A 144,179-nucleotide genomic window follows, 5' to 3' on the forward strand; every position below is an offset into this window, starting at 1 on the left:
GGATTATGTCTGATTGTGCTCTACACTGAGCTACATTCTAGTTACTTTTTATTTTGAGACGGGGACTTGCTGAGTTTCTTAGGGTCTTCCTTAGGTGCTGAGGCTAGCCTTCAGAATTAGCCTCTCACGTCTCAGTAATTAAAGGCAAACACCACCACATTCAACTGAATAACTCTTTAAATGTAAAAAATATCACAAATCATTCCATTTCCCCTGTTGTCTTCAAAGCCATTTTAATCATATTGAAAAAAAAAAGTCTGTGGGGGATATTCTACATCCTGTCAGCTTCCCATCCAGCCCTGTTTTCATTTTCATATATGAAAACCCTCACGGAGAGAAGCCCTGTGAGTGTGAGAATGTGGGAAATCTTCTAGTTTTCTCAGTATTTTACTAAGGACTTGGAATAAAAAGTATAAATCCTATGCAAGTAAGAAATAAAAAGGGTTCAGCTGTTCTAGTTTTGTTCAGTTGTATGAAAGGACACATACTGTAGAAAATACCGAGGATAAGCCATGTGGGGCAGTATTCAGCTTTCAGAGTTGTCCTCAAAGATGTAGTGACTTCATATCTGGGAAGATCCTTTTACTCTCTTTAAAAATTGTAGTAAGACTTTCAAGTTTCCAGGTCCCTTTGAACAGCATTTAAGAAATCACACTAGATCTCCAGTCGCACACTTCACTTGCGTTTGTGACCCAGTAACCGGTCCTCGGTGATGGAAATCCTTCCTCTAGGTTTTGGTGCACCCCAATTTTGATGGAAATTCCTAACAAGATAGCTTTTGGTCATTGTACCTCGTTATTCACCTGTGCAGTGACACTGTACACGGGGATAATGCACTCTATTCACTGCCATCTTCTCCCCAGAAATGCAAATCTAAACCACTCTAAGATACCATCTCACTCCAGTAAGATTGGCAGCCATTATGAAGTCAAACAACAACAAGTGCTGGAGAGGATGTGGGGAAAAGGGTACTCTTGTACATTGCTGGTGGGACTGCAAATTGGTGCGGCCAATTTGGAAAGCAGTATGGAGATTCCTGGGAAACCTAGGAATGGAACCACCATTTGACCCAGCTATTGCCCTTCTTAGACTATTCCCTGAGGACCTTAAAAGAGCGTACTACAGGGATACTGCCACATCAATGTTCATAGCAGCACAATTCACAATAGCTAGACTATGAAACCAACCCAGATGCCCTTCAATAGATGAATGGATAAAAAAATGTGGCATTTATACACAATGGAGTATTATGCAGCACTAAAAAATGACAAAATCATGGAATTTGCAGGGAAATGGATGGCATTAGAGCAGATTATGCTAAGTGAATCTAGCCAATCTCTAAAAAATAAATGCCAATGTCTTCTTTGATATAAGGAGAGCAACTAAGAACAGAGCAGGGAGGAAAAGCAGGAGGAAAAGATCAACATTAAACAGAGAAATGAGGTGGGAGGGAAAGGGAGAGAAAAGGGAAATTGCATGTAAATGGAAGGAGACCGTCATTGTTATACAAAATTACATATAAGAGGTTGTGAGGGGGAAGGAAAAAATTAAATTACAGCAGATGGGGTAGAGAGAGAAGATGGGAGGGGAGGGGAGGGGGGATAGTAGAGATAGGAAAGGTAGCAGAATACAACAGTTACTAGTATGGCATTATGTAAAAATTGGAAGTGTAATCGATGTGATTATGCAATCTGTATTTGGGGTACAAATGAGAGTTCATAACCCACTTGAATCAAATGTATGAAATATGATATGTCAAAGAGTTTTGTAATGTTTTGAACAACCAATAAATAAAATCACACTAGAGAAAAGCCCTGTATATAGAAATGTGGTAGGACCTTACTTTTTTCAGATCCATTTGAACTTGTTCAGACTTGAGGAAATTTTTATTTTATTTCATTTTATTTTTTTTTATCTATTCAGAGGTAACAAAAATGCACCCTGGGTTGGAGAGGAGCATTGCATCAGCAGGAAGATTTGAAAGCAACATGTTTTTCTGGGTTAAATCTCTCTTAGTGTTAGATTCCATTTTCCTGTATTTTAATTCTTTTGTTGTCCTAAGAATCAAACCCAGCGCCTCACACATGCTAGGCATGTTGTCAACTACTGAACCACAGCCTGAGCCCAAATGCTGCGATTTGTAAGGTGACTTACCTGGATTACAAAGAGTAAAGAACTCAGTGAGACCCTGTCTCTAAAAAAGTAACTCAAATAATAAATTCAAAAGAAGGCTGGGAGGTGGCTCAGTGGTTGTGTCCCCCAAGTTCAACTCCCAGTACCTCCAAGAAAAATACATTAAGAACCAAGATTTAATAAACTGTATGATGGGTGGATGGGCTTGTCCATTATACTCTTTTCTTCTTTGGAATCTCAGGCATGGTTTACTAATTTAGGAACTCTGTAAAATTTACCAATTCAATAAAAAGCAAGTCTATGGTTTAAAAAAATATATAGCAAGGTCCATAAGGGGCAGCTTCCTGCTCTGGGAACCCTCAGTAATTGGTAGTCATCACAAGTGGCCATAATGTCCTTATCATAAAGAGTTTGTGGAAGCTTCTGTTGTGCGGGAGTTTCTGAAGGTGCTAAAAGTGCCTGTGTTTTCAGAGAGTTGGTGGAGGAATTCCATATGGAGGTCTCTGATTTATAGATGATGTCATTGGGGAGCTCAAGTGAAACTGATAAGTGAAGAACATGTTGCCACATGGTCCAGTGCAGTCTAAGAGGTGTCAGATATTCTTGTCTTTAAGAAGTGTGTCAAGGACCCTTGGAGGTGGAAGTCAGCAATTTAGGATGTGCTCTTGCAAAAACATGATGCTGTGAGTCTCTGCTCAGGTCATTTGTGAAAAGCTGATGAGTACTCTGGAAATTTATTTGGTGCTGGTAGTGATAAGGGAAATTTGCATTAGAATGCTATTGAAGTAGAGAAAACAGAATATTAGCCAAATCTGAGGCCAAAATATATACCAGTTGTTAATTAGATAGGATTAGTAATTTTCATTCTATTTGGTATTGAGCATGAATACTTAGAGATGGAGCCACATCCAATTAGCAGTAATGTACCCCAGGCAATAGTTGAGATAGAGAATATCTGTGTTTCTGTAGTTGGAATTTCATTGTTTCTCTGTGATTATCAGTGACTGTGTTTAAACATTTCAGGATGCCTAGATATAATTCTGATTTTTCTATACTTAACAAATTGGAAAATATTAGACTATTAAATATCCTGAGAAGCACCTCACATTTCATTGGAAACTATAGTTTCCATACACCTTGTTTTAACATATCAAAAAACATATGAAGTAATTTAATTGTAAATTTATGGTGTTTACTTTATTTATTTATTTTTGTTACGTGGTATTGCTGCGACCAGTGTAGCCCAAGTAGCAGGTTCTGGCAAGGCTGATGGGAGATTGGAAGAAAGAAAGAGTAACACATGCAGAACTTGAAGATAGAACAGCTGGGATTGGATGGAGCGCTGCTGTCTGATGGAGGAGCAGGTCTAAAGAATTACACCAGGAATCTTTATTATATATGTCTCATTAATCAGATTAACGACTATGCAAGCATTATTCTTTGTATTCATGAAAGTTACACAGTTAGCAACAGTATGCAGCTATTTCCTCAGTTACATTCCACAGTTGCAATGCACAATGTTATGAGCACTCTGCAGGTCTCAAGAAAGTCCATCGTTTAAGGTTACTAATTTCTGGGCAGATCCAGGAGCAGTAGAACTGGTGAAACATTGTGGTTGTCTTAGCCAGGAAGTTCCTTTATTCCCAGGAGCTGTGTGCCTGAGAATAAGTTCAAAGCTGAGAAAGCTCTCACAACAGAGTTACCCCCATGGAGAGCATTGCCATAGCAACCAGACATCCTATACTTTTGTATAGAAACCTTCCCAGTCACTGAGCATGGAACTGCCATGAAGTCATCAGAGACCCCAATGTCAGACACTTGTCTCCCAATCACTGTCACTGGTCTCCACAGGGGATTGAACCCACCTCTGCTTTACCACTGAGCTACACCCTCACCAAAATTGCCTTCATTTGTTTTCCTAGAGACAGTGTTGGCCTCTGTTGCCCAAGCTGACCTCACACTCATCTACAACCGGAGCAATGTGGTCTCTGAATCTTTACCCCAATGACAGTCACGTTTGCAGGAAACTCAGTTGAAGTGATTAAGTTAAAGTAATGGCAGTTTAACTTAGTTATATATGTTGTGACTACTGTTTCCAAACCCATTCTACCAAGCCTGGTAGAAATTTTCAAGTCCCTTTTTTTTTATGTCTCCAGATCTTACGAAAAAAAATTTTTTTTCAAATTTTCACAGAAGTAACAATATCACACAGACCCTAAGTACTTGGTAATGAGTGTGGGGCCCATGAGGAACTTGTTGGAATTATGTGAATACAATCTACTTTCTGATTTGTCTTTCTATTTTTCTGTCTATCACTCTCTTTTTAGTACAACAGGATCTTTCTTAAAAAATAAATATATATATATATATATATATATATATATATATATATATATATATATACAGAGAATTTTTAATATTTAATTTTAGTTTTCAGTGGACATAACATCTTTATTTTTTAATTTTTTTATGTGGTGCTGCACCCCACACATGCCAGGTATGCATTCTGCTGCTTGAGACAAATCTGCAGCCCAGACAAGGGGTTCTTAATGACTAGACCACATCCCCAGATGCACCGTTATTTTTCATTTAGAGACAGTGTCTTGGTGAGTTGCTTAGGCCATCGCTAAATTTGTGAGATTGTATTTGAACCCATAATCCTCCTGTCTAAGCCTCTTGGGCCAGTGGAATTACAGATGCATTCCACTGCACCTGGTGCTTTTTCTGTTTTGATACAGGGTTTCACTGAATTTCTGGGGCTGACCTCAAACTAAAGATCTTCCTGACTCAGGCTCCTGAGTCTCTAGCATTATAGATGTGTGCATTACCACTGAGTTGCATCCTCTCTCAGCCTTGCTACCTGTTTCAAGGTAAGCATTATTATTTTTACTTTTGTTGACAAAGGACTGAATCCACATCAGATTGTAGCCAGACATGAACTGAGGGTGCCCCTTCCTTTCCACTTCTTGGAGGCCTCACTTCACGTGGACTCACATTCAATCCTGAGCTTGATGAATGTTTATATCTCACTGAATTATCAGTGCTCAAGACTAGGGAGAGTTAGGATGAAGCAATATGTTTCCAGTGAAATGGTAAGAGCATCACTGCTCAGTCTTTTTTCTTAAATCTTATTGTATATAATGGATGTTTGGGGATAAGAAATCATCAATTCAATGAATTGTAAAAGCTATGAACATGTTTGTAAAAGACTTTTAAAAACTTCCTGATGCATTTAAATTGAAATTCTTTTAGATTTTCTCATTTCAAACATTTTCTCAATGAAAATGACACTTCTGATAAGGCATACCAAATCTTGTGGCACTGGGGCACACACTCTAATTCTAGGTGCTCAAGAGGCTGAGGCAGGAGAATCATTAGTCAAAGGTCAGACTGGAGAAGTGAGCAAGGTTCTATGTCAAGATCAGTACGAGGGACTGAATGGTAGAGTGCTTTTCCAGCATGTGTGGCACACTGGGAGTGACCTCAGCCTGGGGTGGGGTGACATGCAGAATGTCCGCTAATTAGGTACACTTTAGTCTTTGTGTGTGAGTGTGTGTTTTGAGTTTCAAGATACTTAAAAATATTTCAATTTTTAACAGCTTTTTACATTTTGCACCACAAAATTTTATTCCTATATTGTATATATATAAAACTTTTTAGGTGTTCATGAATATTATACATATTATACAAAACATACGTTTATGTAATGATACATGTCCTAGACAATAATTGGGCACACTATCATTTTAGAGGAATCCAGATGAGGATGGCAGCAGTTTTCCCTTTTTTTGTGTCTTAAACTTGAATTACCCTCAGCAGTGAGTTAACATAATATGGTTAAATATGGATACATGTATCCCAGGCAGTGAGCATGAGGGATAACTACAGAGTGATTCAGCTAACCGGAATCAGTTGTTTTAGTGTTAGATGTACCCCACAAAGACTTGAGGGGACTATCCTTATTAGTGGGGCCCAAGCATAGGAAGGCCTCCTTGTTCAGTGCAGGCTCAATAAAACCCTCAGTGTGATCATTTTGAGGTACATTCACAGTTGTCATTAGGTGTTCCTCCTCTTGTTTTCTAAGAAGAGAAAACATATCTTGTTACCCAGGTTATGAATGTGTGGGTTCTTAGCCACTGAGCATTTTTTATATTTTATTTAGAGACAAGGTCTTGCTGAGTTGCTTATGGTCTCTACAAGTTGCTGAGCCTTGCTTTGAACTTGCATTTTGACACATCATACATAGGTGGAGTATAACTTCTCATTCTTCTGGTTGCACATGGTGTAGAGTTACACCAATCCTGCCATCATATATGTACAGAGGGTAATAGTGTCTGATTTATGCTACTCTCAATCCTACCCCTGTGCACCTTCCCCTCCTCCAACTCCCCTCTGTCTAATACACAGTACCTCTATTCTTCCCCAGCCCACCCTCTGTGCCTTCTTCTGAATTTGCATCTGCACATCAGAGAAAACATTTGGCCTTTGATTTTTGGGAATGGCATATTTTGTGCAGCAAGATATTCTCCATTTCCATCTATTTACTAGCAAAGACTATCATTTTATTTTTTATTAACTGAGTAATATTCCTGTGTGTGTGTGTGTGTGTGTGTGTGTACCAATTTTCTTTATCCATTCATCTGTCAATGGCACCTAGATTTGTTCTTTTTTAAAAAATGCCATTGATTCAATGATCGATTATTGTAATAATACTCAATAAGGCTCACACTTTGTTAAGTCTTCATGACTTTAATAATTGTTTTGTAAAAGCAAAATAAAGATTTATGAATAGATTTTTAAATTTGAAAAAAGAAAACTGTATGCCACAAATTGATCTAAAAGTTCTGTGTAGTCTCCACACTGGAGAGAAATTGACAAGCTCCCAATATTCCACACACATTTGTGAAAAAAAACAATACTGTGAACCAGTCTTTAAAATGCATGAGAAAACTCTGTGGTTTACTGATGAACCAAATGAAATTCCATTCCTTTTAAGATTGGGAGTCATCTCATGAAAACCTTAAGAAAAGTTCATTTCTGTTTTGCTTAAGATTTCTATTTGATCTGACAAGCTGATGTTTAAACTTGTGTGAAATTCCTGCCTGGGCTTTGAACTCACCCATGCCTGGCTCTCCTTGACCAGGTAACAACCCTCCCTAAAACCCCAGCGGCACCTCCTAAATTCTGATGTTGCAATCTCACTTTACTCCCTACCTTGAAATATTAGGCCATGTAGATTATTAATCTGCTGTCTGTCTTCTTATTATGCTTGCCAGAATTCTATTAGGTGTAAATTCCCAAGGCACCTCCCTCCTCCTTTGTAACTTTTGGAGCTATAAAACCTTTCACCTGAAGAGCTGGGGTGCTGATCTGTAGCCTGGGATTTGGGACAGACAGCTGCTGGTGGGCAGCTTTTGTGTACACAATACAAGCTTGCTTTAGTTTGATTTAAAACTGGAGTTGGTGATCTTTTCATTGGTTCGTGGTTCAACATTAACACACTGGGATTAATGTTCACTAAAAAACTACAGTGATCAAGCCATGAAGCTGGAGCATGAGAACAGATTCCTATAAACAAATGGAAAGATTTGAAGAATGAACACATTTGTGAGTAATTCTCTTTAGCAACCAGATTGAAACCATCAATGAGGAAAGAGTTTTCTAAAATGATTCTAGGAAAGATAAATGTTCATCTGCAATAGGATGAACCTGGAGCCCAGCACCAGTCACACATTAAACACACAGTCATCTATGATCAACAAATATGTGAATAAAAGTTTGCCATCTCTAGGAATTAGAGAAATACAAGGGAAAACTACACTGAGATTCTATCTCACTCCAGTCAGGATGACAATTATCAGGAACAAAAGTAAATATAAATAAGGATGTGGAGGAAACGGCAAACTCATAAATTGTTGGTCAGACTGAAAATTGGTGCAACCACTGTGCAAAGCAATAGGGAGATTCCCTAGAAAACTTGGAATGGAACCACCATTTCACCAGTTATCCCACCACTCAGCTTATATGCAAAGGAATTAAAATCAGCATAGTTCAGTGATGCAGGCACATCAATGTTTATAGCAGCTGAATTCACAGTACCTAAAGTATGGAATCAGCCTAGATGCCCTTGAAGGAGACACACCCATTCCGAGAGGCCAGGGATGAAGCCGGGTTCCCTGTCCCTCTGTCTGAGTGTTCAAGCCCATGTGTATTCTGAGCTTCCCCTGACCAAGGCTGCCCTCCCCGCAGTCCCTGTCCCTTTCACTTTAAAACCTGAAAAAGTGAGAGGGGGCCTGACAGGATTCATCAGGGTGCTGGTCTGGCCAGGCGTCTAGTATGGATGGGATTCATTTGGGGTGGTCAGCAGAGTCTCAGTCTGCTCCTTCTATTTTGAATCCCCCTCCAGGGAAATCCTTGTGTTTCAGATGTTGTCTGCCCTTGCTGCCAGAGGACAGGCCCACATCCACCCCCAAGCCCTCTGTGGCTGTACTCACCATGGGAAAGCTGGTCATCCACCAGGGCTACCTGACACCTCTCTGGATCCCACCTTCCTACTCAGCTCTTCAAGAGGCCAGAGCCCAGCTGCATGCACCCAAGCAGCCAGGAAGGACTTCTGGGGATGACAAGGTCCAATTCTCAACACACTTCTTGATCTGAGACCCATGTCCTGATGAAATATGGGGATGAGGGGCTCAGGCAGGCCTGGGATTGTCCCTGTTTGGGAAATGGGTCTTTCAGAGGTTTGTGCAGAGCTCCAGATCACATCTGCAATCCAGGTGACCTGGGACCTGATCTTCAGTCCAAGACCTTTGTGTGTCCCTCCCCTTGGTTGTCCCTGCCTCCAATACTCAGCCTTCACATAGGAGAAAGATGTGGCATGTCTGTCATTCTGTCATTGCTTCCCCCCCATTGTCCTCATGGCACCCCACTCTTCTGTTGACATGAGATTCTCTTCCAGGTGCCAAAGTCAGCTTGCATTTTCAGTTGACCCTGGAATCCTTCATATTGGTCAGGACATAAAGGAGGTGATAGGATGCTTTCATATCCCGGGGAGGCCATGAGGGTGGATGATCTAACATTGTGTGGACTCTACTTGCTTTTGTGTCTACTGGACTGTGTTTTAGGTTTCTGCAATCGGAAACCTATACAGTCACAGAATAATAAAATTTTAAACTCTAATTGACTTTCAACTAAAGACTTTTCACCTCAATAATAAAATATTTTGCTTTGTGCCAGGTCTGGTGGTGATGCCTTAATCCCAGCCACTAGGGAGGCTGAGACAGGAGGATTAAATGTGCACAGCCCGATTCAGCAAAGGCGAGGTGCTAACCAACTCAGTGAGATGCTGGCTCTCAATAAAATACAAAATGGGGCTGAGGATGTGGCTCAGTGGTCCAGTGCTCCTGAGTTCAATCCCTGAAACCCCGTCTCTGCAAAAACATCAAGCATTTCTCCTGTTGAGGAGAATCACAGCCACTTGGGTAGGAGTCACTGTGCTGCTCCTTTGCTAGCAAACCATTTTTTTTTCTGTAATGTCACAGTTGTGTTCTTATTATGGGATTTGCATTGGGAAAGAAGATGGAGCATTCAGTAACACCTTAACCTCATGTGTCCATGTCTCACAGCTGTTATCTCTCAATAAAATTTTAGTTTTGAGGGCTTGGGTTGTGGCTCAAGCAGTAGCACGCTTGCCTGGCATGTGTGCGGCCCGGGTTCGATCCTCAGCACCACATACAAACAAAGATGTTGTGTCCGCTGAAAACTAAAAAATAAATATTAAAATTCTCTCTCTGTCTCTCTTTAAAAAAAAATTTAGTTTTGAAATATTTTTCCTGATGTTAGGAGAGGTAGTAAAGTAGAGTTTACTCATGGTGTCTGCTTTCATGGTGTAGGACTCACATCATTTTATTTTCAAACTGTTTATACATTTGCATTGATGCAGTGACTACTGCACATAGCACAGAATTGGACCTTGTTTTCATTCTGTCTGCTGATCTCTACCTTAGGAGGATTGTCCAGTCAATTGCCATATAATTTCACTGTTGATGTAGGTCAATTTATGTCTGCCCTTTTACACTCTTCTATTTTCTTATGTCTTTTTTTATTCCTCTATCCCTCTTCAAGATGTTGTTGTTGTTGTTGTTCAACTGACCATTTATCCCAGGGTGCTGTAACACTGAACTACATGCCCTGCCCCTTTTAAGTCATATTTTGAGAGAGGATGAGGCTGAGTTGCCAAGGCTGGCCCAGAATTTTTGACCTTCCTGGCATGGTTTGCACCACCATTTCAGGATACTGCTCTATTTTTGTTTTTTTTTTTTTTTTTTGCAAAAAAATAATTTATTCAATGATTTTTTTCAGCTTTTTAATATCTTGACCTAGAATATTAAGGAGGTGATAGGATGCTTTCATATTCTCACTTGGCCAGACTCAAAGTTGACCTTATTAGAGACCTGGCATTGTTAAACCACAGACAAAGAAAAGACCACAGACTCCAATTTTGAATCAAATTGAAGCAATCTTATATTTGTGTACACAGGAGCTGGTCTCTCCAAAAACCTTGACTAGAGATACCCCAGCTCTCTAGGAACAGTTTTATTGCCAAAATTTGCAAAGTGGGGTGTCCTGAGAACTTACAGTGTAAAGGTAAAATTTCTAAGCTGATTCTAACCTGCAAAAGCCTGAATTAAAATGTAAAAGACTGGGCATTGTAAAGCTTCTAAATTGCAAAGCCTAAATCAAAAAGTAAAAGACCAGGAATTGTAAAGTTTCTAAGCTGCAAAGCTTGAATTAAAATGTAAAAGACTAGGCATTGTTAAGTTCCTCTGCTACACCCAGAACCTGAAATTCCTGAGATAGTTAAAACAATGCCCTACAGGACATTTAGCCTAGGGCCCTGTGCAGTTTGTCACAGGGCCCTAACCAATCAGTTTGAAAGTTTACCCCACTTAGGAGTGACCAATCACCTCCTCCCGACCTGTTCCCACCAATGAATGTGCTAATCATGTCTCAGAGTTGTTGTTCAATTTTCCCTATGCCTCATGATGATTTGTTCTGATGTATGCAAAGACCCCCCACCCGCCCTCCCCAAAAAGTGTACTTAAGCTCTGCTTGACCTCTGCTCTGGGCTCTGGGCCTCTATCCCTTCCTGAGTGAGCCCTGATCCTCAGCATGCTGAATTAGGATCCTTCAATAAACTCCCTCCTGCTCATTGCATGAAGTTGGTCTCTTGTGGTCTCTTTCTCCAAGGATTCGCAGGACACTTATAACAGTAAAAAGATTTTGGCAAGTGTAATATAAAGGCAGATAGTAGGTTAATGAACCACATGGCTCAACATTTAAAAGTAGGGAATAAATTCAAATCCCTACATCAAAATTTATGAGGCACCACTGAGGTTTTCAAGAGGGTTGTTATTTGGTCAGGGGGAGCCAGGATTTATGAGGCACCACAAAGGTTTTAGAGAGGATTGTTGTCTGGTCAGGGAAAGCCAGGCATACATGAGTACAAGCCCCAGGCAGGGATTCCCAACAAGGCTAGAAATTGCAGTAATTTATACTAAAACAAAAATTAACTTTTCATAATTTTATGATGAGATGGCTCATAATATTAAGATTGAATTAGGCTGGGTTCATCAGAGATTCATACTCAAATCCATTACATTTATGCTCCCACCCACCTTCTTTGTACAACAATAAAAAGGAGTATGGGGACATAGCTCAGGCCTAATGTGGCCCTACCATGGATTCAATGCCCAGAACAGAGTGGAGAACAAAGCCCCTGCAGTTGAGTTCTCATCCCCCAACTGGTATGTGGCCAGAATTCCACACTTTTGGGAATATGACTGTGCATATGTTAGCCACCCCCCATTGTCCATGGGTAATATTGGTAGGCAGAATGACTTTGGGTTACTGTGCAGGATGTGAAAGACTTAACCAAGTCCAAGTTAAGAGTAAAGAATACAATTGTATTTACTTTCCAGGAAGGGGTAGATACTGGAGCCAGAATGAGACAGGCAGTCAGTATAGACAGGAAAATGGAGTCAATTTTGAGTGAGTCTGGCAAGTTGCAGACTGTCCCCTGAAGGATAGAAATATTAATTCCTTCAGAGCCCTTGCTCCACCCTCATCAAGAATTTGCCCTTGCTCCATTCTGTTGCTAAGATATCCTGTCTCAGGAATTGGCCCTCCCTACAGAGAGCTATAAGGTTGTTAATGTGTCCTTGGCTGCTCCATCCTGCCCTTCCCCCTTCAGCCCCCCTGTTTGTCACCTTTGTGCCATCTCACCAAGCACGTCTGGGCCTAGTCACCAAGGCAGGAAGGAGAAAGATGAGGGGGAAAGGAATGGAGAACAAAGGAAGACCAGGACTCACAAAATAAAGATTGAACACCTCCCTTCTGGGAATACCAGGATGGCTCCCTTCTTCCTTCTGGGGAGAAGTCCATGTTCCTCATTTTTGTGTTTTTTTTTTTTTGTTGTTGTTGTTTTTTTTTTTTTTAAGAGAGAGTGATAGAGGAGAGAGAGAGAGAGAGAGAGGATTTTTAATATTTATTTTTTTAGTTCTCGGCAGACACAACATCTTTGTTGGTATGTGGTGCTGAGGATCGAACCCAGGTCGCACGCATGCCAGGCGAGCGCGCTACCGCTTGAGCCACATCCCCAGCCCCATGTTCCTTATTTTTGAATAAACCCTGCTTTGTGTGCTTGCCTGGGCTTGCTTCTCTAATGTTCAAACTTCAACGTGTGAGAGACTAGAACTCCTCCCCCATAACCAGTGGTATCAACACCACAGGCCATATGGGCCCCAAGTGGGGTGTCATGTGCAGGCTTTATGGGCGGAGCTGAGCAGGGTTATTGTTTCTTTCTGGTTTAACTATCATTTGAAACCCAGGAAGCTGAGAGCCCTGGGTCAGCAGCTAGGGATTTGGTGCTTACCAGGCAGGAGGTGGGCTTGTGGCTTTTCTTGAAAATGTTGGTGCCTCTGAACCACTGACATGGATAGAACACAAGGGAGGGAATCCTACCTGGGAGATCAATTCAGGTCAGCCTCTACCTCTGTACACGGAGGGGGGTGGTGTGACCCTTGTCCTTACAAAGACCCACAGAGCACTCCTAGGCATATACTGACCCTCCCACCCTGCTGAGTTGTTTATCTGCAAACAACAGGAGAGATCTGCTGTGCTACCTGTCCCTGACTTAGTCAGGCTAGGTGGGGACCCATAGCAACCTCCTAGCAGCCACCTATTAGCATGATACAGGGAAAATACCTGGGATGCTGGATGACCCTCCCAGTAGTTTCTGGAGGTTGATAACATGTTGAGAAACCCTAGAGCTCAGCAGGAACACCCTTCTTGGCTTAAACCAATTAGTTCAAAGGAATCCCCCTCTTGTTCCAGCCAATCACCCCTACCCAATTGTTCCCACCAGTGAATGTGCTAATCATGTTTTCCAGTTGTTTTATAATTTCCCTGCGGTGTGTGATGATTTGCTAAGAGATGCTATGATGCATGTGAAGGCCCTGCCTTCCCAAAGAGTGCATAAAACTGCTGCAAACCCTGGGTTTGGGGCCTCTCAGCTTCAACAGTTGCTGTGTGCACAAGGAAGACTGAGCTAGCTTGCAATAAATACCTCTTTGCTGCTTACATGGATCTTGGCCTCTTGTGGTTTTTGGGGGGTTCTGAATTTGAGCATAAAATGCAATGGGGTGAAGTGTGTCAAGGGGGCATGTGACCATGAGCCCACAGACATTTTATGAGACCCACAGATGCCTGAAGCCACAGATGACACCTAACCTACATACAGTTTGCTCTCTACACACATGCCTATGACTGATTACCTTTTCTGTAAAACCTGAGAGTCCTAGACAGCCCTGAAGAGAGGGCTAAGGACATGGTGCCCTGGTCTTCCTGGTGTAGCTTCACTGATCAAAGTTCCTTTCCTGCTTTTCATCATGACATTTTCTGTTTGGTTTTGGGGTAAACAGATGACCTGATGTGTGGAATCAGAGTCAGGTCACTTCCTAGAACTGCCCTAACAGTGGAATGTAGAACTTGGACATGAAGCACAAAGCAGCCATTTTATTTCCAGTGCACATTGCTGCCTTAGAGGATTGACTCCCCTTCCTTATTTTCTCCTGTTCTGCTGGGGACAGAACACTGGGCCAAATCACCAACACCAATTGCTTGCTTTCTTAGCTCAGGCTATCTGCTCAAAAGATCAGGGGGGGGCGGGGGGGGGTTGGGCCTGGGGATGTGGCTCAAGTGGTAGCATGCTCGCCTGGCATGCGTGTGACCGGGGTTCGATCCTCAGCACCACATACAAACAAAGATGTTGTGTCCACCGAACGCTAAAATAAATAAATATTAAAATTCTCTCTCTAAAAAAAAAAAAAAAAAAAGATCAGGGGGCAGAAGGTGAGGAGAATTACAGAAATAATTGTCAAACTTCTTTTTTATTTGTAGATATCACACAAGTGTGATATATGTGACATCTTTAAATATTGTTTCAAAAATTTTGTGACTGTCGTGCTAAGTTGTCTGAGGTCACACCAAGTTATTCTCTATATGTATATAGGTATCTTTTTCTTTGAGGTTCTGTGGTATATTCCCTGTGGGGCTCGACCTCTGAGCTTGAACTCCAACCCTTTTATTTTATTTTCACATAGGATTTCCCTGTTTGTGAAGCCAGGTTTAAAGAAAAGAGTCTATGTCGCTAGGTTAATGTGGTCCAATAGGAACCATAAAGAAAATGGAGTCTAATCTGAGCCTGGGAATACCAGAACAACACCTGAGAAATTGAAATATTAATGTCCCATTGTTGTAGGGACAAATGAGGCAAGGCACCAAACATAGCAGGAAACACTTTTACTTGCCTGCAGCCAGGTTCAGAGGGTGCAGCCCTTGCTGTAATCAATCAATCCCCTGAACCCCAAGTTCAGTTAGTTTCAGAGTTTTATACCCAGCATGTAAGGGGAGGGGCTCAGAATTTCACATAAAAGCAGCTTTTTCTTTCACTGTTCTGGGCAAGTTAACTCTTCAAGGACAACACCTTAGAAGAAGAGAGCTTCTTCTCCCCTTTCTTTCCTCCCCCTGCCAGCTGTTACCATGGAGCCCAATTGTAACTTATCTTAGAAATGTAGACATCTCTGTGAAGCCCAGCTCAAGGCCAGAGACCTCCTTTGCACATTTCTTCAAAGTACTATACTAGATGGCTTTGTGATAACTAGTAAGGGGGTGTCCAGCACCTGGAGTGCTGGTATCTTCTCGGTCAGTGGCCAAGTAAACAGGGTGACATGAAAATAGGAAGTTCATCTACAATGGACTCTTTTGGTGACAGTCCTAAAATCAACCATGGGGAAGAGGGCTTTTCTGTGGACAAAGGGGGTGGCACTTCACCATGACCCTGGGCAGGTGCTAAATAAGGGTGAATGAAGTAGCTCCCAGTAAAACAGGGAGATGCTAATCAAACCACCCTAGGCTGTTCTGCCCAGGTTTATGCTCTCTGCCCCATCAGTCCACCAGTTTCCCACCCTTGGTCCTTCCACCAGCAGCCCCCATCACATGCACAATAAAGAGAAATAAAGGACAGGAATGTGGGAGGACAAAAGACGACCTTAGATATAAAAGAGAGGATTTCTCCTTTCCAGTCCCCTTCTTCCTGGGGGGTGGGGGCGAATCTTTTCTGCTCTCCCTTAATTAAGCCTTCCACTTTCCACTCTCCACGTGCTTCTCTGTGTTATACTTCAGCATTTGGGGAAGCAAGGACCCGTCACAGTAAACACGGTTAACAGTGTAGATCCTGACCTGAACCTTGGGCTCCTCCTTCCTCAGCCTCCTTAAGTAACTTTTTTTTAAATTGTTCTTTCTTTCTGTGGTGGAGTTCACACCCAGGGCATCACCCATGCTGGGAAAGCAGTCTTCCAGAGCCATAGCTCAATCCCATCCTTACCAAGTTCCAAGCAAAGGCTTCTAACTGGGTTATTTTTCCAACCCAGCAAAGACACTCCACCTGGAAAGGACTGGGACCAAGGATCTGTCACTCTAGGGAATTTTAGGAAGTGATTGGATAACATTAGCTGTCAGTTATAAGGCAGAGGTGTTCTTGGAGGCGGCGCATTAGTGTTTCTGGGGTGGAACTGTCCAATCAGATTCATGAACAGAGGGGAAGGGCGGGCTTTGGAAATCTCGCGGGCTTTTCTTCCTCACCAACTCTGCTCTTCCTTCCTGGCCCCATGTGCTCTGCCCTGAAGGCCTAGGTGATTCTGAGCAGCCAGTGTCCCGGAGATCCCTGGTGCTCAGGGGTTCCTCAAGAGAACACCAGGTCCCCAAGGAAGATAAAAATGGTGAGTATGTGAGGAGGGCTGAAGGTACATGGTCAGCACCTGCCTTGGGGCCCCGCAAACCAAATGAGCTGCAGAGCCTGGCGGAGTCACCTCTGGAGGTTGCCCTGGGTCTCTACCCTGGTCCTGGGGGTTGGGCTGGATGGTAGAAACTTGAAGTCACCTCCCTGGCGACTGACCCAAAACCTCTATCCCCTGATCCCACAGGGTGAGCTGGGTGTTGGGTGCCTGAAATTGGTGCAGAGGGTGCGGCCTAGTCCTCCATGGTGTTTGCCCCTGGGCTTCTGCTCCCTGGGCCTGAGAGGTGGGCTGGTCCCTGAGGTCAGCTCAGAGCATGTGGCCCAATTCTCGCTGCAGGTGGCCCTGGGCTCCATGCTGTGGTTTCCATTGTTGAATGGGCTGCTCAGGTCTCCAGCTTCCCCTCCCCTCCCCTCCCTGCTGCTGGCCTGCACCCACTCTTCCAAATGTGTAAGGAAGCAGGATCACAAATCCACTTTCCTTTTCCCTGTTCAGAGTCTCTGAAGGCTGCTGTAGGTCCTTCATTTGCAGTTGCCTGCTGCGTTCTAAAATGCCATCTTCCTCTCCACTTCCCATCACTCTCAAATATATTTTCTTCCTGTGTTTCAAATGAACACAGTCTATTCACTTTCACTTTTCCTTTAGTGAAGTATTGCAAGGAATATTTTCTTTTTATATTGGGGATCAAAACTAGAGAAGGTCTATCAGTTAAATCCTCAGGAACCCCCCCCCTTTTTAAAAAGAGATCATATACCACTTGTTTTGGACACAGTCCTCCAGTTTATGATCATCCTGCCTCAGCCTCCTGAGTCCCTGGGATTACAGGAATGTGCCACTATCCCTGACAAGCATAACCTTTTTTTTTTTTTTTTTAAAGAGAGAGGGAATTTTAATATTTATTTATTTATTTTGGCAGACACAACATCTTTGTTTGTATGTGGTGCTGAGGATTGAGTCCTGGCCTCACGCATGCCAGGTGAGCATGCTACTTCTTGAGCCACATCCCCAACCCATAACTTTTTTTGTTCTGTTTCTGAATATCATCCTTTAGGGGAAAGAATAGTAACTTGACACATCTTGTGTTCTGGTAAAATAGCTGCTTTAAATGAAATAAGGCAGTGGATTATTCATACTAGGGATATTGAAACTTTAGCTACATCCTCAGCTCTTTTTTGTATGTTTGCTTGTTTGTTTTTGGTAGAAGTTATTTTTTTTCTTGACTTTTATTACTTCTACATGAGAGTAAAATGCATTTTGACACATCATACATAAATAGAGTGTAACTTCTCCTTTTTCTGGTTGTACCTAATGTCCATTCGCATGGGTCATGTAGTCAAATAGGATAATAATGTCTGATTTATTCTCTTGTCATTCATCTCCAGCCCTTTTAAAATTTATTTTCAGACAAGATCTGGCTATGTTGTCTAGGCTCGCCTGGAACTTCTGATCCTCCTGTCTCAGCTTCTCAAGCTGTTGGAATTAAAGGCACTGGCCACCATACCTGAGGAAAATAGTTTATTTTAACCCAAATATTAATGACCATTCTCAGGAACATGGATTCACCTTATCCTGATTGATGTATGTGTCCCATTCTGGAAGAAATTACATCTTTTCTAATAACAGGGATTGAACCCAGAGGAACTTAATCACTGAAACGTATCAGCAACCCTTTTTATATTTTATTTTGAGTCATGATCTCACTACATTTTTTAAGGCTTCACAAAGTTGCTGAGGCTGGCTTTGAATTTAGCAGTCCTCCTGACCCAATCTCTCAAACTGCTGGGATTATAGTTGTGCCCCACTATGCATGCCTGACAAGAACTTTTGAAAAGGAAGTTATGCATGAATAAATTAACCAAGTGCAGTGGTAGGATCATCAGATGGGTGGCTACAGTAAAAAAGGGGAAATTTCTTCTGTAGGTCCGTTATTACATTGTTAGGTTTGGAAGATGGTGGTTATATGTCCGGTAAGGTTAGTAATATATTCTGTGAAGTTCATTTGTTTGGAGAATTTTTTGACTAATACAGAAATTAAGGTAATTGGCTTTGAAAGAGCTTTAGAGAGGCCAAGATAATTGTTGCCAATGATGCAGAACCCTGTCTTATACCTCATGGTGGTCTAGTTCCCCAAAGTCCGGTGCTCTAAAGGTTCTTTGATATCGAGCAAGTTCATAGAGAACTTCAGTTCACACCTGCCTAAATTCTGTTTTTTGTTGTTGTTTTTCATGTTGTTGTTGTTTTATATCTTCCTACGGTGTAGCCACCAAATCTGATTTTCTCAGCCAGGTTTTCTTTGGACACCTCAGAGAGTCCTATGTTCTCAGCCACTATCCATTCCTGGGGCTGCCACCATGTGCCCACAGCTGTCCTGTGCCCTGCATGGTAAAAGGAATTTCAGGCCCTGGGTCAGCTCCTCTTAGAGGACAGCCTAAGTTGTGAGGTACAGCCTCTTGGGGGATCAGCTGAGGTCTTGGGGCTAAGGAATGTCCCGGAACAAGCCTCATCTAGACCACTGACTTTTTGGAACCTTGTTTTCCCCAAGCCATGTTCCCATTCTTTGGAGAAAGTTGGACAGTCAGCCTGTGGATGCTGGTGCTGAGGGGCCAGGTCAGCTGTGACTCCTGCCCTTTCAGTCTCTCACAGTGTGAAGGAGCAAAACCTCTCCCAGAGCATAAGGACCACCCACCCCAGTGCAGAGCTGTGCAAACCTGAAAAGCCTCATAGACTGGAATCATGGTCCAGGTCCATGGGAGAGTTATCCTGGAGGCTTTCAGTGAGCAAGACCTGGAGGGAGCATGTCCCTGCTTTCAGGGACCTTCCCTGCCCCTTGAGCCTGACACATGTGTGCTCCCTCAGCACCAAAGCTTTCTGTGTATCACTTTGAAATGATGTGCTCACTTATCTGAGGCCCAGGTTAATTTATTCAGAGCCATATGGGGTGGACTATTATTAAGAGGCAAGAAAGAATTGGATTTTAAAGTCTAGTTATATTTTCATTGTCAAAATTCCCAATTTACAGCCAGGTACACTGGGGCACAACTGTGATCCTTCCTGCTCCAGGGACTAAGACAGGAGTGTTGCAAATTTGAGGACAGCCTTAGCAACTTAGCTGGGACTTCTGCAACCTGCTGAGACTGCATCTCAAAGTAAAATATAAAAATGACTGGGGATGTGGATCAGTAGTAAAATGTCTCTGGGTTTTATTTTGGGGGGTAGAAAAAAAATGAACACACCTAATTACCTAATTTACCATTTGCTACCCCTGAGTTTATATAGAACATTTCTAAGATTCAGTCTTGTCTTTTCAGTGGTTTCAAATTGAACTGTAGTCCTAGATTCCAAAATCCCACATAAGATACAGAGAAACTCTGTCTTGCATTATTGCTGATGATTTTGAGTCCAATTCTACAAAAATAGTAGTGGATAAATTTATGAATGTGGTTTCATGAAAACTAGTATCTGTGCTTCACAAGGTGATGAATTGAACAAAGGGTGACAGTTTTTCACTGTCCTTGTCTGGCCTTGGCAGGTTCATGGATTTTTTGGTATCAGGAATGGAGCCCAGAGGTGCTTAACCAACCCCTTTTAGATTCTTTGTTTTGGTACAGAATCTTGCTGCATCGCCTAGTGCCTCAGACTCCTGAACCTCTAGATACAGGTGTGCACCATCACTCCCATCTTCAATGTAATTTTTTTAAATTGATTTTTTAGTTTTCGGTTTTTATAACATCTTTATTTTATTTTTATGTGCTCCTGAGGCTCGAACCCAGCGCCCTGTGCATGCGAGGCGCGTGTGCTACTACTTGAGCCACATCCCCAGCCCCATTCACCACTGAGCACGTACTCAGCCCTTCTTCTTATGTATTTATTTTTTCATATATATGTACAGTTATGGATGGACAGAATACCTTTATTTTGTTTATTTTTCTGTGGTGCTGAGGATTATACCCAGTGCCTCACACATGCTACCACGTGCTCTGCCACTCAGTTACAGTCCCAATCCCCCCTTTTTATTCTTGATGAAGACAGTGTCACTAAATTTCTGAGTATCTTGCTAAGTTGCTGAGACTGGCCTCCAACTTGCCATTTCTCTGCCTTAACCTCCCTAGTGGCTGAAATTACAGGTGCACACTACCACACCAGCAGTTGGAATGTCTTTTTTTAAAAAAAAATTATTTGTAGTTGGACACAATACCTTTATTTTAGTTATTCATTTATATGTGGTGCTGAGGATTGAACCCAAGGTCTTGCACGTGCAAGTAGAGTGCTCTACCACTGAGCCACATCCCCAGACCCTGGAATGACTTTTGAAGGTTTATCATCCAATTTATTTCCAGATGGAAATAGTATTGAAAATCAGTTTCCCTGCTTTTGTTCATAGTTTTGAAATTTGTACGTATGACTCTTTCCTTTATTCTTGCATTATTATAAAAATGGCATTAGCATATACTGTTATTTCTTATGTATATATGTGTAAAATTTCATAGCTTGGTAGTTTATTTACTCTTTATTAGTTAGACTTTATTTTTCAGAGCAATTTTTGGCTTATATAGTTTATTAGTCAGTTTTCTATAGAGGAACAGCATCAAGAGGAAGTTTGATTATAAAAGGGGACTTATTAGATTGGCCTACTTGACCCAAAGCTGGATGTCCACAGTGGCCATCTGCAGCTGGAAAGTTTTTGGAGTAGTTGCTGCAGAGTCCAAGAGGCTGAAGTGTCAGAACAAGAGGGATCAATGATGCTGCCCTAGTCCAGACCAAAAGTTCTGGAAACTCCCTGGAGAATCACTGGCAGAGTTCACATTGGGAGAGTGAACAAGGGAGTGTCTGATACCCTCAGGCCATTGCAGTAGCAAACAAGAACCTATTGGAGAAGAAAGGAGCTTGCTCTGCTGCTGCTTCCTTCTTCTTTGAACTTTTGTTCCACCTAAGACACAGTCCTATTGGATGGTGCTGCCTACCTTAAAAAGGTTTGCCAGTTTGGCTCACTATCCCACATGCCAATCATTTGTAGACACACCCTCATGGACACACACAAAATCTCATTAATTATCAGTATCTTTTAATCCAATCAGGATGACAATTAAATGTGTCATTACTCATAGTATGGAATACCCCTTCTCTCCAGCCGATAGTCTCCACTGTTCTGAAAATATTGCATTGGGGTAGAGTGTTTGTTAGCTGCTAAACCAGTGTTGAACCTTTGATGAAGAGAATGGATGAAGCAACATGTTATGATAAGCCAAAGTTCATCATTTACCTTAGGGTTCCTCCTGGAATCATGTGAACACCATGCATGTTGAGTACAGGTTTCTCATGCTGTCAATCTCTCCTGGCCTCCACTATACATTTGGTGGCATATTTTAGATCTCAGTGACCTTTAAGGATGTGGCTGTGAACTTCACCCAGGAGGAGTGGGCTTTGCTGGATCCTTCCCAGAAGAACCTTTACAGAGATGTGATGCTGGAAGTCCTCAGAAACCTGGCTTCTATAGGTAATAATGATCTTTTTTTAAAATTAATCAAATAGAGAACTCATGTTTATTTTGGTCATTTATGTAGAAGGTGAAAAGGGAATCAGTTTTTGAATTATTGCAGCATTAAGAGCATGTATCATTTGGCAAAGCATTGTTAGCTCCTAAATATTCATAAAGATTGTTCTGTTCTCTCATATTAGGAAACAGGTGGGAAGACAAGACCACTGAAGTTCAGATTGAAAACTCTGGGAGCAATGTAAGGTACTGTCCTCACAAGAAGAGTCCATGAGGGGGTCTGAGAACTGTCATGTAATATTTAAAGGAAACCAACGAAAGAAGTATGCATAATTTGAGAAGTATTTATTCTTATAGTGCTTTTCACCTGAAGTATATACTTAGCTGTAACAGATATTCAGTCTTTTCAAAGTATTTGACAGGCAAAAAGTATATGAAATCGCATATGTGAATATCACTATTTGGATAATAGCCATAGAGAAGCTGTGTTGAAAAGGATAGTTTGCTTTCAATCTCCTTATTTTTAAGCAAGTTGAACAAGTCAGAAAACCTAGCCTTTACCTGATGTTGGTAGTAATGTAAAGATCTATCAATACATAGAAAATTGTGAATGAATCAAGCATTGATTATGTGCTGGTCACTTCTTCTTCCTTAAAGAAGTCATATGGTAAACTCAAAGGCACAAAATAATGTGGGAAAACCTTCAAATCGATTCCAATTCTTAATTGAACAAAGAAAAATTTTAATAGAGTAAATCCATGTGACTTCATTATGTTTGCAAAAGACTTCATATGACCTTCATTCCTTCATAGGCAGATCACATCATACTCTGGACACAAATACTGCAAGCATGAGGAACGTGAAGAGAAGCCATGTGAATTTAAACAATATAAGACATCTCTGGTTTCTCCCAAAAATGTTCACACACAAATGTTAATACAAACTGGAGATGGACCTTTTAAATGTACAGTACGTGGGAAAGTCATCCATCATTCCAGTGACATTCAAAGGCATAAAGATACTCATACTGGGTGGCAACCCTATGAATATCAACAATGCAGTGAAGCCACGTCTTCTCCCATGGGTGTTCCAAGACACATGAGAACACACAGTGAACGTAAACGTTTTCAATGTGAGGTATGTGGGAAAGCCTTTTGTTTCTCCTCTTTATTAAGAAGACATGAAAGAACTCATGCTGGAGAGAAAGTGTATGAATGTAAACGAGGTGGTCAGACCTGTATTTCATACACAAGTCTTCAAAGGCACAGGATCACACACATGGGGAATGAAGGTTTCAAATGTAAGGTATGTGGGAAAGACTTTGCTTATCCCAGTTTACTTAGAATCCATCAGAGAATGCACACTGGAGAGAAGCCCTATAAATGTAAGCAGTGTGGCAAAGCCTTCACTCAGTCCTCTGGCCTTCACTCACATGAAAAAATTCATACTGGAGAGAAGCCCTATGCATGTAAGCAGTGTGGCAAATCCTTCACTCAGTCCACTAACCTTCACACACATGAAAAAACTCATACTGGAGAGAAGCCCTATGCATGTAAGCAGTGTGGCAAAGCCTTTGCTACGTCCAGATACCTTCACAGACATGGAAGAACACATATTGGAGAGAAGCCCTATGAATGTAAGCACTGTGGCAAAGCCTTTGCTACATTCAGTTACCTTCAGTCACATGAAAAAACTCATACTGGGGAGAAGCCATATAAATGTGAGCTGTGTGGAAAAGCCTTTTCTACATCTAGTAACCTTCAAATTCATGGAAGAAGACATACTAGAGAGAAATGCTCTGAATGTCAACAATGTGGAAAAGTCTTCACTACTGCCTCTGGCCTTCAGATACATGAACGAACTCATACTGGAGAGAAGCCCTATGAATGTAAGCAGTGTGGGAAAGCCTTCACTCAGTCCTCTAGCCTTCACCTACATGAGAAAACTCATACTGGAGCAAAGCCCTATGATTGTAAGCAGTGTGGCAAAGCCTTTGCTACGTCCAGTTACCTTCAGATTCATGGAAGAAAACACTCTGGAGAGAAGCCATATGAATGTAAGCACTGTGGCAAAGCCTTTGCTACATCCAGTCACCTTCACTCACATGAAAAAACTCATACTGGACAGAAGCCTTATGAATGTAAGCAGTGTGGCAAAGCCTTTTCTAGATCCAGTTACCTTCAGATTCATGGAAGAATGCACAGTGGAGAGAAGCCCTATGCATGTAAGCAGTGTGGCAAAGCCTTCACTCAGTCCACTAACCTTCACACACATGAAAAAACTCATACTGGAGAGAAGCCCTATGCATGTAAGCAGTGTGGCAAAGCCTTTGCTACGTCCAGTTCTCTTCAGATTCATGGAAGAATGCATACTGGAGAAAAGCCCTATGAATGTAAGCACTGTGGCAAAGCCTTTGCTACATTCAGTTACCTTCAGTCACATGAAAAAACTCATACTGGGGAGAAGCCATGTAAATGTGAGCAGTGTGGAAAAGCCTTTTCTACATCTAGTAACCTTCAAATTCATGGAAGAAGACATACTAGAGAGAAATGCTCTGAATGTCAACAATGTGGAAAAGTCTTCACTACTGCCTCTGGCCTTCAGATACATGAACGAACTCATACTGGAGAGAAGCCCTATGAATGTAAGCAGTGTGGGAAAGCCTTCACTCAGTCCTCTAGCCTTCACTTACATGAGAAAACTCATACTGGAGCGAAGCCCTATGATTGTAAGCAGTGTGGCAAAGCCTTTGCTACGTCCAGTTACCTTCAGATTCATGGAAGAATGCACACTGGAGAGAAGCCATATGAATGTAAGCACTGTGGCAAAGCCTTTGCTACATCCAGTCACCTTCACTCACATGAAAAAACTCATACTGGACAGAAGCCTTATGAATGTAAGCAGTGTGGCAAAGCCTTTTCTAGATCCAGTTACCTTCAGATTCATGGAAGAATGCACACTGGAGAGAAGCCTTATGAATGTAAGCAGTGTGGCAAAGCCTTTGCTGCATCCCCTACGCTTCACAAACATGAAAGAATACATACCAGAGAAAAGCGCTATGAATAACAACAATGTGGAAAAGCTTTTCCCACATCCTCTCTGCTTCACACACGTGAAAGAACAGATACTGCAGAGAAATCATATTCATGAGAACAATTGGTAAACTTTTCTGTTATTACTGTTTCACTCATATACATGTAGGAAGTTACTGGAGAAAAATCCTTTGAATGTAAAACCTGGTAAATCAATATTTCATGTCATTCTCAAAGACAAGAATGTACTCACACTGCTGAAAATGTGTGTGTGTGTGAGAGAGAGAGAGACAGAGAGAGAGAATGGGAATTTATTCTGGTTGTGCTCTACCACTTAGCTACATTCCAGTTAATTTTTATTTTGAGACAGAGACTTGCTGCATTTTTAGGGTCTTCCAAAGGTGCTGAGGCTAGCCTCCAACATTGATCCTTCAGAATCAGCCTCTCAAGTCTCAGGAATTAAAGGCATACACCACCACTTCCAACTGAGTAACTCTTTAAATGTATAAAAATATCACAAATCATTCCATTTTCCCTATTGCCTTCAATGGCATTTCATTCTCATTGAAAAATAAACCCTCTGAATGTAAGCAGTGTGGCAACACCATTGCTCCATCCCATCAGCTCCAAGGCTTTACCGAACCCTGGTGTAAGTGTCCGGTAAAGCCTTGGAGAAAGAGACCACCAAGAGACCACTCATGCAATTGGCAGAAGGGGATTTATTGATTCAGCATGCTGGGGCTCCATGCCCACTCTGGAAGAGGGAAAGACCCAGAGCCTAGGGCAAGGGTTGAGCAGTGCTTAAGTACACTTTTTGGGGAGGGTGGGGACTATACACATCATAGTCTCCTTTAACCAATCACCATACACCCGCGGGAAAATCAAACAATAATTCTTAGACTTGATTAGTACATTCATTGGAGGGAACAGGCTGGGCGGGGGTGATTGGTCACTCCTAACCGGGGTACACATTCAAACTGATTGGTTTTGGGCCTTGAATGCCTATGTGCCGGGCTACTCAGGGTCCTAAGTTATTAAACAACCAGAAGATCAGGAGGAATATTTACTGGGAAGTTCGGATATTGTCCTAACAGCTCCAGGAATTTAACCCAGGCTTTGCAGTTTAGAAGCAGGTTTACAATGCCTGGTCCTTTACATTTTAACTCAGGCTTTGCAGCTTAGAAACTTTACCCTTTCACTGGCACTGTTGAACCACAACACAAGAAAAAGAACACAGACTCCAATTTTGAATCAAACTTAATCAAAATTTTATTTATGTACCCAGGAGCTGGCCATGTCTGTCCTCAAACCCCAGGCTAAAGATACTCCAGCTGTCTCAGAACACATTTGTTTTAAATCAAACAACAACTCTTTTTTTAGACAGAGGGAGAGAGAGAGACAGAGAATTTTTAATATTTAATTTTCATTTTCGGAAGACACAACATTTTTTTTTTTGTATGTGGTGCTGAGCATCTTTTTTGTATGTGGTGCTCACGCATGCCAGGCGAGCGAGCTACTGTGTGAGCCACATCCCCAGCCCTCGGAACACATTTTCATAACACAAAAGTTTGCAAAGAGGGGTGTCTTGAGAACTTACAGACACCAGGATTTGGATAAGCATAATACAAAGGCAGGTAGTAGGTTAATGAACTACATGGCTTAACATTTCAAGGTAGGGAATAAATTCAGATCCCAACATTAGAATGTATGAGGTACCACTGAGCTTTCAGAGAGGGTTGTTATCTGGTCAGGGAGGGCCAAGTATGGGTGACTTCAAGGCATGGGCAGGCATTCCAAGCAAGTTTAAAGATTGCAGTAATTTATACTAAAACAAAAATTAGTTTTCATGAGTTTTGGATGCGATGGCTCCCAATCTTAAGGAATTAGGCTGGTTTTCAGAGTTATATTCTCAAACCCACTATATTTATGCTCCCACCCACTTCTTTTTACCACAATAGAAAAAGGGCTGGGGATGGAGCTCAGGGATTCTGTACCCCTGCCATGGATTCAATGCCCAGCAGAGGTGGGGGGGAGAGCACCTAGAGTTGAGTTCTCAGCCCTAGACCGGTATGTGGCTACTATTCCACACTTGAGGGATTATGACTGTTTATATATAAGGCCCCCTCCCCATGGTCATTGGGAATGTTGCTGGGTAGACTGAATTTGGGCCAGGACACAAGATATGAAAGACTTCACCAATTCAAGCTAAGAGTAAAAATAAAGTTGTATTCACTTTCTGGGAAGGGGCAGATACTGAAGCCAGAAATAGACAGGCAGTCACTACAGACAGGTAAATGGAGTCAGGTCTGATCAAGGAGGCCAATGTTGAGAGAGTCTGGCAAGTTGCAGACTGTCCCCTGACGGATAGAAATGTTAATCCCTTCAGAGCCCTTGCTCCACCCTCATCAAGGACCTGCCCTAGCTCCTTCCTGTTGCTAAGGTAGCCTGCCCCAGGAATTTCCCCTCCCTACAGGCAGCTTTAAGGGTGTTAATGTGTCCTTAGCTGCTGCATCCTGCCCTTCCCTCTTCATCCCCCTTGTTTGTCACCTTTGTACCATCTCACCAAGCATTCCTGGGTCTATTCACCCAGGAAGGAAGGAGAAAGATAAGGGGGAAAGGCATGGAGAACACAGGAAGCCTAGGACTCATAGAAAGGCTGAACACCTTGCTTCTGGGAATACCAGGATACCACCTATGGCCCACTTCTCCCTCCTGGGGAGAAGTCTATGTTACTCCTTTAAAAATAAACCCTGCTTTGTGTGCTTGCCTGGGCTTGCTTCTCTAATGTTCAAACTTCAACATGTGAGGGAGCAGAACTCCTCACCAGTAACTGTAAAGGTAAAATTTCCAAGCTGATTTTAAGCTGCAGAGCTGGAGTTAAAGTGTAAAAGACCAGGCATCCTAAAGTTTCCAAAGTGCAGAGATTGGGTTAAAAAGTAAAAGACTAGGTATTGTTAGAGTCCCTCTGCTACCCCCAAAACCTGTAATCCCTGTAGCTGTTAGGAAAATACTGGAACTGCCCAGTAAATATTTCCACTGACTTTCTGGTTGTTTAATAGCTAAGGGTTCCGAGTTGCTTGGCACGTAGGCATTGCAGGACCTAAACCAATCAGTTTGAATGTGTTCCCCACTTAGGAGCACCAATCGCCCCTGTCCAATCTGTTCCCGCCAATGTATGCACTAATCCTGACTCAGGGTTGTTGTTCAATTTTCCTGCGCCTCATGATGATTTGTTCTGATGTATGCTAAGCCCCCCACCCTCTCCAAAAAGTGTACTTAAGCTCCGCTTGAACCCTGCTCTGGGCTCTGGGCTGCTCACCCTTCTTGAGTGAGCACAGAGTCCCAGCACGCTGGAATGGATCCCAATAAATATCCCCTTTTGCCAATTGCATGGAGTAAGTCTCTTGTGTGGTCTCTCCCTCCGACGTTCCGCCAGACCCCCCTTACATAACCAGCGGTATCAACACCACAGGCATATGTGCCCCAAGTGGGGTTTCATATGCAGGCTTTATGGGCCGAGCTGAGCAGGGTTATTGTTTCTTTCTGGTTTAACTATCAGTTGAAACCCAGGAAGCTGAGAGCCCTGGGTCAGCAGCTAGGGATATGGTGCTTACCAGGCCGGAGCAGGTGGGCTGGTGGCTTTTCTTGAAAATGTTGGTGCCTCTGAACCACTGACATGGAACACACACAAATGCCTTAAGCCACAGATGACACCACGCCTACATACAGTGTGCCCTCTACACACATGCCTATGACTGATTACCCTTTCTATAAAACCTGAGAGTCCTAGACAGCCCCTGAAGAGAGGCCTAAGGACATGGTACCCTTGTCTTCCTGGTGTAGCTTCACTGGTCAACGTTCCTTTCCTGCTTTACATCATGACTTTTTCTGTTTGGATTTGGGGTAGACAGATAACCTGATGTGTGGGGTCACCAGAGTCAGATTGCTTCCAACAACTCCCTAATAGTGAAATGTAGAACATGGACATTAAGCACAAGGTGCTCATTTTATTTCAACCTCGCATTGCTGCTTTAGGGAATTGCCTCCCACACCTCCTTCCCCTCCATCCTGCTGGGGAGAGAACACTGAGCCAAATCACCAACACCAATTGTTTTTTTTTTCTTAGCTCTATCTAATTCCTCAAAATATAAGTATTCCGGAGGTGATGAGAATTACTGAAATAATTGTCAAACTGTATTTATTTTCACATATCAAATATGTATGATACATATGATATTTTTAAATATTGTTTCAAAAATTTTGAGACTGTCTCTTGCTAAATTGCCTGAGGTCACACCAGCTGATACTATATATGTATATAGGTATCTTTTTCTTTGAGGTTCTGTTGAAAACTCCCTGTGGGGCTCGACCTCTGAGCTAGATCATCAACCCTTTTAATTTATTTGAAGGTAGGCTCTCCCTGTGTGTGAAGCCTGATTGAAATATTGTAGTGTGTGTAGCTAGGTAAGTGGGGTCTAATATCAGGCCCAATAAAAAAATGCAATCTGATCTGATCCTGGGAAACCAAAAAAACACCTGAGAAGTGAACTGTTCATGTCGTCATGGCCTTGGGCAAGTCCTAAATAAGGGTTAATGAAGTGGCTCCCAGTAAAATAGGAAGATGCTCATCAAACCACGCTAGGCTGTTCCTGCCCAGGTTTCTGCTTCCCACCCCATAAGTCCACCCAATTCCCTCCATTTGGCCTTCCACCCTCAGGCCCAATCACCTGCACAATAAAGGAAAATAAAGGACAGGAATGTTGGGGGACAAAAGATGACCTTAGTTTTAAGAGGGAGAAGACCTCCCCCTCCCAGGGATTCTGCCTCTTGGGTCCCCTTCTTCCTGGGGTGGGTGGAGTTTTGTGCTTTCTCTTATTAAAGCCTTCCACTTTCCACTCTCCACCTGCTTCTCTGGTGTTATACTGCAGGATTCAGGAACAAGGACTCCTCATGGTAAATAGCATTATCATTTATTGATTTTCACCTGATTTTGGGCTCCTCAGGCCTTAGAGTCCTTAAGTCACTATTGTATATATATTATTGGTTGTTCAAAACATTACAAAGCGAGCTGGGGATGTGGCTCAAGCGGTAGTGTGCTCGCCTGGCGTGCGTGCAGCCCAGGTTCAATCCTCAGCACCACATAGAAACAAAGATGTTGTGCCTGCTGAAAAAATAAAAAATAAATATTAAAAAATAACATTACAAATCTCTTGACATATCATATTTCATACATTAGATTCAAGTTGGTTATGAACTCCCAATTTTACCCCAAATACAGATTGCAGCATCACATTGGTTACACATCCACGTTTTTACATATTGCCATACTAGTGTCTGTTGTATTGTGCTGTCTTTCCTATCCTCTACTATGCCCCCTCCCCTCCCCTCCCATCTTCTCTCTCTACCCCATCTACTGTAATTCATTTCTCTCCTTGTTTATTTTCCCATTCCCCTCACAACCTCTTATGTGTAATTTTGTATAACAATGAGGGTCTCCCTCTATTAACATGCAATTTCCCTTTTCTCTCCCTTTCCCTCCCACCTAATGTATCTGTTTAATGTTGATCTTTTCTTCCTGCTCTTCCTCCCTGCTCTGTTCTTAGTTGTTCTCATTATATCAAAGAAGACATTTGGTATTTGTTTTTTAGGGATTGGCTAGCTTCACTAAGCATAATCTGCTCTAGTGCCATCCATTTCCCTGCAAATTCCATGATTTTGTCATTTTTTAGTGCTGTGTAATACTCCATGGTATATAAATGCCACATTTTTTTTTATCCATTCATCTATTGAAGGGCATCTGGTTTGGTTCCACAGTCTAGCAATTGTGAATTGTGCTGCTATGAACATTGATGTGGCAGTATCCCTGTAGTATGCTCTTTTAAGGTCTTCTTTTTGTCATTTTAAAAATTTTTATTATTATTTTTTTAATTTTAATTTTCATTTTTTTATTATCATTATTATTTTTGTAAAATTTTTTTTTCTTTTGTTTCTTTATTTTCTAATTTTGTTTGTTTGTTTGTTTTTGTTTCTTTTATCTTTTCATTTCTTTTCAATTTTCTTATTCCCCCTTCCTTGAATTCTACCCGCCTTCTCTCATTCTCTTTAGTGACTTCTTCCCTGCCCTTCTAATATTTTTTATATATTTTTTAATTGTTGTTTGTTTCTGTGGTGAGGTTAAAACCCAGGGCATCACCCATGCTGGGAAAGCAGTCTCCCTCAGCCAGAGCTCAATCCCAGATGTTACCATTTGTACCAAGTTCCAGCAAAGGCTTCCCACCTGGATTAGTTCCCAGCCCAGGAAAGAAGATCCACCTGAAAAGGGCTGGGGCCAAGGATCTGCCACTCTAGGCAATTTTGTTTAGTGATTGGATAACCTTAGCTGTCAGTCACAATGCAGAGGCCTGACTAGGGGCGCCCCATTAGGGATGCTGGGGTGGAACTGTCCAATCAGATCTGGACCAGAGGGGAAGGGCGGGCTTTGGAAATCTCCTGGGCTTTTCTTCCTCATCAACTCTGCTTCTCCCTTTCCGGGCCCCATGTGCTCTGCCAAAATGTCTAGGTGATTCTGAGCAGCCTGTGCTTCCCTCTATCTCTGGTGCCTTGAGGTCCTCAAGAGAACACCGGGTCCTCTATAAAGAAAAATGGTAAGTATATGACAAGGGCTGAAGGGACATGGTCAGCACCTGCCTTGGGGCCCCCGCAAAGGAGTGAGCTTCAGAAGCCTGGTGGAGTCACCTCTGGAGGTTGCCCTGGGTCTCTGTCCCCTGGTCCTGGGTGTTGGGCTGGATGGTAGAATCTTGAAGTCACCTCGCTGGCGGCTGACCCTAAGCCTCTGCCACTGATCCCGTGGGGTGAACTGGGTTTTGGGTGCCCAAGGTTGGTGCAGAGGGTGCAGCCTAGTCCTCCAAGGCGGATGGCCCTGGGCTTCTGCTCTCTGGCCCCTAGGATTGGGCTGGGTATCCAGTCCCTGAGGTCAGCTGCGGAGCATGAGGCCCAATTACCCCTGGCAGGTGGCCCTGGGCCCTGTCCCTTGGCTTCCATTGTTGAATGGGCGGCTCAGGTTACCAGCTTCCCCTCCCCTCCCTGCTGGTGGCCCGCCCCCACTCTTCAAAACGTGTAGGAAGCAGGATCCCAAATCCACTTTACTTCCCCCAATTTAGTTCCTCTGAAAGCTGTCTTTCAAATTGCAGTTGCCTCCTGTGTTCTAAAATGCCACCATCTTTTCCACTTCCCGTCATAAATATCTGGTCTTCCTCCTGTGCTTCAAATGGACACAGTCTATTACTTTTCACTTTTTCTCTACTGATATATTTCAAACAATATTTTGTTTTTGTATTGCAGTTCAAACCTAGAGAAGCTTTATCAGTGAAATCCTCAGGCAAACCCCCCCAATTAAAAAAAAAATGAGATTGTATCCCAGTTGCTTGGGACACTGCCCTCCAACTTCTTCTTCTTTTTTTTTTTTTTTTTTTTTTTTGAGAGAGAGAGAAATTTTAATATTTATTTATTTTTTTAGTTTTGGGCAGACACATCTTTATTTGTATGTGGTGCTGAGGATCCAACCCAGGCCGCATGCATGCCAGGAGGGTGCCCTACCACTTGAGCCACATCCCCAGCCCAGTCCTCCAACTTGTGATCCTCTTGCCTCAATCTCCTGAGTCCCTGGAGTTACAGGCCCGTGCCACTGTCCCTGGCAAGAATAACACTTTTGTTTTCTGTTTCTCAATATCATCCTTGAGGGAAAAGAATAGTCACTTGACACATGCTGTGTTCCGATAACATAGTTACTTTAAATGAAATAAGGCAGTGGGTTATTGGTACTAGGGATATTGAATCTTGGTTTACATCCACAGCCCTTTTTTGTTTGTTATTTGCTTGTTTGTTTGTTTTTGGCAGAAGTTATTTGTTTATTTTACTTTGTTTCCATTACTTATACATGACAGTAAAATGCATTTTGACACATTATATGTAAATAGAGTGTAACTTCTCCTTTTTCTGGTTGTACCTAATGTCCATTCACACTGGTCATGTAGTCACATATGCAAATAGGATAAAATGTCTGATTTATTCTCAGGCCCTTCATCTCCAGCCCTTTTAAATTTTGTTTTCAAAGTGGATCTGGCCATGTTGTCCTGCCTCGCCTGGAACTTGTGATCCTCCTGCCTCAGCTTCTCTAGGTGGTGGAATTAAGGGCACTGGCCACCATACCTGAGGAAAATAGTTTATTTTGACCCAAATACTAATGACCATACTCAGGAATGTGGATTCAACTTATCCTGAATGATGTATGTGTTTTAACCAGGAAGAGATTACATTTTTTTTAAATACCAGGGATTGACCCCAGGGGTACTTAAGCACTGAGCCAGATCTGCAGCTCTTTTTATATTTTATTTTGAGACATGATGTCACTAAGTTTCTTAGGGCCTCACTAAGTTGCTGAGGCTGGCTTTGAGTTTAGCTGTTCTCCTGACCTAGTTGAGCTGCTGGGGTTACAGTTGTGCCCCACTGTGCTTGGCTGACAAGGTCATTTGTAAAAGAAAGTTATGTATGAATACATTAACCAATTGCATTGGTAGGATCATCAGATGAGTGGCTACAGGAAAAAAAGGGGGTGGAGTTTCTTCTATAGGTCTGTTAAGTACATTGTTAGCTTTGGAAGATGGTGGTTATATGGTAAGGTTGGTAATATATTCTGAGAAGTGCATTTGTTTTGAGAATTTGGGACTAATATAGAAATTAAGGTAATTGGCTATGAAAGGGCTTAAGCTATCAGATGAGAATTTTTGCCATCCATCCAGGACCCCATTTTACTATCTTCATGGTGGTGTAGTTTCCCAAAGTCACGTGGTCTGAAGGTTCATTGATATAGAGCAAGTTCATAGAGAACTTCAGTTCACACCTGGGAAAATCCTGTGCTTCTGTCTTTATCTTTCTTAGGTATAGACAGCATATCAGATTTCTCAGGCTGGTTTTCTTTTGATACCTCAGAGAGTTCTATGTTCTCAGCCACTATCCTTTCCTGGGTTGCCACCATGTGCCCACAGCTGTCCTGTGCCCTGCATGGTTCAAGGAACTTTAGGCCCTGGGTCAGCTCCTCTTAGAGGACAGCCTAAGTTGTGAGGTACAGCCTCTTGGGGGATAAACTGAGGTTTTGGGGCAAAGGAATGTCCTGGAACAAGTCTCATCTAGACAGCTAACTTCTTGGGGTCTTGTTTACCCAAGCCTTGTTCCCATTCCTTGGAGACAGTTGGACAGTCAGCCTGTGGATGCTGGTGGTGACAGGCCAGGTCCCCAGTGATTCCTGACCCTTGCATTCTCTCACAGTGTGGAAGAGCAAAATCTCTCACAGCGCATAAGGACCAGCCACCGCAGTGCAGTGCTGTGAAAATCTGAAAAGCCTCATAGGCTGGAGTCATGGTCTAGGTCTCATGGGAGAGTGATCATGGAGTATTTCAGTGAGCATGCCCAGGTGTGAGGATGTCCCAGCTGGCAGGGGCACCTTCCCTGCCTCTTGAGCCTGATATGTTTGCTCCCTCAGCACCCGCCATCTGTGGTTATCACTGTGAAATGATCTGCTCACTTATCTGAGGCCCAAGTTTATTTATTCAGAACCAAATATGATGAAATATTATAAAAGAGGGAAAAAAGACGTGATTTAAAAAGCCTACTTACATTTACATTCTATTTACATTTACATCCTAATTTATGGCAAGGTGCACTGGTGCACAGCAGTATTCCTTGCTTCTCCAGAGGCTGAGGCAAGAGGATTTATAGTTTGAGGACAGCTTTAACAACTTAGCGAGACCCTATGCAACTTGGTGAGACTTCAAAGACTGGGGATGTGGTTCAGTGGTCAACTGCCTCTGGGTTCAATCCAAGGTATTAAAAAGAAAAAAAATGTGCCTTCTCCTTGGACCACCCCTTTGGGAGTTGGACTGTTAGCTTATGAAATTTGGGAGTTACATGAATTCACTCTGTCTACACTCACTATGATCACTACAAGATTTTGACTGATCTTAAATATGGTCTCATTTCCATTAGTAGAAGTAGGGTTTTTTTTTTTTTAAGTTCACAAAGAAGCACAGCACACCTGGCCCTGGATTTCACAGAATTTTCTAAAATGCTCAGGGGTTTTCAGAGAGTGTAGATCATGGAGAAGTTCAGTCTCCTTAATCTCCTTGGTAATAAATTATATCATCTTTCTATTAATTTCATTGTATTTTATGCCTCTCATTTTGTACCTTTCCTATTATAATCATTTTTCATCATTCATGAGATGAAGTTTAGTAGAGTTATATGTGTGTGTGTGTGTGTGTGTGTGTGTGTCTGCTCCCCACCCCATAAGTCCACCCAATTATTTCCCTTTGGCCTTCCACCCTCATGCCCAAGCACCTGCCCAATAAAGAAAAATAAAGGACAGGAATTTGGGAGGACAAAAGATGACCTTAGGTTTAAGAGGGAGAAGACCTCCCCCTTCCAGGGATTCTGCCTTTTGGGTCCCCTTCTTCCTGGGGTGGGGGAAGTCTTTCATGCTTTCTCTTATGAAAGCTTTCCACTTTCCACTCTCCACCTGCTTCTCTGGTGTTATACTGCAGGATTCGGGAACAAGGACTCCTCATGGTAAACAACATTAACATTTATTGATTTTCACCTGACTTTGGGCTCTTCAGGCCTTAGAGTCCTTAAGTAAGTATTTTTTTTATATTTTTAATTGTTTTGGGGGGCTGGGGATGTGGCTCAAGCGGTAGTGTGCTCACCTGGCATGCGTGCGGCCCGGGGTCCATCCTCAGCACCACATACAAAGATATTCTGTCTGCCGAAAACTAAAAAATAAATGTTAAAAAAAATTTCTCTCTCTCTCTCTCTCTCTCTCTCTCTCTCTCTCTCTCTCTCTTAAAAAAAAAGAATTTAATTGTTGTTTGTTTCTGTGGTGAGGTTAAAACCCTGGGCATCACCCGTGCTGGGAAAGCAGTCTCCCTCAGCCAGAGCTCAATCCCAGATGTTACCATTTGTACCAAGTTCAAGCAAAGGCTTCCCACCTGGATTAGTTCCCAGCCCAGCCAAGAAGCTCCACCTGAAAAGGGCTGGGGCCAAGGATCTGCCACTCTAGGCAATTTTGGTTAGTGATTGGATAACCTTAGCTGTCAGTCACAATGCAGAGGCCTGACTAGGGGCAGCCCATTAGGGATGCTGGGGTAGAACTCTCCAATCAGATCCAGACCAGATGGGAAGGGCGGGCTTGGAAATCTCATTTGGCTTTTCTTCCTCACCAACTCTGTTCCTCCCTTTCCTGGCCCCAGGAGCTCTGCCAAAAGGCCTAGGTGATTCTGAGCAGCCTGTTTCCCCCTCTATCTCTGGTGCCTTGAGGTCCTACCAAAGATCCTCCTGTCTTAGGTTGGTACCATTGTAATTGGATCTTACCCGTCATTGACTACCTGTCTAGTATACAGCCACACCTGTGGAGAGGTACCAGCTCGGGGGGTGAGGTTCTTTGCCTCTCCTCTGTTGGCCCCCAAATTTTAGCTGAACGATCATGACAAGCAGAAGGAAGGAAGATATACCAAGCCAATTGACGGCTCCTTTTGGGAAAATTGTATCACCGATGACATCATCAGCAAAAATATCCCAACACTACCACAAGTTGCTGCACCAACAGATAGTTCACAATGCATACAAGTGACACATAGTTTAGGCAAGTTCTGTAAGCGGTTCAGTGATGGCTATTGCAGAAACTGTAGATTAGTTTTATCTTTGTCTTCACCGACACAGGGATGAAGATAGGAATTTTGGCAATAATGGTTAAAGAAAAAATTATGTAACATTCCAGAAGGTACTAAAAGAAAACAATTTTCTTAACAATTTACATTGTCTTCACTGGCTCTGGGATGAAGATAGGAATTCTGACAATAATGGCTAAAGAAAAAATTGTGTAACATTCCAGAAGGCACTAAAAGAAAACAATTTTCTTAACAATTTACATTATCTTGAAGAGAATTATTAAATATAATGAAAAGGATAGGTGAAAGTAAACAAACAGATCTGTTAACTTCTTTTTTGTTTACATATTAAAACAATTCTTAACAGTTGTTTACCCAATTTAAATTAAACCATTTAAATCACATGAAAAAAAATATTTGGATCCATTTTTTTATGAGCACTCATAATATATGATATATGGACATATGTACATTCAAACATATAACACAAAACACAAGTGTGCACACATAATATAATACATGCAACACATAACATAATAGTAAAGGCCTTATAACTTTTTACAGGTGAAATCTCCATTGCAATGTTTAAAAACTCTATAGTCAAGAAAAAAAAATAGAACTGATCAGCAAAACATTAACCTAGATCTGTATGAGCTCAAAAAACAAAATAGAACTTCATGATATGGGAAAGGGCAATAATAAAACAGATATTGAAAAAAGCATCCTGGTTCTGTCGCAGATGTAAGGATAGCCAAATTGGAGTTTTGGATATCAGCTGTTATTTATTTGAGCCAAATCATCTTCTTTTTGGTCTGTAGAATTCGCTTTAGTTAATCTCTCTGGAATCCAAATTGGCTGCTGTTCTCCCTGTGGAAACACACAAACAGACCCCCGACTCCGGACAATCACTGGGTCAGGATTTTAGTTAATCTCTCTGGAATCCAAATCGGATGCTGTTCTTCCTATGGAAACATACAAACAGGCCCCTGACTCCAGACAATCACTGGGTCAGGACCTTGGTTAATCTCTCTGGAATCCAAATCGGCTGCTGTTCTTCCTGTGGAAACACACAAACAGACCCCCGACTCCAGACAATTACTGGGTCAGGACCTTTCCATTGTCCTGTTAGAATATCTTTCCAAAGTACCTTGGGCATATGTACATTTTTTGGACACATATGCCTTTCTGCAGCACTAAGTCCTGATGAATCCAAATTTAAAAAGTTTAGAGTAAAAAGGGTTATTTTAAGTTTATCTTTGGGGAATATATACCCCTTCCCAATTCCGTCTTTTTGCTTTAATAAGTACATTTTAATAGTTTGATGAGCTCTTTCAACTATGCCTTGTCCCTGTGGATTGCATGGGATTCCTGTTATATGAGTAATGCCAAATGATGAGCAAAATTGTTTAAAAGAAGTAGACGTATAACCAGGGGCATTACCTGTTTTTAACTGTTTTGGAATGCCCACAGTGGCAAAATTTTGTAAGCAATGAGCTATAACAACTTTAGTTTTTTCTCCGGCATGAAGGGAGCCCATCAAAAATCCAGAAGAAGTATCAACTGTAACATGCAAATATTTTAATTTTCCAAATTCTGGCAAGTGTGTGACGTCCATCTGCCAAATGTGGTTAGGTATCAGTCCTCTAGGATTGACTCCAAGATTAACTTGTGGTAAAAAGGTCACACAATTTTGACATTGTTTTATTATTTGTCTAGATTGTTCCTCAGTTATATTAAAATGCTTTTGTAAAGTATTAGCATTGACATGGAACCTTTTATGAAAATTTATAGCTTCTTCTAGTATAGAGAAAATATGTATGTCATGTGTAGTTTTATCTGCTAAATCATTGCCCAAACTAAGGGCTCCAGGCAATCCTGTATGTGCCCTGATATGTCCTATAAAGAATGGATCTTTTCTGTCCCAGATTAAACTTTGTATAGTGGAAAACAAAGAGAAAACAGTAGAAGAAGGCAAAATCCTACCAACATCTTCAAGGGATACTATAGCATTAACTATATACTGACTATCAGAAAATAAATTAAATACACAATCTTTAAACATCACAAAAGTTTGTAATACTGCATTAAGCTCTACCTTTTGAGCTGATTGTTTGGGTACTAAAAATGTAAAAGTTCGATCAGGTGTAACTATTGCTGCTGTACCATTATTTGACCCATGAGTGAATATATTTGGAGCATTCATGATAGGTGTTTTTCTTGTCATTTTTGGAAAAATTACAGGATGCAATGACCAAAAAGACAATAAAGGATTAGATGGTAAGTGGTTATCAAATGAAACATTAGATTTGCACATGATTATTGCCCAAGTATTTAACTCATTAGCTAATTCATCAATTTGATTCATAGTATATGGAGTAATAATTTTATTAGGAGAAATTCCAAACACTGCCTTTGCTGTTTTTATTCCTTTGAGTATTAATTGTCCTACAGCCTCCGGATACCTAGTAAGAATAGTGTTAGGAGAATAAGATAAATGTATCCATAATAATGGACCTTCTTGCCAAAATACTGCTATAGGAATATTTTTTGTTGGTAGTACAATAAATAATAAAGGCAAACATATCAATTCTATCCAAATGCATATTTTCCATATATGTTTCAATGGTTTTTAATGCCTTTCTTGCTTCAGGCGTTAACATGCAGGGTGAATTTAGATCTGATGGACCTTTTAGGATATCAAATAAAGGTCCCAACTCTCCTGTTGGTATGCCTAGATAAGGCCTTATCCAATTTATGTCTCCTAATAACTTTTGAAAGTCGTTAAGTGATTTGAGTTGATCTACTCGTATTTGAATTTTTGGTGGACTGACCATGGTTGAGGATAATAGAACTCCTAAATAATTAATTGGAAAATTTAATTGTACTTTATCTATTGCTATCTCTAGATTATAATTTTTTTAATAAGTTTGTAAGTGTGGCATAACATTCTAGCAATGTGTTTTTAGCTTTGTGTGCTAATAATATGTCATCCATATATTGAAATATTTGTAGCTCAGGATTTTGATTTCTAAGTGGCTGGATTACTTTGTTAACATAAATTTGACACATATTTGGGCTGTCAGCCATCCCTTGAGGGAGTACTTTCCATTCATATCTCTGATCAGGACCTTCATGATTTAGTGCAGGGATAGTAAATGCAAAACGTGGACTATCCTCAGGATGAATTGGAATTGAAAAAAAACAATCTTTAATATCTATAACTAAAACATACCAAGTTTTTGGCAAAGCAGACAACTGAGGAATCCCTGATTGAGCAGGTCCCATAATGACCATTTCATTATTAATGGCTCTTAAATCTTGCAATAATCTCCATTTACCAGATTTCTTTTTGATGACAAAAATGGGAGTATTATGGGGAGATACGGAAGGTTGTATATGTCCTTCCACTAATTGTTGTTTGACCAGATCATGGGCTACTTGTATCTTTTCTTTAGTCAAGGGCCACTGAGGAACCCATACTGGTCTTTCTGATTCCCATGTAATTTTTATTGTCTCAGTGGCCCTTTGTGAAAATCCAACCCATGTCTGTCTGTTCCTTGATTTATTTGTATTGGTGCTGCTATACCTTGTTCTTGTTTTTCTAATCTTTTTCCTTTCCTAAAACCTTGTCTAGCCATAATAGTGGGTGCATTTTGATTGATATTATTTGTTAATGTCAAACCTAATTGATCTAAGACATCTCGTCCCCATAAATTTACAGGAAGATGATCCAATACATATGGCTGTATAGTTCCTTCACATCCTTCAGGATCCTTCCAATCTAATACCATTGCACTTCTATCAGGATTATTCGCCACTCCTAGGCCTCGAAGCGTTTGAGTGGCTTGTTGTAATGGCCAATGTTTTGGCCATTCTTGACGAGAGATGATGCTAAGGTCTGCACCTGTATCCAGTAGCCCATTAAATTCATGTCCTTGAATATTTAGTTTTAGCATGGGGCGAGAATCTAAATTTAAAGAAAGCATAGCCCAATCTACACCTGTGGAGCCTAATCCCTTGGAACCTCTTTCTACAGCATGACTGGAAAATTTATCATGTAGGCTTGGTATTATTAGTAACTGTGCTATTCTATCTCCTGGTGAAATTACTGATATACCCTTTGGAGAACTGGCTATAATTTTTATTTCACCTTCATAATCGGGATCAATTACCCCAGGACTTATTAAAAGTCCTTTTAGAGTAGAAGAGCTGCGTCCCAATAATAAGCCTACTGTTCCTTTGGTAAGAGGTCCTTTCACCCCTGTGGGAATGATTTGAACTCCCATCTCTGGAGTTAGTACTGATCTGGTGGAGGCGCAGATGTCCAACCCTGCGCTCCCTCTGGTTTGTCTGATGAGGGATCTGATGTCCTGGGCACTACCCTGATGGGGTTGCTGGGGTTTCTGGTTTCCTCCAGTGCTCCGTATATTTGTGGTTTGTGGCCCTGGAGCATTGGGGCCCCCTGTCCATTTTTTGGCAACGGAGCCCGATGCCTTTGTCCACGATATTGTGGATAAACACCTTGTCCTTGTTCGTTTTTTGATAATGGAGTACCCTCTATGGTGGTTTGAGAATGGCATTCATTAGCCCAATGTAATGGAGTACCCTCTATGGTGGTTTGAGAATGGCATTCATTAGCCCAATGTCTTCCTCTATGGCATCGTGGGCAAATACCCGGTATTCTACTCCTTTGATACCTAGTTTTGTTAAACCCTCCTCCTATGGGGCAATTCCTTTTAAAATGTCCTGTTTGTTCACAATTGTAGCATGTTCTTGGCCTGTAATCTAAAGCCTGTTTTACTGCAGCTGCCACAATTTGCCCTTGTTCATTAATGTCTCTGGCATCTAAAGCCTGTTTTACTTCAGCTGCCATGACTTGCTCTTGTTCATTAATGTCTCTACATAATTTAATATATGTGTTTAAATCTTCCTGTTTCCATGGTCTAATGATATCTCTGCACCAACGATTCACTTGGTCATAATCCAATTGTTTTATTAATGGCATTGCTTGTTCTGTATTCCCAAAAACTCTGGTAGCTGTTTGAATAAGCCTATCTACAAATTCAGCATAAGGTTCATTAGCTCCTTGTATTATCTTAGATAATTGACCTTGTAAACCTCCATGTCCTTGTAAAGTCTTCCATGCCTTAACTGCATCTACAGCAATTTGTAAATATACACCAGGATCATATGCAAGTTGTTGCTGCCGATCCTCATAAGGTCCCTTTCCTAACAACATATCTAGATTTCTCTGAGGATAACCAGCTGCTGCATTTCGCCTAGCCGTCTCCTTGCAAAATTCCTCATTGGCAACCTTCCATAACAGGTATTGTCCTCCAGTTAGCACAGCTTTACAAATATTAGACCAATCTGCTGGTGTCATGTTTAAGTTGGTAATGGATTTGACCAAGCTTACAGTGAAGGGTGCTTGAGGACCATAGGTTGTTACAGCCACTTTTAGCTCCTTCACTGATTTGAAATTTAAACCCTGGTAAATTCGCTGCCCTCCTACCTCAAATACAGGGCATACTTGAGATCCTGTCTCAGGATCCGAACTATCAACTGCAGGTGTTGGGAGTCTCCTAGCATATGGAGGTGGTGCTGTTGATTGGACACTTATGCCCTCTGGTGATAGAATGCTGTTAGTAGCAGTCTCCTGTAGAGGTGGTGCTGTTGGTTGGAGACTTTCTCTCTCTGATAGAAAGGTGTTATTAGCAGTCTCCTGTTGTAACTTTTCCCCTGATGGCTTTTTCTGCTCTAAACTTCCTTCCTCTGTCTCACTAGCTCGAATGACCTTCTCTTGTACTTGAATCTTTCCCTCTTTCTGACTAACTTGAGAGATCTCTTTTACTTGAATCAATATGTCTTCTCCTTCCTCTATCTTTGTCTGAACTGAAGGCTTTGGACTAAGCAAACCAGATACGTTCACCCACAATGTCAATGTGCCAACTGGCAGAGTCCCTGGGTTGTTCTTTTCTATTCTTTTTAAATCTTCACCATGATGGTTCCATTGTGATATATCTAACAACTCCTCCTTAAAAAGCCATGGGCTATATTTTTGTATTGTATCAACGTATGCCCTGACTATTCTTGATTTTACTGAGATGCCTCCTTCGTCTAACAATTTACTTAACACTCTGTCGGTTTGTTTTTTACTAATTGCTGATCCCGTATTTCTACTATAATACAACCCAACAAGATGACGCCAAACAAAACCAAGACAGAATGCAATAAAAATGGAACAACAAAAATTCATTATAGCCTTTCTATCCTCCTGACATGTGCATCCGTCCTTTCTCCCTATCTGTTCCTCAGACACAAATAGTTTTTCCTCAGAGGATCTTTGGTAGGATCATCAGATGGGTGGCTACAGTCAAAAGGGGGAAATTTCTCCTGTAGGTCCTTTATTACATTGTTAGCTTTGGAAGATGGTAATTACATGTTGAGTAAAGTTGTTAATATATTCTGAGAGGTTCATTTGTTCGGAGAATTTTTGACTAATACAGAAATTAAGGTAATTGGCTTTGAAAGAGGTTAAGAGAGCCCAAGGTAATTTTTGCCTACCATACAGAACCCTGTCTTATACCCTCATGGTAGTTCCCCAAAGTCAGGTGGTCTGAAGGTTCATTGATATAGAGCAAGTTCATAGAGAACTTCAGTTCACACCTGCAAAAATTCTGGGTTCTTTTTTATCTTTCTTAGTGTAGACACAAAATCTGATTTTCTTAGCCAGGTTTCTTCTCAGAGAGTCCTATGTTCTGAGCCACTATCCATTCCTGGGGATGTCACCATGTGCCCACAGCTGTCTTGCGCCCTGCATGGTACAAGAAATTTCAGGCCCTAGGACAGCTCCTCTTAGAGGACAGCCTAAGTTGTGAGGTACAGCCTCTTGGGGGATCAGCTGAGGTCTTGGGCCTTAGGAATCGCCTGGAACAGGCGTCATCTAGACAACTAACGTCTTGGGACCTTGTTTTCCCCAAGCCTTGTTCCCATTCTTTGGAGACAGGTGGCCAGTCAGGCTGTGGATGCTGGTGCTGAGGGGCCAGGTCACCAGTGATTCCTGACCCTTGCATTCTCTCACAGTGTAAAAGAGCAAAAACTCTCCCAGAGTATAAGGAACACCCACCCCAATGTAGAGCTGTGCAAACCTGAAAAGCCTCATAGACTAGAGTCATGGTCCAGGTGTCTTGGAGGGTAATCCCAGAGGCTTTCAGTTAGCAAGTTCAGGAGGGAACATGTCCCAGCTGTCAGGGACCTTCCCTTCCCATTGAGCCTGACACATGTGTGCTCCCTCAGCACCAAAGCTTTCTGTGTATCACTTTGAAATGATGTGCTCACTTAACTGAGGCCCAGGTTTATTTATTCAGAGCCAAATGGGATGGACTAATATTAAAGAGGCAAGAAAGAAGTGAATTTTAAAAAGTCTAGTTGCATTTCCATTTTTAATAATCCCAACTTACAGCCAGGTGCAGTGGTGCACACCTGTGATCCTTCCTGCTCCAGAGGCTAATGAGGAGTGTTGTAAATTTGAGGGCAGCCTTAGCAACTTATCCAGGCCTTCTGCAACCTGGTGAGACTGCATCTCAAAATAAAATATAAAAATGACTGGGGATGTGGATCAGTAGTAAAATATCTCTCAGTTTTATCTCGGGGGTACCAAACCAAAAGAAAAAATAAACCCACTTATCTAATTTACCTTTTGCTACGCCTGAGTATGTATAGAAAGTTTGTAAGATTTAATGTTGTCTTTTCAGTTATTTCAAATTGATATCCAATCGTAGATTCCAAAATGCCACGTAAGATACAGAGAAACTCTGTCTTGCATTATTGTGGCAGAATTTGAGTCCAATTCTACAAAATAGTGGTATATAAATTTATGAATGTGATTTCATAAAAACTAGTATCTGTCCTTCAGAAGGTGATGAATTTGAGAAAGGATGACATTTTTTCACTGTTGTTATTTGGACTTGGCAGGTTCATGTTAACTCTGGTTTTTTGGTATCAGGAATGGAACCCAGAGTTGCTTAACCACCAGCCCCTTTTAGATTCTTTGTTTTGATACAGAGTCTCTTGCTACATCGCCTAGGGCCTCAGACTCCTGAACTGCTGGGGTTACAGCTGTGCACCATCACACCCGTCTTCATTATAAATTTCAAGGACAATTTTGGCAATACCTGAAATTTCCAACTATGATCATTTAATCACTGAATAACAGTGAAATAGTAAATGATATTCATTTTCTGGAAAGGAGCGATACAACCGTCTAAATAAGGGTGCTGATCCCCTCAAGAGCACTCCCCCTATGTCACCTGATTCCTGTTCCCTCCTAAGTGCCTCCTCCTAGGGCCACCCCTTTGGGAGCTGACCTTTTACCTTATGAAATTTCGGAGCAACATAAATGCTCTCTCTACTCTCTCTGTCCTGTACAACATTTTGGCTTGTCTTAGATACAGTCTGCTATTTTCAATTTTTTAAAAAGTATTTTTTGTTGTTGCTGTAGTTGGACACAATACTTATTTATTTATTTGTATGTGGTGCTGAGGATCAAATATAGGGCCTCTCATGTGCTAGGTAAGCACTCTACTGCTGAGCCAGAATCCCAACCATCCTATTTCAATTTTAGATGTAGTGTTTTTTAAGTTTACCCTAAAACCATGCCCTAAATTTCACAGAATTTACTGAAATTCTCAGTGTTCTTTTTAGAGAGTGTAGATTATGGGAACATTCAATCTCCTTTGTGAGAAAGTGTGTTGTCTTTACATTGATTTTGTTGTATTTTATGCCTCTAATTGTGTATGTTTTGTATTATAATTATTTTTATCTCTCATTACATGTATTTTGTGTGTGTGTGTGTGTATGTGTGAGGACTGCTGGAGATTGATATGAGGGCCACATACATGCTTGGCAAGTTTTCTACTACCGAGCTACTCTACATTCCAAGAAGATTCATATTGTAGACTGTTGTTTACTTATTTGCTTACTTATTGGGTGCTGGGAATTGACTCCATGTACTTCCTCTTGCTTAGTTATCCTCCAGAAATGAATTTCAATTTGTGAGCAGTGTTCTGGAGGTGGGCAGGTGTTTTACTGGGGAATATACCTACAGGCACTTGACCACTGAACACATCCTCAGCCCTTCCTTATTGTTATTTATTTTTTCATATACATATATTTTGTACAGTTATAGATGGACACTATACCTTTATTTTGTTTATTTTTCTGTGGTGCTGAGGATCATACCCAGTGCCTCACACATGCTAACAAGTGCTCTGCCACTCAGTTACATTCCCAGCCCCCACTTTTAAATCTGATGAAGACCAGTCTCACTAAATTTCTGAGTGTCTTGCTAAGTTGCTGAGACTGACCTCCAACTTGCCATTTCCCTGCCTTGACCTCCCTATTGGCTGAAGTTACAGGTGCATACCACCACACCAGCAGTTGGAGTGACTTGTCAGAACCCGCTGACCATCTGTAGTTCCTTATCAGGTGGTAACAGCAGAGATGCTGAAAGAAAGACACACACACACACACACACACACACACACACAGTAGGAATGAGCACCTCTTTATTTTTTTCCCTTCATCTTTTATATAGCAAAAAAGAAACGCATCCTCCTGGCAGCTTAATCTTTTCCAGCTTGGATAAATATTCTCAGAATAACATTGTTCATGGTCACAGTGCTCCATACTTCTTATTATCTGACTTGTAGTTAGTTATTTCCTGGAAAGCATATATATATATATATATATATATATATATATATATATATATATATATATATCTCAATATAGACTTTAAACTTGGCAGAACATTCTTTTATCTTCTTAAGATGGCAACAAGGACACAGTTCAAACAGTTCATTGTTTCTCACAGAACCCTTTTGTTTTGCTAAGCACAGCAAAAGGTAACACTTTGAGTACATGGGCACACAATGATTTTGAAGACTGATCCTCGAATTTCTTTCCAGATGGAAAGAATATTGAAAATCAGTTTCCTTGATTTTGTCCATACTTTTGAAATTTGTAACTATGACTCTTCCTCTTTGCTTTATTTTTGCATTATTATGATAATGGTACTTGGCATGTACTATTGTTTCTTATGTATATATTTGTAAAACTTCATGGCTTGGTCGTTTATTCACTTCTTTTTTTTTAAAGAGAGAGAGAGAGAGAGTTTTAATATTTATTTATTTTTCTTAGTTTTTGGCGGACAAAACATCTTTGTTTGTATGTGGTGCTGAGTATTGAACCCAGGCCGCATGCATGCCAGGCGCACGCTCCCACTTGAGCCACATCCCCAGCCCTTATTCACTTCTTTATTAGATAAACTTTGTTTTTATGAGCAATTTTAGGCTTACATAGTTTATTAGTCAGTGTTCTCTAGAGGAACAGCATCAACATGATGTATGATTATAAAAAGGTGAATTATTAGATTGGCCTACTTGACCAGAAGCTGTGTGTCCACAGTGGCGGTCTGCAGCTGGAGAGTTTTAGAAGTAGTAGCTGCAGAGTCGAGGAGGTTGAAGCCTCAGAACAAGAGGGATCAATGCTGCTGCCCGAGTCCAGACCAAAGTTTCTGGAAACTCCCTGGAGAATCACTGGCAGAGTCCACTTTGGGAGAGTTAGGAAGACAGAGCCTGATATCCTTAGGCCATTGCAGCAGCCATCAAGAACCCATTGAGAAGAAAGGAGCTGGCTCTGGTGCAGCTTCCTTCTTCTTCCAACTTTTGTTCCACCCAAGACACCATTCTATTGGATGGTGCTGTCTAGCTTAAGGAGGTTCTCCAGTTTGGTTCACTATTCCATATGCCAATCATTTGTAGACACACTGTTCCACATGCCAATCATTTATAGACACACCCATAAGGTTTTTAATCATTGGCATCTTTTAATCCAATCAAGGTGACAATTAAATGTGACATTACTCATAGTATTGAATACCCCTTCCCTCGAGCTGATACTCTCCACTCTTTTCAACATATCACATTAGTGTACGGTGTTTGTTAGTTACTAAACCCGTGTTGAACATTTGATAAAGAGTATTGATGAAGTAACATGTTATGATAAGCCAAAGTTCATCCTTTACCTTACGGTTCCTCCTCTGTGTGATGTGATTGTGTGTGTCACGTAGTATACAAGATAATGTCATACAGAAGAGTTTCACTGCTCTGGGAATCCTTTGTTCCACCCGTTCATCACTCCTCCTCATTGCTCCCTCCCTCTCTGCTCCCTGAGTCCCTGGTACCCATCAGTTCTGCTAGTGCATCTATAATGTTGTCTCTTAAGGAATGTTCTTGACTTGGAATCTTACCGCACTAAGCCATTTCAAACTTGCTTCTCTCATTTATCAGTCTGCCTTTAAGAGTGCTGTATCTTTCCAGGCAGCAGAGCTCATTTTCTGGTGATGTTCCTTGGTGTACTTAAAATGCAGCTTGTCTATTCAGTACTGAAAGGTGCATCTTCCTTGTGTCTAGCTTTGGGCACTTCTGGATATGGCTGCTGTAGTCACTGCAGTGAGGGTTCCTGTGCCCATAATTTTCACATAATTTTTATAGATCTGGAGTGTGATGACTTAATTATATAGTTTTTTGCATTTATGATAAAATTTTGCATTTATGCTTTGAGCATCATTTATAGTTATCTATTTAATACTTTTCTTTATCTATTTAATTTGGATTATATGGTAACTTATGGCTCAGAAAGAGTTAGGAGGTGTTAACTCAGCTTCTATATTCTGGAAAAAAGTAGAAAATTGGTGGCAGTTCTTAAGTGTATCATGAACACCTGTTTGAGATGTCAGAGCCTCGCCTTGCATTTTTGGGAAGTAATTAGTTATTGAGCGTGTTTTTTTTTTTTTTTTTTTTTTTTACCAGCCATGGGCTAATCCCTTGTCTGTAAGTTGTAGGAGATTGTCTCTCTCAAAGAAATGGTCCAGTTTCTGCAAGTTGTCTAATTTGTGTCAAGCACGTTCATGATAATCTTGAAGTCCCAATGCATTGTTGACGATGACACTTTTAAATCTGATAGCAGGTTTTCAGTCCTCTTTGCTTTTTTCTTTAAAATTATTGTATGTTGTACACTTTTATTTCTTTCTTTTCATGTGTCAGTGAAGATTGAACCCACTTTCTCCCAAGCACTAGGTAAGCACTCTTCCACTGAGCCACAACCCCAGTCCCTGTCCTCTGTATTCTTAGCCTTATGTCAGTTTATCATTGATGCTGATGTTCATGAAGAACTTGATTTTGTAGATTGCGGATTTCCTGGTTGCAGTTTCATCAACACCTTCTCTGTTACCTTCCTGTGGTTAATTTAGGTTTCTCTTGCTCTTCTTTCTCTGGATTTATGAAGCCGCAGTTTCAATAATTGCTTCTAGCTCTTCTTTTTAGAAATGTGGGTTCGATGACTGAGATACAAATACACCACCACCTCTAGTGTTCCCTGTAAATTTCCTATAATGGACTGTTACTTTTTTTCCTTCAAAATGGTCACCTTTTCTCTTGAGTCACCTCTTTGTCCTGTGTCTGTTTAGAGCCTTGTGTTTCACGTCCCCTTCTCTGGAGGCTTTTCAGCTGCTTCTGATCTGATTTCTGCTCTAGCTCTCATGTTCTTTGAGCATACATGGGAATTCACTGGTGGTGCACCTGTAGGGTGTGATATATGTCCTGTGGAGTGTTGCTGTGACCCTGAGACCTCAGTGTGCTTCCAAGGTTTGAAGGCCCATGAAACCCTCCTGCCTGCATCATTGTCCTGACAGAGTTGGGCTGATGTCTCTGAGTGTAATTGTGGATTCTTCCTTGTTTTGGGCGGTTCTGTATGTTTTCAGTCCCTGAGTGTGGTTCTGTTTCAGTGGCAGGGACATTTTCTTTTTGCCTGTTTCATCACTGTGCAGACATCATAGCATGCTTACAGATGTGAGTGGTGGCCTGTTCCACACCCAGACTGTGTGGGATAGTTCAGGAATCTGGGCTACAAACTTGTTGCTTTAGCACACTCTGGAAGAGCTTCTGTCTTAGGTTTGTTGGCACCACCATTGCTGCAGGCACGATGAATCTCTTTCACAACAGACAACCATTGCACATGTGGCCCAACATTGATCAAAATGTCTTTGAGCAGAACATTGGTATGTGTCTCATGATTGTACATTGTCGTAGTGAACCGGCTGCTGTTAAGAAGAGTTTGACAGTCTTTAGACATTCATTGTTCCCAGGAGACTTAGAAAAGTAGTGCCTGCTGTTTATTAGGAAGATTGTTTTGAGAGTTATTGTAAGGCTGTTGTTTGGACAAGGTGACATTTTTGGGTCATTGAGTTGTTTTTAAGACATGTGCCATCTTTTACTTGCCCCATTCTGGTTTGACCGTAACCACAGGAAATTATAAATTTGTTGTGTTTATTAATAAATGAACTAAATTAATCAAATGGAGAACTCATGTTTTTTTTGGTCATTTAATAGTAAGTTAGTTGACTAAATTTGTTCTGGAGTAAAGCACTTGCAAACTTCTAGTTGTTCTCACAGGATGAGCTCAATCTCCAGTTAACACATTTTGACAACTTGCGTGAAAAGTTATCTAAATGTTGTCTATGAGGGAATCTCCATAGGGAACCCATGCCCAGAGAGTGTGGGTGGTGGCTGGTTCTAGGCATTTCTTTAAGTATGGAACAATAGACTTGCAGAGGAAACAAGACATCAGTTAATTCCATGTTATTTATATTAATCTTGTAGGTACAGGGAGCCATCAGAATCTCTCTCAAATGGTTAGTTTCATGATTCCTGCAATTTCCTGCTCATCACCTTTCTTTTCTAAACATAAGTACTATCAGACGTGCTTATATTAGCTCTGTACCACATAGGATGTTTCTAGGACATGAAATAGAGGTGCAACCAATAAAGAAGTTAGGTGTGATCTGGGAGCCCGTCTCACTTCCTGTGAACTCACCAAAGGAAGGGTATGAATCAGTATGATGTTTGCCTTCCAAGTAGCCAATTTCTAGTGTTGGAGTAGTTGGAAGAAGTTGAGTGCAATAAAGATTTGATGGACCAAATCGTGCAATTAATCGAGAGGCCAGGGAATTATGTGAACATCATGCATGTTGAGTATAGATTTCTCATGCTGTCAATCTCTCCTGGCCTCCACTATACATTTGTGGGATATTTTAGATCTCACTGACCTTTGAGGATGTGACTGTGAACTTCACCCAGGAGGAGTGGGCTTTGCTGGATCCTTCCCAGAAGAACCTTTACAGAAATGTGATGTTGGAAGTCCTCAGAAACCTGGCTTCTATAGGTAATAATGATGTTTTTAAAATTAATCAAATAGAGAACTCATGTTTATTTTGGTCATTTATGTAGAAGGTGAAAAGGGAATCAGTTGGTGAATTATTGTAGCATAAATGGCACGTATCATTTGGCAAAGCATTTCTAGCTCCTAAATATTCATAAAGCTTGTTCTGTTCTTTCATTTTAGGAGACAAGTGGGAAGACAAGACCACTGAAGTTCAGATTGAAAACTCTGGGAGCAATGTAAGGTAACTGTACTCACAAGAGGAATTCGTGAGGGAATCTGAGAACTGTCATGTAATATTTAAAGGAAACCAACGAAAGAAGTATGCATAATTTGAGAAGTATTTATTCTTATAATGTTTCTTTACCAGAAATATATACGTAGCTGTAACAGATATTCAGTCTTTTCAAAGTGTATGACATGCTAAAAGTACTATGAAATTGCATATGTGACTATCACTATTTGGACAATAGCCATAGAGTAGCTGTATTGTAAAAGATTGTTTGCTTTCAATCTCCTTATTTTTAGGCAAGTTAAACAAGTCAGAAAACCTAGCCTTTAGCTGATGTTGGTAGTAATGTAAAGATCTATCAATAAATAGAAAATTGTGAATGATCCAAGCATTGATTATGTGCTGGTCACTTCTTCTTCCTTAAAGAAGTCATATGGTAAACTTCAAAGGCACAAAATAGTGTGGGGTAAACCTTCAAATCAATTCCAATTCTTAATTGAACAAAATAAAATTTTAATAGAGTAAATCCATGTGACTTCATTATGTGTGCAAAAGACTTCATATGACCTTCATCCTTCATAGGCAGATCACATCTCACTGTGGACACAAATACTACAAGCATGAGGAATGTGAAGAGAAGCCATGTGAATTTAAACAATATAAGAAATCTCTGGTTTCTTTCAAAAATGTTCACACACAAATGTTAATACGAACTGGAGATGGACCTTATGAATGTACAGTACCTGGGAAAGTCATCAGTCATTCCAGTGACATTCAAAGGCATGATGATACTCATACTGGGTTGCAACCCTATGAATATCAGCAATGTGGTGAAGCCTCATCTTCTCCTACAGGTGTTCCAAGACACACGAGAACACACAGTGAACATAAATGTTTTCAATGTGAGGTATGTGAGAAAGCCTTTTGTTTCTCCTCTGTATTAAGAAGACATGAAAGAACTCTTGCTGGAGAGAAAGTGTATGAATGTAAACGAGGTGGTCAGACCTGTATTTCATTCACAAGTCTTCAAAGGCACAGGATCACATATATGGGGAATGAAGGTTTCAAATGTAAGGTATGTGGGAAAGACTTTGCTTATCCCAGTTTACTTAGAATCCATCAGAGAATGCATACTGGAGAGAAGCCCTATGAATGTAAGCAGTGTGGCAAAGCCTTTGCTACATCCAGTAGCCTTCACAGACATGAAAGAACACATATTGGAGAGAAGACTTTTGAATGTAAACAGTGTGGCAAAGCCTTTACTACATCCAGTTACCTTCAGATTCATGGAAGAATGCACACTGGAGAGAAGCCCTATGAATGTAAGCAGTGTGGCAAAGCCTTTGCTGCATTCCCTACGCTTCACAGACATGGAAGAATACATACCAGAGAAAAGCGCTATGAATAACAACAATGTGGAAAAGCTTTTGCCACATCCTGTCTGCTTCACACAAGTGAAAGAACAGATACTGCAGAGAAATCATATGCATGAAAACAATTGGTAAACGTTTCTGTTATTACTGTTTCACTCATATACATGTAGGAAGTTACTGGAGAAAAATTTTTTGAATGTAAAACCTGATAAATCAATGTTTCATGTCATCCTCAAAGACAAGGAAGGAGTCACACTGCTTAAAATTTGTGTGTGTGTGTGTGTGTGTGTGTGTGTGTGTGTGTGTGAGAGAGAAAGAGAGAGAGAGAGAGACAGACAGATAGACAGAGACAGAGACACTGGGGATTTATTCTGGTTGTGCTCTACCACTTAGCTACATTCCAGTTACTCTTTATTTTGAGACAGGGACTTGCTGCATTTCTTAGGGTCTTCCTAAGGTGCTGAGGCTAGCCTCCAACATTGATCCTTCAGAATCAGCCTCTCAAGTCTCAGGAATTAAAGGCATACACCACCACTTCCAACTGAGTAACTCTTTAAATGTTTAAATTATCACAAATCATTCCATTTTTCCCTATTGCCTTCAAAGCCATTTCATTCACATTGAAAAATATACCCTCTGAATGTAAGCAGTGTGGCAACACCTTTGCTCCATCCCATCAGCTTCATAAACATGGAAGAATACATACCAGAGATTAGCCTTGGAATACATACGAGAATACATACCAGAGAAAAGCAACATCCTGTCAGCTTCCCATCCTGCCTTGTTTTTCTTCTCATATATGAAAACACAGAGAGAAGCCCTGTGAGTGTGAGAAATGTGGGGAATCTAGTTTTCACAGTACTTTACTAAGGACTGGGAAGATTCTTTTGGAATAAAAAGAATAAATCCTATGCAAGTAAGAAATATAAAGGGTTCATCTATTCTAGTTTTGTTCAGTTGTATGAAAGGACTCACAGTGTAGGAAATGGTGACTAGAAGCCATGTGAGCTAGTATTCAGCTTTCAGAGATTTCTTCAAAGACGTAAAGAACTCACATCTGGGAAGATGTTTTTTGTCTCTTTAAAAATTGTAGTAAGACCTTCAACTTTCCAGGTCCCTTTGAACAGCATTTAAGAAATCACACTAGTGAAAAGCCCTGTATATAGAAATGTGGTAGGACCTTTGCTTGTTTCAGATCCATTTGAACTTGTTCAGACTTGAGGAAATTTTTATTTTATTTCATTTTATTTATTTCTTTTGAGAAAACCACTGTAGGTGTGTGAAAATGTGTGTGCCTTCATTTCTTTTTTATCTCTTCAGAGGTAACAAAAGTGCACCCTGCATTGGAGAGGAACATTGCATCAACATGAGGATTTGAAAGCAACATGTTTTATGGGTTAAATCTCTCTTATTGTTAGATTCCATTTTCCTGTATTTTAAGTCTTTTGTGTCTCATATTTCATTACATATTGTGTATTTTAGTTTAGGCCTCTCCACTCCAGCCTTTGGTACAGATTGGTGAAATGTTTCTTCTGAACTTCTTTCCTCTCTTTCTTTGTTCAGATTCCACCCAGGAGTGCTCTACTACTGAATTTCTCCACAGTCTTTTTAATTGGGTGAGGCTGGGAGCTGGGACCATAGGGATGTGTCTGTTTTCCCTGCAGCTGGCCTCTTTCTTTTCCCTGATCCCTTATTGAGCTGTTGATGACTCTGGGACCACACTCTTGTCACTTGTACTTTTTCTAAGTGTCATACATTGTGCTGTATGTAGGCACATTAAAGAGCATTATAACATAATGTCATTTGTGTATATTACTTGGAGAGGCACTTTCTCAAAATATGTTTTGCCCTATGCTTGAGTTGCTTTCTCTTTTTGTCCCAGGTCTGGGGTCCCAATCCTGCCTTGTGCATGCTGGCAGGCATTCTAGCACTGAGCACTCCTGTAGCTCTGGTGGTGAGTTTGCTATTGCTGTGCCTGTGGGCCCCACTGATGACCACATCAGCAGATGCAGCTCTGCAGGTGTCTCCTTTACAATTTTAGATGGTCTCTTCCTTCTTAAAGGTCTTTTATACCAGTGAATTTTTTTAAAAAAAATTCATCCAACTTAACTTTTCTCCCCATCAATAATACTTAGGTGGAATATTCCAGAAAAACCCAGGCTTGATTTCTCTCTGTGTTTAGAGTAGCTCACTAGCCCTGGGAAAATTGTGTGCTGATTTTCTTAATACATACCACATGACCAAAGGCTTGGTAAGAAGCACCACAGTCTGATGTCCTAATATAGTCGCCCTCCCTTCTCCACCAAAGAATCTTAAATAAGCTTCTCGAGAGACCTTCACCATAATCTTTCAACAGAATATCAGGAAAAAAATTTGCAAAAATCTCAATGTGGGTTATAACACAGACTTCTGTTTTTGTGTTAAAGCTTAGAAGACCTCTGAACAATCTTACAATTTATACACAAACACTTTCTGTTAACAAAACAAAACAAAAGACACCTTTATGTATACCCCTACAAAAAGTATGAACCTCCATCCCTGTCACACTGGGTGTAAATGCAGATCAAGGAAATTCCAAGCAGTGATCTAAATTTTTAGGTGATACCCCTTAGAACTCTGCATCTAATAGTCTGCTCCTGGAACATTCCTTGGGTGTCTAGCCTCATGTGCCCTACATCACTGATGAAGCTACAGCTTCCAACCAGGTGATGTTGTGCAATACATGATGTGGAGAGGGCTGTTTCTGCTCAGGCTAAAGAATTCAATGACCTGTCCTATGGACTCAAAGCATCCTGAGCAAAACCTCACCCACAACCTATTCAGGAATCATGGATCTTGTGTGATCATTGCTAAGAGTTCCTTACATACTTGTGTTCAAATTTTTAAGGTAACCAACATGCCAACGATGGGATGATTGTCACTGCTATATCTGTTGCTGGCCTTTTGCTGAGTGTCAGTGTTCATTTGGAAAGGAAAGCCAAAAGAGTGTGCTGTGGCACTTCTGTTTTTAATAAATACAGCTTAAGCCATTCAGGATTACTGTAAACTGTCTTTCCACCTACTGAGACAGTGTGGCAATTTCCTAGTTTTACATCTTTGATTTAGTAGAAATATTGCATACTGGTGTATGAGTACTTGATGCAATCTGGACATCTTTGTAAGGAATTCATTTGCCAAAGCAGAAGTTGCAGGCTTGCTCCTGGGCAGTGTGAGGAACTGGAGTGAATGCAACTGTCCTAGGGTGCCAGCATTCTTTGTAGGAATTCAGTCTTGGTGAGTACATGAGTGCAGGAATCAGACTCCTAAGAGGGCTACAGAATCTTCTGACAGGATCTGCCTACCCCTTTTGGTTAATAGTGTTGGCATGTGGACTGACATGTGGATGGCCACCTTATGATGGGTTTGGGTTTTTAGGAGAGTAAGTAGTGAGAATATATAATGATTAAATGACAATTAAAATATTCTGTGTCATACTGAATACATGATTTGGAGGCCAAAACCCAATAACAAGTCACCTCTTGGACCTTTAATCACATATTTTCCTTTCATATATGCACTTTGTCACAAACTTTTGTAGTGTGATGCTTATGTGAAACAAACTGAGATGAATATGGAGAGGTTTATTTAATGGTACAGTGTACTAGAAGTTTTAAAGATTTGCAGCAGACTTAAATTCCACTCTTGTTAAAATTTTATGAAAGACTGTGAAATCCTCAAAATTCTTGTGAATCCCCTGGCTCTGTGGTATACACCTGAAATTCCAGTTGCTCAAGATTCTTAGGCAGGAGGATTTTGCTTTCTTTTCATATTTTTTAGAGAGAGGATTTTTATTACTTATTTTTTAGTTTTCGGTGGACACAACATCTTTAATTTATTTTTATGTTGTGCTGAGGATCAAATCCAGTGCCCCACGCATGCCAGGTGAGCACACTACAATTTGAGGCCATGGCCCTAGCCCATTTATTCACTTTTTAAGAAAATTATTTCTTACTTGTCAGTGGACATTTACTTATTTAATTATATGTTGTCCTAAGAATCAAACCCAGTGCCTCACATATGCTAGGCATGTTGTCAACTACTGAACCACAACCTTAGCCCAAGTGTTGTGATTTGTAAGGTGACTTACCTGGATTACAAAGAGTAAAGAACTCAGTGCAACGCTGTCTCTAAAACACTAACTCAAATAATAAATTAAAAAGAAGGCTGGGAGGTGTCTCAGTGGTTGTGTCCCCCGAGTTCAATTCCCAGTACCTCCAAGAAAAATACATTAGGAACCAAGATTTAATAAACTGTTTTATGGATGGATGGGCTTGTCCATTATACTGTTTTCTTCTTTGGATTCTCAGGCATGGTTTACTAGTTTAGGAACTCTGTAAAATTTACCAATTCAATAAAAAGCAAGTCTATGGTTTTAAAAAATAATAATATAGCAAGGTCCATAAGGGGCAGCTTCCTGCTCTAGGAACCCTCAGTAATTGGTAGTCATCACAAGTGGCCATAATGTCCTTATCATAAAGAGTTTGTGGAAGCTTCTGTTGTGCAGGAGTTTCTGAAGGTGCTAAAAGTGCCTGTGTTTTCAGAGAGTTGGTGGAGGAATTCCATATGGAGGTCTCTGATTTATAGATGATGTCATTGGGGCGCTCAAATGAAACTGATAAGTGAAGAACACATTGCCACATGGTCTCATGCATTCTCTCAGGCCCATTACAGTTATGCTCACACCCACCTTCTTTGAACCACAATAAAAGGGATGCTCAGAGGCAAAGTGCTCCTGCCCTCAATTCAGTCTCTACCATGGGGACAATAAAAGCACCTGGAATTCAATTCTCAGCCCTGGGCAGCTATGTGCCCACTTTTCCACACCCGTGGGAATATGACTTCTTACACAATAGCCCCCCTTGGCCATGGGCAATATTATTAGGTAGAATGAACTTGGGCAAGTGAGCAGGATGTGAAAGACTTCACAAAGCCCAACTTAAGAGCAGAGAATAAAATTGTACTTAATTTCCAGGAGGGGGGTAGACATGACAGGCAGTATTGGCCCCACTTGGCAATTTTTTGTTTTATATGCAGGGTTAATGGGCCAAGCTGAGCAGGGTTTTTGTTTCTTTCTGGTTTGACTATCAGCTGAAACCCAGGAAGCTGAGAGCGCTGGGTCAGCTTCTCACGGTATGTTGCTTCCTAGGGCTTATGGCTTTTCTTGAAAACCTTGACATGGAAAGAATACACGGAGGGGGACTTGTTCCTGACAAAGTGAGGTCAGTCTGTGCAATAGAGTGACATGTGTCAAGGGGGGAAGTGAGAGTGCGCTCACAGACATGTTATAAGAACACAGATACCTGAAGCTTAAATCCTACAGATAATACTAAATCCTAGATAAAATTTGCCCTATACATACATGCCTATGATTACTCTTTCTCTAAAACCTCAAAGTCCTTGTCAGCATCTGAATACAGGGTAAGGACAGGGTTTCCTTGGCTTCCTGCTGTAGCTGCACTGGTCAAAGTTCCTTTTCTGCTTTGCATCATGACCTTTTCTGTTTGATGTTGAGGCAAACACCTGACCAGACCTGTGGGATCCCCAGAGTCAGGTCTCTGCACAACACTTCCTAACAGTCAAAGTAGAACATGCTCACTAAGCACAAGGCACCCATTTTATTTCCACCGCACATTGCTGCCCTAGAGGATTGCCTTCCTTCCTCCCCCACCCTCTGTGCTGGGGATGGAACCCTGAGCATCAGAGCCAACCCCAATTGCTTCCTTTCATAGCTCAGGCTGCCTCCTCAAAGCCACAGAGGCCGGAAGGTGATGAGAATGACTAAAATAGTTTTCAAATTGTTTTGATTTTTAGATATTATATATGAGTCATATATATGATATCTTTAAATAGTGTTTCAAAAATTTGGAGACTGGGTCTTTCTAAGTCGCTTCAGGTCGCATCAGCTGAGTGGAAAAATATATGTATAGATGCAATATCGTTCTTTCTTTTTAAAGGTCCTGGGGAATAAACCCAATGGGGCTTGACCTGGACCTCTGAGCTACATCCCACCCTTTCCCTTTTATTTTAAGAGAGGATCTCTCTGACCTTGGGCTCCTCCAGCCTCAGCCTCCCCGAGAAGCTGTGCTTTGTTTTTGTGTTGAGGTTAAACCCAGGGCCTTGCCAAGCTCCAAAAGCAGCGCCAGGTGTCACCTCTGTACCACAGGCAAAGCCAAGGCTTCCCACCTGGATTAGGTCCCAGCACAGCCCGGAAGCTGCTCCTGAAAAGGGCTGGGGCCAAGAATCCGTCACTCTACCCAATTTCAGGCAGTGATTGGATGATGTTAGCTGTCAGTCACGATGCAGAGGCGGGCCTGGAGGCCATCCATCCGGGAAGCTGGAGCAACTGTCCAATCAGTGCGCAGAGGAAGGGGAAGGGCGGGCTTCCGCAACATTGCGGGCCTTCTTCCTCACCCACCGGGCTACTCCTTCTCTGGCCGAGTTTCTGTTCCAGTGACCCATTGACTCTGCCACTGCCTGTGTCCCCGGGGATTTTGGGGGCCGGGAAGTTCCTCCAGAGGACGCCGGGTCACCACGGAAGCCAAAAATGGTGAGTTTGCGACCAGGGCTGAAGGTGCGGCGTTGGGGCCCGGCGCGGGGGTGAGCTGCGGAGGGCGGCGGATTCCACGCTGGCAGGTGGCCCTGGCCCCTGTCCCCTGGTTCCCTGGGGGTTTGGAAGCGCGGTTCAGGGCCCTGGTGTCCCCTTTGCTCCCTACTGGTGGCCCACACTCACTCTTCCCAACGTGGAGGAAGCAGGGCCACAAATGCACCTTCCTTCTCCCAGGGGAGCTCCTCCGGAGGCTGCTGTAGGTCCCCCAAATTGCAGGCGCCTTCTGCCTTCTAAACCCACCTTCCCTCCACCTCACAGCTCGGCCAGACGTTGGTTCTTCCCACTTGGTCCAAATGGACACCGTCCGCTAATTGTCACTTTTCATCTAGTGAAATATTGGAAAAAGTCTTCCTCCCTCCCTCCCTCCCTTTTTTCCTCCCTCTCTCCTTCCCTCCTTTGCTCCCTCCCTCCCTCAGCCATAACTTGTGATCCTCCTGCTTCAGCCTCCCACGTATCTGGAATGACAGGCCTGTGCCACTGTCCTTGGCAAGAACAACACTTTTGAAAGCATTTGTTTTCTATTTGTGAATGTTATACTTGAGGGGAAAGAATAATCACTTAACATTTCCTTGTGTTTGGTCAAAATAACTGCTTTAAAGGGAATTAAGAAGTTGTTTATAGATCCCAGGGATATGGAATTCTGGGCTGCACCAATAGAGGATAACTGCTCCCTTTTCTGATAGTCCATGATGTAGAGTCACCCCAGTCGTGTAGTCCCGTAAGCACACAGGGAAATAATGATGTAGGGACAGAGGAGGCAAGGCACTGAAGATAGCTGGAAACAGTTTTATCTGGCTGCAGCCAGTCTCAGAGGGCACTGCTTTTGCTGTAATCAATCAATTCATCCCCTGAACCCCGAGTTCAGGTGGTTTCAGAATCTTATACCCAGCATGTAAGGGGAGGGACTCAGAAGTTCACATTGTAATACTGAGACCCACAAATAACTCTCAGACCACACAGTCTCATTCCAGTTAAGCCTTTATTGCTGGCCAGTGGCAGACACTCTGCTCTCGAAAGAATGAGGTTGTCAGAGTGAGGCCCCTACCTTAACTTGGCTCCATATTTAAGCACAAAAACCACAAAAGGGACGTTTGGAGGTTCAGGCAATGCCAGCAAGCTGGAAAGTTGTGGTCAGTTAGTCTCTGGTTGGCACATAGATCATTCTGTGTTCTTAGGGGATTTTCATGAACAAAAGAATGCAAACTGCCCCAGTCATGACCTTTTTGAGTGTCATGGCTGAGTTCACAAAATGGAGTCACCATAGTCAAGTTGTCACATCACATACATAAAAGCAGCTTTTTCTTTCACTGTTCTAGCCACGTTAACCCTTCAAGGACTGCACCTGAGAAGGGGAGAGCTTCTTCTCCCCTTTCTTTCCTCCCCCACCAGCTGTTTCCATGGTGCCCAGTTGGTGACTTCTCTGTGAATCCCAGCTCAAGGCCAGATGCCTTGTTTGCACATTTCTACAAACTACTATACTGGATACAAGTGTGTAAAAAACTAGTAAGGGGATTTCGAGTCCAGCACTTGAAGTGCTAATTTCTCCCATACTAGCCACCCGGTAAAATAGGGCAACACGAAAATAGGAAGTTTATCTACACTGAACTTTTTTATGGACACTCTCTTGTTGACAGTCCTAAAATTAGCCATGGTGAAGATTTCTGGAGAAACCCAGTTAAAATTTTCTGTGAAGGAAGGGGATGCCACTACAATAATGTCTGATTCATTTACTGTCCTTCATCCCCAGCTCTTTTCAATATGATTTTCAGAAAGGATCTGGCTACGTTGCCCAGCCTGGCCTGAAAGTTGTGATCCTTCTGCCTCAGCTTCCCAAGCTGTTGGGATTAAAGGCATTGACAACCCCAACTACAAAACATACTTCATTTTAACCCAAATATTAATGACCATACTAAGGAACATGGATTCAAGTTACTCTGAATGATGTATGTGTCCCTCTTTTCTTTCCTTCTTTTCTTTTCTCTTCTCTTCTCTTTGCTTTTCTTTTCTTTCTTTCTCTCTCTCTCTCTCTCTCTCTCTCTCTCTCTCTCTCTCTCTCCCTCTCTCTCCCTCTCTCTCCTCTCTCTCCTCTCTCTTTCTTTCCTTTTGTAGTATACCAGAGATTGAACGCAGGAACACTTAAACATTGACCCACATCCCCAGCGCTTTTTTTTTTTTTTTTTTTTTTAGTTCTCAGCAGACAAAACATCTTTGTTTGTATGTGGTGCTGAGGATCGAACCTGGGCCGCACTCATGCCAGGTGGGTGGGCTACCGCTTGAGCCACATCCCCAGCCCATATCCCCAGCCCTTTTTACATTGTATTTTCAGATGTGATCTCACCAAGTTCCTTATGGTCTCACTAAGTTGCTGAGGCTGCCTTTGAATTTAGCAATCCTCCTACCTTAGCCTCTCAAGCTGCTGGGATTACAGTTGTGTGCCACTGTGTCTGGCCTACATGAACTTTTATAAAAGAAACTTGTGTATCACTACATTAACGAATTGCATTGGTAGGAACATCAGATTAATGGGGTACAGAAAAAAAATAAAGAAAATTTTTTCTGTATGTCTGTTATTGCATTCCGAGCTTTGGTAGAATTTGGAGACTAGGCATCTGGTAAGGTTAGTGGTATATTCTGAGAAGTTTTGAGAATTGTGTTCTGATACAGAAATTAAGATAATTGGCTATGAAAGGACTTAAGATAGCCCAAGATAATTTTTGTTCTCCATACAGAACCCTGCCTTTGCACCATCATGGTGGTCTGGTTGGCCAAAGTCAAGTACTCTGAAGGTTCTTTGATGTAGATGCAACTGTATAAAGAACTTGAGTTCACAGCTTCTCCTTTTATCTTCCTTAGGTGTAGACACCATGTCAGATTTCTTGGGCAGAGGTTCCCTTTGGACGCCTCACAGGGTCCCATGTCCTCAGCCACTGTCCTCTCCTGGAGCTGCCACAAGGTGCCCACAGCTGCCCTGGTCCCTGCAGGGTGAACAGAACTTCAGGCCCTAGATCAGCTCCTCCTAGAGGACAGCCTGAGGTGTGGGGTGCAGCCTCTCAGGGAAGCTGCTGGGGGCTCTGGGCTGAGGAATCTCCTGGAACAGGCCTCATCTAGACAGCTACTTCCTTGGGAACTTGTTTTCCCCAAGCTCTTTCCCCATTCCTTTGAGACAGGTGGACAGTTAGCCTGTGGATGCTGGTGCTGAGGGGCCAGGTCACCAGTGATTCCTGCCCTTTCAGTCTCACAGTGTGAAGGAGCGAAACCTCTCCCAGAGCATAAGGACCACCCACCCCAGTGCAGAGCTGTGCAAACCTGAAAAGCCTCTTAGAGTGGAGTCATGGTCCAGGTCTCTTGGAGGGTGATCCTAGAGGCTTTCAGGGAGCAAGACCAGGAGGGAGCAAGTCCCAGCTATCAGGAACCTTCCCTGCCCCTTGAGCCTGACACATGTGTGCTCCCTCAGCACCAAAGCTTTCTGTGTATCACTTTGAAATGATGTGCTCACTTATCTGAGGCCCCGGTTTATTTATTCAGAGCCACATGGGATGGACTAATATTAAAGAGGCAAGAAAGAAGTGGATTTTTAAAAGTTTGGTTGCGTTTCCATTGTTAATAATCCCAACATACAGCCAGGTACAGTGGTGCACACCTTTGATCGTTTCTTCTCCAGAGGTTCAGACAGGAGTGTTGCAAATTTGAGGACAGCTTTAGGAACTTATCCAGGCCTTATGCAATCTGGTGAGACTGTGTCTCAAAATAAAGTATAAAAATGACTGGGGATGTGGATCTGTAGTAAAATGTCCCTGGTTTTCATCTTGGGGCTATCAAAAAAGAAAGAAAGAAAAGAAAAAGAAAACCCCTAATTACCTAATTTACCTTTTGCTACCCCTGAGTATGTATAGAAAGTTTGTAAGATTCAGTCTTGTCTTTTCAGTGATTTCAAATTGAAATCCAACCCTAGATTCCAAAATGCCACGTAAGATACAGAGAAACTCTGTTTTGCATTATTGCTGCAGAATTTGAGTCCAATACTATAAAAATAGTGGTGGATAAATTTATGAATGTGATTTCATGAAAACTAGTAACTGTCCTTCACAAGGTGATGAATTTGACAAAGGATGACATTTTTTCACTGTTGTTATCTGGACTTGGCAGGTTCATGTTAACTGTGTGGTTTTTTGGTATCAAGAATGGAACCCAGAGTTGCTTATCCACCAGCCCCTTTTAGATTCTTTGTTTTGGTACAGAGTCTTGCTACATCGCCTAGTGCCTCAGACTCGTGAACCGCTGGGTTACAGGTGTGCACCATCACTCCCTCGTCATTGTAAAATTTAAGGACAATTTTGGCAATACCTGAAATACCCAATTATGATCATTTAATCGCTGAATATTAGTGAAATAGTAAATGACACTCGTTTTCTGGAAAGGAGCCATACGTCTCTGTCTAAATAAGGGTGCTGATCCCCTCAAGAGCACTCCCAGTATGTCACCTGATTCCTGTTCCCTCCTAAGTGCCTCCTCCTAGCGCCACCCCTTTGGGAGCTGGCCTTTTATCTTATGAAATTTGGGATCAGCATAAATGCCCTCTCTATTCTCTCTGTCCTGTACAACATTTTGGCTGGTCTTAGATACAGTCTATTATTTTCAATTTTTTGAAAACTATTTTTTGTTGTTGCTGTAGTCTGACAAAATGCCTATTTATTTATTTTTATGTGGTGCTGAGGATCTGAAAGGTTAAGAATGTAAAGGTTTTGTTTTGTTGGTTGAAGTTCTGTTTTCCTAAAACCTGAAATTTATGTGGGTGTCAAAACAATTCCCGGAAAAACCATTAAATGTATGTTGAGAAATGTCTCCTGACCATCTGGTTGCTCTGTACAAACAACCCCTCCCGCATTCCCTGACCTCCACATGAACTCCCCAGTTCAAACAATGTATATAACCTCTGCTTAAGTTGTTCTTGGGGCTCTCAGCTCCTCTCAAGTGAGCTCTGAGCCCCAGCATGCTGGACCCCCAATAAACCCTCTGCTGTTGCATGAGACAGTCTCTTAGTGGTCTCTTCCTCTGACGCTCACCCGACCTTAACAGATCAAACCTAGGGCCTCTCATGTGGTAGGTAAGCACTCTACTGCTGATCCAAAATCCCAACCCTACTATTGTTTTTTTTTTAAAGAGAGAGAGAATATTTTTTAATATTTCAGTTTTCAGTGGACACAACATCTTTGTACGTGGTTCTGAGGATTGAACCCAGGCCGCACACATGCCAGGCAAGCGGACTACCACTTGAGCCACATCCCCAACCCCCAACAATACTATTTTTATTTTTAGATGTAGTTTTACTTATGTTTACCTCCAAAATACAGTAAACCATGCCCTACATTTCACAGAATTTATTGAAATGCTCAGTGTTTTGTTTTTGTTTTTTATTGATTGTTCCAAACATTACAGAGCTCTTGATAAATCATCTTTCATACATTTGACTGCATTGGGTTTTGAACTCCCTTTTCTACCCCAAATACAGATAGCAGAATCACATCTGTTACATACTCACATTTTTACCTAATGGCATATTAGTGACTTTTTTAATCTGCTACATTTCCTAACCCCTACTATCCCCCCTCCCCTCCCCTCCCACCTTCCCTCTCTGTCTCCTCTGCTGTTGTTCAATTCTCTCCCTTTTTTCCCCCTCCCCCTTGCCCATCATAACCTCTTATACTTTTGTGTATCATTGAAGGTCTCCTACCACTCAGTGATTTTTTAGAGAGTGTAGGTTATGGAAACATTCAATCTCCCTTGTGAGAAAGTGTGTTGTCTTTCCATTGATTTTGTTGTATTTTATGCCTCTAATTGTGTACCTTTTGTATTATAATCATTTTTATCTCTCATTACATGTATTTTAGGTGTGTGTGTGTGTGTGTATGTGTGTGTGGCCTGCTGGAGATTGATCTGAGGGCCACACACATGCTTGGCAAGTTTTCTACTACCGAGCTACTCTCCAGCCCAAGAGAATTAGTATTGTAGACTGTTTTTTATTTATTTATTTATTTATTTATTTATTTCAAAAATTTTATTTATTTATTTTTAATATTTATTTTTTAGTTCTCGGCGGACACAACATCTTTGTTGGTATGTGGTGCTGAGGATCGAATCCGGGCCGCACGCATGCCAGGCGAGCGCGCTACCACTTGAGCCACATCCCCAGCCCTGTTTTTTATTTATTTGCTTACTTATTGAGTGCTGGGGATTGATGCCATGGACTTGCTCATGCTTAGTTATCCTCCAGAAATGAATTTCAATTTGTGAGCAGCGTTCTGGTGGTGGGCAGGTGTTTTACTGGGTAATAAACCTACAGTCACTTCCACTGAGCACATCCTCAGCCTTGTATTTATTATTTTTTTATATTTTGTATAGATATAGATGGACAGAATACCTTTTTTTTTTTTTAATTTTTCTGTGGTGCTGAGGATCATACCCCTTTCCTCACCCATGCTAGCAAGTGCTCTGCCACTCAGCTCCAATCCCAGTACCCTCTTTTAATTTTTAATGAAGACCAGTCTCACTAAATTTCTGAGTGTCTTGCTAAGTTGCTTAGACTGGCCTCCAACTTTCCATTTCCCTGCCTTGACCTCCCTATTGGCTGAAGTTACAGGTGCACACCACCACACCAGCAGTTGGAGTGACTTGTCAGACCCTGCTGACAATCTGTAGTTCCTGATCAGGTGGTAACAGCAGAGATGCTGAAAGACACACACACACACACACACACACACACACACACATACACACACACACAGTAGGAATGAGCACCTCTTTATTTTTTTCCCTTCATCTTTTATATAGCAAAAAAGAAACACATCCTCTTGGCAGCTTAATCTTTTCTAGCATGGATAAACATTCTCAGAATAACTTTGTTACTGGTCACAGTGCTCTATACTTCTTATTATACTACTTGTAGTTAGTTATTTCCTGGCAAACACAAAAATATATATATTTTAAACTTGGCAGAACATTCTTTTATCTTCTTAAGATGGCAACAAGGACACAGTTCAAAGAGTTCATAGTTTCTCACAGTACCCCTTTGTTTTGCTAAGCACAGCAAAACTTAACACTTTGTGTATGTGACCACACAATGACTTTTGAAGACTTATCATCCAATTTCTTTCAAGATGGTAATAGTATTGAAAATCAGTTTCCTTGCTTTTGTCCATAGTTTTGAAATTTGTTACTCTGACTCTTCCTCTTTGCTTTATTTTTGCATTTTTATGAAAATGGTATTTAGCATATAAAATTGTTTCTCATGTATATGTTTGTAAAACTTCATGGCTTGGTAGTTTATTCACTTCTTTATGATATAAACTTTATTTTTTTTCAGAGCAATTTTTGACTTACATAGTATATTAGTCAGTGTTCTCTAGAGGAACAGCATCAAGAGGAAGTATGATTATGAAAGGGGACTTTTAGATTGGCCTACTTGACCCAAAGCTGGATGTCCACAGTGGCCATCTGCAGCTGGAGAGTTTTAGGAGTGCTGGCTGCAGAGTCCAAGAGGCTGAAGCTGCAGAACAAGAGGGATCAATGGTGCTGCTCTGGTCCAGACCACAGGTTCTGGAAACTCCCTGGAGAATCACTGGCAGAGTCCACTTTGGGAGACTGAAGGAGGCAGAGTCTGATATCCTCAGGCCACTGCAGCAGCCATCAAGAACAAATTGGAGAAGAAAGGAGCTTGCTCTGCTGCTGCTTCCTTCTTCTTCCAACTTTTGTTCACCCAAGTCACCGTCCTATTAGATGGTGCTGCCTAGCTTAAGGAGGATCTCCAGTTTGGTTCACTGTTCCACATGCCAATCATTTAGACACACCCATAAGGTTATTAATCATTGGCATCTTTTAATCCAATCAAGGTGACAATTAAATGTGGCATTACTCATAGAATCGAATACCCCTTCTCTCCAGCTGATAGTCTCCACTGTTTTCAACGTATTGCATTGGTGTAGGGTGTTTGTTGGTTACTAAACCATTGTTGAACATTTGATAAGGAGAATGGATGAAGCATCATGTTATGATAAGCCAAAGTTCATTCTTTACCTTAGTGTTCCTCCTCTGTGTGATGTGATTGTGTGTGTTACGTAGTTTACAAGATAATGTCATACAGAAGAGTTTCACTGCTCTGTTCATCACTCCTCCTCATTGCTCCCTCCCTCTCTGCTCCCTGAGTCCCTGGTACCCATCAGTTCTGCTAGTGCATCTATAATGTTGTCTTTTCCAGAATGTTTTTAACTTGGAATCTTACTGCACTTTGCCATTTCAACCTGGCTTCTCTCTCTTACCAGTCTGCCTTTAAGGGTGCTGTATCATTCCAGGCTGCAGAGCTCATTTTCTGGGTGATGTTCTTTGGTGTGGGTAAACTGCAGCTTGTCCATTCAGTATTGCAAGGTGCATCTTCCTTGCATCTAGCTTTGGGCACTTCTGGATATGGCTGCTGTAGTCACTGCAGTGAGGGTTCCTGTGTCCATAATTTCCCCATCATTTGCATAGACACCTGGAGTGTACAGTTTTTTACATTTATGATTGTACATTCTCTCTCTCTCTCTCTCTAAAAAAAATACTTTTCTTTATCTATTTAATTTGGATAATATGGTAACTTATGCCTCAGAAAGAATTAGGAGGTGTTAACTCAGCTTCTATGTTCTGGACAAAAAGTAGAAAATTGGTGGCAGTTCTTCAGTGTCTCATGGAAGCCTGTTTGAGATGTTTGAGCCTTGTCTTGCTTTTGGGTAGTAATTAGTTATTGAGTCTGTTTTTTTCAGTAGCCATGGGCTCATCTGTTTTGTGTATTTCCCCTTGTGTGTAAGTTATAGGAAATTGTCTCTCTCAAATAAATGGTCCAGTTTTTGCAAGTTGTCGAATTTGTACCAAGCATGTTTATGATAATCTTGAAGTCCCAATGCATTGTTGATGATGATACTTTTAAATGTGTTACTAGGTTTTCAGTCCTCTTTGCTTTTTTCTTTAATGTTATTGTTTATTTTATACTTTTTTCTTTTTATGTGTCAGTGAGGTGTTTTTTTTTTTTAATTTTTATATTTATTTATTTTTTAATTCTCGGCGGACACAACATCTTTATTGGTATGTGGTGCTGAGGATCGAACCCGGGCCGCACGCATGCCAGGCGAGCGTGCTACCGCTTGAGCCACATCCCCAGGCCCCTGTCAGTGAGGTTTGAACCCACTTTCTCCCAAGCAGTAGACAAGCACTCTTCCACTGAGCCATAACCCCAGTCCCTGTCTTCTGTATTCTTAGCCTTATGCCAGTGTATCAGTGATGCTGATGTTCATGAAGAACTTGATATTGTAGTCTGCGGATTTCCAGGTTGTGGTTTCATCAACACCTTCTGTTACCTTCCTGTGGTTAATTTAGGTTTACCTTGCCCTTCTTTCTCTGTTTTTCTGAAGTGACAGTTTCAATGATTGCTTTTAGCTCTTCTTTTCTGAAATGTGCATTGGATGACTTAGAAAGCAATACAGGACCACCTCTGGTGTTCTCTAAGAATTTCCTGTGATGGACTTTTACATTTTTTCCTTCAAAATGGTCACCTTTTCTCTTGAGTCCCCTCTTTGTCCTGTGTCTGTTTAGAGTCTTGTGTTTAACGTCCCCTTCCCTGGAGGCTTTTCAGCTGCTTCTGATCTGATTTCTGCTCTAGCTCTCATGTTCTTTGAGCACACATGGGATTTCACTGGTGCTGTACTTGTAGGGGTGTGGGTTATGTCCTGTGGAGTGTTGCTGTGACCCTGAGACCTCAGTGTGCTTCCCATTTGCTTCAAGGCCCATGAAGCCCTCCTGCCTGCATCATTGTCCTGACAGAGTTGGGCTGATGTCTCTGAGTGTAATTGTGGATTCTTCCTTGTTTTGGGCAGTTCTGTATGTTTTCAGTCCTTGAGTATGGTTCTGTGTCACTTGCAGGGACATTTTCTTTTTGCCAGTTCCATCACTGTGCAGACATCATAACATGCTTACAGGGCTGGGGATGTGGCTCAAGCGGTAGCGTGCTTGCCTGGCATGCGTGCGGCCCGGGTTCGAGCCTCAGCACCACATACCAACAAAGATGTTGTATATGCCGAGAACTAAAAAATAAATATTAAAAAATTCTCTCTCTCTCTCTCTCTCTCTCTCTCTCTCTCTCTCTCTCTCTCTCCTCTCTAAAAAAAAAAAGTTAAAAAAAAATAACATGCTTACAGATGTGAATGGTGGCCTTTTTTACATCCTGATTGTGTAGGATAGTTTAGGATTCTGGGCTACAAACTTGTTACTTTACCACACTCTGGAAGAGCTTTTGCTTTATGTTTGTTTGCACCACCTTTGCTACAGGCACCATGAATCTCTTTCACCACAGACAACCATTGCATATGTGGCCCAACATTGATCAAAATGTCCTTGAGCGGAGCATTGGCATGTGTCTCCTGACTGTACATTATGGTAGTGAACTGGCTGCTGTTAAGAACAGTTTGACAATCATTGGACATTTATTTTTACTATGAGACTTAGAAATGTAGAGCCTGCTGTTTATTAAGAAGATTTTTTGAGAGATATAAAACTTTGTAAGATTCTTATTTGGACAAGGTGACATTTTTGGGTCATTGAGTTATTTCTAAGACACGTGCCATCTTTGCACTTACCACATTTTGCTTTGACAGTAACCACAGGAAATTATCAAATTGTTGTGTTCATTAATAAATAAGTTAATCAAATAGAGAACTTATGTTTCTTTTTGTCACTTAATAGTAAGCTAGTTGACTTAATTTGTTCTGGAGTAAAGCACCTGCAAAGTTCTAATTGTTCTCTGTATAATCACACAGGATGAAATCAATCTCCAGTTATTTATTTATTTTACTTTGTTTCCATTACTTATACATGACAGTAAAATGCATTTTGACACATTATATGTAAATAGAGTGTAACTTCTCCTTTTCCTGGTTGTACCTAATGTCCATTCACACTGGTCATGTAGTCACATATGCAAATAGGATAAAATGTCTGATTTATTCTCAGGCTCTTCATCTCCAGCCCTTTTAAATTTTGTTTTCAAAGTGGATCTGGCCATGTTGTCCAGCCTCGCCTGGAACTTGTGATCCTCCTGCCTCAGCTTCTCTAGGTGGTGGAATTAAAGGCACTGGCCATCATACCTGAGGAAAATAGTTTATTTTGACCCAAATACTAATGACCATACTCAGGAATGTGGATTCAACTTATCCTGAATGATGTATGTGTTTTAACCAGGAAGAGATTACATTTTTTTTAAATACCAGGGATTGACCCCAGGGGTACTTAAGCACTGAGCCAGATCTGCAGCTCTTTTTATATTTTATTTTCAGACATGATGTCACTAAGTTTCTTAGGGCCTCACTAAGTTGCTGAGGCTGGCTTTGAATTTAGCTGTTCTCCTGACCTAGTCAAGCTGCTGGGGTTACAGTTGTGCCCCACTGTGCTTGGCTGACAAGGTCATTTGTAAAAGAAAGTTATGTATGAATACATTAACCAATTGCATTGGTAGGATCATCAGATGAGTGGCTACAGAAAAAAAGGAGGGGGAGTTTCTTCTGTAGGTCTGTTAAGTACATTGTTAGCTTTGGAAGATGGTGGTGATATGGTAAGGTTGGTAATATATTCTGAGAAGTGCATTTGTTTTGAGAATTTGGGACTAATATAGAGATTAAGGTAATTGGCTATGAAAGGGCTTAAGATATCAGATGAGAATATTTGCCATCCATCCAGGACCCCGTTTTACTATTTTCATGGTGGTGTAGTTTCCCAAAGTCACGTGGTCTGAAGGTTCATTGATATAGAGCAAGTTCATAGAGAACTTCAGTTCACACCTGGGAAAATCCTGTGCTTCTATCTTTATCTTTCTTAGGTATAGACAGCATATCAGATTTCTCAGGCTGGTTTTCTTTTTTTTTAATATTTTTAATATTTATTTTTTAGTTATTGGTGGACACAACATCTTTGTTGGTATGTGGTGCTGAGGATCGAACCCGGGCCGCATGCACGCCAGGCGAGTGCGGTACCACTTGAGCCACATCCCCAGCCCAAGGCTGGTTTTCTTTTGATACCTCAGAGAGTTCTATGTTCTCAGCCACTATCCTTTCCTGGGTTGCCACCATGTGCCCACAGCTGTCCTGTGCCCTGCATGGTTCAAGGAACTTTAGGCCCTGGGTCAGCTCCTCTTAAAGGACAGCCTAAGTTGTGAGGTACAGCCTCTTGGGAGTTAAACTGAGGTTTTGGGGCAAAGGAATGTCCTGGAACAAGTCTCATCTAGACAGCTAACTTCTTGGGATCTTGTTTTCCCCAAGCCTTGTTCCCATTCCTTGAAGACAGTTGGACAATCAGCCTGTGGATGCTGGTGGTGAGGGGCCATGTCACCAGTGATTCCTAACCCTTGCATTCTCTCACAGTGTTGAAGAGCAAAAACTCTCCCAGAGCATAAGGACCAGCCACCCCCGGGCAGTGCTCTGCAAATCTGAAAAGCCTCATAGCCTGGAGTCATGGCCTAGGTCTCCCCGTAGAGTGATCATGGAGTATTTCAGTGAGCATGCCCAGGTGTGAGGATGTCCCAGCTGGCAGGGGGACCTTCCCTGCCTCTTGAGCCTGATATGTTTGCTCCCTCAGCACCCGCCATCTGTGGTTATCACTGTGAAATGATCTGCTCACTCATCTGAGGCCCAAGTGTATTTATTCAGCACTAAATATGATGAAATTTGATGAAAGAGTGAAAAAAGAAGTGGAAAAAAGAGCCTACTTACATTTCCATTTAGTAAACATCCTAATTTATGGCAAGGTGCACTGGTGCACAGCAGTATTCCTTGCTTCTCCAGAGGCTGAGACAGAAGGATTGAAAGTTTGAGGACAGCTTTAACAATTTAGCGAGACCCTTTGCAACTTGGTGAGACTTCAAATACTGGGGATGTGGTTCAGTGGTCAACTGCCTCTGGGTTCAATCCAAGGTATCAAAAAGAAAAAAAAATGTCCCTTATCCTTGGGCCACCCCGTTGGGAGCTGGACTGTTAGCTTATGAAATTTGGGAGGTAAATGAATTCTCTCTGTCTACACTCACTGTGATCACTACAAGATTTTCAATCATCTTAAACATGGTCTCCTTTTTCCATTATTAGAAGTAGGGTTTTTTCTTTTTAAGCTCACCAAGAAGCACAGCACACCTGGCCCTGGATTTCACAGAATTTTCTAAAATGCTCAGGGTTTTTCAGACAATGTAGATCATGGGGAAGTTTAGTCTCCTTAATCTCCTTGGTAAAAAATTCTATTGTCTTTCTATTAATTTTATTGTATTTTATGCCTCTCATTTTGTACGTTTCCTATTGTAATCATTTTTTTTGTCATTCATGACATGAAATTTAGTAGAGTTTATATATATATATATATATATATATATATATATATATATATATATATATATATATATATATATATAGTGTGTGTGTGTTTGTGAGTGTGTGTGTGTGTGTTTGTGCCCTGATTCAGATTGAACCCAGGGTCTTATGCATGCTTGGCTCTACTATTGAGCTATTTCCCAGCCCAAGAAAGTGGACTTTTATTGATTTATTTGCTTATGTATTAAGTGGTGGGATTTAAGCCAGGGACTTGCTCATGCTGTTGTCATTCAAAAAATACTTTCAAGTTTGTGAAAGCGTTTTTTGATAGTGGTTTTGTGTAACCCTAGGGATTTAACCCAGAGGCATTTGATGACTGAGCACATCTCCAGCATTTTTTATTTTTATTATTTTTAATTATTTTTAACTTTGTTATAGTGTAAATGAACAGAATACCTTAATTGTATTGATTTTTTTTTGTGGATCTTAGTTTCAAACCAAGTGCCTCAAACATGCTAGGAATGTGCTCTGTCACTGAGTGACAGCCTCTTTCCCTGATTGTAATTTTTGATTAAGACCAAGTCTGACTGTGTTTCTGATGGTTTTGCTCCATTGCTGAGGCTGGCTTCAGTCTTGTCATCTTCCTGCCCTGACTTTCCTAGTTACAAAAATTTTAAGGGGACTCCACCAAACCAGGAGTTATAATGAGACAAGTCACCCCATTTCTCTCAAAATGTAAACAGTATTGAAAATCAGTTTCATTGCTTTTCTTCATAGTTTTGAAATTTGTATATATAACTCTTCATTTTTCCTTTACTCTTGCATTATTATGGAAAAGGTATTGAGTATGTAACATTGTTTCTGATGTATACGTTTGTGAATCTTCCATGGTGTGATAGTACATTCACATTGTCATTACATTTATTTTTCAGAGTGATTGTAGTCTGATATATTACATTAGTCAGGGTTCTCCATTGGAACAGAATCAACAGGAAGAATAATTACAAAAAGAGGATTTATTAGATTGTCTGAGATGACCAGAAGCTGGGGAGTCCTCTGTGGCAGTCTGCTGGCTGGGGAGCTGGAGAAGTAGTAGCTGTGCAGCCCAAGATGCTGAAGCCTCTGAACAAGAGGGATCAATGGTGCTACCCTAGTGTGAGATCCAGTGCTTCTGGAAACTCCCTGGAGAATCATTGGGAGAATCGGCTTTGGAAGAGTGAAAAAGGAAAAGTCTAATATACTCAGGGAATCACAGCAGCAGTGGAAAACCCATCTATGTAGAATCTAGCTTGCATCTGCAGCTGCTACCATGTTGTTGCAACTTTTATTCCACGCAAGCCACCATCCTATTTGGATGACGTTACTCAGACTTAGGGAGGTGTTCCAGTTTGCTATGCTACATGCCAATAACTCTTAGACACAACCTCATGGACACACGATAAGTGTGTCTCTTAATCCCATCAAGGTGACAATTCAAATGAGCCATCACACATACTATCATACACCCTTTCTCTCTAGTTTACACTCTCTACTCTTTTCAAAGTCTTGGACTTGATATGCAATTCTTTTTAATTATTTTTGGATTCAGTTAAGTAATGTTTGTGGAGGCATTTTACATTTACGATCATGAGAGTAATTCATAGCTTCCTCATTTTATCAATTTAATTTTGATAATATTGTAACTTATGCCTCCAATGAAATTAGAAGGTGTTTCCTCTGCTTCTGCATTCTCAAAAGAAATGTTCAAAATTGGTAGCAGTTCTGGAGTGTCTAGTGGCAGCCTGTAGAATGTCTAAGAGCCCTACATTTCACTTTTTTGATGGTAATGAGTTATTGAGTCAGTTTCTTCAGTAGGCACAGGCTCATGTGTTTTGTGTATTTGGCCTTCTGTGTAAGTTGTAGGAGATGGTCTCTCTCAAAGTAGTGGGCCAGTTCCTCTAAGTTATCTGATTTGTGTCAAGTGCATGTTCATGATATTGTTGAAGAGCCCATGGATGGTAACGGTGGCTATCTTAATTGTAATGGGTAGTTTCTGTGTCCTTGGTTTTCTTATTTGTTTAATGTTTAAGGTAGCTTTCATACCTCTGTTCTATTTATTTACTTTGATGTGGTAGTAAGAATTGAACCCAATATCTCACTGGTGCTAGCCAAGCTCTGTACACTGAGCCATAACCTCACTCCTGTCCTCTGTTTTCTTAAACCAATATTAGTTTGTCAGTGATGCTGATATTCATGAAGAACTTGGTTTTGCAGACTGCTGATTTCTTGATTGGGGTTTCACCAACACCCTCTGTTACCCGCCTGTGCTTAATTGGCACTTACTTTGTTCTTTCTCTGCTTTCCTTAAATGCCAGTTTCAGTGATTGTTTTTTTTTTTTTTTCTCTTCTTTTCTGGAATGTGATTTGGATGCTCTAGAGACCCCCAATGCACCATTTGTGTGGTATTCCCATGTTGGACTTGTACATTTTATTTTTCTCACCATGGTCAAGTTTTCCCTTGAATTACCTCTTCTTCCTGGGTCTGTTTAGAGCCCTGTGTTGCATCTCCCATTGCTTAGAGGTTTTCCAGCTGCTTCTGATCTGATTTCGGCTTTAATTCCCATGTTCTTTGAGCATACTTGGGATTTCACTGACATTGTACACTTGTTGAGGTGAGGTTTATGGCTCAGAATGTGGCCTGTTCTGGGGAGTTTTACTGTGATTCTGAGAAGGCTGAGAGAGAGAGAATTTTTTTTAATATTTATTTTTTGGTTCTCGGCAGACACAACATCTTTGTTTGTATGTGGTGCTGAGGATCGAACCCGGGCCGCACGCATGCCAGGCGAGCGCGCTACCGCTTGAGCCACATCCCCAGCCCCTGACTGTTGAATTTTTTCCTTATTCTCATCAGTATAGAAATGTATAACTTGTTCTTTGGCAAAACTAATTTTCCACACGTACAATGGTGCATGACTGTATTCTCCTTAGCTGGGGAGGCTGAGGCAGGAGAAACATAAATTTCAATGCTGGCCTTAGCCCCTCACAAGGCCCTGAGCAAGTTTTTGAGTACTGTGTCAAAATGGCATATGTGGTTGGGATGTGGCTCAGTCATTAAGTGCCCTATGTTCAATCCCTGCTCATTTTTTCTAAATGTTTCTACCACAAATAAATAAGTAACATAAAATTTATTGTGAGCTCATTAAAAGTATTTTAGTGTTTCACATTTGAACATATACTAAATGGATTTTGTCTACAGAATTGAGGATGTAGTGCATTTGGCCACCTGGATTCCAGTTTGCCTGGACCATCATGTGATCCATATCCAAGACATCTGCTGTCACTCATCTTTCCCTCCTGTGAAGGCTGGCCCACTGAAGGCTTTTTCTTGGTCTCTTGCTCACCTCTGCTGATACTGTGCTGCTCAGGATGTGACATGTTTTAAGTCCTTGAGTATGGTTGGGTGTCAGTGGCAGGGGAACCTTCTGGTAGGTGATATTTTTGGCTGCTCCATCACAGTGCAGACATCTAGTATTATTATGGTTGTACATTCAGTGACCTGTTTCCCACCCAAATTGTGTTTGATAGGTGAGGATTCTGGGTTGCAACCTTGCTTCTTTACCACCCTGGAAATGCTGCTGTCTTAGGTTTGCACCACCATCATTACAGGCAGGAGGAAACTCTTTCACAACAGACATCCAGTGCACATGTGGCCCCATCTTGATCAAAGTGTCTTGAGCAGAACATGGCTATGGGCCACATGAACTTATAGTAGTGAAGTGACTGCTTTTTACTAGAGTTTTATAGATGATGTACATTCATTGTTGCTATGAGATTTAGAAATTAGTTTCTGTTGTTCATTAATAAAATTGTGTTGAGACTTATAAAACTTTGCAAGGTTCTTGTTTGGATAAGGTGACATTTTTGGGTCATTGACTTATATCTAAGTCATGTTCCAACTTTTCATCTTAATACATTCTGCATTGACAGTAATCATGAGAAATCATCAAATTTTTGTGTTCATTAATCATGGTGCTTGTTTACTATTTGACTATTTTTTTTTCTGGAGAATAGCATGTGTAAACATATAGTTAGTTGTTCTGTTGGGGTAATCACAAAAGATGAACTCCATCCCCAGTTCACAAATTGTGACAACCTGAGTGAAAAGTTGTCTAAATGTAGTCTGTAGGGGAAGCTTCTTAGTGATCCATTTTTGGAAGTTGAGGGTGGGGTGTTCTAGACATTTCTTTAAAGATGGAACAATAGACTTTCAGAAGGAATCAAGAGATCAGTCAATGCCATGTTGTTTATATTAATTTTGTAGGCACAGTGAGCCACTGTGGTTGGCAGAATCTCTCTTAAAGGGTGAGTTTTGTTACTCCAGCAATTTTCTTCTCAGTCAGCTTTCTTTTTTAAGGGTAAGTCCTATCAGAGTCGCTAATATTACCTCTGCACTGCACAGAAAGTTGTTAGGATTATAATAGGAGTGCAATGAAGAAAGAAGTTAGGTGTGACCCAGGAGCCTGTCTTACTTTCTGTGAACTCAACAAAGGAAGGGAGTAAAACATTAAGTTGCTTGTCTTTTGAGAGGCCCAATTCTAGTGTTGGAATGTCTGTGAGGATTTGAGTGCAGGAAGCATTTGATGGGCCACATCATACAATTAATCAGGGACTCAGAGATTCATGTGGACATCAAGCATGTTGACTATACATTTCTTCTGCTATCAATCTCTCCTGACCTCCAGTATATATTTGTGGGACATTTTAGATCTCAGTGACCTTTGAGGATGTGGCTGTGAACTTCACCCAGGAGGAGTGGGCTTTGCTGGATCCTTCCCAGAAGGACCTTTACAGAGATGTGATGCTGGAAGTCCTCAGAAACCTGGCTTTTATAGGTAATAAAGATGTTTTTTTTTTCTCAAAATCTACTAGAGAACTCGTGTTTATTTTGGTCATTTATATAGAACATGAAAAGGGAATCAGTTGTTGAATTATTGGAGCATAAAAGGTACCTACGATTTGGCAAAGCATTCTGTCTCCTAAAAATTCATAAAGATTGTTCTGGTTTCTCATTTTAGGAAACAAATGTGATGAAAAGAAAATGGAATATGAGATCAAAAATTCTGAGAGCATTCTAAGGTAATTGTACTCACAAAAGAAGTTCTTGAGAGAATCTGAGAGGGTCATATAATTTTTAAAACAGACCAACCCAAGAAGTATACACAATTTGAAATGTATTTATTCTTAAAGAATTTTTTCACCTGAAATATATACTTAGGTGTGACAGATATTCAGTTTTTTCAAAGTACTAGGCATGCATAAAGTACATGTAATTGAATGTGAATATCACTATTTGGATAATCTCAATAGGGAGGCTGCATTGCAAAGGATTGTTTCCTTTCAATCTCTTGATTTTCAAGAAATTTGAACAAATCAGAAAACCTAGCCTTTACCTGATGTTGGTAGTATTGTAAGCCTTTGATAAAATCATGAATCATGAATGAATCCAGCATTGATAGTGTGCTGTCATTCTTCAAAGAAGCCATATAGTAAACTTAAAAGGCCAAGAAGATAGTGTGGGAAACTTTCAATGAGATTACAGTTCTTAACTGGACAAAGAAAAATTTTAACAGAGTAAGTCCATGTGGTTGTTATATGTATGCCAAGGAGTTCATATGCCCTTCATTCCTTCATAGGCACATCACATCTCACTCTGGACACAAATGCCACAAGCATGAGGAATGTGAAGACAAGCCATGTGAATTTAAACAGCACAGGCAATCCCTGGTTTTGCTCAAAAGTGTTCACACACAAATGTTAATACAAACTGGAGAGGGACCCTATGAACATACAGTATGTGGGAAAGTCTCCATTTGTTCCAGTGACATTCAAAGGCATGAAGATACTCATACTGGGTGGCAACCCTATGAATATCAACAATGTGGTGAAGCCTCTTCTTCTCTCCCAGATGTTCAAAGACACATGAGAACACACAGAGGAGGTAAACATTTTCAATGTGAGGTATGTGGGAAAGCCTTTCATTTCTCCTCTTTATTCAGAAGACATGAAAGAATTCATTCTGGAGAGAAACTCTATCAATGTAAACAAGGTGGTCAAACCTTTATTTCACACACAAGTCTTCAAAGGCACAGGATCACACACATGGGGAATGCTCCTTTCAAATGTAAGGTATGTGGGAAAGACTGTGCTTATCCCAGTTCACTTAGAATACATCACAGAACACATACTGGAGAGAACCTCTATGAATGTAAGCAGTGTGGCAAAGCCTTTGCTAGATCCAGTTATCTTCAGATTCATGGAAGAACGCATACTGGAGAGAAGCCCTATGAATGTAAGCGGTGTGGGAAAGCCTTCACTCAGTCCTCTCACCTTTACCTACATGAAAAAACTCATACTGGAGAGAAGCCCTATGCATGTAAGCAGTGTGGCAAAGCCTTTGCTACATCCAGTTACCTTCACAGACATGGAAGAACACATACTGGAGAGAAGCCCTATGAATGTAAGCAGTGTGGCAAAGCCTTTGCTACATTCAGTTACCTTCAGTCACATGAAAAAACTCATACTGGGGAGAAGCCCTATAAATGTGAGCAGTGTGGAAAAGCCTTTTCTACATCTCGTTACCTTCAGATTCATGGAAGAAGACATACTAGAGAGAAATGCTCTGAATGTCAACAATGTGGAAAAGTCTTCACTACTGCCTCTGGCCTTCAGATACATGAACGAACTCATACTGGAGAGAAGCCCTATGAATGTAAGCAGTGTGGCAAAGCCTTTGCTTCGTCCCATCAGCTTCACAAACATGGAAGAATACATACAAGAGAAAAGCCCTATGAATGTCAACAATGTGGAAAAGCCCTTACTACTGCCTCTGGCCTTCAGATACATGAACGAACTCATACTGGAGAGAAGCCCTATGCATGTAAGCAGTGTGGCAAAGCCTTTGCTACGTCCAGATACCTTCACAGACATGGAAGAACACATATTGGAGAGAAGCCCTATGAATGTAAGCAGTGTGGCAAAGCCTTTGCTACATTCAGTTACCTTCAGTCACATGAAAAAACTCATACTGGGGAGAAGCCGTATAAATGTGAGCAGTGTGGAAAAGCCTTTTCTACATCTAGTCACCTTCAGATTCATGGAAGAACACATAATAGAGAGAAATGCTCTGAATGTCAACAATGTGGAAAAGTCTTCACTACTGCCTCTGGCCTTCAGATACATGAACGAACTCATACTGGAGAGAAGCCCTATGAATGTAAGCAGTGTGGGAAAGCCTTCATTCGGTCCTCTAACCTTTACTCACATGAAAAAACTCATACTGGAGCGAAGCCCTATGATTGTAAGCAATGTGGCAAAGCCTTTGCTACGTCCAGTTACCTTCAGATTCATGGAAGAATGCACACTGGAGAGAAGCCCTATGAATGTAAGCAGTGTGGCAAAGCCTTTGCTACATCCAGTTACCTTCACAGACATGGAAGAATACATACCAGAGAAAAGCGCTATGAATAACAACAATGTGGAAAACCTCTTGCCACATCCTGTCTGCTTCACACACGTGAAAGAACAGATACTGCAGAGAAATCATGCATGAAAACAATTGGTAAACTTTTCTGTTATTACTGTTTCACTGTGATAGTGTGATTTAAGGACAGGTCAATGACCTCCATTGACCTGTCCTGGGCCCACCCTAGGGAAGACTCTGCAGGGCACCCTGGATGTATTCTGCTCCCTGGAACATGCCCCCAGGGAGAACTGTGTTTGTATCATCTGTGACTGGCTGTGATTTATAATTTGTTTTTATTTGTAGTCTGAGGTAAACACAAATTTCATTCAGCAAAAAGTGAGTTGACCAAATGAGAAAAGGGACTTGGGAAAGAAAGATTTCTTTTTCTCGGAGAGCATATTTCTTGATATTGTAAGTGCTGCTGGGATGGAGACTGCATGGTTTGGAGGGAATTTGAGAAAAGCAAAGCAAGTGAAAACCCTGTGACATGGGCTTCTGGAAAGGTGCTTTCAGCTGCTTCAATGGATAAAAATGAAAGTGGACCATTGATCTCAATTTGATGTATTTTTACATAAGAAAAAAGACCCTCCCATTATTGAAACAAATTCATGATGGTTAAGGCTGCTTCCATGTGAGGTGCAGACTCTGTTTTATTAATATAACATTAAAGATAGGTGTTATAATGTTAGCAGACTGGAACACGGGTAAAAATCAAATGCTGTGATGGCTTTTTTGACACACAAGAAAACACACCCGATTTATGTGTCATTCATTATCTCTCTTTCCTCTCTTTTTCCAAAATTTTAAATCAGAATAATTATGACATATCATGATAGGTGAGTCATGGATATCTGTGACTCACATTTGATTAAACCAAGGGTACCTAACCTCTGAGCCCCATCTGCAGCCCTATTTTGCATTTCGGGGTCTCACTGAGTTGCTTAGGGCCTCCTTTTGGCTGAGGCTCGATTTGAACTCGAGATCCACCTGCCTCAGCCTCCCGACTGCTGGAATGAGAGGCGTGTGCTACCATGCCCGGCTTTGTTCGTGGGTTTTAACACCCATGAGGTCTGAGGGTCCTGAGGGGTGAGGGCATAGGATACCCTGTTCTGAGCACACACTGCAGGAAGATGACAGGAGGGCACATTAGCCTTCCCTTTACCAGTCTCTCGGGGATGGCTACCCAGCTAGATTGGTGATGGGGTCCAGGCTGCAGGCCGGAGCTTCTGACCACCGTCCCCAAGTCACCCATCTGATTACAGGGCATATCTCCCAGTGAGAAAGGCTTCTCTTATTGGGGTGCAGAGCATGGCGGCTGCCAGGTGCTGGGTGAGTCTCACGCCCTCCCCTGCCAGCCGGTCGATATTGGGGGTCCTGAGCAAATCAGATGAATGTCACTTGGGAAAGGGACGGGAACACACTGGGCTCCAGAAGAGGCCAGCATGGAACTTCCCGGGGAGGCATGGCACCTGTCTTAGTGTGCCCAACTCTCTGAGTTTGCAAAGGACAGATGAGGCTCACCCTGGGCGGTTCCTCCTACAGCCCTCCCCCACCTCAGCTGTTGTCAAAGCAAAAAAGGGCCCCCAGATTTTGAATTTTGACTTTGGCCTGGGGGGCTGGCACACAGACACCTTGCTGATTTCACTTTGGGGGGGGGTGATGATTGACAGATGTTGAACAGTGATTATAAACACAGGCTGCGTGAGAAGCTTTTGTCCAGCTAAGGAATGAGGTGGGTTCTGAGCCCGCCGGAGGCAGCCTGGGCTCAGCCAGGACCTTGGGTGGGTTGTGGGTGAAATGCACACCTGCTTGGTGACATTCTCCACTTAGAGTGGGTTATGGGGACCTCTTGTCACAATAACTCTGTGGTTACATCACAGGGCTTCTTAGGAAGATGGACCCCAACAAAATTACGTTTGAAGGAAGAGATGACTGATGTCACACACAAAGGCAAAGTTTTTGGCTTTTTCTTATTTTTTTTTGGGGGGGGGCGTATGCAACCCAGGGGGCTTGTGTGCTCTGAATATCCCACCAGCATTCCCGAAGGGTGCACCCTGAGTTTCCTACCAGCTTTCTCAGGTGCAAAATTCAACAAGAAAATGAAACACTTCACCTAAGAGCTTTTGCAGTCAGATGTGCAAAAATTGATTGAGAATCTCACTATAGATACGAATCCCAAAGGCAGTGACCCAGCCCCTAGAGCTCAAGGAATTTCCCCACGGACTGGCAGATGACAGGTGCTAGTCTCTTCCCTTCTACCTTGGAGGAGGCTGCATCTGGTGGGAGCTAAGCTATAGAAGCTCAGACCTTGTTCTTCATGCACCCAAAGCTGACCACCTAATGGCCCCCCATAAGGACAGTTCTAGTCCCCTGAGGACAACTGGCAAAGTACAGAGACACTGGGGATGTCCCACTTTGGGATGTGGTGCTATTGGTGAGCAACAGGTGAAGACCAGAAATATTGTTCAACATCCTACAATGAACAGGATGGGCCCATCACAGAGAGTGATCTGGGCCTGTGCACCAGTAGGACCAAGGCTAAAGAACCCAGCCTTAGCATGAGAATCTGTCAGTCCTCCCATTCATCCAGCCAGCCAGCCAACCATCCAACTGCCCATCCATCCATCCACTCACCCATCTGCTAAGAGCCACAGCCAAGTAATATGATGCATGGCATTTTGGGTTGAAAGGTGACGCTAGCTAGCCATTGAGATGATATGATTATGTTAAGATTTACATTCATATGGATATTGGACTCCTGCTGTTCACCTCAGCCTGCTGAGGGACTCCTGGAGAGTTCCCATTGGTTGGGGAAGTGCAGTAGGAGGGAATTCCGGGGGAGGAACTTGCTCTGGGGTTCCTGGAGAACTTGGGGGAGAATGCCGCATGTGATCTTCCCAGGTGCATACCAGGCATTGGCGGCAGTTTCAAAAACTAAAGTTTGTTCCTGCTTGAGTGGCTCGTGATTTTGTGCCCAGCCAGACTGCGGCACCCACCCACCCATTCATCCACCATTCAACCATCCATTCATCCATTAATCTATTCATCCATTCACCCATCCACCCATTTGCCCATCCACCCACCCATCTGCCTACCCAACCACCCACCTATCCATGCATCCATCCATGCATCCATATATCCATCCATCTCTCCATCCACCCATTCATCCATCCATCCTTTCATCCACCGAGACACATACCCAACATCCATCCATCCATCCATGCCTTCATCCATTCACCCATCCATCCATTCATCCAGGCAACTGTGTATCCATCCATCCATCCACTCATCCTCCCATCTATCCATCCACCCACCCATCCATCCCCCCTCTATCCATCCATCCATCCAGGCAACCATCTATCCACCCACCCATCCATCCATCCACTCACCCATCCACCCACCCATCCATCCATCCACTCACCCATCCACCCACCCATTTACCCACCCATCTATCCACCCACCCATCCATCCACTCACCCATCCACTCACCCATCAAGCTATCCATCTACCATGGGTGGATGGGCAGATAGAGGAATGGATGATGCCTGGATGAAAACATGGGTAGATGGGTGGTTGGAGGGATAGCTCATTCATGGATGCATACATAAGATGCATGCTGATGGATTTGGGGTAAAATTCTAGTGATTTGCTAACCCTGAGAATAAAGGGCTCAGAATGGAGGACAATTTTACAAGCCTGTGTGTAATCCTCTATACAGCCAAAATAAGAAAATACCCCACACTCTCTAAGATCCTCTGGCCTCCAAAGACCCCAATTCAGAACTTCTCTTTGGCCCCCATTTTGGCCCTGGCTCCCCCACACCCCAATAAGACATGATTTTTGCCCTAGTCCTCAGTCATACTGCGGATCAGGGTTTCTGTGAACACAGAATATGTGAGTATCTTTTGGACTCACTGCTTTCAAATCCTTTGGGTCATATTGTGATTCAGTCTTAAGCTTTTGAGGGGTCACCATATTGTTCTGCCAAGGGCCACCTGGAACCCCAGGAGCTGAGAGAGGCAGGAGGAGCTCCCTGGAGCCCGTGGAGGGAGCTGGACACCATTGTAAGAGGCAGGTCCTGTCCACACCTTGACCCCAGCACCTGTGAGTGGGACCTTGTATGGAAACAGGGTCTCTGCAGAGGTCGTTAGTGAAGGGTCTGAGATGGGCTCCTCCTGGGTCAGGGGGCCCTCATGTAATGGCAGTGTCCTCACAAGAGACAGAGAAGGGTACCCAAACCCAGAGAAGGAGCCACACGGAGATGGAGGCAGAGACTGCAGTGAGGGGCCACCATCCCAGGGCCACCTGGAGCCCAGGAGCTGGAGAGGCAGGAGGAGCCTCCATGGAGCCTGTGCAGGGAGTTCAGGCTGGGACCCTGGTCCAGCCTCTGCCCTCCAGGGCTGGGGTGGGGAGGTGGTTCCTGGATTACTTTTAAGTCTCTTTGTTTTGGGTTATTTATTACAGCAGCCCCAGGAAAACCCTCACAAACTCAGCCAGGCCTCAAGTTGTTTGAGAGGGCTAAGACCCTATTTTTACTCTTGGAAAAGAATCATGTTTGGTGCTGAGTTCCGCAGCACTAAGACCGTCATCTAACAATCCAAAGGGCTGTTCAGCCCTAGCAGATTCCTTCTCGATGCTTTTGGAAAAGAATGGATATAGTGTGCACATGGAATTGGTAATATCTGCGCCCAGAAAGAGTGCAAGATAGAATATGAAGATTCCGTAGAATGTTTGCCTCGGCTGAAAACGATGAAATATGTGAATACCATCAAGAAGCAGCGGGATAAGCTAATAAAGGAAGGGAAATATACCCCTTCACCTCACCACTTGGGCAAGGTGGATCCTAGGCCCTGAGCAGAGCAGCTGCTGATGGCAAATGGCTGATGTTTCATGTTCTCTTTTCCATTGAAAGATTGTTTACTGAAAACTTCAAAGTGTATAAAATAAAGGATTGCTCCATCTTAAAAAAAAAGAAAAAAGAAATTTCATTTGCACTGGTCGATTTTAAGTAAATTATTCCACTAAACTTCACACACACACAGCACCACCCCACCACCCAAACCACACTCTACCTCAGTGTATGGTTCCCATAGCAATCAACATCCCCGATGCTCAGATCATCTGCCAAGATCAGCAGGATGTTTGGCTTGGAGGCATTCGGTGATTTCGGCTCACAGGTCTGCAGAAGCCAACATACAAGGAGGAGAAGCAGCGTGGAGTCCCTGCAGAGGAAAACAAAAGGCAGAAAATAAATGTACAGGATTTGGGATGCAAAGTATACACCATGCACATGTAGATGTCAGGGTTCTGGGGAGGGCTTGAACTGCACTCCTATGATGCCAACTGAGCCCCGAGAGAATTATCCAGCTGTGGGAAGCCTCTGGTTGTGCACAGGATCCAACATCCCATGGCGAACCAGGGTGGAGTCCCTACTGCTAATGGCCACATGATCAGGATGATGCTGAGAGGCCCCTTTCCTCCCTGCACCCAAACTGGAGATTCTCAGCAAGCAATCAGAACCTGAGCCCTCAAAATAAGAAGGTTCCCTCCACTTTAACCACGGGACACATTCCAAAACTCTCAGAGGAGGTAGACGGTTCAACTAGTACCTAACCCTAATAGACTACACTTGTGCAGTATACATAGGTGCCTGTCATAACGTATGATTTATAATCTAGGCACAGCAAAGGATTAACAGGGCAAATCATAACCAAATAAAACAGTTGTAACAATGTGCTGTGACAAATGCCTAACTTACAAGTTTTTCACTTTCTGTTTTTTCCCACTTATTTTTGGACATTCGGGAACTGAATCCTGGGAGATTTCTGACCACTAAATTAAGGAACAATTACTGAGTGCATTTGTGGTGACTTTTTGTCGCTACCCACACACAGGGGTGACCCTGGAAACACCCTTTCTTGTTGTGCAAGTCATGGTCTCTGAGTTTGTTTTGTCACTAAATGGGTCCTCTGTGTTAAGGTCATTTGAGCTCAACTCTCAGTAAAGTGAGGGCGAACTTGGTGAGAGTTGGGGTTCAGAGCCTGGGGCCTGCGGTTTGGGGTCCTTGGTAGGTCAGGAAGCAGCTGATGCTTGGCAGGCGCCTTGGCCCACAGTGCGCGAAGCCAAGGCTGCGCTAAGTGGCAGGCAGGGCACTGGAAGGACCTGACCTGCAGGGACACAGATGGGGATTCACAGCAACCCCAGAGACCAGGGCAGCCGACAGAGAAGGGAGTCCCTGAGCGTCTGAACAGGGGGCCAGGCGCCCCACCGCCCCAGCGGCTACCAGGAGCGTCACTGGAGGGTCCTGGGCTCCACCCGCCCCAGGACCCAGAGGGACTCGGTTGTCCAGGACACGCTGGGGGTGGGGCGACCGGGGAGGGCGGGCAGGCGGAGTTAGTGTGTGTGTGGAGGGGGGAGGGTAGCCGGAGGGAAGGGGCGGGGGCTGCCGTAGATCTTGTGCGCCATGGGGGTGGGGGACCGGAGGCCAGTCTCACTGCCGGAGAGACGGGGACATGCTAGGGCGCAGAGGGCGGACTGGAGGACCAGGAGGTGGACTGCGAGTCCTAGCGCTGGGAGGGGGATCCAGCTGTGGCAGGGGGGGGGGGGATGGAGAAAAGTAGGGTTCGCATCCTGCGGTTTTTAGTGGGCTGTGTGGGGGGGTCATAAGGCCGTGCACAGCTGCGCTGGGGCGGGATGGGGGACTTAGGAGCCAGGAGCAGGACGGGGCTGTCCTAGAGTGAGGTGGTGGGCGTCCTGGGGGTGGGACAGGACCAGCCTGAGTGTTGGGCACCACGAGCTGGGGCTGCGAGGGGGACGCGCCCTGGAGCTGGACTGCGCCTTCCTAGAGGGCCACAGGGTGGAGGGCGGTGCATGGGCGTGTTCTGACGTGCGCAGTGGACTGCAGGGGGCGGTGCAGGGGCGTGTCCTAGAGGGGGACGTGCTGGGGGTGGGGCAAGGGGCGAGCCTCAGTGTGGGCGGGCGACTCATAGCTGAGGCTGGGAGGGGACGCGCCCAGGAGCCCACCAGGGCCTGTCTAGGGGGAGACTAGGCCTTAAGGTGGGGTGGCGCAAGGGGCGTGCCCTAGGATGGATGGACTGGACGTGCTGGGGCCGGGACAGGGGCGGGCCTCAGTGTTGGGCTCCGCGGAGCTGCCCAGGGTACACACATGCGCCCAGGAGCGAACTGGGGAGTGACTTAGGAGGGGAAGAGGCGGCGCAGGGTCCAGGGCGGCCCTAGAGTTGGAGGGACGGTCAGTGCTGGGGGGAGGGGAGAGAGGCCCGGGAGCGGGACAGCAGTGGCTTAGACTGTTCCTGGGGGCTCCCCAGCAGCATCAGGGAGGGGGTGCGGGGCGTGCGGGGGGACTCAAGCTGGGCCGGGAGTCGGGACCCGGTGGTTTTCTCGGAGTGATAGGGCGAGACGGCCTTATGGGGAGGGGACCGGACAGGAGTCTCAGCCGGGGTCAAGACCTTGTTAGGGGAGGTGCAGGATTGTGTCTTAGAGTGTGTGACAGGCCATGGCTGGGGGTGGGGACCAGAACGGGACACGGAGTGCTTCTAATTTATTGGGGAGACACGGGGCATCGGGCTGCGTGTCTTAAAAATGTGATTGGGGGGGGGTGTGTCACAGCCGTGTCAGCGTGGGGCAGGGGACGTGCCTTATAGAGATTGTGGGACTTGGCCATGGGGAGGGGTCCCGGCTCCGAATGGGAGGGGCAGAGCGGGTCTTAGTGGGGGGACACTCCAGTGCCTCTGTGCCGACCTGGTGTGGGGGACTCAGGCCGTGAGGGGGCAGAGAGCGGGTCTTGGAGGGGTTCGGAGGCCCGAGGGTCTCAGCGTGGGGAAGCGAGTCTCTGAGGCCCCGGGGTGATGCGTGTCACCCCGCTGGACCCGGGAGCGGCCCCGCGGGCGTTGCGAGCGCAATTTCCGCGGCTCGAACTGGGCCCCCTTCCTGCTCGGCCGGCGCCCCCTCCTCCTGCTCGGCCCCCCACCGCCCTCTGCGCCCCACCCCAGCGCTGCTCTCCAGGTTGTGCAGAGAAGGCGCCCGGGGCTGGGTTTTGATGACCCGCCATTTCCGGGCACCTCCGCTTCCTTCCCAGGGTGTCGCGCTGTCCCCTCCCCAGACCAGAGTGGCCCTGCGTCCCAGGGTCGCACGCACCTGGCGGTGGCGGAGACACGTCCCCTGGGCCTGCGAGCAGCTCTCTGCGTGGATCCCGTGGCTGCTGTGCTGGGATCTGGGCGCTGTCATCCCCGCCCACCGGGCTGCTGGGAGTGCTCCTGGACCCTGGGGGATCCGATTAACCTGGGGAGTGGCGCCTGAAAACAGGTTCTCCCGGGTCCCCACCGCCCGGTGAAGCTGGGGCTTCTGGAGCTGCTTAATCTGGATGGAGCCCGAGCAGAGTGACGGCCCCGTACAGCCAGGACAGTTTAGGGAACCTTCCTTTTTTTTTCCTTCCAAGGGTCTTGGGACAGCCCCACCCCCCTCATAGAATTGGTGCGAATTCAGCTCCACCAGCCTCCGTGTTTGGAATCTCCAGGGTGCTGGACTCTTGCTCCTTTGTGCACGCAGGCCCTGGGGTGAAGCCAGAATTAAACCGGCAGTCAGTATAGACAAAATGGAGTGAGGCCGATTTTGATGAGCCTGGCAAGTTGGAGACTGTTCCCTGATGGATTGAAATGTTAGTTCCTTCAGAGCCCTTCCTCCACTCTTATCAAGAACCTGCCCTTGAGCCAATCCGCTGCTAAGATAGCTCGTCCCAGGAATTGCCCCTCCCTACAGGGAGCTACAAGGTTTTTGATTAATGGTCCTTGGCTGCTCCACCCTGCCCTTCCCCCTTCAGCTCATCCGGTTCCCACCTTTTGACCAGCTCAGGAGCATCCCTGGGCCTAGTCAGGTTCCCAGGAAGGAGGAAGATGAGGGGAAGAGGGCCCCAGAACCAAGGAAGCCTAGGACACATCAAAAGGGCAGAACACCTTGCTTCTTGGGATACCAGGACACCAGCTGTGGCCCCTTCTCCCTCCCAGGAGAAGTCTGTGCTCCTCCTTTTTAAATAAACCCTGCTTCATATGCTTGCTTCGGCCTGCTCCTCCAATGTTCAGACGTCAACGTGTGGGAAGGCAGAACTCCTCGCCAGTGCCCATGGTATCATTTGGAGGCCCTACGAGCTCTTAATGCTTAAGTGCAGTTAGTGCAGCTGCCACTCTTGAAGACTGGGGTGAAGGGCTTCCCCGCCGAGGCAGCTCCCAATCACCTGTTAAGTGTTTTGTTTATGATCCTCATGATACGGAGAACAGGGCACCCGTCAATCAATAATAAAAGCACCTGTTACCTGAGAATGCAGGGAAATTCCCAGAATGAGACCAAGGACACAAATGAGACAGGCCCCAAGGTGGGTTTCAATCTCTCTCAGGATACAATCCATAGTGGCTATTCCTTAAGAAATTCACAGGGAAAAGATCACAAATCAGGGTTCCTGAGAAAAGCCGAACTGACAAGAAATGTTTATCCCACGGTTAACAATGTACACTGATCCCCCCACCCCCTTTCTAAAGGCACAATCGGTGCCACAGCCTAGTTACAGAAAAGCAATCGCTGTGCCAAGTGTACAAGGACCACCATGTGTAGCTTGCTTAATTAAAGGAAGATTATAGTATTCCCCTCCAGGACAAGAGGCTAATCAAAATACATCCCCCCCATTAACACACCCTCCTTTGCCTCACACAGGAATTCATGATGAAAGTGGAAAACACATAGTTAATGGCAAATGGGTTGAGGTGCTGTTAGACCAGGAAGAAAGAAAAGACCACTGACTCCAATTAAAATCAAATTAAAGCAAGCTTATTATTTCGACCGGCTGGGCTGCCTTGCCCCTCAAAATTGTGGGAGCCAAGGACAGCCCCGAGGCTTCTTTGTGGCCCAGTTTTATAGCCCAAAAAGTTACACAAAGGGGGCTTACAGATAACAACACTCTGAGGAGCATAACACAAGTTTACATTTTTGCTGGCCCCGGCATCAGAATTTATGGAGATCTTAGAGACTCAGAGAGGGTCATTGTCCGGCCAGGGAAGGCCAGAATTTATGAGACGTCACTAAGGTTTAGGAAAGGGTTGTTAAATGGTCAGGGAAAACCGGACCTGGGTGAGTTCAGGGCACGGGCAGGCATTCCAAGTAGGTTCAGAATTTGCAGTAATTTATAGTAAAGCCGAAATTAGCTTTTCATGGTTTTGTGGCGAGATGCCCAATTTTAAGAAAAGATCAGGTTGGGTCTATCATTCCCCCCTTTTCTTCTGTGTCCCTTTCAAGTTTTTGATAGGGTAGGGGAAGAGCACTGGGGGAATTTTAATCCCTCAGGTAACAGTCTCCAAATTTTTAGAACCCACCCAAAACCATCTCCCTGATTTGATCTGACTTAATTAATTACTTATATTGACAGTCTATTTTGGGCTCCATTGTTGTAAGAAGAGAGGCATGGCTCATTTTGGCTTCTTCTGAGCTGAGAGGGGGTGACGTGAGGGGGCACGGCGTGAGGGACATGAGTTGCCTTTTAGAAGTCAGTTGAGGGACATGAGTTGCTTTTTAGAAGTCAGTTCGGTTTGAAGTCTGGTTGGGGAGGAACAGGTTGTAAAGTCATCTGGGGATGGTGCTTCTATGAGAGAAACAAAAACCATGAGTACCGAGTAAATGTTGAAGCAGCTGGAACGTGTCACTGTATAGAAGTTCCCTCACCAGGCTTTAACATCCCCAGTTATCAGGACTGTAAGCATAACATTTTGTAAAGGTAAAATTTCTAAGCTGATTCTAAGATGCAAAAGTCTGAGTTAAAGTGTAAAAGACCAGGCATCCTAAAGTTTCTAAAGTGCAGGGATTGGGTTAAAAAGTAAAAGACTAGGTATTGTTAGAGTCCCTCTGCTACCCCCAAAACCTGTAATCCCTGTAGCTGTTAGGACAATGCTGGAACTGCCTAGTAAATGTCCCCATTGATTCCCTGGTTGTTTAATAGCTAAGGGTTCCGAGTTGCTTGGCACGTAGGCATTGCAGGACCTAAACCAATCAGTTTGAATGTGTACCCCACTTAGGAGCACCAATCGCCCCTGTCCAATCTGTTCCCGCCAATGTATGCACTAATCCTGACTCAGGGTTGTTGTTCAATTTTCCCGCGCCTCATGATGATTTGTTCTGATGTATGCAAAGCCCACCGCCCTCTCCAAAAAGTGTACTTAAGCTCCACTTGACCTCTGCTCTGGGCTCTGGGCTGCTCTCCCTTCTTGAGTGGGCACAGAGTCCCAGCGCGCTGGAACGGATCCCCAATAAATTTCCCCCCTGCGATTGCATGAAGTGAGTCTCTTGTGTGGTCTCTCCCTCCAATGCTCCGCTACACCCCAACAATTTAACTTTAAGTGTTACACTTGTCCCTCCCCATAAGATACAGTTTAATAATTTAATGTCATCTGATCTTGCAAAATCCTTTTACTAGTATGAGCTCTGTGTCTAATAGAGAAACCTTTAATTATGTTACTCAGAGCTGGATAATCATACTAGCAAACACCAAGCCTACCTGTGTAGGTTAGGAATATCTGTAGGCCTTAAACTAAAAACTTCTGTCTCTGGCAGCTACTCTTGATAGTCTCTTTTTATAGTTATCAGACACTTCTGTCTGAGAATCCTTCTTTGTAGCCTCCAGTCTTACTTATTTTGGGGAGGCTAACATAAACTGTATACCTTAAATAATAATAATAATAATAATAATAATAATAATAATTATTATTATTTGAAATGCCCAGGAATGGCTGTATTTTGGTTTTAACTGTCTTTGCTAAGTGTTTAAGATGAAGCAGTCAAACTGACTTTTGTTTCTATCTATTGTTAACAGTCAGCTGAGCTTTTATGGGAGTCATTCCTGGGGAAACTTGAGAGCAGCTTCTCAGTTCCGCTAGTGCCATTTGCGCTAGGAAATTCTGCAGCTGGCCTTTGCTCCAGGGCTCCGGGCTGGAGAGCCACTCTAGGGGGTGCGCAACTTGAGACGTTCCAAGGCCTCGGAGTGAGCCTTCGGTCCCCGGAGCACTGCAGTGAACTGCCGCACTAAAACTATCAGCAAGCACCTGGTGGAGGAGGCCTCCATAGGTAAGTGGCGCCCTTCTGGGAATACCAGGATGGCTCCCTTCTTCCTCCTGGGGAGAAGTCCATGTTACTAATTTTAAATAAACCCTGCTTTGTGTGCTTGCCTGGGCTTGCTTCTGTAATGTTCAAACTTCAACATGTGACGGAGCAGAACTCCTCCCCCGTAACCAGTGGTGTCAACACCACAGGCCATATGGGCCCCAAGTGGGGTTTCATATGCAGGCTTTATGGGCCCAGCTGAGCAGGGTTATTGTTTCTTTCTGGTTTAACTATTGGGAAACCAGCCTCTACCTCAGCGCAAATCCTGTCCAAGGAAGGGGGCGTGACCCTTGTCCTTGGAAAGACCCACAGAGCACTCCTAGGCTCATACCCACCCTGCTGAGTTGTTTATCTACAAATAACAGGAGAGATCTGCAGTGCCAGGTGTCCCTGACTCATTCAGGACCGAGCTATCTCGCAATGAACACCTCTTTGCAGCTTACATCGATCTTAGTCTCTGGTGGTCTTTTGGGGGGGTCCCAAATTCGATGATAACACAGCTAGAAGGAGGAAAAAGGCAGTATCTCTTCAAAGTGGCCCTTTATTATTTATTAACATTTTTAAAGTTTATGGAGAAATAGTTTACAGAAAAATTTTAACAATGATCACTGGGTAAAGGAAGATAAGTACACTAACTAGTAAAGGGATCTCAACACAAAAACTCATTTTCCCTGGAAGCAATGTACAGAAGCAAACGCAGGGACCCAGACATGGAGCAGTGCACCAGACACACAAGCACTTGGGGATTGAAGATTGAACACCACGGAGGAGGCTTGTAAAACAAGCGGTCATAACGCAGGACGGCCAGCAGGGGGTACTCTGCTCACGGCGAAGTGTTGAAAACAGGCCCCCTGCATCAAGGAGAGGATTGTACACTCAGGAAACTGGATGAAGCATCTGCACAGGTCACAGCCCAGAGAGCAGAGAGTGACTGCAGAGACGTGAAAGAGAGGTCTCAGAAGGTGTTGGCACGGAAACTGTCCCCATTAAGGGCCTGTAGGCTGCTGGGGATTAAATTGGCAGTAAGAGAGATTCAGGGAGAGAAGATACTCAGTCCCTTGCATGTGCAGGCGCATCTCCCTCAAATAGAGACCCAGAAAAGGGCCAGGTTGCTGAAGACTGCGGAGCCTCTGGAGTACAGAATGGAACCAGCGGGTGTCAGGGTTGGTGGAGAGGATGACAGGAGGGAAGGGAGATGGGTGGGGGAGCAGGGGGCCTTGCTGTGCAGACAGGTCTCGGGGTGTCCGAGCTGGCGGGAGCAGCCCTCTCCCTGAGACTCCTTCACTAGCACAGATGCCCTCACCCACGGGGTCTTCAGAGCCACCGCTGTGCCCACAGTTGCTCATAAGAACAACCTTGGAACCAGCGGGCATATTGGGGGTCTGCTTTGGTCTCCTAGAGTCACAATTCAGGGTGGCCTGTGGTGAGCCTCAAGGTTGGGTTGATTCCTCTTTCTCTCCAAGGCACCCAGGTGGGAAGGGTCGGCCAAGGCCGTGGCTCCTGAAGGCCTCCTCTGGCACAGCCCATGGGCCCCGTGCTGTTCCCCTTGTGCGGTCCTCACACAGCCACCGTCCCTCACTGCAGCGTGCAGCACCCTCATCCGTGTTCTGGGTACATCCATGTCACCCCACTCTGGAGGCCCCCTGAGTCTACTGCGATCCCTTTTGGATGCTGTGGTGATGGTACCTGGCGACAACCGCTGAGAGGGGAAATGCAAATTTGTTCTCATGGTTTCAGAGACTTAGTCCATGGCCAGCCAAGGCCACTGCCCTGGGTGGGTCTTTGGGGGCAGAGCATCACCTTGGGGGAAGGGCGTGGAGGAGGGGAGATGCTCAGGGCGTGAGGTCAGCTTCTGCCACAGCAATCACTTCCCACCTGCAGAAGAGGGTGTCACATGCCGTCACTTTTGCTTGTGGGCTACGCTAGGTTTTCTCTGTGTCTAGGGTTTCTTTGGGGGTGGGGGGGCTTTTGGTCAGTTTTTTCATAGTATTATTTATTCATGCTTTACAGCATACATTTACACCATACAACACATATTCATGACATATAAGCCTTTGTGTTCGCTCTTCCCTGCAGCCGAGGTGTCCAGCACAGGTCGCAGACCTCACCCCAGTCCTCCCCACTGCTGGGCCTTCTTTTGAAAGGGCAGCTATAAGGTGCCCACTCTGCAAGGCCACCCACAGTGCTCTTTGTCTTCTGACTCACATTCAGTTCCAGGGTCATCTCCAAACCTGGAAGATGAAGTCCATGTGAACGTTCAAATGTGGTTTTTGTAAAATTGCTTCTATGCCAACATAAAATTCGGGTGGTTTTGATGGCTTCCCTTTTATTGCTCTTATTTGGAGATCGCAGGAAGACATTTGGACTGAGGAGCTACAGTGTGCTGTGCAAGCCCCCCACTTCTTGGAAGTTTGAGCAGGAGGTCTCTTGATTGCGTGACCCAGGCATGGCTATCAGGCACGGCCACCGGCAGAAGAGTGTTGTCCTGATGGTCCTGTTAAGCTCGAATTCAGGACCCCCAAAAGACCACCAGAGACCAAGATCGATGTAAACAGCAAAGAGGTGTTTATTGCGAGCTAGCTTGGTCCTCCGCGTGCACACACACAGCAACTGGTGATGCTGAGAGGCCCCAAGCCCAGGGTTTGCAGCAGTTTTATGCACTCTTTGGGGAAGGCAGGGATTCACATACATCATAGCATCTCTTAGCAAATCATCACACACCGCGGGAAAATCATAAAACAACTCTAAAACATGATTAGCACATTCACTGATGGGAACAAGTTGGGTAGGGGTGGTTGGCTAGAACAAGAGGGGGATTCATTTGAATGGATTGGTTTAAGCCAAGAGGGGTGTTCCTGCTGAACTACATGGTTTCCCAACACCATAAACTACTTGGGGGTCATCTGGCATCCCAGGTATTTCCCTGTCTCATGCTGATTGGTGGTTGCTAGGGGGTTGCTATGGGTCCCCACCTAGCCTGACACCTGGCTCTGCAGATCTCTCCTGTTACTTGTAGACAAACAACTCAGCAGGGTGGTTATGAGCCTAGGAGTGCTCTGTGTGTCTTTCCAAGGACAAGAGTCATGCCCTGTTCCTTGGACAGGCTTTGCTCTGAGGTAGAGGCTGGTTTTTCAGTCCTGGCTTGGAGACCCATTCACCTGCTCAGTGTGACAGTGACAGCCACACTGAGAGCCCCACAGAGCCAACTGGAGATGGCTGACCCAAGGCCCTCGGGTAAGACATTCCAGACAGCAGTACTTTGAACTTTTCATAATTCAATGGTATCCACTTGTAGTACAGCTGACTGTGAAAGGTCTTGTGGCTCCCTTCAACTTACAACTTGCAACTTCCATCAGCAGTCCCTGAGCCCCTTCCCCAGCAGCTGGGCACTCTGTACAACCTTTGGAGGCCACGACGGCAGCCCTGCTGTGGCCCCTTCCCCCTGTGCTGGTGAGACATGGATGAACAAGGGCAGTGACCATCTTCGTGGGAAAAGCCGGAGCCTGGTCCAAACAGCTCCTCACATTGACCTCAGGCATCCATTCCGTGGTCACCAGTGACTTCCCACATCAACATCAAGTCACTATGCACAATCATCATGGGCCACTCTGGGCTCCCAGCAAAGAGCCCAGGACCTCCTGCAATTAGAGGCTGAGACAGAGGGCCCTGGTCAATCCTGGAGGAGGCCACTCTGCAAACAGAAGGTGCTTCCAGGTTGCCCAGATTTGCAGGTGCGGCAGGGAGGGGGGGAGCCCCAAGGGACAAACCTGACTCAATAAGACATGGCATGTGCCAAGGGATCAAGTCTCTGCTTATGGCTTTCCATAGTAATGAAGGCTCCACCCTCAGGACCCGCTCTCCTACCCAAAGCCCTTACTTCCTAACACCATCACCTGGGGGGGGGGTAAAGATTTCCATATAAGACTTCTGGGTGGGACATCCACACTCAGGTCATTTGCCTGGTCCGAGGGCTGGTGGTCAGTGTGACAGTCTTCCTGGGCTGCTGTAACAAAACACCCAGCCAGGGGGAAGGGGGGTGGTGGCTACAGACCACAGACCCCAACTGCTCTCAGCTCTGCAGACTGCTGCCAGAGATCCAGGTGTGGCAGACCCCCTGGGTCTCTGAGGGCTGCTTCCTGCTCACAGATGGCTCCTTCTCCTGGTTCCTCTCATGTGGGAAGGCAGCAAACTCTCTGGGTCTCTTTGATAAGGACCCTCCTTCCATTTATGGCTGCACCTCAAGATCTCAGCCCCTCCCAGAGTCTCACCTCCAACCCCAGCACCTGGGATTTGGATTCCACGCAGGAACCTGGGGTCACCCACACTCAAGTCGCCATCTATCCTAGCTGGCAATTTATGCTGGGTTCACAAACCTGACTATTCCAATAAGTTCATGAAATAGTGAAGGCAGCAGACGAGCTCACAGAAGTACCTTTTCAAATTCTGGAAATGGCCCTCCACCCCAGGGGTCCGTGGAAAGAGAGACAGCCAGTAGAACTCGTTATTCTGATAGAGGGGGCACACAAAGGCAGATTCCACGGAATATTCTATCCCAAGAAGTGCAAAGGGGTCAGGTTTCTGGGGGTGGAGTCTAGCTTCCTGATGTCTACTGTCAGCAGATTGACTGACAGCTAAAAGGCCACGCCCATCTCATGTGCTGTGTGGGCATCTTAGGCAGAGCAAGGGAAAGGCCACCTACATCACCAGCCCAGACAGAGGGGCACCCCGGTTCAGTCCATCCACTCTCCACGTTCTCATCGCTCAGTTCCTGAGTGGCAGCTCCAGACACTCTGAGGCCATCGCACTGGTCAGAGGACTGCTGGTCACTGTATTAGTCTTCCTGGGATGAGGAAACAATCCATACAACATACTGCGCGGCTAATCTAGGATATTCGAAGGTGAGATTTGGCAAATGCATTCCCAAGGTACTGTATTTGGGGTTTCTGGATATGACCCCATCTGTAAATCCGAGCACATATGGAAAAGCAAATAATTTAAATTTGCAAATTAAAAAAAAAAAAAAACAAAGACTGTTTCTCCAATCCCAGCACCACCTCTGGGGATTCCAACTCCGAGTTGAGAGGGGTGAGATTCCTGCGTATATTTTCAACAAATGCCCCATCCCCAAGGGTTTAGGGCAGCCCTGACCTTTGGGGGGCTCCGGTTTGGTTTGGTAAAAATACGGAACTGGCTTGGAACAGTGAAAACAAAGATTATCTGCCTCTATGGAAGAACCAGGGCCAAGGCCATCATGCATGTTCTGCGTTCCAAGTCCCTTGGCCCAGGGTCCCTTTATCTTAGCACGCAGTCACCCCAGGCCCTGTGCACAACCACGGAGCTCCAGTCCAGCACCCTACAGGTTCCACACGAGGAGCCTGATGGAGCTGAACTCGCACCAATTCTATGATAGAGTTGGGGCTGTCCAAGACCCTGGGTGGGATGAAGAAATAGAGTCCCCTGTGCCTCCCTGGCTGCCTGGAGGCACCTTGCTCGGGCTCCACTCGAGTTAAACAGCTCCCGAAGCCCCAGCCTCGCCGGGCAGCCGGGACCCCGGAAAACCTGTTTCCAGCTGCCAACACCCAAGGCCCACCCGATGGGAGGAGACGCCAGGCCGGCGCAGGTGGGATCAACGTCCTGCAGGAGCGCCAGCGCGCAGCCTTGGGATTCCCGCAGAGGGGCGCACGCAGGGCCAAGGGACGCGCTTCGGACACCGCCAGGTTCGCGGACCCCAGGACTCGGTCCCACTCGGGCCCGGCGAGGGAAGGAAGCCGAGATGCCCCGAGAGACAGCGGGTCCCCGAAACCCAGCCCCGGACGCCTTCTCTGCGCAGGGCTGGGGTGGGGCGCAGAGGGAGGTGGAGGGGGGCCCGAGCAGGGAGGAGGGGGCACAGGCTGAGCAGGAGGGGGGCCCCCGGATCGAGCCGCGGAAACTGTGCCAGCGACGCCCGCGGGGCCGCTCCAGGGTCCACGCCCCCCTCCCACAAACGCACTTTTGAAGACACGCAGCCCGATGCCCGTGTCTCCCCTATGAAACCAAAGGCCTCCATGTCCCGTCCGGGTCCGTCTCCCCCGCCACGGGCTTGGGTTCCCTCCCCAGCCACAGCCTGTCACACACATTTAGTAAAACACAATCTTGCCCCTCCCCCAACATGGCCGTCACCCCGCTGAGACTCCCGTCCCCTGCTGAGACTCCTGTCCAGTCTCCTCCCCATATGGCCCTCTCGTCAGCTCACTACCTGAAAAGCACCTGGTCCCCACCCGGGGCCCACCTGGAGCCCCCCACCCCCACCCCCGCACGCCCCGCGCCCCCTCCCTGATGCTGCTGGGGAGCCCCCAGGAACAGTCTAAGCCACTGCTGTCCCGCTCCCGGGCCTCTCTCCCCTCCCCCCAGCACGGACGGTCCCTCCAACTCTAGGGCCGCCACTGGACCCGGGCGCCGCCCCTTTCCCTCCTAAGTCGCTCCCCAGTTCTCTCCTGGGCGCATCAGTCCACCCTGGGGCAGCTCCGCGGAGCCCAAACCAAAGGCCCGCCCCTGTCCCGCCCCCAGCATTTCTACTGCCCCTCACTCTAGGCCACGCCCCGTCCTGCTCGGAGGTCCCTAAGTCCCCCATCCCGCCCCAGGGTAGCTGTGCCCGCCGACACCCCTCGCCCCCTCTGGATCCTCTACTAAAAAACAGGGACTGCGGACCCTTGACTTTCCCCCATCCCCGCCCCCCCCCACCATGGCTAGGTCACGAGAGTCTTCCAAGTCGCCCAGGGCGCCCCCGTCCCTCCAGCAGTGAGACAAGCCTCAGGTCCCCCACCCCCACGGCGCCGAGTCTCCTCTCCCCACCCACACGATCTACGGCAGCCCCTGCCCCTTCCTTCTGGCTACCCTCCCCCAGCAGGGCTTGGTCCCCCCCCCACACACACACAGTGACGTCCGCCCTCCCCATTTGCCCCACCCCCAGCGCGTCTGGGACAGCCAGTCCCTCCGGTGCTGGGGCGGGTGGAGCGCAGGACCCGCTCTGGTACCCTCCTGGTAGCCTCTGGGGCGGTGGGGCGCCTGGCCCCCTGTTCAGACGCTCAGGGACTCCCTTCTCTGCCGGCTGTCCTGGTCTCTGGGGTTGCTGTGACTCCCCCATCTGTGGTTTAAAATCCTAGTGTCCCTGCTGGTCCAGTCCTCCCAGTGCCCTGCCTGCCCCTTAGCGCAGCCTTGGCTCCGCGCACTGTGGGCCAAGGCGCCTGCCAACCGTCAGCCACCTCCTGACCCACCGAGGACCCCACACGCAGGCCCCGGGCTCTGAACCCCAACTCTCGCCAAGTTCGCCCGCGCTTTACTGAGAGTTGAGCTCAAAAGACCTTAACAAGGGAGGAGCGCAGACAGGTCTGGCGACAAAACAAAGAGACCGAAGGGTCACGGGGTGTTTTTGGTGAGGCCTGCAGTAGCAACAGATACACTCAGTGGTCAGAAATCTCCCAGGATTCAGTTCCCCGGTGTCCAAAAATAAATGGAAAAAAAAAAAAAAAAAAAAACAGAAGTGAAGAACTTGTAAGTCAGGCATTTGTCACAGCATATTGTAATAAATGTTGTGTTTTATTATGATTTGAATCATACATTATGACAGGCATCTATATATACTGGAAAAGTACAGTCTCTATAGAGTTAGGTGCCAGCTGAACTTTCTACCTCCTCTGAGAGTTTAGCAATGTGTCCTGCGAGGATAAGGAGGGGACCTCGGCGCTGTTTTCATGGGGTTAAAGTGGAGGGAACTTTCTTATTTCGAGGGCTCAGGATCCGGTTGGTTGCTGGGAATCTCCAATTTGGGTGCAAAGAGGAAATGGGCCTCTCTCAGTTCATCTTGATTGTGTGGCAGTAGCTGCTTCTCCTCCCTGGTTCGCTTTGGGCTGTTGGACCTCGTGCAAAACCAGAGGCTTCCCACGGCTGGATAATTCTCTCAGGGCTCAGTAGGCATCACAGGAGTTGGGTAGCCTCCTTCTTTCCACTGGCTGGATGCCAGGATCAAGCCCTCCCCAGACCTCTGCCTTCTAGATGTGCGTCCTGTTCACACCTTACTGCTCTGCAGCTTCTACTTTGCACGCCAAATCCATTTATTTTTGGCCTTTTTTGTTTTTCCCTGCAGGGACTCCAGGCTGCTTCTCCTCTTCTCTTGGTATGCCTCTGCAGACCTGTGAGCCAAAATCACCGAACACCTCCAACGTATGTGTTCCTATGTCCCTTCGTGGTCGCTGGTCACTGGGCTACCTTTTCACACGGGGGAGAGACGCGGAATCAACACACAGACTCCGGGAAGTGGTGAGAGAACTGGCTGGAGACCCACCTCAGGCCACCCTCCAGTAGCTCGGTTTATTTTTGGAATGCACACAATTGTCATAGGGTTCGAGGGGGGTGTGCCTGCCAGTCACACATAAACACCTTAACATCGATAAGCCAGTCATTTTCTGCCTACTGTAACCGCACTATGAGGAAGCACTAAATATTGCTGCCGTGAGGAAAGGCAGTCTGGAAGGGTCTTTGTCCCTAAGGGAGGGGGGCTATGACTTGGGGCATTACATGCCCTGAAACATTTGACTCTTGTTTTCCTGACCTGGTAGTCTGGTAGCTTGACCACGCTGACCACAAGTGCTGAGGATGTGGATTCACACGCGCTAGAGCAGAGTGCCCCGTCCTATAGGTGTTCCTGTCAGGCCTGTACGATCGATCGATCGATCGTAGGTTTTCCTAGCACTCTGAGCTGCTCCTAGCTAGTAGTTGTGAACTGAAAGTTTTTCCAATACTCCAAGCCCTCTGCTCTTGGCAGATGATCTGGGCATCGGGGATGTTGGTTGCTATGGGAACCATACACTGGGGAACAGTGTGGTTTGGGTGGTGAGGTGGTGCTGTGTGTGTGCAGTTTAGGGGAATAATTTACTTAAAATCGACCAGTGCCAATGAAATTTCTTAGTGCTCCGGAACTCGGCACCAAACATGATTCTTTTCCAAGAGTAAAAATAGGGTCTTAGCGCTCTCAAACTTGAGGCGGGGCTGAGTTTGTGAGGGTTTTCCTGGGGCTGCTGTAATAAGAGACTTAAACAAAGAGACTTCAATCAAAAGCAATCCATGACCACCACCCCCTCCCCCATCCCTGGAGGGCAGAGGGCTGAGACCAGGGGTCACAGGGCTGCAAGGATCCAGGAAGGTATCTTCCTGCCTCTCCCAGCTCCTGGGCTCCAGATGACCCTTGGCTGGTGGCCCCGTCACTTTAGTCTCTGCCTCCATCTCCACATGGCCTTCCCTCTGTGTCTGTGTCCCCTCTTCTGTCTCTTGGGAGGACACGGCCATGGCATGAGGGCCCCCTGACCCAGGAGGAGCCCATCTCAGACCCTTCACTAACGACCTCTGCAGAGACCCTGTTTCCATACAAGGTCCCACTCACAGGTGCTGGGGTCAAGGTGTGGACAGGACCTGCCTCTTACAATGGTGTCCAGCTCCCTCCACGGGCTCCAGGGAGCTCCTCCTGCCTCTCTCAGCTCCTGGGGTTCCAGGTGGCCCTTGGCAGAACAATATGGTGACCCCTCAAAAGCTTAAGACTGAATCACAATATGACCCAGCAATGCCACCGCTGGGTTCAGACCCAAAGGATTTGAAAGCAGTGAGTCCAAAAGACACTCACATATCCTGAGTTCACAGAAACCCTGATCCCCAGTATGACTGAGGATTAGGGCAAAAATCATGTCTTAGTGGGGTGTGGGGGAGCCAGGGCCAAAATGGGGGCTTATGGAGGCCAGAGGGTCTTAGAAAGTGTGGGGAGTTTTCTTATTTTGCCTAAGCTGTGTACATGATTTCATAAAGCCTTGTAAAACTGTACTCTGTTTTAAGCCCTTTATTCTCAGGGTTAGCAAGTCACAAGAATTTTACCGCAAATCCATCAGCATGCATCTGTCTATATATCTATCCATCTGTCTATGTACCAGCCATCCCTCCTTCCACCCATCTCTCCATTTTCTCACACATGCATGATGTATTGGTCTATCTACACACCCATCTACCCATTACCAATCCATCTATCCATCCATTCACCCATCCACCCATCTACCCATCCACCAATCTATACAGTCATCTACCCATACACCCATCCATCCATTCATCCACCTATCCACCAGCCCATCCACCCATCCACTCACCCACCCACCCACCAATCCACCCATCCATCCACACCTATCCACTCACCTGCCTCTCCATTCACACATCCACCAATCTGTCCATCCACCATCTACTCATCCACCCATCCACCCCTCAACCCACCCATCCACCATCCACCCATTCATTCATCCATCCAACCATCTACTCACCCACACACCCATCCTCTTATCCACCCCTCCATCCACCCATCTACCCATCCATCCACCCATCACTAATCCATCTTTCATTCATGCATCCTCCCCTCCATCTACCCATCCACCTATCCATCCAACCATCCAGCCATACACCATTCCAGCCATCTGTTAGGTCGGTGGTGGCAACTTAGTGGCAACTTAGAACAAAGCAGCCCGCACCGGAAAGAACATCAATCAGATGCCGGTGGAAACGCCTGTCAATCAGCCAGATCTCCTGACTAACGCCTGTCAATCAGCCAGATCTTCTGACTAACGCCTGTCAATCAGCAGGACCCCCTGGCCAATCCTGGAGTTCAGGCAACTCCCCTGACCAACTCCAAGGGTACAAGGGACCCTAAAAACACCCTTTTTCTGTCCCAAGCCCTTCCCTTCCTGCTGTAAGCCCCATAAAAGTCCAGTCCTGTCGAGCTTCCACGCGGTGTCTCCTCAGACCCTTCTCCTGTCCCCTCTGTGGGTCTGATGGAGTTCTGCCCCGGAGTGATATCTTAATAAAGCCTGTTCAGCCGCCCTTTTAAATCTGCCTCCTTTGGCCATCTGACACCCGACTGATCTGACACCATCCAACCACACATCTACCCATATATTCCTCCACCCATCCATTCACCCATTTACCCATCCACGAATTCATCTTCCATCCACCCATCCTCCTCTCCATCACCCATCCATTCATGCTTCCAACCATCCACCCCTTCATCCAACCATTCATCCATCCACATGTCCATCCATCCAACCATCCATCCCCCATCTATCCTTCCATCTACCCATCCACCCATCGAACCATCCACTTCTCCATCCACCCACCCACCCATCCATTGATTCATCCATCCATCCACCCTTCCATCCACCCATCCACCTATCCATTGACTCATCCATCCACCCATCCAACCATCTGTCCACGCATCCATCCACATCCATCCACGCAGGCCTGCCCTCATCCACCAACCCATTCAGCCATCCATCCACTCATTAACATATCAGTGTGTCTGTCTGTCCATTTGTCCATCTATATACCTACACCTACATACACACTAAACATACCAGCCTTAGCTGTGGATTCCAGATCCAGCTGGGCCTGCAGGAAGTGAGACTGTCTGCAAAAAAGTGAGACTTTTTTTTTTTTTTTAGTGTCAATGAACCTTTATTTATTTACATGTGGTCCTGGGAATCTAACCCAGTGCCTCACCCATGCCCGTGGGTGCTAGACCCTCTCCACCAAACCCTGAGCACACCCGGGTCCCATTCTGCTCCTGAGCCCCAGGCCAGGTGCAGTGCCTCCCCGTGCCCTGGGTCTCGGGGAGGAATTGCACTTCTCTCCCTTGCTCCCAGGGTACCTTCAATGTCACATGCTGTGGGAGCTCCGTCCTCCAGGGAACTCCCAGCACAGCAGCTCTGTTCCAGCCCATTTAAAGATGAGGCCCTGAGCAGCTCAGGGAGACCCTGTCTCTAAATAAAATACAAAATAGGGCTCTGGATGGGGCTCAGTGGTTGAGTGCCCTGAGTTCAATCCCTGGTTCCCCAGTGTTATGCTCAAATTCGGGACCCCCATGGGCTGGAGATGTGGCTCAAGCGGTAGCGCGCTCGCCTGGCATGTGTGCGGCCCAGGTTCGATCCTCAGCACCACATACCAACAAAGATGTTGTGTCCACCGAGAACTAAAAAATAAATAAATATTAAAAATTCTCTCTCTCTCTCTCTCCTCTCTCACTCTCTAAAAAAAAAAAAATCGGGACCCCTAAAAGACCACCAGAGACCAAGATTGGAAGTAAGCAGCAAAGAGATGTTTATTGCGAGCTAGCTCAGTCCTCCGCGTGCACACCGCAACTGGTGACGCTGAGAGGCCCGAGCCCAGGGTTGCAGCAGTTTTATACACTCTCTGGGGGAAGGCAGGGACTTCACATACATCATAGCATCTCTTAGCAAATCATCACACACCGTGGGGAAAATCAAATAACAACTCTAAAACATGATTAGCACATTCACCGGCGGGAACAAGTTGGGTTAAGGGTGATTGGTGAGCTCAAGAGGGGGATTCCTTTGAACTGATTGGTTTAAGCCAAGAGGAGTGTTCCTACTGAACTATGGGGTTTCCCAACACCACAAAGTACTGGGAGGGTCATCTGGCATCCCAGGTATTTCCCTGTCTCATGCTGATTGTGGCTGCTAGGGGTTGCTATGGGTCCCCACCTAGCCCTGACTGAGTCAGGGTCACCTGGCACAGCCAATCTCTCCTGTTATTTGTAGATAAACAACTCAGCAGGGTGGGTATGTGCCTAGGAGTGCTCTGTGGGTCTTTCCAAGGACAAAGGTCATGTCCCTTCCTTGGACAGGCTTTGCTCTGAGGTAGAGGTTTGTTTTTCACCCCACCCCTCCAAAAAAAAAAAAAAAAAGCCCCCTGTTCCTGCTGATGGGCAGAGTCGTGGCCTCTGGGACGGTAGCTCCTGTGCCTCTCCTTTGCTAACAAAGCAATAAACTCTGCCCACCAAAGCTGTGTCCTCATTATTGGATTGGCACTGGGGACAAGGATGGAGCTTTCAGTAACTCCTTAACCTCATGTTTTCACCCCCCACAGCTGTTATCTGTCAGGAAATTTTGGTTTTGAAACATTTTGCCTAATTTTAGTAAAGATGCTGTAGCACAGCCTTCTCATGCTTGCTCAGAAGACCCAACTCAGGGCATTCCACCACTGAGCCACGACCCCCGTCGTATTTTCTATTGTATTTACAGACGGGGCTTCTCATAGTTCTTAGGGCCTCACCATGGCTGAGGCTGACATTGCACTCATGATCCTCCTGCCTCAGCCTCCCAAGCAGCTGGGATTATAGGTGTGCACCACCACAGCAGACAAGACTATGTTTATTGAGGAGACCCTGGGTCCTGGGAGCAGAGATGTCATAGAATCTCAGAAAGTAAGTATGTTTGTGCTGCTAGGTAGACTATCAAATGTACTGAGCATGATCCTGGGTTACAAATGCTCTGGGGTCAGAGGGTGCTGCGTCCCTGTGGAGAGGTATTTGAGGAGGTTGCTTGAATAGGGGAAGGTGAGAAAGTTCAAAACATCACATAACAGAGAACATTGTTATCTAATAACAGTTAAATCCTAATGCAATAAAACATAAGCTCTACATTATGATTTCCAGCCTATTTTAATGCACAATGTCAATAATCATGTTGAAGTCAGGTGTAGCGGTGCATACCGATAATTCTAGTGACTCGGGAGGCTGAGGAAAGAGGACTGCAACTTGGGAGTCAGGCTCAGCAACTTAGCAAGGCCCTAAACAACTTAGAGTCTGTCTCAAAATAAAATAATAACAGTTAAAATATTAATTTTCTTGATACATTTGCAGAATGGAAAACTTGGCACTTAATGGGTTCAGAACATGGAGCCTCTGTGGGGACTTGGGCCTCAAAGTCAACAGAGTCAAGGGTGTGGCTGGGTCTGAAGAAGGTGACCCATCCCAGAGGATGCTGAAGAACTTGTTACAGCAGCCCAGGGAGGCTAATACAGTGACCAGCAGCCCTCTGACCAGTGCAATGACCCGAGTGTGGGTGTCCCCCCAAAAGTTTTTATAGGACTCTTTACCCCCCTCCCAGTTGATGCTGTTAGGAAGAAAGGGCTTTGGGGAGGAGAGAGGGTCCTGAGGGCGGAGCTTTCCTTGCTACTGAGAGCGATAAGCAGAGACTTGATCTCTGGGCACATGCCATGTCTTATTGAATCAGGTTTGTCCCTCGGGGCTTTCCCCCTCTGCCCCTCTGCACCTGAAGTCTGTGCAATTTGGAAGCACCTTCTGTTTGCAGAGTGGCCTCCTCTGGGCTGGACCGGGGTCCTCTGTCCCAGCCTCTAATTGCAGGAGGTCCTGGGCTCTTTGCTGGGAGCCCAGAGTGGCCCCTGAGGGTGCGTTTCATTCAGTGTGCATTGTGCATAGTGACTTCATGTCGATGTGCGGAGTCACTGGTGACCACCCAACGGATGCCTGAGGTCAGTGTGAAGAGCTGTTTGGACCAGGCTCCGGCTCTTTCCACGTAGATGGTCACTGCCCTTGGTCCTCTGTGTCGCACCAGCACAGGGGGAAGGGGCCGCAGCAGGGCTGCAGCCACGGCCGCCACAGGTTGTTCAGGGTGCCCAGCTGCTGGCGAACAGTGCCCAGTGACCGCTGATGCTCCTCCACGGCCTGCCGGACTCTGCCCACCACTTGGTGAACCGGGGCTCGGAGTCGGGCGTGAGGACGTGAGACTCAGAGGGGTCTCTGGAGAGGTCAAAGAGCAAAGGCGGGTCGTGCTGGACCACTCCTTCCCCGATGCAGGGGCAGACCACTTTCCCGTAGCAGGCTCCAGCACCCTCTGGCTGGAAGATGGGCGTCATAAAGTGCACCTTCCACAGGGTTGCTCCTGGTGGAGGGGCGAGAATCACAGAGAGATGACGTCAGGACAACAGCAGGACTCACCCACGTGTCCATCAAGAGGTGAATAGCACCAGGTGAGGGGGCCCATGCCTGTGATCCCAGTGGCTCGGGAGGCTGAGGCAGAAGGATCGAGAGTTCAAAGCCAGCCTCAGCCAAAGCGAAGCCCTAAGCAACTAAGTGAGACCCTGTCTCTAAATAAAATACAAACCAGGGCTGGAGACATCGCCCAGGGGTTGAATGCCCCTGGGCTCTATCCATAGTTACCCCTCTCTCCCAAAAAAGACCCGAATAGATATGATTTAATGCAGCCACTCTGTGGAATATTACACAGCCCTGAAAAAGAAGGAACCTCTGACATTGGCTATACCATATGTGAACCTGGAAAACACTATGCTCAGGAAAAGAAGGCTGATGCAGAGCCTGTGCAGGACTTTTTGTATGAAATGTGCAGAAATGAGCAAATCCACAGAAACAAACAATGGGGAGTCTGAGGAGGAGGAATAAATGCTAAGTAGGAGGGCTCCCTTTAGGGGGTGAGGAAAATGTTCAGGAACCAGATTGGGGTGGTGTTGTACTACACTGAATATATCAACTGCCCCTCATTGAACATTTGAAAACATTCAGTTTTATGATGTGCTTTATTTCAATATATATCTTTTTTAACTGAATTGCTTGCTTTCTTGATGCAAAAGAGTCGGACGTGACTGCATCATGGTCCAGAAAGCAAATCCACAGTAGCAAAGAGACAGGAAGGCAAAGGGATAGAGAGGCAAAGACAAATGTGGGGGGCAGAAAACAAGTATCGCTAAATGGGACAATTACCTGATTATGAAATTCTGAGACCTGGATTGATATTATTATTATTATTATTGTTGTTGTTCTTGTTATTATTATTATTTAGTCCTGGCAATTGAACTCAGGGGTGCCTTACCACTGAGCCACATCCCTAGCCCTTTCTTTTTTCTTTTTTTTTTTTGTAAATTTTGAGTCAGATTCTAACTAAGAGGCTGAGGCTGGCCTTTACCTTTCGGTCCTCCTGCCTCAGCCTCCTGAGTGGCTGGGATTATAGGGGTGCACCCCTGCACCTGGTCAAGCACTGGATTTTAAAAAAAGAAGAATCAGTTCTGCTGCTGGCAAGTGGGTGAGGCAGAGAGGGTGAACATGGCCATGCGGAGGGGACAGTGAAAATGGGGTCAAGTGTCACTGAGTAAAAGTGACCTCAGGAGCAATCATGCACTGTCTAGAGCCACCAGAAGCCTCGTCACAGGGTGTTGGGTGTCTGTGTCTGTAAGGGACCTCGTTGTACTCACGGTCCTGGTCCCGTTGTTGCCACCGGGCTGCGTGCAGAAACCTCTGGCAGTAATGGAGCAGGGAACTCGTGGTCCGAGTGCTGAGCGGTCCCAGGAGCAAGGGCAGCAGGTCCCGGCCGTCAATCACTCTGCAGGGAGCACAGGACACTCAGCACCAGGGGGCGCCAGGGGCCCTGCTGAGCGTATCCCAGGAGAGGAGGAGAGTTGTGCAGGTGTGGAAGGGCTGGGGGGCCTGGGGGCCCAGAAGCCTGGGGACATCGCCTTGGATACAATGTAACCAGCTTGTGGGTTTGACTGGCATCACTTTTAGATACAGTGTAACCAGCTCGCTTGTCTTGATGGGTGGCACCTTTGGATACAATGTAACCCGCTCACCTGGTTGCATTTGGCGACCCCCAACTTGCCTTGGAGGGGGAAAACTAAGCCAAGCCTCTCTATTTTACACGCCATTGACCTTGAGCCCCGTAGAACATGCCGTGTCCTTAAACAAGGCCGGGCAGCCCTGGCTCTCGGGGATGGTCACAGGGAGTGGCATCTCCTTATCTGTCCGCCCTGTCCTCTTCTCTTTGCAAATACAGCTCATCCGACCGCGCCCGCCCTGTTCTGTGTGGGAGGAGGTCAGCTTCGGGTACCAGGGACCTTGTCTGCAGGCTTGTGCCACCAAAGGCTGCGTCTACCTCTTCTGATTGGCAGTCACAGCTTTGCATAGTGCACTGCCCATCACTGTCCTGCAATGGGGACCGAGCGCAGGACCCCCTGGACCCCAGTCCTGCAATCGGAGGACACTCATTTAAATGGTGTAGTATTTGCTAATAACCCATGTCCACGCTCCTACATACTTTAAATCAAATGCAAATGCCTCAGAATGCTGAATACGGTGCGAATGCTGTCTAAATAGTTATTCAGGACAGATGCAATTCTACTTTTTTTTTTTTTTTTTAATTTGGTTTCAGAGATGGAACACAGGGTGCTTAACCACGGAGCCACAACCACAGGCCTATTTATTTATTTATTTTCGAGGCAGGGTCTCATTGATTTGCTAGAGCCTTGCTAAGTTGCTGAGGCTGGCCTCCAGTTTGTGATCCTCCTGCCTCAGCCTCCTGAGCCACTGGGATTACAGGCATGCACCACTGTGCCCAGCAATGCCAGTACTTTAATAATAATAATAATAATAATAAGGCTAATGGGGTTGTTAAAAGAAAACATCATGAAGCCTTTAAAATTGTTGTCCACACAGTTTCCTGATAAATATGAGAAGTAGATTTCTAGTGTGTATATGAGAATGTCTGAACATAATTAAATGGTACAGCTTTGATTCATGTTTTCATATATATCATGAATGGATCTGAAATGTGAGCTGTATGAATACATGTGCTAGGTGTCTCTCGTGTATAAATTAGATTCTGCTGCAGTATATTAAAATTCATGGACATGTGATTCAATTGCATGAGATATATGCATAAATTTGGGTATATACTTATACAGCTCTTGCCATTGGATGTGTCATGGGAGATATGCAAATACATGATAGGGTATATATTTGAGTATATAAATCTGAGTCTATCAATTAGACGATGTATACTGCATTGCACATAACACCGTGATTAAATTGCATGAGGTAGGCGCATATATTCAGATATAGCTGTGAGTACACATATATACCTCCACACACACACACACACACACAGGAATATCTCATGCAATTGCATGTGCAACTTGAGATCTGCAAATCCATCTCCCCACACACGTATTTTCTGTCCACAAAGTGGAACTGCTTTCTTTGGTCCCTTCTCTACCTGTCCTGGGGCACCTGGCCGCCCCCCAGCTGGACCACGGTGGGGAACACGTCCATCAGGCTGGTGGGCTCCTGGATCACTCGACCGGCAGGTAGCACCCCAGGCCACCGGAAGATCCCGGGGACACGGATGCCCCCTTCCCAGCCGCCCATGCCTTTGCCTCCTGTGAAGAGAAAATGATGTAGTATGAGATCAGCAGGCGTTGACCCAGGTGACTCCGAGTGGATGCAGGAGGGAGCTACCTCTGTCTGCTCAGGTGCGTTCAAATTGGCAGAAGGGGGAAGACAGAAGCAAAGGGTTTGGAAAGGGCCACGTCACGGACCCTCCAGGGGACACAGATGGAACATTGGCAGAGATGGAAACAGGATGCATTCAAGGTGGTGGGCACCTGGCATCGAACACAATGAGGCTGCCAGGTGCCCACCACCTTGAATGCATCCCTCCTAAAATCTGAACCTGGCACCCTTGGTGTGGACCATCCACTGGAGGGCAGATCATTTCTATAAAAAGGAACCAAGCCCTGGCATATCGTGCCACAGGATCAACTTGGAAAACATGGTTCTTCAATCAAAGAAGCCCGACACCAAGGCCACACCATGGGGAACCTTCTATCTGGAGCAGGAAGAGATGGAGGGAGAGAAGAGGAGTTGGTGATTGGGGAGGCGGGGCACCCACAGATCAAGGAATGACTGCTAAAAGCACAGGGATTTTTTTTTTCCTAAGACAATGAAAATATTTTGAAATTCTACAGTGCTAATGGCTGCAGAGCTCTGTCAATATCCCCAAAACCACGTGTGCAAAAAAATTAAAAAATAAAAAAAATGTGAGCATGGCAATTAGAGTTTCTACAGTGTTTTGAGCTGGAAAGAAATTCAAGTCCATATGCACCCGTGTTTGCAAATTTGGGGGGTCAGGTGGTGCCTTTTCAATGCCAGGGTTGGGAAGGGCTGGGGAGAGGCCACTGGCCAGAGCAGATTGGGGCCCTTTGTGAGCCTCACCCTTGTAGACTCCATTCCAGCCTCCATATTGGTTGGTTCCCAGGCGAGACTCCAAGCATCCCCCGTGGTCCGAGGTGAAGTGGACGAGGGTCCGATCGGCCAGACCTTCCTGGTCTAACGTGTCAAGGATGTGTCCTGCAAAGGGCACAGCGTGGGGGCTGCTGGCCACAGAGTCGCGCCCAGAGCCAGCTCCTGGGTGTGCGGTCTCATGCATTTTTTGAAAAAGCTGCTCAAGTCAGTGTGTCGTGTCCGTGTCTAACGGGAGCCCGCGGGGGCATGATGGGGACAGCCTGGGCATTGGTGATCTGGGGCATTATCCCGGCTCCCAGTGGCATTGGTCCCAGGGCCTCTCTGGGGCATGGTTTGGTCTACATGCAGGACCAGGGCGTGGGCATCTCTCCCCGGGTCTTCTCCGGGGCAGGACACTCACCCACCATCCAATCCATCTCCTCCACGTTGTCCCCGTATAACCCGTGACGACTCCTCCCTAGGAAGCCTTTGGTGGTGACCAGAGGAACATGGACGTGCAGAAAGGAAACGAAGAGGAGGAAAGGCCCGTGCTTATTCCTAACAGTGAATGAGAGGCGAGGAGGAGTGTCCTTGCTATTGTGACAAATTCCATACTGAAGGCCAGGGGACCCTGAATACGGGTCTAACCTGCCACCTGTCTTTGCTTTTGTCCCCACAAAACTGCTCTGGGGCAGGAGGAGGATCTCATATTTAAGAATCTTAAAGGGTAGGGCATGGTGACACATGCCTGTAACCACAGCAACTGGGGAGGTTGAGGCAGGAGGATTGCAAGATGGAGGTCAGCCTCAGCAACTTTGTGACGCCCTGAGCAATTCAGCAAGACCCTGTCTCAAAATAATCAATCAATCAATCAATCAATAGAGCTGGGGGACTGGGGCTCAGTGGCAAAGGACCTCTGGGTTCAATCCCTAGTACAAAATAAAATAAAATAAAATAAAATAATAAAATAAAATAATAAAATAAAATAGAATAAAATAGAAGAATAAAATAGAATAGAATAAAATAAAATAAATAAAATAAAATAGAATAGAATAAAATAGAATAAAAAAGAATAGAATAGAATAAAATAAAATAAAATAAAATAAATAAAATAAAATAAAATAGAATAAAATAAATAAAATAAAATAAAATAAAATAGAATAAAATAGAATAAAATAAAATAATAAAATAACATAATAAAATAAAATAGAATAAAATAAATAAAATAGAATAAAATAGAAGAATAGAATAGAATAGAATAAAATAAAATAAAATAAAATAAAATAGAATAAAATAGAATAAAATAAAATAAAATAAAATAGAATAAAATAGAAGAATAGAATAGAATAGAATAGAATAAATAAAATAATAAAATAAAATAAAATAGAAGAATAGAATAGAATAGAATAGAATAAAATAAATAAAATAAAATAATAAAATAAAATAAAATAGAAGAATAGAATAGAATAAATAAAATAAAATAAAATAAAATAATAAAATAAAATAAAATAGAATAAAATAATTAAAATTGAATAAAATAGAAGAATAGAATAGAATAAAATAAAATAAATAAATAAAATAAAATAATAAAATAAAAAATAGAATAAAATAAATAAAATAGAATACAATAGAAGAATAAAATAGAATAGAATAAAATAAAATAAAATATAAAATAAAATAAAATAAATAAAATAATAAAATAAAATAAAAATAAAATAAAATAAAAAACTTACGCCTTTATCTAGTGATAATTTTGCCTTTTAAACTACACTTCAAAGTCCACATCACACTTTTCCATCTGAATGCTGTAAGTTTCAAACTCTACATACTTAACAGTCCAGGAATAAAGGACACCACACTGCCATCTGTCTGCACAAGCATTTTGCTAAGTTATTCAGAAGCTGCCTCTGCTTATAAACGTGGGTTATAGAAGAAGCGATATTGCACATGAAATTCTCTTTATAAACGCTGTCAGGTCATGAATTCTTTCTCCTTTTTGTTGATGCAGTATAATTATACACAATGGTGGGTTTTGTTGTTACATATTTGTACATGCACACAAGCTAACAGTAGAATTTGGTTAATATGAAATCAGCTATATAATGAATATTTACGATAGGAAATAATTCTAACAGTAGAATTTGGTTAATATGAAATCAGCTATATAATGAATATTTACGATAGGAAGTAATCATGAAAAAACATGCTTTAAAAATGAGGCGTGCCACATTCATGTTTATGGCAGGCCAATTCACAAAACCCAAGCTCCTGAATCAACTGAGGTGTCCACCCACGGATGAATCGAGAAAGAAAATATGGTGAATATATGCAGTGGAGTATTACATAGCTAGGAAGAAGCATGATTTTGCAGGTAAATGGATGGAACTGGAGAGCATTAGGCTAAGTGAATCAGCCAGACCTATAAAATCAAGGGTCAAATGTTCTCTGTGCTATGCAGAAGCCAGATTAAAAATAAGGGGGAAGAAAAAGAAAAGAAGATGGAATATGATCCAAATAGAAGAGAGATCCATGGAGTGGAGGAAGGGCCCTGAGGGCGAGGGAGGAGGATGGGGTTAGAATGCATCCAACCCCTCACTTTATTGTGTACATCCATGAACAGACACACGTGCCAGAAGCAGGTGCTGGACATGGCACATGGTCGGGGGCTGGGAGGGCGCGGCCCCCCGGGGCTCACCTTTGCAGGAAGGAGGAGACTTCGTGCAGCAGGAGGGGCGTGGCCCTGTCCAAGTCCAGGGGCTGCTGGGTGACAGTGTGGTTCCTCATCAGGAAGCAGTCCGCATGCACGATCAGGTGGCCCACGAAGCGCGCGGCCGTGAGCAGGACAGCAGCCGCCAGGGCGGCCCCGAGGGCGGGCAGCCAGGAGCTGGTGAGCCGGGTGAGGCGGGCCGCCGCCAGCGTGAGCGAGCCCACGGCCAGGACCTGGACCCAGAGGCCCAGGCTGCGCTCCAGGCCCGCGCGCTTCTCCGACAGCTCCCAGCGCGCGCAGTCGGCCATCATGGAGAAGGGCATCCCCAGGAAGCTGTCGAACCCGTGGGCCTGCGGGTGGTGGCAGTGATCGCGGGGAGACTCACAGTTCAGCCCCAGGTGCCATTTTCCTGGGGGAGGAGAGGCAAACAGTAGGCATCACATATATCATGGTTTGGGTCTGCCGTGTCGCCCCAAATCTCCCTGCACTGCAGCCTCGGACCCCAAGGCAGCAATGGCACAGGTGAGCTTTAGGGACGCAGTGGGTCTAGGTCAGCTCTGGCCTCCTGGAGGGATTCATCCACTGAAAGATAGAAGACAGTCACACAGGCCCTGGGAGGGGGCTCCAGGAGACGCTGATGGGAGGAGGTTGGTGGGAGCACACACCATGTCCCTGGCCCCTTTCTGTCTTGCCCTCGGCTCTCCATCTGCCATGAACTGAGCTGCTTTCCTAGACCAAGCCCTTCGGCCATGATGTTCTGCCTCACCCCAACCCAGAGCCACGGAGACGGAGACGTGGGGCACAGATGGAGGAACTAGGACACTGGAGACACGCCCTTGGGGTCTCTATCTTGTCCTTGGCTCCTCTCTCTCTCTCCCTCTCTCTATGCCTCTCTGCTCCCTGGTGCCCTGTCCTGAGCTGCTCTCCTCCTCCAGGCCCTGCCGCCATCTTGTTCTGCTCCCCTTGGGCCAGAGCCATGGAGTCGGCCACCAGAGACTGGACCTCTGAATCCATGAGCCCCACATAGACTTCTCTTCTTCTAAAAGCTCATGTGTGTGACACTATAAGAACCTTCAGATGTGAAATGATTGGGATAGGAGAGGCGTAACCCTCTAGTGGATTAATCCACTTGAATGGACTCACTGGGCGGTGGCTGCAGCAGGTGGGGTGTGGCTGGAGGAGGGGGTCCCTAGGATTTGCCTTTGGGGTCTCTGTCCTGTCCCTGGTGAGCAGAGCTCTCTCTGCTCCCTGGTGCCCGGTCCTGAGCTGCTCTCCTCCTCCAGGCCCTGCCGCCATTTTGTTCTGCCTCCCTTTGGGCCAGAGCCATGGAGTCGGCCCACCAGGGACTGAACCTCTGAATCCATGAGCCCCTAAGTAGACTTCTCTTCTTCTAAAAGCTCATGTGTGAGACACTACAAGAACCTTCAGAGGTGAGATGACTGGGATAGGAGAGGTGTAACCTGCTCAGTGGATTAATCCATTTGGTGGACTCACTGGGTGGTGACTGCAGCAGGTGGAGTGGGGCTGGAGGAGGGGGTCCCTGGGCTGTGCCTTGGGGGTCTCTGTCCTGTCCCTGGTGAGCAGAGCTCTCTCTGCTCCCTGGTGCCCTGTCCTGAGCTGCTCTCCTCCTCCAGGCCCTGCCGCCATCTTGTTCTGCTCCCTTTGGGCCAGAGCCATGGAGTCAGCCACCAGGGACTGAGCCTTGGAAAACATGAGCCCCAAGTAAACCTTTCTTTCTTTAAATTGTTGTTTCCTGCATATTTTGCACAGAAAGGCGGCTACAACAGCATGCTCGCTCTACTCGAGCTCTCTCCCAGGAGCTGGGGGAGTGTAGGCTGTGACACCAATGACCACACCACCTGACCTTATCCTTGTGGGAACAAGGGCCCCGAGAGGAAGCATTTCCCTGAGTATTAATTTCTCGTGAGAGGTGTGACAGATTGCCATAAATCAGCTTGCTTAAACCAACAGGGGGTGGTTCTCTGTCACATCTGGACAATCCTCTCAGGATCCTCTACAGGCTGGGTTTCCACATAAGGTCCCACAGCAGCCCTTGATCGTCTATTGGCATTCCTGCTGTCCATCAATCATGGACAGAAAATGTTAGGGGGGAAATTTGCATCTTCTCTGAGCACAGGCAAATTGTTTTCCTTGGTACTCAACAAACAATAGAGCCTAGCAACAAATCGGGTAGCACCGACATTGTTTTGGGTATTTTAAGTCCTATGAAGGTGATTTAAAGTCGACAGGGGGATGTGTCCACGTTCTATGCCAACACTGTACCATGTTATATAAAGGCGTGGAACCTCCAAACATTTGGGTATCTAGGGGTTCCTGTAGCATTTAGCTCCTGATATCCTTGGGAACCTTGTTCAGTAATTGCTGATAAAAAAAAAAATATTACTACAGAGTTGGACACCGTGGCGCATGCCTATAATCCCAGCAGCCTGGGAGGCTGAGGCAGGAGGATTGTGAGTTCAAAGCCAGCCTCAGCCAAAGTGAGGCCGTAAGCAACTGAGCGAGACCCTGTCTCTAAATAAAATACAAAATACGGCTGGGGATGAGGCTCCGTGGTTGAGTGTCCCTGGGTTCAATCCATGCTACCAAAAAAAAAAAAGTTATCACTACAAGTCAGGATCGTGGCCATGTGGTCCCCTTTCCCTTCTCCCTGTCTGTTGTCTTGAAGTTTCACTTACTTACTTTTTGTTCAATATCTAATGTGGTTTCTTGGGATATAGAAAAACACGTGTTTGTCATGGAAGCACAGAGCGAGGTAAGTTATATGCAAACATTTGGTCAATGAGCATCTAGTTTATGTTGTTTTGATATTTATTTTTTTTGTGTGTGTGATGGGGGTATCGGTATGTTCCCTAGGATGGCCTCCAACTTCTGGCCTCAAATGATCCTCCTGCCTCTGCCTCTGGAGTAGCTGGGACTACCACCATGCCTGGCCATATGACTATTATTTTTGAATGTGTTGACTTTTAATTTTGTACCAGGGATTTAACCCAGGGGTGCTCTATCACTGTGCACCCTCCCCATCCCTTTATATATTATTTTTTTTTTAAAAATTTTTGAGACAGGGTCTTGCTAAGTTGCTGAGGCTGGCCTCCAATATGCAATCCTCCTGCCTCAGCCTCCCAAGTTGCTGATTATAAGTGTGTGCCACCACACCTGACCCGTTGACATTTGTTGAATAACTCGTGGCCCCTGTGCATCCTGGGAGACCACATCATTTCTGTCATCTGGGAAATTACCTGGGACCTCACTGGTTGCCTTTCCAAACATTTGGAGTTCAATAGACCCTTCAAAGAAAAGTAGTGAGCTCCAGAGTTGAAAGAAAGGTACCTACCTATTAGTCCAGTGGCGTAGCCTTGGTCTCTCAATATTTTTGCAAAAGTTATCTCATTGGTGGGCAGGCCCCCGGCTGCTGCTGTCCACTGGAGAACACGGAAAGCATTGCTGGAAACCATGCCTTCGACCAGCCAACAAAAAGAAATCAGTTACTATTATGTATTTGCTTTGAGTTGATGATGATGATGTTCACTCTTTTAAATTCCGAATATTCTGTAGAACTCTCCATTATTGAAAATGACATTGAAAAGTTCCTTCCTGAAAAGACCTGCCTCACAGAACCACGTATTTGGCAGGGAAGGTCATAATGAAATGTCAATGCTGGAGAGAAGGTGTCTGGTCTTGTGCAAGTTAGGTCACTAAAGGGAAAAAAAAAAAAAGAATCTAATGGAAAAGGAATGAGAATTTAAAATGCACTTTGATTTCTCCAAATTCTTGCTATCACCAAAGAGTTTTCACAGTTATCTGTGAAATGATGTGCAGAGCTTCTAGGTACGCTAATGGATGGTTATCACTCCAGAGAGTGCATAGGGAGTTGGCCTGGTGTGGATTTGGGAATGATTGAAAGATTCATTGCGTCAAGTATGGTAGTGCACACATGTAATCCCAGTGGCTTGGGAGGCTGAGGCAGGAGGATAGCAAGTTGGAGGCCAGCCTCAGCCACTTAGCGAGGAACTAAGCAACTTAGCAAGACCCTGTCTCGAAATAAAAAAAAAAAAATAGAAAGGGCTGGGAATGTGGCTCAGTGGTTAAATGCCCCTGGGTTCAATCCCTGGTATCAAAAATAAGTAAATAAACGAAAGAAGATTTCCTGGATAGTTCTAATATACTGGCAAACCACTGAGCTCTTGACTTCAACACAGGTGTGTATGTGTGGGGAGGTGCTGGGTATTGCACCCACGGTTGCTCTACCATGAGCCACAGTCCTAACCCTTTTTTAAATTTTGAGTGTCTTGCTAAATTGCTGAGGCTGACCTCAAATTTGCAGTCCTCCTGCCTCAGCCTCCTGAATTGCTGGAATTTCAGGAGTGCATCCTCCTACCCAGCTATGCAGAGGGAAAGGAAGGTTTTCTTGCTGTTTAGGTGTAGCAGGGCCACCAGATCAGGGGATGAGTACCACTGAAAGTAGAGTTTGTGACCATTTGCGAGAAGAGGGGATATGCCAGGCCATGGGGTACCATCAGGGAGGCACTGGGGTAGGTCAGGAGGCAGAGGGAGTGAGGAAGAAATTTAAGGAGATGCCTCCATTTTAAAATTTTTATTTTAAATGGAAAGAAATAAGCAAGGCAGAGCAAGACGTTTTCAAATCTGCCAGCGTTAATAATTTTGGTCTGCTCTGGGCTACAGGGGCTGCTCACTGCCCCAATTTCCTGGTTGCAGAACCTGGGGTGAGGGGAGCAGGGGATATTCACCCAGAGGACATGGGCAGAGGATCTGAAGGATCCACATGGAGAACAAGCTCACATGCACATTGCTGTTATCTCTAGGAACCGGCCAGCACCCAGAGGGTCAGCTCCCCGAGGGCCAGCGAGGGCCATGATATCAAAGCATCAAAATGCAAAAAATAAAGATACATGTTGAATGCATGCTTAATACTGCAGCCCAGAGAGAGATGGACGGATGGATGCAGAGACAGGTGACAAGTGGGGACATGATACAGATGATAGATCCAGTTGCTTCTTTTTCCTGGGAAATCCTTAACTAGTCCTGGGTGAGAATCTCCCCTGGAGTCTGGGGCAGATTCTTCAGCCTCAGGGTCCAAGAGCAGAGAAACGGTGAGGACAATACACAGAGTGCTGAATTTTTGATCTACTTCCTACCCAACTCCCTTGCAAATGGCAGATTTTAAGCTAAACAATAACATATATATCATGCCCCCAAATAATCTATAAGACATGAAGGGCCCCTGAGCTGATTGAGAAATCCCTGCCTTGGAAAGAGAAAAAATATCTTGCCAAAGGACATCCCCCCACGGACCACAGAAAACAAAGACCATTCTCTTTCCATTAAGAGGGCAAAAATTTAAGAACGAGTTTCAGAAACACATTCATATTTTTGCTCTGATTAAGCATATTTGTTTAGTTCTTTTTTTTTTTTTTTTTTTTTTTTTTGCACCTTGCCTAATGTATACCTGAGGTCTGTGATAGGAGGCTCAGCAAATGGCCTCCTGCCTACTTTTGTACCCCCAGCCAGTGAGAAATGGATTGGTGCTGCTGTGGTTTGGATTGGGTGCGTCCCCCCAATAAGCTGTGTGTGGAAGGCCTGGTTCCCAGGGGATGGTCTATGAGGACGTTAGGGAGCCTTTAAGAGGTGGGGTCTAGTGGGTGGAAGTGACGTCATGGAGGCGTGGCCTGGAAGGGGCGAGTGGAGCTCCACCCCTCCCTCTGCTTCAAGGATCCTCCATGTTCTCACCCCAGGACCACAGCCAAGGAGCCAAGGCCCAGGAGCAGGGCCCTTCCACACCTTGAGCCCCACAGAGACATCTGGATCTCAATGAGCTTATTTCTGTCACAAAGCTGACTCATCCAGGGCCTTTGCAGATAATTGGGAAAAAGTAGAGAAGATTTCATAACCTGTTGCTTCAGTTGGTTCTTTTCACTACTGTGGGAGGGAGAAAAAAAAAAAAAAAAGACCTGACAAGAACAAATTTAGAGGAGGAAAAGTTGAATTTGGTTCATGGCATCCGAGGTCCAGTCCCTGGTTGGCCAACTCCATGGCTCTGGCCCAAGGGGAGCAGAACAAGATGGCGGCAGGGCCTGGAGGAGGAGAGCAGCTCAGGACAGGGCACCAGGGAGCAGAGAGAGCTCTGCTCACCAGGGACAGGACAGAGACCCCCAAGGCACAGCCCAGGGACCCCCTCCTCCAGCCACACCCCACCTGCTGCAGCCACCACCCAGTGAGTCCATCCAAGTGGATTAATCCACTATTAGTCTACACCCAGTGAGTCCATCCAAGTGGATTAATCCACTATGAGTCTACACCTCTCACAACCCAATCATTTCACAATATGGTGGCAGGGCCTGGAGGAGGAGAGCAGCTCAGGACAGGGCACCAGGAGCAGAGAGAGCTCTGCTCACCAGGGACAGGAGAGAGACTCCAAAGGCACAGCCCAGGGACCCCCTCCTCCAGCCACCCCCCACCTGCTGCAGTCACCACCCAGTGAGTCCATCCAAGTGGATTAATCCACTATTAGGTTACACCAGGAAGCAGAGAGAGCTCTGCTCACCAGGGACAGGACAGAGACCCCAAAGGCACAGCCCAGGGACTCCCTCCTCCAGCCACACCCCACCTGCTGCAGCCACCACACAGTGAGTCCATCCAAGTGGATTAATCCACTGATCAGGTCACACCTCTCCTCCTCTAACCATATCACCTCTGAACTGTCTTGCGTTGCTTCACCCATGAACTTTTGGGGCACAAAATGCAACACATGTGGATAAAGTTTTATTAGGACAGGGCCACAACCATTTTTGAGTGCACTGTCCATAGAGGACTTCAAAAATGCCATTGAGCAGCTGTACCCAAGACTGTGTGGCTTACAAAAATGAAAATATTCGCTCCCTTGCCTGCTACAGAAAATGTTATGTTCGTACAGTGAAATCCCAGCCTGGGTCACCTTGTTCCCCGAGGGGCTAGCGCACCAGGGCTGGCTGCAGTGTCCTGGCAGAACTCTGTGCGCTGGGACCCCTCTTTCCCTGTCTGGGTGTCATTGAGAGAGGGCTGCGGGTGGCCATGCTCCTGTTCCTCCCCCGGTGGGTTTCACAGTAGGACTGACCTGAGCGAATGGGGTATCTGCCCGTCAGGAAAGCAGCCCTGCTCGGGGTGCACACGGACGCCGCGGCGATGTGCTGGGTCAGGACCACCCCGTCTTCTGCAAGCCGGTCGATGTTTGGAGTCCTGCCGAGAGAAAAAAATAATAGTGCTGTGTTCTGCTGTGTTCTCCGAAGAAACCCAGATTTTCATCAGCGTAGGGTAAGCTGCTGGTCATCAGTGGGTGCATCAAGATGTGCTCGAGAATGATCCAGAACCTGAAATGTCCCCAGGACCTTCAAAGAAACAGCATCTTGATGAATTATGGTGGACCCCGTGTCCACCAGGCGCTCCTAGTCCTGACAGACAGACAGATGGGCAGTTCAGAAGCGGGAGGCTGCTTCTCACTGGGCGGTCAGGGACTGCATGGGCAGGTCCAAGGTCACGGACACCCGTGAGGGGACCGGGCCAGGCACACCCAGCAGGGCCCGCAGATTCAGCTCCATGCTGGGTCTCAGGGGACATTAGAAGAATTGAGATCAGTCCTGAGTGGGTGGGCTTGGCTGGATGGAAGAGGGGCTGGGAGTGAGGGGCAGTTCAGCATGGCTTTGGGCTCACAAGCAATAAAACTCATTTCCAAGACACCCTCCATCTGTAGTGGGTGGGTTAACGGATGCTCGGAGTGGGGGGTGTAATTGCTATACTGCCAGCTCTGTCTCTCCCGGGTGCCCTCCACCACCAGGAAGCAACAGGAGAACTGAGCCCACCCTGAGGAGGAGCGGTCACCTGCTCTTGGATGACCCTGCCTCCCGATCCGGGGGCGGCAGGACCCTCGATTCCTATAGGAATCACCAGATCTAGGACCTGCTCTTTCCTCTGGTCCCCAAGAACCCATTTCCCATTCCTTGCCTTAGGGTCTTGTTGCCATAGCAGCCGAGGTCTCCAATGCCAAGGTCATCCGCCATCATCAGTAGGATGTTGGGCCTCGAGTCAGCCACATCCCTGCAGGCGGACGGCGTCCCTCCCAGCCACAGACCCAGGGCCACGGCCAGACAGCTCCTGAAACACAGGCTACACAAGCACGCTCAGCCCTGTAGCACGCGCCGACGGTCAGACGCTTGCAGGGGGACACGGTGTCAGTGTTTAAGGGTTTGATGGGCTTAGGGTTTAGCTTTGAACCTATGCCCCAGGCCTTTGATTTTTTTTTTTTCATTTAAAATTGCTCATGCAGTTGATGGTCCTATTTGGACTTTCAAAGTAATTTTGGAGGCTCTAGAGTGTTGTTGAATGGTTATGGCAATAGCAACTTAAAAAGCCGTATTTAAGCTTCCTTAAAATGTATGGATCTGTTTCCAAGAACAGCTACTGCACCCTCCTGTTCTCCAACTGGCTTTTCTTCCTCTTCCTTCTCTCTCTCTCTCCTCTCTCTCTCTCTCTCTCTCTCTCAGTGGGGGGGGGGGTGAATGTTACCAGGGATTGAACTCAGGGTCCCTCAACCAATGAGCCCTGTCCCCAGCCCTATTTTGTATTTTATTTAGAAACAGGGTCTCACTGAGTTGCTTACGGCCTCTCTTTGTCTGAGGCTGGCTTTGAACCAGCGATCCTCCTGCCTCAGCCTCCTCAGCCAATGGGATGACAGGTGTGTGCCACCGCGCCTGACTCTTGTCCTTCTTTCTTAAATGGCAAAACTGTGTTGGACTTGTGTGTGTGGGGTACCTTGCTACAAGTTGGAACACTGAGTAGACACAAGCTCTGGGCAGTGGCCAGTCCCGGTGAAGCCAGAAATAGATAGACAGAGTACATAGGTAAATCGAGTCAGGAGGCCAATTTTTGAGTGAGTCTGGAAAGTTGAAGACTGTCCCCTGAGGGTTACTGTTTACTCTAAAACTACCCTAGTGTCAACCTTAGTAGGACCACTTGTGAATTAGCTAGTGGCTTTCATCAAGGACAGGGTAAACACAGTTCAGATGATGGTTCTGTATACCCACCATCAAGCCCTAGACCCAGAAGAAGATGTAGGGCCTGCCCATATAGACCCTATATAGACCCCCAACTGAGGCAAGTTTCCAGACAAAGGGGGGAGTGAGAAATTGATGTGGCTCCATTTTTGAGAAACCGGCTTCTACCTCATGACCCTTGTCCTTGGACAAACCCACAGAGCACTCCTAGGCACATACCCACCCTGCTGAGCTGTTTGTCTGCAAATAACAGAGATCTATGGTGCCAGGTGTCCCTGACTCAGTCAGGCTAGGTGGGGACCCACAGCCACCCCCTAGCAGCCACCAATCAGCATGAGACAGGGAAATACCTGGGATGCCAGATGACCCCCCAGTAGTTTATGGTGGTTGATAACATGTTGGGAAACCATGTAGTTCAGCATGTGCACCCCTCATAGCCTAAACCAATCAGTTCAAAGGAATCCCCCTCTTGTACTAACCAATCACCCCTACCCAACTTGTTCCCGCCAGTGAATGTGCTAATCATGTTTTAGAGTTGTTGTTTGCTTTTCCCGTGGTGTGTGAGGATTTGCTGTGTGATGTTGTGATGCATAGAGTATCCCCCCAAAAAAACCTATCAAATCTCACTGGACAAAGGACCGGGACTCACTCCCTGGGACCACTGTATAGGGAACGGTTGTGAGTCCAGGCTCGAACTTGCAATAAAGATTCTTAAGTGATTGCATCGGATTCAGCTCCTGGAGGTCTCTTGGGGTCCCAGGAATCTGGCATCACATCGGGAAGCTGGTAACGTGAAGCCAGGAAGAAGAGGAAAACCCTGAATCTTTTATCCCACGATACTGTGATGCGCAGGTGGGCTTTGGAAGTGACGGAGGTCCCGGTCCGGAGAGATAGTAAAGCAACAGGTCCCCTCCGTAGTGTGGCAGAGCAGAGATCACCCTGAGTCTCCAAGGAGGTTTGCCATTGGGGCTGCGGAGAGCCAGGCACCTGGCCATCGGATGCCCTTGGTGCTTCCCACCAGGTTTGGGACTGATCTCTCCTGAGGCTGACTGGAACTCTCCCAAGGTACGGGAGCTTGGAGCCCTCAGACTGATCCTGATCCCCATGCCCGGGGCTCCAAGGTCTCCTGGGTTCCTCACAGAGGCCCCTTGCTTATCTGTGGATTTGGGGAGAGCCCGGAGGAAATGCAGGCAGGGGCCCGGGGACCACACTGTCCTGTCTTACCATGAATATCCCATCCGCCGCATGGTCTCACTCCTGTCGTGTTTCCTGTAGAGAAACGAAGGGGTTTAGGAGAACTGGGCAGCAGGAAGCACATCTTTCCTAGAGGTGAAAGATCGGGATGGAGCTACGTGGAGAAGCTTGGCTCTCACGATATCAGCTCCAGAAGAACCTTAAAACCATGGCAAACTCTCATAAGGCGATGCTCCGGCACGGGGTCTAGACACACTGGCACGCGCTATCAAAAAGGTGGACAAGCCCAACGTGGTGGTGAACGGCTGTCATCTCTGCAACGTAGGAGGCTGAGGCTGGAGGATGCGAAGTCAGAGGCCAGCCTCGGCCACTTAGTAAGATCCTAAGCAAGTTAGCGAGACCCTGTCTGAAAATTTAAAAAGTAAAATACAAAGGGCTGAGGATGCGGCTCAGTGGTGAAGCACTCCTGGGTTCGATCCTCATTAGCAAGAAGTGTCTTTGTGGCTCCAGAGAAGGAGCATTTGGGGCTTTGCAATGCAGATAGTTTCTGTTGCAATCAGCCCATTTGCCTGCGGTAGGGAGAATGTGGGAGTAGAAAATTCAAGAATAAATGGACACTCCTGTCAGCAAAACCTTGCTGAGCAAGAGAGAGAGAGCTGGGCTTGCTCACTGAGCCCTGGCAGCATTAGAAGAGTGAGTTTGCCGTTCTCTCCACTCTTCTGTTCTCTGCACGCACCACCATTTGCTTATCTGCCCGCCTGCTGCAGGACAGGAGTGCTTACACCTGTGAGCCACACTATGCTTTTATGAGACCTAGTATCTGTGCAATGCAGAGGGACACGTATCCCACAAACCAGGTGGGTCCTGACAAGACAGTGTGCCCCTTGGGTGTGCAACGCTCTGAAATCCTGAGCTTTCCTTCCTGATCATGACGCAACCATTGGCCAGAGACCAGATGTTCTCTGGTCACCAGGCTCGGTGCATTTTGTCGACACGTTTCCCAGCACACGGGGATGAGGGTTTTTGACTGTCCCCAAGGGGTCTTGAGCTGACAGACCAGAGCACCTGACCCAGGAGCTCTGCTTCCAAGTCCTGTCTCCCTGTCTGAAGCTTCCTCTCCATTTCTCTTAAATTGTGCACAGATGCACGAGGGACCCATTAGCTCAGAGCGTTGGGTGTCTCACAGGCATCGGGGACAGCAGAGCTGGCCGTGTCTGCCACAGGGAAAGAGCTTGGTGTTGACTTGTGGGCTCTGGGCTTTGGGACCTGGGGAGGAAGCAGGGTGATGTGCGGAGCGAGGTGACATGCTGAGCGGGGTGACATCTGGATGTTTACCTCTGCATGGGCAATGGCGTGATCTGGACAAATGCCCTTTTTTAAAAAAAAAAGATCAAGTTTGCAGCAATGTGGGGACCAGTCAGAGCAAGGTGGGACCCGGAGCTCAGAAATGAACCAGGAGAGAATCCACCAAGGTCACACCAGCAGGTCCACAGACCTGGGAGGGGAGAGGAAGCAGGTTGAGGGGGGACTCTTTCAATTCCCCTCACCTGAATGCCAAAGGCTACAGGGTGAGCATCCTTTGTCCAAAAGGCTTGGGACTGGAACTGGTTCAGATTGCAGATTTTTTTTTTTTTTAATTTTGGAGTATTTGCATTTGAAGACATCTTGGGGACCCAAGTCTAAACATGAGATCATTTGTCTCATGCACGCCATGAACCCAGCCCCATGGTAAGTGTTGGACTACTTGGGGTCTGCATTGCCTTGAGGTCTGGTGGGGAATTGCCTATGGCCGAAGTCCTGCCCATGCTGAGGTTGGTATGAGGGATGCTCAACTAGTGTGTGCATTCAGGGGACAAAAGCAGATTCCTGCAAAAGACAATGGACATTAGGGACAAAGAAGAATGCTAATTATAAATGAAGTTATTAAAGAAGCCAGAAGCAGCGCACAGTGTGTGGCTTTAGGTTAGATGCCAAGACCACCAGAAAACCAAGCAGGCGGTGAGGAGATGTATCTGTGGGGGAGTGAGGAGTGAGATTTGGGGTCTTTTTTCGGGACAGCAAGATCTTCAGCAGAAAGGCATTATTATGGCAGTGTGAAATGAGTATTGCCACACTATTTATTGCACACGCAAAAAATGCTGTTGGAAATTTCCAGTTGGAATGTGCTGGTATAGTGCATGTGTACATTTTCTTTATAGTACTGGGGATTAAATCCAGGGGTGCTTAACCACTGGGGCACATCCCCAGCTATTTTCATTTTTTATTTTGAGACAAGGTCTTGATGAGATGCTTTGGGCCTCACCAAGTTGCTGAGGTCAGCCTCAAATCTTTGATCCTCCTGCCTCAGCCTCCAGAGTTGCTGGGATTGCAGGTGTGCACCCCACCATTTTATTAAATACACAAATTTAATGAAAGAAGGAGGGAGGGAGAGGAAATGAACATCTCTCTGATAACCCCCCTCACAGGTTAAATGAAACAAATAGAAATAGTTCTGGTAGTAAAAGGGCTAAATTAAAAAGTCCTCAGCTACTTTGATAAAGGAAAAGATGTCTTAAAAAGACTGAATTGTACCACCTCCAATGATATTTTATCTGTAGAAGAAAATGTCCCAGGTGTCGCCTAGGATCTATTATCTAGAAAACACAGGTATGAGCCAGGTGCGGTGGTGCACGCCTGTCATCCCAGCAGCTCTGGAGGCTGAGGCAGGAGGATCGTGAATTCAAAGCCAGCCTCCGCCAAAGTGAGGCTCTCAGCAACTCAGTGAGACCCTGTCTGTAAATAAAATGCAAAAGAGGACTGGGGTTGGGGTTCTGTGGTTGAGGGCCCCTGAGTTTAATTCTTAGCACCAAAAAAAAAAAAAAAAAAAAAAAAAAAAAAGAAAGAAAGAAAGAAAAAAGAAAGAAAGTTAATGTAGGTAGGTTATAAGGTTTGGGATCTTTTCTCTTAACTGGAAGATTTTCACCAGAAATGCAATAGTTATTCTTGATGGTGTACTGATGTACTGATTTCTGTGTTACTAAGGAAATGCATTTTTTTTTTTTTTTTTTTTGCAGTGCTGGGGACAGAACCCAGGATCCCCTGCATGCTAGGCAAGCACTCGGCACTGCGCTGCACCCCCAGGCCCAGGAATCAACTGAAAACCCTGCACCAGAGAGAAACAGACCCACTGAGAATCGTAATAGGCTCAGTTTTGTTTTTCTCATGCAGGTTGGCAGTCTGCCGATGCCTGGGAAACTGTGATTTTTTTAGGGGAAAAAAAACATAGTGCACAATTAAGCACAAAGACAACAACTAACACCAAGCCGTTGGAAGCTTCTGGAAGTCTTGCTGGCTCAGAATGGTTTGTGCCTGGGGGGTGGGGGGCAGGGGCTGTTCCTGGCTTCTTTGCCCTGCACCTGGAGAATGCTCCTCCTGTGGATTCGGGGAGGAGGAGCTGCAGGCTTTGCAGGAGCTTCATTTTGGAGACAGAGGTGCTGCGGAGAGTGTGGTTTGTCCGTGGAGATTTGAAGAGCTGCTAACCTCTTTCTTAGGAGACTGAATGGTCTACCGAGTGATATGGAGTTTCCTGCTCGCTGGGCATTTGACTGGGGACAGAGAAGGGGCCTGGGCAGGGAGGTAGAGTCAACACAGAAGGTTCAAGAACAAGCACAAAATGGTTGGACCCCCGTGTTTCCCCCCCGCCCTGAGCTCCTTAATCAAGTGACCAGAGTTTCCCTCCCCAAGGAAGCGAGAGTGAAGGCAGAATGTGTGTAAGATGCTTTGAGCTGCGACTCAGCCACGTCACCCTTGGTCTTCCACCTCCAGTGGAGACAAGAACCTGCACTGAGAGAGAGAGCTAGGCTGTCACTGATATCCCACCATGGGGACCTCAAAGTCTCCAAGCCATCATTGGGTACTAGAGGTACTCAGGGGCACTGGACCCCTGAGCCCCGTCCCCAGCCCTATTTTGTATCTTATTTAGAGACAGGGTCTCCCTGAGTCGCTTAGGGCCTCGCTTTGGCGGAGGCTGGCCTCCAATCACAATCCTGCCTCAGCCTCCTGAGCTGCTGGGATGACAGGCATGGGCACCGCCCCCAGCCAGGCTTAAGTTTCTAAACTCCTGCCTTTGCTATCACAAGAGGCCTTTCTGCCAAGAACACCAGCATACGCAGACAATGTGGATTTTTAAAAATATTTTTAGGTGCAGATGGACACAACATAATGCCTTTATTTTTATGCGGTGTTGAGAACCGAACCCGGGTCCCGCCTTAGCTAGGCGAGCGCTCCGTCGCTGAGCCAGAATCCCAGCCCGACAATGTGGATTTAAAAGATGTTCAGAAAGACTGGGAAGGCGCTGGATACTTTACAAATTCAACCCTTAACATTGTTGCAAATTCCTCTGGGGAACTGGCCCCTACAAAGCTCCCACACACAACCATGTTTTAATTGGCACATAGTAATGTGGGTACTAGGTGCTAATTCAGTACGTGGCTGTGATGAGCATCTCCTTCAGCAGCTCTGATGATTATGATTTCTTTGGGGCTGTTCCCATGCACAGAGCTTGCAGGATAAGTCCCCCTATTGAGTCTGTGAGCGCTGAATGGATGTAAAAGTTCAACAAATGCCGGCAGCTCTAGTATTTATAAATCCTGTGGGCATGCCGGATACAGTGGCACCGGCCTCTAATCCAGAGGCTTGAGAGGCTGAGGCAGGGGGATGACAAATTGGAGGCCACCCTCAGCAACTTATCAAGGCCCTCAGTTACTTAGTGAGACCCTGTCTCTACATTTAAAAAAAAAAAATAGCTGATGAGATGGTAAAGAAAATGTAACTCTATATACACAGAGGAATATTACTCAGTCCTAAAGAAGAATGCAATGATGGCATCTGCTGATAAGTGGATGGAGCTGGAGACTATCAGGCGGAGTAAAATAGGCCAATTTCCCAAACACCAAAGGCTGAATGTTTTCTCTGATATGTCGATGCTAATTCATAATAAAGGGGAGACTGGGGAAGAATAGAGGTACTTTGGATTAGGCAGAGGGGAGGGAAGGGAGGGGAGGGGTATGGGGTGGGAAGAATGAATGGGACCTTATGACCCTGTGCGCATATATGACCACAGGACCAGGGTGGTTCTACACCATGTACAACCCGAAAAATAAGAAGTTGTGCTCGATTTATGTAGGATGTGTCCAAGTGCATTTTAGTGTCATGGAGAACTAATCAGAACAATTAAAAAAAAAAAAAAAAAATATATATATATATATATATATATATATATATATATATATGACAGAGAGAAAGAGTTTTTTTGATATTTATTTTTAGTTTTCGGTGGGCACAACATCTTTGTTGGTATGTGGTGCTGAGGATGGAACCCGGGCCGCACACATGCCAGGCCAGCGCGCTACCGCTTGAGCCACATCCCCAGCCCTTAAAAAATAAATAAATAAATAAATAAATAAATAAGGGCTGGGGGATGTGGCTCAGTGGTTAAGCACCCCCTGGGTTCAATCACTGCTACCAAAATAAATAAATAAATCAATAAATAAAACCACAAAACACTATGTCCTTAAACTAGACTACACTTATGATTTTTTTCTTCAATAATACATTAAACCGAGTTCACGGCAACTTTCTCACTTCATCAACTTGCTTTTTTTTTTTTTTAACTTTGGATTCTTTTGTAAGGATGCTTGGTTAGAATACAAACGGCGTGGTTAAAAAAATGGAACTTTTGAATGTTATTTATGACCTGGAGGGACACCTATGGGATCCTGTCACTTTCCAGTGCACAGCTGTGAGTCTGCATTCCTACACGTTTTGCAGGCAGCTTCTCTTACATCAAGTGGCTATGACAGGCGTTACAAAGTCGGTTTTTATTCTTTATCAAATAGACGCTTGTGTGTGTGTGTGTGTGTGTGTGTGTGTGTGTGTGTGTGTGTTTTCTTTTTCTTGCAGGAAGATGTACCAAGGGCCTCTGCCCACGCCTCTGGAGGACAGTCTGGCTGTGCTGGTTTTACTCGGCTCCTTGCATTGGAGACCAGAGACAAAGCTCAAGCCTTGGCTGGAGAGTGAGTCCAGATAAAAAGCGACTTGACTCTGTCAGCTAAAGGCCTGCTCCTGCCCGGGACACGTTTGCATCTCAGCCCCTGGGAGGCAGCCCTCCCCTCCACGCTGGCCGCTGGCCACCACGTTCACCGCTGCCCAAGGGGGACGCAGGGAAGCAGCCCGCGCCCGCCATGTCACTCAGCTCACTGAGTGTCCTGCGCGACAATGCAACTGAGCCCCTGCTCTTCCCCCAGTGCTGGGTCCCCGCCAGGCCTGGGCTCGGTGGCCACGTCCTGGCAGCCTGTGGACATCCCGGAGACGGGACCTCGGAGAAGGCTGGCCCCTGCTGCCCCTGGCCGCCCCTGCCCCGTCCCCACGGACACGAAGTTTCAAAACCACCAAATAAATAGCCCCCAAGGCCCCGCGGATTCTTTTCCGTCGCACAGAAACACTTCTAAGAGTTGCCAAAGTCGCCAGGAGAGGGACAGGCTGCGGGGCAGGGCGGCCTGCGGCGGCGGGGACCCGGCGGACACGGCTTTACCTGCAGAGGGGTCTCGGGGGAGCCCAGCTCAGCTCTGGGGACGTCAGATCCTGCGGCACCTCGGCTGCGGGGTCGCCTGGGCTGCGAGGTCCTCTCTGCTGCGCGCGCCCCGGGGAGGCTGTCCCTGCGCCACGCACCCAGCGCAGCCCGCGGACCCCGCCAGGCCCGGCGCGCTGCCCGCCCTCCCGCGTGTGCAGCAGGTTTCTGGTTCTTTCTTGCAAGAGCAGCCTCCAGAATACACAGGTCTCCAGCCCCGGCCTCCGGTTCAACCCCCAGGGTGGGCGTTGGCTGGCTGTTCCCGAAGAGGCCAGTGGGTGGCTGGTCTCCAAGATCCTCCTTGCATGCATAGTTGCACACCTCACTTCTTCCTTTGGATCATCATTTAATGATTTCCTCCCTAGATGTTGCTTCAGACAGAAGAAAAAGTCAGGAGCAGTCGGGGATGAGGCTCAGCGGTCAAACGCTTGCCAGGCACCCACATCGCAGCAGTGCGATTAAAATAGGCACCTATTTTTGTATAAACATATATGTAGTTATAGTAAAATGGATTTTATATATCTGATGTGATGTACAAGGTCTATTAGATATATTTATCTATTCCTATTTGTATATTTAATATTCATATTGGTGTATTTAATATGTAATATTCATCTAATCGTGATATACTTAATATATTAAGTATATAGAGATAATAAATACTACATTATGTATGTGATTAATACATACACGATCTGCAGAACATTCTTTGGGAACTGAGCAAAAAAAAAAAAAAACCTGATTTATTTATTTGTTCTAATTAGTTATACACGACAGCAGAATGTCTTTCCATTCACAGCACACGGATAGAGCACAGTTTTTCATTTTTCTGATTGTACACAAAGAGTCGCAACATTGGTGTCCTCACACATATACGTAGGATCATGATGTCCCTCTCATTCCACCATCTTTCCTACCTCCATGCTCCAGACCCACCATTTGCCCCATCCCAGGTTTCTCCATCCTGCCCATCACCCCAACCCCCCCGCATTTTGGATCAGCATCCACTCATCAGAGAAAACATTTGGCCTTTGGACTGGGGGGAATTGGCTAACTTCACTTAGCATGATATTCTCCGACTCCATCCATTTACCGGCAAATGCCATCATTTCATTCTTCTTCATGGCAGAGTAACATTCCATTGTGTAGATGTACCACGTTTTCTTTATCCATTCATCTGTTGGAGGCTACCTAGGTTAAGTCCATAACTTGGCTATTGTGAATTAAACTACTGTAAACATTGATGAGGCAATGTTTATAGTAGCTCAATTTATAGTTTATACCCCCAAAACTTAAAATCAGCACACTACAGTAGGAGTCCTGTATAAACTGAGGAGTGGAATAACTGGGTCAAATGGTCTTTCTACTCCAAGTGTTCTGAGGAATCTCCATCCTGCTTTCCAGAGTGGTTGCACCAATTTTCAGTCCCACCAGCCATGTGTGAGTGGACCCTTTCCCCACATCCATGCCAAGATTTATTATTCTTTCTATTCTTGATGATTTCCATTCTGTCCGAGGGAGATGAAATCTCAGTGTAGATTTCATTTGCCTTTCTCTAATTTCTAGAAAGGTTGAACATTTTTTTCATATACTTGTTGATGGATTCAGAGATGCTACACCTAAGAAAGAAGAAAGTGGGCCCCGATTTTCATGATATCGGGATCAGGCTCCAACGCCCTTAGCAAGACTCCTAAAGCGCAAGAAATAAAATGAAGACTCAATCAATGGGATGGGTTCCAACGGAAAAACTTCTTCTCAGCAAAGAATGAATCCATGAGCGGAAAAGAGAGCCCTCAGAATGGGATCCGGATCTTTACCACCCCCCCCGCCCGATCATCATCAGACAGACAGTGCACTCAGCTCCAGCAGATACTAAGAACTCAAAAAACTTAACACCAAGAAAACAAATAACCCCATCAATAAACGGGCCAAGGAGCTGAAGACACTTCTCAGAAGAAAAAATACAATCGAATAACAAATATATGAAAAAAAAAAATCCTTTTCTTTTTCTCCCTCCCCTCTCCTCTCCTCCCCCTCCTCCCCTCCTCCTCCTCAGCTCCTCCTCCTCCTCCCCTCCTCCCCTCTGCCTTCTCCCCCTCCTCCCCCTCCCCCTCTCTCATCCCCTCCTCTGCTCTGCCTTCTCTCTCTCTCCTCCCCTCCTCCCTCCCCCTCTCCTCCCCCCCTCCCCCTCCCCCTTCCTCCCGTCCTCCTCCCATCTCATGACACTGCTCTCCATCGGAGCTTGGAGCACAGAAGTCGCAGCCCCTCCTGGACAGAGTCCCCTTCCCACCCGCCGTCCCTGTCATCCCCGCCCTTTTCTCCAGGAACCTGGGAACCCCCCAGGGCTACGGTGGAGCCACCAGTTAACCCGGAGCTCAGCAATGTGAACATGCACATACCTCAGGTGGTTGTTGCAGCTCTGATGGCATTAAGATAAAACCAGTAAGTTTCACCTTAATACCACTCACACCTGTCATCTCAGTGTCAACCGGCTCGCAGGGGAGGGTGCCCTGTTCTCATGAGAAAATCTCTCCTACTAGGCGACATCTCAACAAGATAACCCATCAGGGGTGGGGGCCCCTTCCCTTCCCTCCTTTCTGCAGGGCCAGGCTTGTCTCAGCAAACCCCACCCGACTGCTCTATCTTGTCCTGATCGGCTCCTGTGGGATCTCAGTGGCGCTACACAGATCCCAGTGCTTCTAGGTTCCACACTGAGAAATTCTCGCCCTGTTTTGAGTGTCCTAGACATTAAGAGGAGAAAAGCACCTCAGCTCTGTCAATGGCAGCTTTAGAAAGTCCTGGAAGCCAGTGGAAAGGAGCCCAGCTTCTGACACACCCACCTGTCTGGGGCTGGGGCTGGGGCTCAGTGGCAGAGCACTTGCCCAGCCTGTGGGAGGCTCTGGGTTCGATCCTCTGGCACCACATAAAATTACATAAATGGAACAAAGGTATTGTGTCCAAAAAATTGAAAAGGGAAACAGAACCCAGGGGTGATGGCTCACACCTGTCATCCCAGCAACTCAGGAGGTTGAGGCAGGAGGATCACAAGTTAGAGGCCAGCCTCTGCAATTTCGTGAGGCCCTAAGCAACTTAATGAGGCCCTGTCTCCAAATAAATAAATAAATAAAAAGGGCTGAGTGAAAGGAAAGTGAGAAAGCAGGAAATGGGAGTTGAGAAGTGAAAGACAGAGACTAGGCAGAGGTACACATGACAGTTTATAAATAAAGGCCATCTGTCCACAGAGGCAGACAGGCAGTACAGGCTTTGTGTTGGGGATTTTTTTCTGGGGAGGCTTAGGGATTAGAGCTGACAGGTCCTCATGCAGGTGGTGAAGGGTTGGGTTGGCACCAGGGAGTGGCCAGCCTTTCTCAGAAACACCCTGGGGTGGGAACGCAAAACTTTCAGAAACTGTCACTTAGCATGGCCATCCAGATGCTAAGCAAGGACCTCACATCCTCCCTCCCCCCCCTTTTTTTTATTGGGCCCCTTAGGAACGAGGTCATAGGTCAATCTGCTGTCACTGCACCCTGCTGGGAAGGAGCAGCCTTTGAATCCTTCTTTAGGGGCCCAGGATGTCATTGGAACCATGACAGTGGTTGAGTGATGGTGGGAGGCTGTCCCCAGTGCCCCAATTTCTGGTGAGGGATGAGTATTTCAGTAACAAAAGCGGTTTTAGAGTTTGGTTGGAGATGTTGGGGATCTGGTCTTGAGCTAATCTAAGGACCCAGGGAGCAAGCATTTACAGCAGCGTCCCATGGAGAAGGGGTGACTTAGCTGCCACCCCTCAGCAGAGGGGGATGTTCAAGGTCCTGTGGGAGTTGTTTTGTCTGGTCCTTTCCTATGCCGGATTGAGGACTGATTGACATAAAACTGCGTTCCTGGTGGGTGGGGGCTGGGGCTGGGGCTGAGCTGGAGAGCGCTCACCTAGCACGGTCCAGGACCTGGTTTCAATCCTCAGCACCACAGAAAAATAAACAAAATAAAGGCATTGTGTCCAAATGCAACTCAAACAATAAACACTCAAAAAAAAAAAAAAAAAAACCCGAGCGTTCCTCCTGTAGATACTGACAAAGTTCACCTTTGGGGCCTTAAGAAGCCCCTTGGACGGGGATGGCCTGGTTAGCATGGCTTGCCCCGCAGGAGGAGGGGGGAGGAAAAGTGATAAAAGGAAGGACGGCACCCAGGGTCCCGCAGTGTGCCTGTGGTGCTCAGAGATGGAAGGAAGATCGGGGGTCCCGGCCGGGGAGAAACGCAGCTAGAGGGGCCTGTGGGGGTCACTGTATAAAGGGGTGGAGAAAAATGTTTTCAATGGGACTTAGGAACCCAATGTGGCCTGCCAGCACGGCGGACCGCGGAAGGAGTGCAAGAATGACCAGACAGGGGACACGGTCCAGTCCATTTTGCATAGGATTGGGGGCGGGGGGAGCTGTTGGAGGGAATAAAGGTGTCCCTAGGAGACACAGGAGGAGAAGGGGAAGAGGCAGGGCTAGGCTTGGCCAGAACAGCATGGCTGTATTGCCAGAGAAGGTTCCAGAAAAGAGGAGGAGCAAGGGGGCAGTGGAGACTCCGGGGAGGTGAGCTGCGCAGGGAGGTGGGCCTCCAGTAGGAGCTCAGCAGGGGAGATGGCAAAGGCTCCTTTGGGAGGGCCGTCACTAGGGAGGGCCGAGGGAAGGAGTTTGTCCACTCTGAATGTAATTCAAGGGATAGTTTAGTGACAGTGTCCCTCAGGGCCCGGTTGATGGGTTCCACTGTGGCAGAGGGCTGAGCACCACAAGGGATGTGAGGAGGCCCGTGCTGCAGAGGGCCTCAGCTACAGGCCGAGCCTGGGAAGGAGATTCAGGACCATTAGCACACGGGGGAGGCAACAGCCCAGGCGAATCAGGAAGAAAGTGTTCAAAGAGATGCTGGCCAGCTTGGTGTTGCATAACAGGAGGACAGGTGGGCGGAGACGGCAGGTGGGCGGAGACGGCAGGTGGGCGGAGACGGCAGGTGGGCGGAGACGGGAGGTGGGCGGAGACGGGAGGTGGGCGGAGACGGCAGGTGGGCGGAGACGGCAGGTGGGCGGAGACGGCAGGTGGGCGGAGACGGCAGGTGGGCGGAGACGGGAGGTGGGCGGAGACGGGAGGTGGGCGGAGACGGGAGGTGGGCGGAGACGGGAGGTGGGCTTTAGTGTCCCCGTGGTGAGTTGGCGTGCTGGAGTGGCTAGAGGCAGGTGTCCCCAGGACGAGGCCAAGCCAGAGTAGAGGACACAGGAGCCAAAGGGGGTCCACACCACCGGATTCACTGGCCCTGGGGCTGAAGCCTTTTGGGGACTGAAGAAGGGGGTCGTCATCCGCTGCTTCCATAGTCCCGGGCTTTGCCATCCAGAGTCATGGTGGCAGGCCAGGGCTTTCGCGTGCTCTGCTGAGGAGCTGAGAACCAAGACCCGAGGGGGAAGTGGCCAAGGGGTAGGGATGGGAAGGTCGGAGTCTTGGTGCTGGGCCAAGGTCTAAGTGAACTCTAGTGAACTAGAGATTTGTCCCTGCCATCCCCAGGGAGCCGACTTGTGAGAAGGAGGGGAGGGGAAGGGAGCAGTCACCTACCCCAATGAGGCTGGTGCGGATGGAGATGGTGTGTAGGGGGAGCGAGTATTGTGATTGGGCCAGAAAATGGCAGATGGATGTGAAAGGGCACTGGTGGAGTGAGGCCATCGCAGGACTTGAAACATCCCGGACAGCAGGGGCCACCCGGGCAGGGCTAATGGGAAGGCACTGGGGGGCGGAAGGGGGATGGCCCTAAGGTCAGGGAGAGGATCAGGGGAAAGGCCGGCCAGTCAGAGGGATGCGTACAAGAGGGGAGAAGGAAAGCCAGGCCCCCAACTTTGGGAGGATGTCCCTTCCCATAAGGGGAACAGGGCACTGTGGCCAAAAGGAGTAGGTAAGAATTAGAGAGCCAAAAGTGCAAACAAGGCTGCGTGTCTGCAAGGGTTGGTAGGTTTACCTCTACCCCACAATAGAGGTCATAGAATCAGTAGCGCGCCCCCAGAACTCCTTGAGGACTGAATATGTGGCCCCTGTGTCTAGGGGGAAGGAGACAGGCCACCTGAAATTCACAGAGTTACCCTGGGTTCCCAGGGAGCGATGGTAGTGGTCGGGGGACCGGGAGCCGGGCCTCATCAGTCACCTGCAGCCAGTCCTAAGAGTTGGAAAGGGGAACGGGAAGGGCCAGATGGCTGTGAGCTGCTGTGAGCTCGGGGACGGTCAATGGCCCAGTGTCCCATCTGATGGCATTTAGAACAAGGGTCTGGAGGCTTGCAAGGCCCAGTGACGCGTCTGACCACATTTAAAGCAGGGTTCAGCCTGCCCTGGGGGACCCTTCCCAGGGCCAGCGGAACCAGGGACAGGGGCTGAGGCAGGATGCATGGCTTGAGCGAGCATCTGGTATGTTGGCTTTCGGACCTTCTCCCCTCTCCCATTACACACCTTAAAGGCCACTCTCAGAACCTCAGCTTGGGGACTTAGGGGCCCCCTCTCGAGGCACCTTAGTTTGGCCTCAATATCGGGGAAACTCTGGGAGAAAAAGTAGGTCATTAGTAGTGGTCTCCCACCTGGAGTCTCCAGGTCTAGGTTAGTGTATTGTAATAAAGCCTTGGTCAGGGCGTCTGAAAATGCGAAGGGTTTTCATTCCTGTCTCGGAGGAGCTCCTGGAGCCTTTCATAATTGATAGCCTATGGGCTGCCTTTCTAAGTCCTGCCATGAGGCACGTAATGAATTGGTTTCTGTTAGTCACTCCTCCAGACAAATTATAATCCCAATTGGCGTCCCGATCAGGGACTGCTTCAGTGCCAATCAGGTGGGCAGGGGAGGTCTGATGTACCTGATCAGCATAATTCCTAACTTGCTCTCAAACTCCCCCATGCTCCTCAGACAGGAGGGTGTTGACAAGGTCATATGGACATCGTGGAAGGGCAAATTATATGACTGAGTCAGATGTTGAAACTCCTTGATATATACGACCCAAGCTGCTTTTCTATCTGTGCAAGGTCTCACAAAGAGAAAGGTGCATGAGCCCCGATTATACTGGCTACCGCAGCCATCTCGTGTAGAGGATGCAGAGTTGTGGGTTGGGCAGTGGCAGCCCTGTGAGCACACGGCAGCAGGAGAGAAGGACAGCAGGGCCAGTTGCTGTGGCAGCTTCATTAGAAAGAGAGTTGTGGCATGGCTCATCCACTGGGTTGAAGGAGAAGGAGTCCTGGGTAGGTCTTCTGCCCCTTGGAAGCAGGCGCAGGGGAGGTGCGAGCTAAGAGGACTTGTGTGGGAGAGCAAGAGTTGCAGAGAGAGGGCTTAGAACATAGACAGGAGAAGGCCTGAATGTATAATATATCTTTTCATTTTTCTTTTTTTTTAAAGAGAGACAGAGAGAGAGAGAAAGAGAGAGAGAGAGAGAGAGAGAGAGAATTTTTAATACTTATTTTTTAGTTATCGGCGGACACAACATCTTTGTTGGTATGTGGTGCTGAGGATCAAACCCGGGCCGCACGCATGCCAGGCGAGTGCGCTACCGCTTGAGCCACATCCCCAGCCCTATCTTTTCATTTTTCAAATGCTCAAAATAGTTGGAAAGATCCATGATAATATTGGTATCTTGAGTACCATTAAGCAGCCATTTAGAGCCAGATCTGATTGCACCAGTGGAGAAGGTTTGGGGTGTTGAGGTCCAGGGTGAGAGACTCTAGGTTAGCCAGGGGGCAGCCTGGGGGGCTATGGGAGGGAATGGATGAGGAGCAGGGCCGAAGCCCATAGAGGCACTTGGGCCCCCAGCCTGGATTAGAAGGGACAGAAGCCTGTAAAGATGAACCCAAGGCCAAGAGGTCTCCCAAGAACAACTCCCAATCACCCTTGGTGATTTTTCTCGAAACAGAGGACCCAAATAAAGAACCACCTCTAGGTCGACAGTAGGGACCAGCCGGCACTGTGAAAGCTGAGTCTGGGGTACCACGACCACATGGGAACCCTGGGAGTGCCGGATGTTCCCTTCCCAGGACCCCAAGTCTCCACTGGAGACAGGGGTCTTACCTGGAATGTCCAACGGTGGGTGTGAGGAGGGCGCTTGGCAGAATGGAGGACCTGGTCCCATGGTGGAATCCAGGTCGGGGCCCAGGGATGCTCCGTGACCCTCGAAGGCTGGAGTGGGTGCACCCGGGGAACCCGATCCCAGGTTTTGGCATGAAAATGAAGGGAAAGCCAAGAACCAGGAAAGGAGTAAGCGAGAAATGGAAGACGGACAGAGCCCAGGCCAAGATTCACACGAGAGTGTGTTTGTCAGAGCTGATCCATAAAGGGCCATCTCTCTGTAGGAGACGGAGGCCAAACAGGCTGGAGTCCTGAGACTTTTATGGGGGAGGCTGAGAAATCAGAGCTGGGCAGTCCCACTGAGGGTGGGCAGGGGTGGGGTTGGTATGAGGGACCGCTGAGCCTTTCTCAGAAAGGCCCTTGGATGGGAAAGAGAAACTCTTTCCTTAAAATGGAGGCTGTCACTGAAGATGGTCCTCCAGATGCTCAGCAAAGATGTTATAGAGACCACCCCAACCTCTGTGCAGGCCTCAATCCCACCTCGATGTGCATTATTCAGACGCAGGGGTCTGACTACTTTCTGTTCTCTTCCCGCACACCTGCATGGCTGCCACCAACCAAGGGTGTCCTCAGTCCTGGGAATCCTCAGCGCGAGGCTCAGTGTTTCCATCAGCAGCTTGCCACCAGTCTCAAGTAGCTTGGGATCCCCCTCTCCCTTTTCCACAGGTTTGCAGGTGCCAAGTTCATTGATGGGGCTGTCCTGTCTTGCTGCCTGCAGGGAACTGTGGGAGCACCCTTCACCTCCAGAAAAACTGGCTCATCCTTCATGTGTTAAATTTTGTTCTAAACTCATAAATGTCTGTGATTATTTTACTTTCCAATGCTGAATTCCAGGGAATATTCTCCGTCACCCTGCTGGGAAGTGGGACTCCTGCTGGGATCCCATGCAGGGGCAGGTGGCACCTGAGCCTTGTCCTGTCCACCTTCCCCATGTGGAGTAAATATCTCCCCCAACCCCTTCACCAAATTACAAGGGACATTCATCTTTCTTTTAGTTGTAGGTGGGCACAATACGTTTATTTTATTTATTAATTTTTGTGTGATGCTGAGGATCGAGCCCAGTGCCTCGCACATGCTAGGCGAGCACTCTGCCACTGAGCCCCAGCCCCAGCCCCGACATCCATCTTTTCTGATTGTGGAATAGGACTGCTGGCTTTCCACATGCGACTACATCATCACTGTGCATTGGTCTGAATGGATAAGGAAATCAATCCCCACTTTCAAACATGCATTTCCTGAGGACCTCTTCCTGAAATAGACATCAAGGGGAAGGCAGCCGTACTCTGCAAGGCAGAAGTCACTCAACACTTTCAGCGTGTTTATGATTGTACCACTGGCAGTTCGATGCCTATTTGGTTTCTGAAATGGTGGGGACAGTAAAGGCCACTCTGAAATTTGCTAGGGATCTCAGAAGATATACAGTGCTCTCCTGGTGGTCAGAGTCAATGGCATCAGTGGGGTGCAGGCACTGAATGCTGTCTGGAAGCTGATCATAATCAGGGCTGCCTACAGGCCTATCTTCCTCCGGAACACTGCTTTCATTCTGTTCTACTCTCCAAGACTGCAGAAAACCCTGTTACTGGTAGGTGACAGAAAGACACTGAGAAACGGATGTGACTCCACTTTTGAGAAACCAGCCTCTACCTCAGAGCAAAGCCTGTCCTAAGGAAGGGGGCGTGACCCTTGTCCTTGGAAAGACCCACAGAGCACTCCTAGGCACATACCCCACCCTGCTGAGTTGTTTGTCTGCAAATAACAGGAGAGATCTGCTGCACCAGGTGCCCCTGACTCAGTCAGGCTGGGTGGGACCCATAGCAACCCCCTAGCAACCACCAATCAGCATGAGACAGGGAAATACCTGGGATGCCAGATGACCCTCCCAGTAGTTTATGGTGGTTGATAACATGTTGGGAAACCATGTAATTTAGCATGCACACCCCTCGTGGCTTAATACAATCAGTTCAAAGGAATCGCCCTCTTTTACTAACCAATCACCCCTACCCAATTCACCCCTGCCAGTGAATATGCCAATCAGTGTTAAGAGTTGTTGTTTGATTTTCCCGTGGTGTGGAATGATTTGCTGTGTGATGTTGTGAGGCATAGAGTATCCCCCCCAAAACCTATAAAATCTCACTCGACAAAGGACCGGGACTCTTTCCCTGGGACTGCTGTCTTGGAAATGGTTGTGAGTCCAGGCTCAAGCTTGCAATAAAGAATCTTGTGTGATTGCATCAGATTCAGCTCCTGGAGGCCTATTGGGGTCCCAAGAATCCGGCATTAGAAGATCACATAGGGAACACACTCCTGGGTGACTGTTTTCAGCTCTTCTGTGCCAAGCAGCTGAGATCTCACACTTGGATGGACTTGTCACGATCTCTTCATTTTTTTTTTAATTGAAAAATATAAGAGCAAATAAAAATCAATAAACAAAGCTTATCTTTCTTTTGCATCACCACGCACTGTGGATCATTCAAGGAAGGCTGTTTGTTGCCATGCTAATCCTCAGAATAATAAGTGAAGTATCAAAAGAAAGGTCAAGTACACACCTTGCTCACCCTTCTTGGTGGCAGGTCATGTTGCCGAGGAAGCTGTAGTTTGCTGGTTGTAGAAGCAGGAAGATGGGTGGCCTACCTCCAGCAAAGAACTCTGCTCTGGAATTTCTGCTGGCCATTTGTCTCTCACTCTTGTCTCCAGAACAGGCTCAGCCTGAGGCTGGTGAGTGTGAGGGTCTCTCCTGTGCCATGCAGCAGCAGAGATACTGGGAGAGAAAGAGAAAGGGGGTCCCTTGAGTTTTTCTTTCCCTACTTGACTCTAGAGGGCCTCGGTGGCCCCGAGGACAATGGTTTGTGGAGCTGACATCCATTAGGTAGTCTCCCCAGTAAGGAACACAGACTGCTCCCAGGGAAGCCAGAAAGAGAAGTTGGTATAGACAGGGAAATCGAGTCAGGTCGGATCAACGAGGCCAATTGGAGTGAGTCTGGGAAGTTGGAGAGAGCCCTTCCTCCAGCCTCACCAAGATAACCTGCCCCTGCTCCCACCTGTTGGGAAGGTAACCTGTCCCAGGATTGCCCCTCCCTGCAGGGAGCTGCAGGATTGCAAATTAATGTGTCCAGGGCTGCTCTCTCCTGCCCTTCCCTGTCCATCTGCTCCCCCCATTTCGGCCACCCCAGGGAGCATCTCCTGGGCCTAGTCATGCACAAAAGAAGGAGAGAGCGAGAGCTGGTAGAGCAGGGGAACAAAGCAGGCCTGAGACCTCTAAAAGAAGGCAGAGCTGCTGCTTGTTGGGATTTCCAGGCAGCAGTTAGGGCCCCTTCTCCCTCCCGGGACAAGCCTAAATGTTCCCCCTTTTAAAATAAACCCTGCTTTACCTGCTTGCCTTGGCGAGCTTCTCTGATGTTCTACTTGGACACAGGAGGAAGCAGAACGCATCTCAGGAAACAGCGGTATGTATCACCAGGAGGGCGAAGGGGGCCAGAGCTGGAATCCTGGTGTCCCAAGAAGGAGGGTGTTGTGCTGTTTTGCAGGGCTTAGGCTTGCTCTGTGCTCCCGCTCTCTTGCCCTCATCTCTCCTTCCTGTGTTATCTTGATAGGGTGGGGGAAGGGATCTGAAGGCATTTCCATCCCTCAGGGGACAGCCTCCAACTTTCCAGACACACTCAAATTGGCCTCCTTGATGCCACCTGACTCAATTTACCTATCTACCCTGACTTCTGTCTAATTCTGGCTTCACTGCTACCTGCCTTGGCCTTACATCTTGGCATCCCTCTGTCCCTACTAGTGAAAGGACACTCACACAATGTCCAAGGACCACACAATGCACCTGAATCCCACTGGAGAGATCGATTGTCAGACCATGAAGCAAACTGACAAGGCGGTTCTTCCAAGGAGAGCAGCAGCCTGTGGGCACTCACAGGGCAGCTTTATAGCCTGTAAGAGGAATGTCACCAGCATGCTTAGGGGTTCTGTCATGGGCTGGGGTGGCACAAGTTCTTAAGGGAGGCTTAGCAGCATAGCCGCAGGGTCTGCAGATTCAATGACTCTTCATTGGAAACCTGGGAATCCCTAGATAAAAATGCATGTCCAATTAAAATGGCAGACCTGATGCTAATGGCTAGTGTCCAAGAGTTGTCTGTAATCATGTTCTCCTCAATGTCCCCAGGACAAAAAGGGAGCTCCCTGAGGGCTATTCAAATTGCAAAAAAATCAATTAAGGAGGTATGAATTGGGGGCAAATTCAGGGACTCTATGTCCTGAGAAAGCACCTCCCATGTCTTGGAGGAGATCCCTGCACTTCCCACGCTGTCAGACCTAAGTCGGAGGGGGGACCTGGGGGGTACTCTCTGAAAACTTCCCTGGGACCCCAACAGAACTGGAGACCAGGAGGGGCTTGCCTGTCCTTTCTGGGAGGACCCTCTCTCTCCCTTAAGACTGTCCCTTTTTCCTTTCCCATCTCTTCTAATAAAAATCATGCCTCGGGTCAGGGCCGTGGCTCAGTGGCAGAGCACTTGCCCAGCATGTGTGAAGCACTGAGTTCGATTCTCAGTACCACATATAAATAAATAAAATAATAAAAAAGGCCACATTACTTTATAAAAAAAAAAATCATGCCTCCTACTCTGAGCGCCCTGTCTGAAGTCCTTCACACTTGATGACAAAAATCAGAGTTTCCCAGAGTCCCAATTTCCCTGATGGTCCCAGCGCTGGAATACTGAGAGTAAAGCAAATCACATTTGTGACCTGCCTGGTCCTGGCCAACCTGGGTGGTCCCACTGAACTTGCACCCCACCCTAGGCTGCCTAAATTCCAGGGGCTGGTGAACCTGGAGTTCACATGCTGGCAGAGTGCCCCGCCAGACCACCTCTGACTCCACTCCAACGACACACTTGAATATTCCTGCCCTCAGCAGCCAGTCTTCCCCCTCATTCCTTTTCCCCTTCATTAATTGCTGCCCCATTTGAAGGGTGGGAAGTTCACTTAGGAGTCTAGCTTTTACTCCTCCTGATCCTGGCCAAGAATAAAATTCTCCTTGGCTTTTCAATTGGCATTTGATTCTGTTGCAACTGAACGCTCAGCTCTTGTCCCCAGAGCCAACTCCATAATGAGGACACAGTTATGAGAAAGGGGGGGGGGAATGTTTTCTGGCTTTGCTATCAAAGGAGGAACAGGGAATTCCTGTTCCAGAGGCTGTGATTCTGCCCATCAGGAGGAGCAACAGGGAGGTTTCAAAGGAGCTATTCAAAGGAGAGCCCTGACTGGGGGTCCCAGGGCGCCCCCTTGCTGTGTTAGAATTCACTTGTTAATTTGGGGGCTATTTACTTCCTAGATGCTGT

General features: G+C 45.6%; 3 protein-coding genes across 3 annotated transcripts in view; 2 read left to right on the forward strand and 1 right to left on the reverse strand.

The window, feature by feature from the left end:
* Positions 1 to 8,628: 8,628 nt before the first annotated feature.
* LOC144250738 (uncharacterized) lies at positions 8,629 to 25,044 on the forward strand. The gene is made up of 6 exons (XM_077793688.1): positions 8,629 to 8,760; positions 16,677 to 16,937; positions 21,855 to 21,981; positions 22,164 to 22,224; positions 23,577 to 24,502; positions 24,587 to 25,044. The coding sequence occupies exons 1-6, from the start codon at positions 8,629 to 8,631 to the stop codon at positions 25,042 to 25,044; spliced, it is 1,965 nt and encodes a 654-aa protein (XP_077649814.1).
* A 24,727-nt stretch (positions 25,045 to 49,771) lies between these two features.
* Positions 49,772 to 82,827, forward strand: LOC144250739 (uncharacterized). The gene is made up of 6 exons (XM_077793689.1): positions 49,772 to 49,847; positions 51,191 to 51,251; positions 59,167 to 59,284; positions 77,370 to 77,496; positions 77,680 to 77,740; positions 78,298 to 82,827. Exons 1-6 carry the CDS (start codon positions 49,772 to 49,774, stop codon positions 80,129 to 80,131), a joined length of 2,277 nt encoding a protein of 758 aa, XP_077649815.1. The 3' UTR covers positions 80,132 to 82,827.
* A 23,856-nt stretch (positions 82,828 to 106,683) lies between these two features.
* Positions 106,684 to 144,179, reverse strand: part of LOC113177292 (arylsulfatase L-like) — a 49,124-nt gene continuing 11,628 nt past the window's right edge. Inside the window, 12 exon segments of the mRNA XM_077793690.1 lie at positions 106,684 to 106,850; positions 106,853 to 107,041; positions 108,366 to 108,493; positions 110,162 to 110,324; positions 111,160 to 111,294; positions 111,590 to 111,726; positions 113,864 to 114,284; positions 117,228 to 117,350; positions 121,005 to 121,126; positions 121,889 to 122,038; positions 124,162 to 124,206; positions 124,311 to 124,396. Coding sequence (XP_077649816.1) covers positions 106,684 to 106,850; positions 106,853 to 107,041; positions 108,366 to 108,493; positions 110,162 to 110,324; positions 111,160 to 111,294; positions 111,590 to 111,726; positions 113,864 to 114,284; positions 117,228 to 117,350; positions 121,005 to 121,126; positions 121,889 to 122,038; positions 124,162 to 124,206; positions 124,311 to 124,396 — 1,866 coding nt within the window.

Source organism: Urocitellus parryii, chromosome X (assembly GCF_045843805.1).
Source record: "Urocitellus parryii isolate mUroPar1 chromosome X, mUroPar1.hap1, whole genome shotgun sequence".
Taxonomy (NCBI): domain Eukaryota; kingdom Metazoa; phylum Chordata; class Mammalia; order Rodentia; family Sciuridae; genus Urocitellus; species Urocitellus parryii.

Coding starts and splice junctions, on each gene's coding strand:
- LOC144250738 (XM_077793688.1), top strand. CDS start 8,629: ATGGGAAAGCTGGTCATCCACCAGGGCTACCTGACACCTCTCTGGATC. Junction 16,938..21,854: donor GCACCCACTCTTCCAAATGT/GTAAGGAAGCAG, acceptor GGCATATTTTAG/ATCTCAGTGACCTTTAAGGA. Junction 22,225..23,576: donor AACTCTGGGAGCAATGTAAG/GTACTGTCCTCA, acceptor ATACCTTCACAG/ACATGGAAGAACACATATTG.
- LOC144250739 (XM_077793689.1), top strand. CDS start 49,772: ATGAATCTCTTTCACAACAGACAACCATTGCACATGTGGCCCAACATT. Junction 49,848..51,190: donor TGTCTTTGAGCAGAACATTG/GTATGTGTCTCA, acceptor CTTTCATTTTAG/GAGACAAGTGGGAAGACAAG. Junction 59,285..77,369: donor GGCGGATTCCACGCTGGCAG/GTGGCCCTGGCC, acceptor GGGACATTTTAG/ATCTCAGTGACCTTTGAGGA.